The following is a 144,179-nucleotide window of genomic DNA, read 5'->3' on the forward strand; positions in this document are numbered from 1 at the left end:
TTTGTCTTCATTAAATTTAAGTGGGAATTTTTCAAAAGATTATGGGAAATTCCAATTAGCTGGTTGTTCATTCATTAAATTAAGATTACCCAAAAGAAGAAAAAAAAATAAAAACAAAAAATCAATGAAAAAAGGGAAAACTCTCATGTTGAATTTAATTTCTCAATTGATGGACTTACATGCTAATTTAATAATACATTGGAGCACATCCCATAAAGAGATCTGATTAAAGTATTCGCGGGTTTGAATTTTTAGATATGAGTTTACATGTATAGAATATGTTAATTCGTTATGTTATTAATGATGAGATGCTAACATAATTGAGTCCACCATTATATATAGGGCATGGTCCCATAGGATTAGGATTCCTAACAATTTTCACGTTTTTATTGGTGAATAGAATACGACGTTGTCATCTTAACACCCTCCAGAAGATTTGCTCATGTTTTTCTACCGAATCTCTAAATTTTGGAGAAAAATAACACAATAACACTTCTGTTGTATTCAGGTTCTATTTATTTTGTATCATCATTCACTTTATATTTATTTTATTATAAAATTCGATGGAATTAAATCTGTTGCATAAATCTGATTTTTCCTATTCATATGAATTAGATTCCTAATTCCATCATCTCATAGTAAAATAATTATTAGCTAAAACCTAGAGAATCCATGCTAAATAATTAAGCATGCATAGTGTGTGAATCATATAAATCTGATGAAGTCATTGAAATGTGTAAGAAATGAATGGAGAGAAGATTTTTCATGAAGTTGTTGCCTCAAATATTATTTAAAGAGTTGGAGCTAAATTTTTACCACTGGTCCAATGTGGCAAAGAAGTGAACTCCTGACAATTAAATTAACATCCATGGTGAAATTTTGTGATACAGCCATTTAAATATCAATAATACAACTATTAATGAAATAATCTGTGGACAAGTGTTTTATCAATAATAAATACATTTAGAGATGAAATTCTCATCGTGTGGTTGATCATATTACTTTAATATTTGATAATAATTTTAAATTTGTTTTAATTGATGATTTTGTTAGGGTTTATTATTGTAGCATTTATTATAGATCATTGGACAATGTTAAGCTTGGATGAATAAATTAGAGAGAAGTATGTAGCCAGTAACAGTTTGATCTCTTGAAGTTACTTTGAGAATATGTGTGGATTGTATGTTTGGTTAATAGGGAAAAAAATGATTAATAGGAAGATTTCATAGGAATAGGAATTGTTCTTATTGCTTTCATACCAATTGAAAGTTATTTTGGTCTAGTTCTTTGTTTTCCATGCTATATACTAAGCATTATTTATGTTCAATTTAGTAAGTTCAAAATTAGTAGTAGAGATTTGAACTAATATATTGTTACAAGTCTTGAACTATTCTAAATTGGTGTTTAGAGTTTTGGGGTTTAGGGTTAACCTATTTAACAAAATTAACCAAGTGTATAACAATTTGCATCTTGACACATGAACTTTCACAAAAGAATATTCTAGTTACCAATAATCTTTACAAGAACATGATCCGTCAGAGAACCGATGGAAACGGTTCCGATCCCGTACAACAATTACTCTGCCATATATCTGAGAGAGAAGCTTGCTAGCAGCATGGCAGTCATCACAAACCCGTAGGTTCTTTACGATTCTTAATGGAGTATTCGGAGGTGTACTGATAAGACCAAATGCCATTGCCAATTTCTCACTATGATAGTTAAGCACGGTCTCCTTCTCTTCATCATCTATGTTAAGAAACACGCCCGACGTATCAACAACATGCCCTGCCCGTTTAAGCTTCTCTAGCATCTCCGCAACCATTGCTTGAATCTGATCATGTAGAGGGTGTGAAGCATCATCCATCACAAACTCATGGACTACTCCATTTACCTCAATTGAGCTAATCCCAGGCACCTTCTTGATTCCTGTATCCTTCATATTTTTCCTTACTTGTGCGACATCGTTCCATCTCCGGTCAATTGCATAAATATTCGAGAGAAGTATATTGTACCCACTGTTTAGGGGTTCCAGCTTAAGAAGTTCCTTTGCCGCCACTTCCCCTAATTTTGGGTTCTTATGAACCTTACACGCAGCAAGAAGTGCTCCCCATATGATCGTATTTGGTTCGGTAGGCATTCTACATATCAATTCATGTGCTTCATCAAGGTTTCCAGCTCTACCAAGAAGATCAACCATGCACCCGTAATGTTCAACCTTGGGAATCAATCCATATGCATGCTCCATGCGATTGAAGAACTGCTTACCCTCTTCAACTAGCCCCGAATGGCTACATGCACGGAGCACTCCAATGAATGTGACATCGTTCGGTTTGACATCATGCTTCTTCATCTCAAGGAAAAGGCTGATTGTTTCATTTCCATACCCATTCATAGCTAGCCCATTGATCATAGCATTCCACATGCATACATCTTTATCAGTTGTCTGATTGAATACTGCATAAGCAGCATTAACATCTCCACATTTGGCGAACATGTCTACCAATGAAGTGGCGAGCACCACATTCATTTCTATTCCTTGCTTATCAATACACGAATGAATCCATCTTCCTCGATCGAGAGCTCCAGCCTCAGAACATAGAGAAAGGAGGTTTACCATGGTTATTTCATTAGGCTTTAGGTTCAAACTTTTCATCTGGCTGAAGAGATCAAAGGCTTGATTGATGCAATTGGTGTGTGAGTAGCCCGCAATCATAGCAGACCAGACCATGATATCCTTCTCGTCCATGCAATCAAACAATGCTCTTGCACTCCTTAAATCGCGGCACTTACAATACATATCAACCAATGCAGTGCCCAAAACCACAGATATCTTGAAGCCATACCGAAGTATGTAGCTATGAAGCCATTTGCCCAATTGCAACATTCCAGTTGATCCACACTCAATCACTAAGCTCAGCATTGTGATCTCATTGGGGAACACATTGTTATCTCGCATCTTCGCGAATAGCTCCATTGCAGCACTCAAATCCTTGAAGCGAACGCAACCGGCAACCATAGCAGCCCATGATGCAGTGCTCTTTTCATTCATCCTGTCAAAGACTCTCCGAGCCACAGAAAGACTTCCACACTTGACATACATATCAATCAGGGCAGTGGTAGCATTGACACTTGGGGATTCCTTAACACTGTTCTTGATCAGATATGTATGCACTGGTCGGCCCTTTTTGATGTCTCCGGCGTCGGCAAAAAGATTGAGCATGTTGATAATGGTCACGTCACTAGGTCGAATACCCGACAGAAGCATGTCTCTGACAAGATCCATGGCTTTGCCGAACAACTTACACCATGAATAATTCCTAATCATGGTGCTCCAAGAGACCACATCTCTCTCGGGCATTTCATCGAACAGCTTCACAGCGCAGCCCAAGGCATCGCAGTCGGAATACATCTGCATTAAGGAATTGGACACGAAGACATCCCAATCCAGTCCGGCCTTGACGACGAACCCATGGACCTCCATGCCGTGGCGGATGCTCGACAGCTGCGCGCAGGCCTTGAGGACGGAGGGGACGGTGAAGTTATCGAGTCGGGCACCGGTCTTTCGCGTGTGGGCGTAGAGCTTCAGCGCGGAGAAGGGCGAGCTGTTCTTGATGTAGGAAGTGATGAGGTGGTTGATTTGGGCTTGAGGTGAGAGAAGGGGAGCAGCAGCAGCAGTTTGATACTGCGTGCGGATGATGTGAGCGTGGAGTTGTTTGGTTTGCTGCAGCGTTGTCGCAGCGAGCTCCTTAGGAGGTGGCGGTGGCGGTGGCTTGCGAGAGGAGACGGGGAGGGTTTTGAAGCGGGAGGAGAGGAGTGGGGAGACGGGGCGTTTGGCTGGGGTGGCCATGGCGGCGTCCATGGCGGATGCTGATGGAGTGCAAGGAGGAGGAGAGGATTTGATCCGTAGATGCTAAATCATAGCGTAGATCTCGAAGAACCGTGGGCCCGGGGATCCTCGTTGGGACATTATAAAATAATAATAGTAATAATAAATAAATAAATTTTATATTTTATTTTTAAAAAAAATTGATAAATTCAATTACTCTCATTGTCTAATTTTATGATAATTGATCTAATCTCATGAAAATTTTTCACCAATTATTAGAATAAATCAGGAAGTGCACACAACGAGTAGCCTAGAAATCTAATATTATTTGATTATGCACTCCATTTAGAAGAAATTTTTTTACAAATGTGCTACTATGAGTAGGGAAAAAAAAACAAAAGAGAAGAACCCACATATACAGGTTTGAGCATTCCCATTACACCCTACTCATTTCGCTGTTCTCAAAATTTTATCTCGCTTTTTCAAATTTAAGGTCCCGTTTGATACATGGGATTCGGTACTAGATGCTATAGGAAAAGTTATAATCCAACTCAATTTATTATATCTTCGGGGGTAGTGATTGTTTATCATATTAATTATTACATACTTTATGATTCCTATCCCACTAAAAAATAGAACATAAGATAATATTTAATTCATAAAATATCACTTATTCTATCTCCTCTACCAAATGAAGTAGATAAAAAATTTAAAGTGTGTTTTGTTTGCAATTTTTTATTTTCATTTTTTGAAAATATATGTTTCTTACAAATGATGTTTGGTTTATATTTTTTTTTATCTGTTTTGTAAAAAAATATATATCATTTTTTGGAAAAATAGAAAATGACTAAAAGCTATTTTCTATTTCTTAAAAAATACTCGTTTTTTGGAAAAATAAAAATAAAAAACATGCAAACTAAACATACTCTTACTTCTCAATTTGCACTTTCCAATTCATATCAAGAGATTTCAAAGAGTATATTAATTTTGATTTGAAATAATTTAAAATTTTCTAAGTCCATAAATAAATTTTTGACAAAATCGATTGTGAACCTATACTATTTAAAAATTCAAAAGTTTTATATTTTTTGAATCAAGAAAATCCTAGAAACCTATTGTTGGTGTTAGTTAGTAAGTATTATTATCATATACCTTATAATGAGTTGTGATAAATTTTATTAAGTTTTTATAAGTTAAAAAATTTATTATTCTCGCCGGAGGACATAGATATATTAAGGAGGCTTTCAAAAATAGGTTGATTTGATTTAGAGTAATCTAAAATTTTCTAGACCCATTAACAAACTTATAAAGATGAAACTTATTGATGAACACCACAAAATTCAGAATTTTAATATTTTTTTAATCAAAAGAGTTCTATAAACCAGGGTGTTATTTAGTATCATTGTATTCTACATTATAATGAGTTTGTTAGAGGTGAAGCCGGGTAGTCAATGATATATAATTTTAAAATAGTCAATAAATATACCTCAACAAAATTTTATACTAAAATTACAATTTTCATGACGAAAAGTCATGATGTGAAATCATTGCATAATAACTTCATTGTCAATTCCATTAAAAATATTTTTCACAATGTACAAAACATATAAATATTAAGCCAATCATTCCCATCAAAGTGATTTATCCCAAGTGGTAAGTATGGAGACATATGTTATCTAGGATTCTAGGTTTGAGCCCCCTTAATTAGTACCAAATAATTCCCTCTTTGATGGGACCTTGATTAAGGTGCTGTCTTGGCAGTGGGACCTCTTATTAACATAATGCTACTATGTCTCCGGAGGTGGGGTTAATCACTATAAAAAGTTTACTTGGAAAATTTTCTATCGAAGTGACTTATCCCAAATGGTAAGCATGAAGACATGTGTTGCCTAGGGTCTCGGGTTCGAGTCCCCTTAGCAATAAATAAATCCTCCTTTGAGGGGTCTATTAACTGAAGATAAAATCCCCCTTTGAGGGGTCTATTAACTGAAGTGCTATCTCGGGTATTGTGCTTTCAAAAAATTCCTTAAGGAGGTTTTTTGATATGGGGTCATCTTGGCGGTGGGGCCGATCACTATAAAAAATTTATTCGAATAATTTTTTTTGTCAAAGTGACTTATCCCAAGTGGTAAGCATGGAGATATATGTTGCCTGGGGTTCCAGGTTCGAGTCCCCTTAACAACAAATAAATCTCCCTTTGAGGGGTCTGTTGACTGAGGTGTTGTCTTGGTAGTGGGACCTCTTATCAACACAATGGTATCGTACCTCCAAAAAATCCCTTAGGGGGTTTTCTGATATGAGGTCATTTCGGCGGTGGGGTCGATAACTATAAAAAGTTTACCCGGACAGTTTTTTTTTGTCCCCAAGGCGTAGCACTGTTAGTTAGAGCCCTAAAGCTAATCATTTGATGATTGTTGTATGAACTCATTGTATCATATTCTTGTATATAAATAAAGGCATTTATTTTTTGTTATTATACTTACTTGTATTGGTTCCAAATAACTAAGTATAATAGCGTCCTTGAGTAGAAGATTCTTACCTATATCAATCGGTTAGTTGAATCGATAGTGAGATGATATAGGGAACACTACTCTTAATCATTCCTAGTCAAGTATTAGCATTCAAGGACAATGTTAATGCGACGAGACTAGCATGTAGGTCAACTCGATGGCTTGATCTCACAAGTCATGGATATGGAGATATCAAGTTGACACATGGGTATGCATTGGAGAATGTATACAGAATGACCCGCCATGAGAAAGTATCATGGATCGTTATATGAGTGTCATATACTTTCTCATGTGGCTATTAGAATGACTACTAGTCCTTGTTGGACCTGAAATCACCATGGTTCCCTACATAAGGAGTTACGTACTTTGGCTTCGTCAAACGTCACCCATAACTGGGTGGACTATAAAGACGATTACTGGGTATGTAACAAATTATGCGGAGGGATGTGAGTGATGTAGATGAGATCTATCCCTCCTATATGACGAGAGTGACATCGATATTCTTGATAGAGTGAGACCACTAAATGCATGGTCATGCCCAAATGAGTCAATATGAGATGTTGAACTCATTTGATTGAGTGAGTCTACTTGGGATTCAAGATTTAGATTGATTAGAGGATGACACAGTCTATGCCTCACATTGATCAATCTAGATGTCAAGGATAGAAGGGCACTTGTCATATATTGTGAAGAGTCACAATTAGTAGTCACAAGGTGATGTTGGATCTCAACATTCTTATAACTTGAGTAGTAATAATGTGTTGCTAGATACCATTTATTACTTATGCTTCTAAATAGGTTTAGGAGCATTGCCAACGTTATAAAAACCTATAGGGTCATACGCAAAGGGCAATTAGATGGAGATTAGGTTCATTTGATGAACCTAAAGGATTAGGTTCATGTGATGAACCAAATTGGATTAAGAGTAATCCAAATTGAGCTAATTGAGTTGGACTCAATTTGGTTCATGTGTAAGTGAGTCTAATTTGGACTTAGACTCATTTAATTAATTTAATTCAATGAATAGAGATTCATTAAATTAAAATTGACTTAAACCAATGGTTAGATTAGATCAACCAAGGGAGAGAAGTGGTCAAGTTTGACTTGACTTGAGAGGAAGATGAAGGGTCAAGTTTGACTTGACCATTTGCCACCTCATTGGTGAGTTGGCATTAAGTGGCTAATGGTGATATGACACATCATCAAGGTTGCTTAAGTGGAGTGCCACCTCATGTGGGAAATCAAGAGCCTTGACTCTTGATATTCCATGGGGATTACAAGCCATTAAGTGGTCGACCACTTAAAGATGTGAATTAGTGCATTTTGTGTGCTAATTGATTTTCATCTTCTTCACTTTGTTTTTCTTCTTCTCCCTCTCCTCCTCCTTACCGAGACCATCAAGGGTGTTAGCACATCCTAGTGGTTTCTCTCCATCTCTTGCTACATAGAGGAGTATATACTTTGATACTCTCAAGATTCGGCGAACCGTGGACGAGCGAGATTAAGCGAAGGACTTCGTATCAAGGGTAAATTGTTATCTTGTAGGTCTAAAGTAGATCTAGGCTTAGAAAACTCGTACGTGAAAGTTTTACGAAATTTTATTTCTTCGCACGAATCTGTGGCATGGGAATTTCGGGGTTTCCGCAACACAAAAAGTGATTTTTACGGCCCGAAAAACCCAACAAGCACAGCTATGGGTGCATGGTTTCGTGGCCAAGAGGTTCAGGGTTCGATCCTTGGGGGTTAGCATCCCAGCCATGCGCTTTTAACTGTGTACCTATATTTACCTCCCTCCATATCCGTGTGACCGATTCTAGGAGGCCGTTGATGTGACGGTTCCATTTTTTTTATTAAGCCAATCATCTTCCATTCAGTTGCACAACTGATTTCTTATCATCTTCTCATTGTAGAAAATGTTCTCTTTACACTCATAATAGTGTAACAAGCATATAAATCAAAGGATAGACCACATGTCTTCTTGTTTCTACCATTTTCATAGCAAGATTTGTAATCCCATCAACCGCTAAAAAATTCACTGCATGTATGCACATCAATAATATAATTCTCAAGTTGATTATCAAATAACACAATATCATATGCAAAAAAATCCTTAGAATATAATCTAGCAAAACTAATGAGATTTTCCTTATTGAAAGCAGAGAATGAGTTTTTAGGATTAAGACATCCCACACAATGAAGTAATTCAATATTTGTCTAAAAGAAATGACTATTAAACTTCATAAGTTGTTTATCTAAAACAACACAAACAACTCATAGCAGTAATAAACCAAGTTAATCTTTTCTTGAGTTCTTCGTCTTGGATGGTAAAGAACTATGAACTTTTTATCCATATTTAGGATCATAACTTTATGTGTAGAACAAAATAAAGAAACTTCATTCAATAGAGAATCACATTCATCGTCTCTCATAGATTGTAATATTTGTTTTGATATATGAACTAATCTCATAGCATCTCAATCTCCTGTTCTTTTCTTTGCAATGCCAATGATAAATAATTAGTAATCCCTAATATATTTTTCATTAAATGCATAGTGAATATAAACTCAAATGATTACATTGCATCAAACAATATGTGTGCTTCAATTTTCTACTTTGTGCTTACCCCATTCTCAATAATAAGTTCAAGCACTTCAATTATGAATGAAAATATGGAAATGAACCTAACTAAAGTACCATAATGTGAACCCCAACGAATATCATCGGCTCGTTGCAAGTTAATTTCTTGATTCAATCCACGTCCATTAGAATATGTCCTCTCCTTAGTGTTTATGTAACATTTTCATATTGTTTGGCTCTAAAAATATCTTGCCTGTTCAAGATGCTCTAACAATATTCATAACCTTTTGATGTGATCTCAAAAAGATATTGAACTTGAAAATGATACTTTGCGACAACTACTAAACTCAATTGGAGTTGATGAGCAAAACAATTAAGAAAAAACACACATGGATTTTCTTATAAAATAAGAGTTTTCAAGCCTTTAAGCACACCTTGCATATTGTTTGCCCCATTGTAACCTTGACCACGCAAACTTGATATGCTTGAACCATGATAAGAGAATAACCGATCAATGACATCCTTAAGTGAAGATGCAGTTGTATTAGGAAGATGTTCAATACCAAGAAAATGTTCTAATATCTTTTCCTCTTTGTTCACGTATCTTAAAACAATTGTTATTTCATCTTTCATTAATACATCATGAGACTTGTCAACCAAGATAGTAAAATATGTCTCACAAATATCTTTGATAATAGCACAAGTAGTTTCAGCAGCAATAGCAATACAAATATCCTTCTGTATACTAGATGATGTCAATTGACAATTTTGAGGAGCATTTTGAAATGAAACTTTATGTACAAGTTCATTGTGTTCAGCAAGTTAATGAAAAAGTTTCAAATAATTGTCTCTATTTGTTGATAATTAGATTCATTATGACCTTAAAATGTTAATCCCTGTCTCAATATAAAATAAACACAATCAACAGATGCATTCAATTGAGTTCGATATTTCGCTCTATCTTTATTTAGCTTTCCAGTAAATAAAGAAGAAATACTCTCGGTAAGATTTTGATTTGTTAGATCATTGCATTTTAATTTTTCTATGATGTGAAAACTATTATGCTTGCCAACATGTTGATCAAACTTCTTCAGCTTTCTTCAATTTTTAAATCCTTCACCAACAAATGAACCTCCCCCGCCGTGGTTACTTCGAGTTCTAAAAAGATAATAATATAAACAATATGTACTATTTTTGAATATACTATACTCCAACCAATCCGGATATTTTTAAAACTAATTTGCAACAAACCTTCTTTTTACATTTCCTATTTAAGTTTGTTGAAAGTCGTGAATAGGCTAACAAAGTCTCATTAATAAATACACTCTTCAGACTTGATCCCTGTCATTAGCATCATAACATCGTATTATTGGTCGTCATGAAGGTTTTCAAATTCAATAACCCTATTTGTTGTTGTTTCTATGCACGTACAAAAGTATATTTTTTAAAAAATACTTAGCAGAAGTATAATAATTTTTTAAATTATTAAAACACGTATCCACAAAAACATACATGTGTAGACATAATCATAAAATAAAATTTTGTTTAGAAGTTATACTTGTCGAATAACGTGTAATGGAAATGACATCAACTAGTAAATCTGACTAGATTTGCCTCTATCGGTATCCACATCAAGATACCTTTAAGATGACTTCACAAAGCCACAAGTCACATCTCCGTTTCAGTACTAGATGAAGGAAGGGGACCATGTGATACGAGAGAAGAGCCCACGACCTGATTTGTGCCCTATAGCTAGTGCAACCTGGTGGTACAAATTGGGGCAACAACTCAAGTTGTTGTCCTGAGTTGTTGCCCGGCGCTGTGTGGACGGTGACGGGGGTTGTCCGGCATTTGGTGCTAGTGACACGGTGGTCAATTGGAAGGTCCGATAGTGAGCTAGAGGTTGTGACATAAAAGGAGGCAACCCCTGTTGATTGTCGGCGACACGAGCGAGGGAGAGGGATGAATAAAGAAAAACCTAAAAGTTAAATATTTTATTCTCTTCTCCCATGAAGATGTATTTATACATCTCCATCTGGGTTTGATAAACAAAATCAAGCTCATACCCAATAAGTCATCCCTATCTATTAGTAATAGATTTGGTTCACAACCAAACCAACTTGGTTTAAAAGCAAACTAAATTTTGGTTTATTATTAAACCAAACTAATTTTAGTTCAAAATTAAACCAAAATAGATTCAACTCACCTAAAAGAAGTGTGGTGCACTAATGCTTCCATCCAATAAATATTTTCCATATTTGCCCTTCGTCTGGTCCTACCAGACTTAATATATCTCAATCTAAGAATCACATTCTTAAACTTGTTTTACATCTTTCGGATATTCTCATAGTGTGTGTGACCCAATAGATTCCTGATTTGTTGGTCATTTATAATTATTTATTAATTATGAATTGATCATAAGTGACACCTACTAGTACATCATGATCTTCAATTGACCGAAAAATTATAGTTGATACCAAAACAAATTCTAAACCCTTAAACAACTATAGTTATCATTATATCTATTTCTTTCACGCATCTTATACCCACTTGGTTGAGGACATGGTCTATGTGTCAGTCTCCATTAGGCTGAGTACACCACACCTAGCTCAAGTAATAATTTCTTGTCTTGTGGAGTTAAATTATTCAAACACGTGTACAAGAAAATCATCCCTTGACAATTATTGCTTAAAGACTTACAAGTAATATGTAAGTACCCCAAGTGAGTTTTGATGTGATCATCTGAGTTGAGTTAGGCTCTACGATTTTGATGTCTTATGTCTAAGTGTGCAAAAACCTAGGAACATAAGAAGTTGATCGAAAAATACAACGAACGAGAATGATAGACATGAGAAGCAAGTCGATGGACTCAGTGCATCCGAGAGATGAGGAGCTACGAAAGAGTACACCGGTGGATGAAAAGGACTCATGCGATGCTTCCAAGGGACGAGAAGTCAGGGAGTAGGGCTATAAACAAGCCGAGCCGAGCCGAGTTTTGGGGTGTTTAAGTTTATTTGATAAGGTAATCAAGCCGAGCCGAGTCGAGCTTAAAATGAACCAAGCTTTTGAAATGAGTGTTCAAGCTTGGCTTGGTTTATTTTTTACGAGCTTGAGCTTGTTTAAAGGCTTGAGCTTGGTTCGTTTAGATGTTATCAAACTCTCAATTCAAGCTTGGCTTGAGCTTGGTTCATTTAGATGTTATCAAGCTCTCAATTCAAGGTTGTTTAAAACTTTTAGTTGTTTGATTGGTTATTGAGCTTGATAATTTAAATTTATTTATTTATTTTATTATTTATTTAGCATATTGAAAAGAGTTTTATTAATGAATATGATTCGTGAACATTGTTCATGAACGTTGTTCACGAACATTGCTCACGAATGTTGTTCACAAACGTTAACGAGCCGAACACATATGTGTTCAAACTTGTTTGTTTAGCTTAACGAGTTGTTCAAACTTGTTTGTTTAATTAATCTTATGTGTATTGAACGAACATAAACAAGCTCTTACCAAGCCGAACACCAAGCTTGTTCACGAACGCTTGGTTCATTTACAGCCCTATCGGGGAGGAAGACTGCTCAGGGAGAAGGTCGGCACTGGGTTCGGGTGAACTCAACTCTGGGCGATCGGAAGACCACCCAAGCGACTGGATAAGTCAACCTGAGTTGATTGTGTCCAGGCGCCCTAGATGTCCAGCCACATCATCAGCCCATTGCGAAGATGATCAGTGCTAGAGTCCACGTCAGCCAACTCCAAGTGTCCGAACTAGGTCCAAGTGCCCGGAAAGTGAAAACTTCATTGACGAAGAGTCGTTGTAGAGTGGATCAAAATGACCACATCCAAGTGCCCTAACTGAGTCTAGGCGCTTGGAATGTGTCACGTTAGCAAACGGCTAGTTTCGATAAGTGAGCTATAAATAGAGCTCTAGTTCTTGAAATTCAACACAACACATTCTGTATTCTTTTCTGTCTTATGTTTTAAGCTTCTGTACTCTCAACATTATAAGGGGCTTCTCTTCCTCTGGCACTTGTCAAAGAAGGAGCTTTGGTAGTGCACTATTTTACATCTTTGGATTAATAATCACCTAGATTGTAATCGAGTAACTTCTCAAGTCTCTTTACTTTTTTTGTTATTTTTATTGCTTAACTTGTGTTTTTGTCCTTGCTAAGTTAAGAAATAAGAGAAGTGCTAACTTTAATTGCAAGTTATATATTCACCCCCCTCTAGCCGGTCTACTGGGACCTATATAATAATCCTAATAAGAGGTCGTAGGTTATACGTCCCCATTATCAAATGAGTGGTGAATCGTTTGTGGGTTATTCAAACATCTTCAGACATATTGACTTATACCAATCATCCCAGACTTACACCTCCAAGGAGATGTTTGCCAAGATGCTAAAGTATAAACTTTCATGACTAAGATGACTTGAATATCTCAAGTCTAAGAAAACTTGCACTCAAGTCACAATAAAATTTTCATAGACATATAAAGAGCAATATGAAATCACATAGTAGGTCGCATCCGATGAACTAGTTACTCTTAACTAGCATCCACATGTTAACTTTCAACATCTCAATATTTTCAAACAGTGAGGATCGGTTGATAGGTTAAACAAAGGAATATAACATGTGCTAGTCTCACAGAAATGACGATTTCTAGTCTTATCAATTCATCGATTAGGGAAGATTTCAATATATACATACTTACACATGATGAAATACTCACTAATTGTGATCTAATCATAATTTCTCTTATGCTATGCATTATATTGTGGACTTTAATAATTGAGTTTAGGATCAAATCACATACATATAGAATGTATATATAAATAGTAAATTTTATTTATCAAATAAATAATACAATATCTTAGGTGATTATCTGAGAACACTCTCAAATATAACACTATTTTGATTAGGGGGTGTGAAGATTCAATCACTGTAGATTTTTTTTTTTTTGAGAAATTTCTCCATATATAATACTTGTTGGGAATATAATCAAAGTCTCATATTAAAAATACATGTAAAAATATCAAGTTTAAAAGATAAAAGATATCTCCATTGGTATTAGACTTTTTGGGTAGAGGCAAAAAATAAATCCATGAGGGTTTAGGTCCAAAAATAAATCTATGAGGGCTTAGACCCAAAATAAATAATATCATACAATTATGAAGATATGTGAATTCTTTTGGCCTTAACAAGTGGTATCAAAGTCATGGTCCAGACTGGATGTGATGTGAGTGACCTTGAACAAAGTTGGCGAGAGGCCCAGAGCGGGTTAACAGTGATCGAATGCTTGTGGAGAGGGTTAAAATAGGTAAAGAGTAATCAGATACTTGTAGGTAGGCCCGAAATATGTCAAGAGTGATCGGATGCTTGCGGGATACCTTGAGAAGATTAATAATGATAGGATGCTTGGGAGGAGACCTCCAATACGCTCTGAGGAGCCTCCAACATGCTATGAGGTGCCTCCAATGCACTCTAGGGCACCTTCGCTCAACGAACTTCTATCCTCCAAGTTTATCCACACGAAGGCACTTCTACCATGTACAGGATGCCTCCACTAAACTTTGAGGCACCTTCCTACAACTTCGAGACGCCTCGAGCACTATTCATATGAGGTTGAGTTATGTATTTTAGTTCATGCAAAATCCGTTAGTCCAAATAGCAAATGTACACTACAAAACAAGGTTAGCAAAATAGAAATAAGATAATATTATTAATTAGATCTTGTCTTACCAAGACCAAGATCTAGTCATGATCTCAGTTTAGAATTTCAAAATAGATCTAAGTTAGACCAGCGCCTACAGTTTTACTGGGACTCGTCCTTACTATATCACTCTCCTCCGTTGCTTATCTCAGTTACCATTGTAAACTTACTTGACCTTGATCACTAGACCCACTAGGTCTTTCTACCAGATATCCCATCTGGACTTCAGGTAATCGTCCGGTCCTCCCTGACCTTACTGGACTTCCTGCCAATTGTCTAGTCCTCTCTGACTCAGCTAGACTTCCTGTCAATCGTCTGATCCTCCTTGACCCAACTAGACTTCAGTCTGGTGTATGCTCCCTATTAAGTCTTTAACTCATGCACACTTAGTAAAAGGATTAGAACACACAACATCTAACTTTAAATCATTTGTTATTCATTAAAACCCAAGTTTGACAATTGGTGTTGACTGCACCAACAATCTTCCTCTTTTTTATGCAATGACAATCTGGGTTAAAGTTAGTAAAATAAAACCCTTTCTGGCTAAGTAAAAAATTATGCATTAAGTCCTAAACCCTAAGTAAAAGAGATTTTTATTAAGTTCAAAAATATGTAATATGTATTATTGTGATTAGGAGGTTTTGAGGTTTTGATTTTCTTAACTTAATTTATGTTCTCCCCTTTGTCATATATATCAAAAATATGTAAGTGAAGTTCAAGCATAACATGCAAAAAATCAATAAGAGCATTTAAATAACATCTGCAAACAGAATTGAAATTTTAACAAACAAGTTTGCAAATAAAGTATTTTTTTACTATAATAGTTAAAAAATATATATTTTTAACAATTTTCAAGAATTAGGAACACTTGTTTTTTTTAAAAAACAATCAAACATATTTTTCAAAGATTTCCCACCTAATTGATTTTCAACCCTAGTTTGATCCATAATTCTAAACCATAATTTTGATAAAGTTGAGAATAGAACAACTTTATATATATATTCTCCCCCTTATATTGACACTCTTCTTTTGACACACATAAAAAATGTGAATTATGATCATAATTTTTAAAGTAATATTGGAAATAGATTGGGTATGATTTTAAGTTAATAATGTATTTCCAAAGATAAGGGTGTAAAATGTTTTCATGAAAAATGTATTATAAACATATTCAAGATAATAATACATTTTCAAAAAGCTTTGCAAAATTTTTTATCAAGAAACATTATTTCAAAATTTTTGTGTTGCATAGTAATTTTTCAAAAGAGTTTTCATTGTATTTTTGAAAACTATGCTAAGTAAAACTTTATTTGTTCCAAAGAAATATTTTGGGGGAAAAATAATTTTTAAAACAAACACATTTTGAAAAGAGTGTTTTTTTAAAAGTATTTTCCAAAAGATTTTGTAACATCATTTTTCATAAAATATTTATTTTCAAAATGATTATTATTTTTTAAAAATATTTCTTTCAAAATACTTTCTAAAAATACTATCTTTTTTGTAATAAGGTTTCAAAGATAATTTTTAATTCATTTTGAAGATTAAGTTTTGTTAAATATACCTTTTAAAATATTTGATTTTTAATACAAAATCTCCTTTAATCTAACATTCTCCCTTATTAAAAAGTGTTTAAGCTAAATATACTAGTGTCTAGACAAGCATATATCTATCAAAATATTTTCAATTAGTTTATTTCTCATCTAAATTTTCAACGCATAGTAATTTTATGAGTTTTCATATATGCTAAATTTAATGATTTAGCTAAGGTTGAATTTTGATTTCGGATTAAATCAGATTTTTCAAGTTAATTTTATCTAAGGATTCTTGTTAATTAATTGCATTAAAATTAAAAGAATTTATTTTGAATTATTTATGTTAGAATTTAAATGTAAATTATTTCGAATTAGTTAAGTTAAAATTAATTGAGTTAATTATTGATTAATAAATAAAAATTAATTTGATTAGTTAATTTAGGATTAATTATATTGATTGATAACTTCAGATTAATTAATAATGATTAATTATTAATTTAATTAAGATTAAGTTAATTGATTTATGTTTTGAATTATTAAATTGATTAATTTGAATTGAATAATTCGTATTTAATTAATTAAATTTTACATTTTTTATTTGAATTAAGATTGATTAATTAATTATTAAATTTAATTCAGTCTATGTTTTAAGTTTATGAATTTTGGTTTAAGTTTTTTATTTTGAATTTCAGTTTTTGATTTTGAGTTTTTAATTTATATTTAATTTTAATTTCAGTTTTAAATAGGGTTTTAATTTAGGTTTAATTTTAATTCAATTTGGATTTGAGTTAAGTTGTTTTTTTTTAAAGATTTTTAAAATAATTTTTAAAAGACTTTTACAAGATCTTAAATTAATTTTAATTTGGTTTTTAAATAATTTTAGATTTTAAATTAATTTTAATTAAGTTTTTAGAATAATTTTAAATTAATTTTAATTAATGTTTTAAAATAATTTTAAATTTCAGTTTTATTAAAGCCTTTTATTTTCGTCAAAGTTTATTTAAATTTAATCAATTTTTTTAATTTATGTTTGAAATTAAAGTTTTACTTAAGCTTAATTAGTTTAAATTAAGTTTAATTGAATATTAATTAAAATTTGACTTTAATTAAATTTTATTTTAAAGTTTTAATCTTTTATTATCTCACCCAGTCTAAATTTTCAACTTAAGGTAATTTTATAATTTTGTGAGATGAATTAGTTTATTTTTTATTTTGAAGATAGTTCAACCTTATGTTAAATTTAAGTTTAGTCATCAATTAATTAAATATACATTTCAAAAAGTAGTTTTCTGACTGTGGTGAGACATAGGGTTTTAATTTAGGTTTAGTTTTAATTCAATTTGGATTTTAGTTAAGTTGTTTTTTTAAAAGATTTTTGAAATAATTTTTAAAATATTTTTACAATATTTTAAATTAAATTTAATTTGGTTTTAAAATAATTTTAAATTTTAAATTAATTTTAATTAAGTTCTTAGAATAATTTTAAATTAATTTTAATTAATGTTTTAAATAATTTTTAATTTCAGTTTTATTAAAGCCTTTTATTTTCGTCAAAGTTTATTTAAATTTAATCAATTTTTTTAATTTATGTTTGAAATTAAAGTTTTACTTAAGCTTAATTAGTTTAAATTAAGTTTAATTGAATATTAATTAAAATTTGACTTTAATTAAATTTTATTTTAAAGTTTTAATATTTTATTATTTCACCTAGTCTAAATTTTCAACTTAAGGTACGTAATTTTATAATTTTGTGAGATGAATTAGTTTATTTTTTATTTTGAAGATAGTTCAACCTTATGTTAAATTTAAGTTTAGTCATCAATTAATTAAATATACATTTTAAAAATTAGTTTTCTAACTGTGGTGAGATATAGGGTCTTCTTGAGTATTAGAACAAAAATCACTTTTAGACAAAAAAAAATTTAAAAAAAATTACATTTAACCTTCCTATTAAAAAATCTTGATCTAACTAGTCTAAAATGTGATGAGATAGATTTAGTTAGTTTCACTTAGTTAGGTAGACCAAGTAGGGTACACATTACCCTACTTTACTTTCTAGACCAAACTTACCTAATGTACTATCATGTCACCCCACCTTAATACTATATTAGACAAGAGTTAAGTTATCTTTTTTCAAATCTAATCTTAATTACCAAAACAGGTTGATATGTTTTTAAGGTAACGACTAATTTGGAGACTCTCACTGAATCATAAATTTTTTATTTTGTATTTATATAATCAACTTCATTTTTAGGTACATAATATTAATTTTATCCTACTTACTTTGGTTAGTAAGCTTTCATAACTCAATATTTATTTTAAGTTTAATTAAGTTTAATTAAATTAAATTTAGATTTCATTAAGTTTAATTAAGTGTTCAAGTTTTTAATTTTGAATTAATTAAGTTGGTTAGATTATCTCTTTTTTTTAAAAAAAAATGTACATTAGATTTATTTTTTTTATTTTAAATTGGTTGAATTTGTTAAGTTATCTTTATTGGAAATATTATTTTTAATATTTAAATTTTTATTAATTCTTAATTTTGAATTATCTTTATTTAAAATATTTTCTTTAGTATTTAAATTTTTATTGGTTTTTAATTTTAAATTTATTAAATTATCTTTGTTTAAGATGTTATCTTTAGTATTTAGATTTTTATTAATTTTTAATTTCAAATTTATTAAATTATCATTGTTTAGATAATTATCTTAATTGAATTTTAAAATTTTATTTTGGATAGAATTTCTAAATTGATTTTAACTAAATCATCTAATTAAATATTTTATCAAGAAATATATTAATTTTATTTAGATCTATATCTTGTCATTTTTAAGTTTTAACTTTGAATTTATCTTAATATTTGAATTAATTAAATTAATATTTATTTTTGAATTTTAAAAATTTTGATCATTTAATTTATTTAAATTTAAATTTGTTGAGTTAATTAAATCTGAATTTTTAGAATTTTCTAAATTAATTAAATTCTTAGAATTAATAAATTTTTCAAAATTAATAATTTTATTTTTCTGATTTATTAATTGAATTTTTATAATTATTAATTAGATTTTGAGAATTATTCAAAATTTTCAAAATTGATTTGTCATACAAAATATTAAATTTACTACAAGAAGTCATTAGCCATTTCTAATTTATCATGCATACGGACATTTACATAATTAGATATGCTAACCATAAGCACTTCCCTTAATTCTGTTGACTTTTCTATTGGTTCAGACTTGTGTCTTAATTCGACTCTGATTTGATCCTCTAGCTTCAATGGCTCCTCTTAAAACTTAATCAATTGGTCCAAAGCTCGTATGTATTCTTATATTTTTCTAATTTACATATAATACTGTTAGGCAAAATATTACAAATTAACTTAGTTACCTTTTTATTCGAACTCTGAGTCCCAAGAAGATTTTTTCAATATCAATAAATTATCAAAATTTACACTTCCTAAGAATCATTCCATTGCTCATCTCCAGTAATTGAAATATTCTTGATCGTATAGTGGTGGATCGTAGATGCTTTGTCCTTCTTGATGAACCTTGATATACTTGCAAGAGATATATATATATAAGAAGTAATTTTCAGAACCGGAAATAAATGTAAAAAATGGCTCTAATGGTGTTGCATCAATTTTGAGAAAAATATTTTTTGCTCAAAAATAATATATATATATATAGAGAGAGAGAGAGAGAGGTGAATCACGTGTATTTAAAAATAAGTCTTTTTCGACTTTTCAAAATTAAGTGCGCAACGAAATAAAACTAAATATGAAAGTGAAAAATAGAACGCAATTGATTTACTTGGTTCAGAGTATTCGACGACTCCTACTCTAAGACCTAAGTCCTTTGGATCGATCGACAGATAATCCACTAAATTTGAAACAAATACAAAATATGTAGAACGTGTAACACCCTACACTTCCTTTAAGCAATAATGTAAAGGACTTAAAAATTAAATCATTATCCAACACAATGACATCGAAGTGTGGAAGCTCAGGTGTTGATGTTGGTCTGCTGGCAATGTTTGAACGTAAACGAGTAGTAGAACAGCAGCAGCGCTAGAACGTAGCAGCAGAACATTCAAGGAGTTGTGTAGGAGATGTATGTCAAGTGTTGCCGCTATCCTCCTTTTAAACAGTGTTGGAGGCGCCTCCAAAGCTTCAGGGCACCTCTAATAGCGCTTATTCGATCCGCAAAATTCGATTTTTATCCGTACAAAGGCACCTCCAATGGCTCTTTGGCATCTCCAATGCGCTATGAGGCACCTCCAATGGGCTCCAAGGCATCTTCGCTCAGCAAACTTTCTATTCCTAAAGTTTATCTGCGCAAGGGCGCCTCTGTCATGTCTAGAGTGCTTCCACTGAGCTTTGAGGCACCTTCCCGCAATTCTCAGGCGCCTTAAGTACTGTTCATCCGAGACTGAGTTATGTATTTTAGCTCATGCAAAACTCATTAGTCCAAATAACAAATGCACACTACAAAACATGGTTAACATAATAGAAATAAGACAATATTATTAATTAGATCTTGTCTTACCAAGACCAAGATCTAGTCATGGTCTCAATTTAGACTTCCAAAATGAATTTAACTTGAACTAACGTCTACAATCCCACTGGAGCTCGTCCTCACTAAATCACTTTCCTCCACCAGTGCTTACCTCACTTACTATTGTAGATTTACTTATCTTTGATCTCTTAATCCACCAGATCTTCTTGCCAGATACCCTATCTGGACTTTAGCTACATCACTACCATATCAAAAATTAAAAACATCACTCCTTTTAAAAATCTCTCTATTATCATAAATCTCTCCAGCAAATTTTTTTATGACTCCACTGTCAATTTATTTTTTTTATTTATATTTTTCACTTATCTTTATTTATAATTTCATTTACTATATATAATATTAATTAATATTTTAATTTAATATTTATAATTATATTAGTATTTTAAATTTTATACATTTAATAAATGTAAAAAAATAATAATTCTATAAAAATAAACAAATGTTTAACAAAAATATAAATAAACTAAAAATTAAAAAAAAACATTAAATAGGGTTGTGGCCTTACTGGCCCTTGCTGTCTATATATATATATATATATATATATATATATATATATATATATATATATATAAACTCAGTCTCTATTTTGGAACGGATTTATAAAAAAAATTTTAAACTCCACCCATATAATGGGGATGGAGTTTATAATGGAGAGTTTATAACATAAATCTCATGCTATAAATGTCTCATTGCAGGTGCCCTAAGTCATTAGCTAGTTTTGTAAGATGATAATGTCAAGTATCTAATTTCATTCTTGCACTTAAGGAATCCTTAATGAGGAGCTAATACTAGTTCGATAAATTTACTATCGACATTGTGTAATGTCCTCTTAATGCAAATGTTTCAACCCACTTTTCCTTCTCTGATTAATTAACCCAAGCATAACCTAAAGTTTTCTTAGATGTTAATTGGCTATCGAACCAAATTTTCAAAGTATACATGATTGTATATATTTCCGATTGAATATGACCGTATACAAGTGAACCACTGGTATCGTTATTTAACTTGTAATAGCAAATATTCATGTGTAACGAGATGTGTGTAATAAGAAATATGAATGTTTAGTCATTTGCATGAGTTTATTCGATGAAACAATTCGATCATTTTGTGGTTAACTTCACGAAATGTTGAATGCTTGTTTTGGAACGACTATAGAAATTGTCTAGTATCTCGAATTGAAGCTAGATGACTTGGAAAGGTTAGAAATGACTCCAATTGTCTTAATTTATTATCATATGATTAATAGTTAATTATTTTAATAAATTAATAAAATATAATTGGAATTGATTAAGAATTACTTTATTTAATTAAATTGAAGAATTTAATTACTAAATTAAAAGTTAAGTTGTGTAATTGACATTTGGAGGAGAAAATTAAAATTAATTAAAAGTTTGTTATTAAAATTTTGAATATAATATTACGAGAGTAATAAAATTCTAAAAGGTTTAAAATCAATAAAATTTTAAATTAAAGTTTGTTGAGAAAAAAAGGTAGAAATTAGTTCCTGATTTATTTAAAAGTCTTATTTTGATTGACAATTTAAGTCAAAAGATTAAATTATTCGAAAATGTAATAAGTAGAGCATTCTCTCTTTCTTCTATGCAGGCCGGCCCTAGAAAAAGGTGGCGCTGGCCAATGACTCTGGGCCTAGAATTTGAGATGGCCTAATTTTTTTTTTTTAATATTATGTATTATAAGCATACAATTGGAGTCTTGGATAATTGAGTCCAAATTCATATTTCAAAATTTTTTAATATTATCTTTTACTTTTATCTTTTTAGACATGTAATTGAGATCTTGGATAGTTAGACCCAAATTCATATTTCAGAATATTTTGATATTATCTTTTACTTTTATCCTTTTATGTTGCAATTTGTAAAATGATAAATAAATGAAAAATGTATTAAGAAAAATATTTTGAAAAATTTTGAAACTGATAATATTATAGACGATTTTACAAATAGAAATGTCAGAAGAAATCGTTTAAATGAAATGTATATTATTAAAAAATTATTTTAGATTTTTTTTTTCACCCTGAGCCTCCTCTGAGTCGAAGAACCGGGGCTGCTTCTATGCACTGACACCTTCCTACTACGAGGGACATAATCATGTAAACAAAGTAAAGGTCAAGTAAAATTTTTATACAACTTTCGTGAAGGTACATATCAAAGACTTTTTTTTTTTTATAATCTAAATATCTAGCCACCATACAAAAATTATCATCAACCACCAAAATAAATTCAAAAATACAAAATTATTGTATATATGTAGGAAAAAAATGGGAAAAAAAAACTTAACACTAGCATTTCTGGAGATTGTATATATTAATATATATACATAAAAATATATATGTAGGAAAAAAAGGGGAAAAAAAAACTTAACACAAATTTATGATTACAGATAAATGCAATCAACACACAGGAAATTTTGACAGAAATTCCTATCATATTTGGTTTATTTTATTGTGATAAATACATAAAAAAAACTTGCATCAGAAATCCACTGACCTTATTATAAGATCTGCATTTTTCTTTGATCGCATTATGAGCTCTGCATTTGGCCGATCATTATACTCAATCTGATTTAAACAGAATAAGAAGATGGAAAGGTCAATGACAGCAAATAGAGACAAATGTTCATAAAATTGTTGGCGGTGGTAGTTGATAGGTAGACAATATCGACAAGATTATGCAAAACATCATATAAAGCTGATGAAAGCAACAAGATTAGAATAGTTGCTACAAACTAATTAAATATTTGAACTGCATCACAATTTATCCAATCTAAATGGCACACCAACTATTTAGTTTGCTTAGGACAACAGTTTGTTTTCTTCTTGTGGGGGGTACAAATATTGTCAATGGATTTGAACTAAACACCCACTGTTACCTTTTTCAATGTATCAATGACAACCTTAAAGTAAACTGGGCATTATATTAAACCAACCTTGCCTTGTGAAGTTACAGGTATGATCTTGTACGCTGCTGGGTCTAGTTTACAAAATGGGATATCGATAAATCATCAAACAAAAGCCATCTTGAACACGGGTCTAATAAACCATTTTGCCATCAAGTTATACCTTTATCAACTAATAGATAATCATGAGCATAGAAATCCATTATATAATAAAAGCAAAATGCAGTACACCTTGCTGAGAGATGTGCAATTTGACATCATCTCCTTGTAGCTTGAAAGTTTTCTTGTGTCACTTGGTTCACCTAAGTTTTAACTTCAACTGACCTCTCTATTACCCACATGCACTGCACTTTTGTCATTATCTTCTCTTAAAAATATCTAAATTTGCTTCTTACCTCACCCTCTATTAGATCCTAAATTGTGTATTTAAAATTGTCACATTTTGAATTAATTTTGCACATATTTAAACAACTAATTAAGGTGAACTGAACCACTATTTTGAGTTTTAGGGTCGAACTGAAGTTGGTATAGGTTTAGGTGGAGCTCATCAAGTAAATATGGTGGTTAGAATCATGTGAGTTCAAGGTGGGTTCTATTGGGACTCAATTTGGACACTTTAAGGCTCAATCAAATTTACATTTGGGATAGTTCGGTTTAATCATATTTGATTGAGTGAGTGGAGTTTTTAAGAATTAAGGGATTATTTATACCTCCTCTCTCTCTCTCTCTCTCTCTCTCTCTCTCTCTCTCTCCACGTTATCTCTTTCCTCCTCTCTCATGAAATGTTGTTGCCTTCAAATTTATGACTAAACTCAGATCACATATTAAATTCTATTCCCATTATTGTTCATCTCAAAGTAAACTTATCATCCACTTATGGACCCTTAGAATTAAAAGATAATTTTACCTGCATCATCTAAAAAATCTTTTAACAACCTGTTCGCACTCACAGACTTATTTCGAACATCAGGTACAAAGATTTCAAATGAGAAGAGGAATGGATACCAATTTCTCATGTAAAGATCTATAAAGAGCTGGATTGATGAGAAGACTATAAAAGCCAGCCTCTTAGTTACATCATCATTAAGCTGTATTTGTCCCAAGTATTTAAAATGACTGCATGAATCTCAGACCTCTATAGAGATTTATGCAACAATATCACTAATAAGTTCAAATTATTCAAACTATTTTTATTGCATTGAATTTTTTTTTTATCTCCTCAGTACATCCTGCATAAAAATTGAGAATCGGCACCAACATCTCTCTAGCTAATTTAAGTTGCTTAAGTGTCATATGGTCATGCATCTAAAAAGAAGATGGGTCTGTTCTTGCCCCTTAAATTGCTTTCACAAGCTCCTCAAGTTTTCAATCAACAAACTAGATGAAAAGATTAAAAACAATATCTGAAGAACTATATTCTTACCCGCCATTTAGCAACATCTGGCTCTTTTCCTGGACAAAATATAAGCAAACATGAAAGATATGTATCACTATCACTGAATAAAGAATGAATTCATCCAAATAACTAACCTGTAGAGATATGCCTTTTAAGGACCCGTTTCATAGATACATCAATGTCAATGTCAATAAACCTTGCAGAAAAAAGAATCATGTCAGTAAGCTTATTTTGAAGTTATTCAACAAAGAATTTAGCTAGTATAATAACAAGGCTAAGGTTGTGCTGTGACCGTGGTTGTTCAAAGATAGACTTTACATTTAAGCAATGCTTTTGCTGATATAGGAAGTAAATGGAAGTTCTAGGTCCATCTATCAGAGAAGTTAGCTGAATAAAAAAATGGTATATGTTTATTTCCAGTGTGGCTCCATAAGCAGTAAAGAATTGTATTATTATTATTATATGGATTTTAATTATATTTCAAAGAATCATAATTAATTCTAACATCAATTCAAGATCCCATGAACCAAGGAATTAGAAAGAGTTATTTTACGATAGGTCAAATTTTATTACAAGGGCATATATAGGTATTCTTTAAATTTTAAATACCAATAATCAAGCAAGTTTTATCTCAAAATAGTTTTATTCTCTCGATCCCACTTCTAGGAATTCCCCGCCTGCATTCATTAAAATTATCATCCAACTTTGAACTCACACAATAGTTCCATTCAAAAGTGCATCACTTCATAATCAATTTCCTTCATATTATCAATATGCTTGTAGCACCCCATGTTAAGATTGTGAATCACGTTGCCTCCAAAAAAAATTGAAGCTTTTCTGATTTCATGCTACAGGACAAGCAAGAAAGCCTTTCAAGAGAGAGGAATATTATATGCTTATTTGCAGCATCAGCAGCAAAGGAAAATAAATAATTATATTCAACAAGAACTGACTATATAATGTTTGCTTAAGTAATAATTAAGTTTAATCTCAAAAGAATTCTCTTCTATGTATGTCCTCTTAAAAGACATGTGTTCTGTTGTTCTGATATCTGCATCCGTGGTTCCAATTTGAAGTGTCTCCAACAAAATTAGCTTCAGCATTATGTGAGAAACAAGAAAATCACAAATTGAAATAACTGATTCATCAACTTATTTATGCAATTAATATGCATGTGAAATCCATCCATTTCACAGCTTTTCTGGACAAGCATACCATTTCTCATCAAATATGGAACAAATATCCTGCCACATTCCTTCTTCCAAGAATAAGTAATTCCCTTCAACGATCACTATTTTGTGTCTGTGAAACCAAAATCAAATGTTGAGAAAATACAGGTTATACTGACATCCCATTCTTACATGTACCAAAAAACAGCTAAATATATATCATGTGTGTGATAGACAAGTTTTATTACTTAACATAGTGCCAATGCACAGGGAAATAAGCAGGGTAATCAAGGTGAACAAGAAACTCAAATGTTCAACAATGATTCAGGAGAATTATCACTACCTAGTAAATCAAAGAAACACTCCTCATAGAACAAATCAGATAGTTATGCCATGTCTATTATGTAACACGCTTTCAGTGGTTTGCTTTAACAAAATGATACCCAATAGTTCAAGTGTATACTACTGCTTACTCGGGTCTTACGAATACATCGTCTTCTACCGGATCACCAACTCCATGATCAAATGAAGGAGCATATGTTTGTCCCTGAAAATTCATTCTACATCTTCAAAATATTCATGTAAAGCATCACAAAACTATATGTTTAGCTACAACGGACCCTATCTAATGAATCACACAGGGGTACTACATTTATTTTAAAGGAGCATATTGGTTAACTTTAGAGTGTTGTGATACAAGAATAAGGGTGCATAAGTACCTCCTTCCGTAAAGCATGAAGGCATTTAAAAAGCAGCTCTGGGTTGAATGTCCATGGTGCTTATTTGTATCAAATTCAAGGTCAATGTTTCAGTAATCAGAACTTTGAAATTGATTTTTAAAAATTGGATACCTAACCTCCTCTTCGTGCATGCGCTTCCTTAGGATTCTACCAGCGCAATAAATAAATCATTTTAATGTTAAAATTTTCTATGCAATAACACCAGAAAGAAACAAAAATTTGGATCAAACACACAAAACCTTACGTCCATAGCATCCAGCTGGGAGCGATAGAGATGAAATCCATCCATAGGAAGAACAACAGCAACTTCATGAGGTGAAGCCTCACATATTTCAACACTCTTGGACCAAAGTTTGTTTAAGCGGCAAGCTACTTCTGAGGCCAGAGTGGTCTTACCAGCACCAGGAGGACCAGCTAAACCAACAATATACCTACAACGTGAGAAGTTATAAAGGAAATTCAGTACAACCTTGAATGCAATTATGAAAGTATAATGATAATTCCTTTCCCAACAACTCTTGCAGCCTTGACTAGGTGTGACAATTTGGAACTCCAATTGGAACCAAGAAAATTTTACTTGTATAAATTCATAATGCAACTAAATAGTGAATGTGAAATATAAAAAGAATAAAATGAAACTTACAGCATGAAATTTGAAGCAATATACATATGTCAACAGCACCTTAAGATTCTGATTCTTTGCATATGACCTAGAAAGATTTGTGCTATGCAAACCAAATATTTTATGTGAGATAAACTAGCCAAGGTTTAAAGTATCATTTGTGTCAAAGTTTCAATTCCAAGAAGAATGAAACAGTTTTGGTACCATACTATGCCAAGACATGTCTTGGTATGCTTCAAAGCAATCCAAAGATGAATTCAAGTTAGTTATAATCTCATCCGCTTAGTGTTGATCTTTGACACCTTTTCTCTCATGACCAATGACCAGCATTATTTCAATTTAACTTATTCTCACCTTAAAGTTGTCTAATAATATTAGGTTCTTCATCACATTGGAATTAAGAATTTCTTCTTTTATGGTACTATCGCTGACCATATGGAGCCATCTCAAAGATTTTCTGCTCAAGGAGAGACAGCCTTCAGAAATTTATGGTACTTTAAGAATGATTCAAATTCTACAGTAACTTAAGAATGATTCAAGGAAAGGTCTCTTGTTTCATAATATAGATTATATTCTAATTATTAGGTACACTAATGTTGATTTGATACACTCTTCCTTGAATAAATTGTCCATATCAAATTATGATGCTCTTATAGGAAGTAATTTATCCTCTTAGAAAAGCAAGTATTTGTCATAGTTGAGTCAAGTACAAAAGCAGAAGATAATGGACTTAGCAACATGTACACTCTTTGGGATCAAATAACTTGATTATCACATTACAATTTTATAAGGTTTATGGGAGCATATTATAATTCAATATTGTCCCCAAAATTAACAATTTATATAGGGTGACTATGTTCAACTAGAAGCTAATCTAATCTCTTAGTAGTGCAAGAATCAAATTGTTGTAAGCTACCATGCATATAACTAATCTGGTGTTTCAGGAGGGAACAAAAAACATAGATATTAATTACTACTTCGTTAGAGAGCAAGTGCAGTCAAATAAAATTGTCAACTTGTTTCATAACTCTAATGATTAATTAGCAATCCTTAAAAAGTCCTAGAATTGAATATATTTGCAAGCTCAAAGTTTCAATAATATTTTAAAATTAGTACAAGGATGAATGTTATAGATTTAAGAACCTAAATCTAAATACCATATAATACTAATACTAAGGATCTAATTGTAATTTTACATTAATGATTAATAAACATAGGTAGAACGCACTACCCGGAGGCATTAATCTTTCTCCATTTCAATAATAACCACAATCAATCAATTTGTTACTTGTTACATTATGTCACCCAAGAAATCAAGGTCACTAACTGAGATGGAGCAGCAGTTGATTCCTTTGTTGGTAAAATAATACCTTTAGATTTGTTGTGCATCATGCTGATCATTATGATTAATGAAAATTCAACTAATTTTTTACAATAACCAACACTATATTGGTTCTTAGCACTCATCACATTTTTTTTAGCACAATTATGCTTGCTGTTTAGTGATTACATATATCGAGATTTTTCCCAAAATAATTATTGTCAATAGTCATATTTAACTTTATGAGGTCCAGACAAAATCCTAGATAGCATAATGAATCAAATCTGAATTACCAAATATTGCTGGTGTTATTAAATGAGGAATCTTGGTGGTAGTTCCAGAAGTAATATGGTGATTTCAATTTTCAGGCACTCAAACCCTGCCTCATGTTGCTTGGGTAAGCAAATTTCAATGAAATCACTTCCTAAGGCAAGTTAAGGCGAAAATCGAAAATGAAACAGGTTTCTTGCAAGATTGAAATTCATGCATCGATTTGTCAGCAGAACAAAAGATCGTACAAAATTTATCACAATGTCAAAATTCTAGGCTTGATTTGTATGGACTAAGACCTATTTGATATACAGCAAAACTGTGTGTATATCGTACAGTCATTCAACAAACTGAATTAACACCAAGCAATAATTGATTAATAACACAAGAATAAATAACCTACTTTGAATTTAGCCCTTGAACCTTTCCAAGAGATGAACTAAGTCTTTCGGCCAAGGATTCATATACCTTTTCAATGGACCTGCTGGTGTCAACAAAAGCAACAGTCAAATTGTAAGGGATCTTCTTGTAGAAGAATTAATATCCTTGCCTTTACTTCCATTGTATAGTGACAATCCAAACTTACTAAAGAAATAGCAACTTTATGTCAAATATAGCAATGGCAGAGAGTTAATCTTTAAAAAACAAAGTGCATTTGACACAAAAGAAAGTAAATTATTTATACACACTTGACATAAAAAAAAAGAACAACAATCACCGCCAAGCTTTATCCCACTGGGTGGAATCGGCTATACGGATCCTTCTATGTCATTGGACTCTATCACCAACTATATCATCATTTATATTTAAATAAATTTTATCTTGTTTTATTGTTGTTAACCAAGTTTTTTTTTATCTTCCTCTTCCTGATTGGATATCCACATTTGTCATAGTTTCATATCACCTAACTGGAGTATTTATTAGTCGTCTAAGTACATATTCGTACCATCTTAAACGTATCTCTCAGAGTTTTTCCTAGATGCAACCCCGACTTACTCTCTAATATTTTCATTTCTTATCCTGTCCATCCTTGTATATCCGTACATCCACTTTAACATCCTCATCTCTGCAACTCTCATCTTCTTCTTATGTGCTCAAATCATAACCCAACATTCAACTCCATATAATATAGCAGGTCTAACCGCCGTTTTGTAAATCTTTCCTTTAAATCTCAGAGGTACTCTACTATTACAAAGAATACTTGACGCTCTCCTTTATTTCAACCATCTCGCTTGTATTTTACGTAAGACATCTCTCAATCCCTCTATCCTTTTACAAAAATGATCCCAAATACGTAAAACTCTCAATTACAACAACTCGTTATCTTTTATTTTAACAATTATCTCATTGCATCTAATATTACTAAACTTAAATTTCATATATTCTGTTTTTACTCTACTAAGTCTAAAACCTTTAACTTTTAGTGTTTTACGCAGTTTAGCATTTACTTATTCACTAATTTTATCTACCAAAATAATATCATTTGCAAACAACATGCACCGTAGTACTATATTTTGGATGTGTCTAATGAATTCGTCCATAATTAGTATAAAAAAATAGGGACTTAGAACCGATCTTGATATAACCCTATCTTTATAAGAAACGTTTCAGTTAATCCGCATAAAGTTTTCACTCTTATCATTACATCCCTATATGTATCCTTAATAGTTTAATATATGTTATGCTAACACTTCTCTTTTCTAGAATTCTCCATATATTTCCTTGGACTTTATCATAAATTTTTTCTAGGTCAACAAATATCATATGTAAGTCTTGCTTTTGTTCCTGATACTTTTCAATCAGTTGCGTGAAATGATGTATAGCTTCTATTATCGATCTTCTAGGCATAAATTTAAATTGTTTTTTTGTCACTGTTGTCTCCTTAGTCTTTTTTTTATTACTCTTTCTCAAAGTTTCATGTATGGCTCATTAGTTTAAGACCCCTATAGTTTGCATAATTTTGTACTTCTCTTTTATTCTTATATAAAGAAACTAAAGTACTTACCCTCTACTTATCAAATATTTTTTTAGTTTTCAATATTAAGTTGAATAACTTCGTAAGTCATTAAATAGCTTCTCTCCCTAGGCACTTTCATACCTCTATCGAAATATCACCTGGTCTAATTTTTTTCCCATTTTGTATCACATTTAAAGCTTATTCTACTTTTGAAGTTTGAATTATAAAAATTTAAATTTCTATACTCATATGTCCAACTTAAATTACCTAAGGTAAGTTGGTCATCTAAACCTTTATTAAAAAATTGATAGAAATACCTCTCATACTGCTCTTTTCTTTCCTCATCATTTATTAGCACCCTATTATATTCATCTTTAATACATATTATTTGGATAAAATCTCTGGTCTTACTCTCTCTCGCTTTAGCTATTCTGTAAATGTCTCTTTCCCCTTCTTTTGTATCCAATTTTCAATATAAACATTTAAAAGTTTCATTATTAGTCTCTTTATTGGCTATTTTATTTTTTTATGTTTCCCTCGTTCTTACAAGTATATAATACCTTATACGCTATTTGTTTTTCCTTCACTTTTTTATATACTTTCTCATTCCACCACCAAGATTCTTTACTTGGCAGTGCATGCCCCTTTGACTCACCGAGTACACTCTTGGTTGCTATTTTTAATTTTGATACTATCTTATTCCATGTCCTATTCAAGTCGCTGTATATTTCTTCTAATACTTGTACTCCTACCCTCTCTTTAAATATATTTTACTTCCCATCTTTTAACTTCCACCACTTAATTCTAAGAGTCGTGCATATTTTTCTTCTATTGATATTATGTTTGAAGCGTATATCTAGCACTACCTATTGATATTATGTTTGAGGCATATATCTAGCCCTACTAACCTATGTTAGGTAGTTAAGCTTTCTAGATAAGCTTGTAATCTTTACAAATCTTTTTATCCTTCTTCGTAACCCTAAGAAAGAATTTTCGATTTATTATTCTTACTTTTAAATGTGACCAAGTGTTCTTCTCTTTTCTTAAAAAAACGTATTAGCTAGTATAAGGTCATATGATATCGCAAAATTTAATATAGTTTTTCCTTCTTCATTTCTTGCTCTAAACCCATAACCTCCATGCAGTCTATCATATTCGTCATTTTTTACTCTTACATGCGCATTTAAATCTCCTCCTATTAAAATCATTTCGATTTGTGGAATGTTTTGTAATACCTCATCTAAGTCGTCCCAAAATCTAGATTTAGTGTGTTCATCTAATTACATTAATAGTTTCTTTTGCCACCACTATTTTAAAAGTTATAATTCTATCCCCCTTTCTAACTACTCCTACTACTTAATCTTTTAGCGAACTATTGACAACAATACCAACTTCATTTTTTGTTTTACTCCTCGTGTACCATAACTTAAAACTCAAATTCTCTATCATCTTTATATTCTCTCCTACCCATTTTGTTTCTTGTACCCACAAAATATTAATTCTTCTCCTAATCATCATATCCACTACCTCGATTGCTTTATTAGTGAACGTTCTTAAATTTTATATGTCAAATATTAGACAATTAGTTTTCCTATAATATTTGTTTTTACTCAACCTATGGTGTGAGAACTCTTGTATATTTAGTATTATATCCAAGTTCTTATGGAAAAGTAGCGGTCCTTGCCGAGATGTTATAGTTAGACCTTGTAACAAGTTCCTTTCGGAGAACATCCTAATATTATCATAATAGTTTGATAGATTCATTCATCGAATATTTGTCTGAAAGTCCAAGTTGGCTAGCTGGCAACCTAATGTGCAACCCTCACACTTGACATAAAAGAAAGTAAATTATAAATATATAGAAACATAACCAAAAAGGTGAAATTTGAACTGCAATGATTGGCATAGATAATTGAACACTTTATCTACCATCTTCATGCTCTTATCAATGTAGCAAAAGGTGATTCGCTCGCCCAAGCACCCCAGCCAACCCATCCCTAGCCAACGCGGAGGAGGTAAATCACGAGTAGCTACTAGCTATTGGTGCAGTGACCAAGGCATGGGGGACTCCATGCTCTTATCAAGTGGCAAAAGGCGATTCACTCGCCCCCAACGCCCCCGTCAACCTGTCCCTAGGCCAACACAGAGGAGGTAAATCACGGGTGGCTACTAGTCATTAGTGCAAGTGGCCAAGGCACGAGGGAAGGTATGCTCGGACGCGCCAAGTTTTGACCCCAAGACCTCATGTGGCAACACCTCATGCCTCAACCACCGCACCGCCCCGAGGGGGCAATCCATGCTCTTATCAAGGTGGTAAAAGGCGAATACGCTCGCCCCCAGCGCCCCCGCCAACCGATCCCAAGGCCAACAAGGAGGAGGTAAATCACGGGCGACTACTAGCCTTTAGAATAATGACTAGCACATAAGGGAGGCATTTACTTCGGCTATGCCGAGATTCGAACCCCAGACATCATGATGGTAATACCTCATGCGCTAGCCACTAGACCATCCCAAGGGGACCTCCATGGTCTTATTAAGGTAGCAAAAGGCGAATACGCTCGCCCCCAGCGCCTCCGCCAACCCGTCCCAGGGCCAACACAGAGGAGGTAAATCACGGGTGACTACTAGCCTTAGGAATAGTGACTAGCACATAAGAGAGACATTTACCTCGACTTTGCCGAGATTCGAACCCCAGACCTCATGGTGGCAACACCTCATGCGCTAGCCACTAAACCCATCCGAGGGGACCTCCATGGTCTTATCAATTGTGGCAAAAAAAGGCGGAACGCTCGCCCCCAGCGCTCCCGCCGTACCCGACCCAAGGCCATCACGAGGGAGGTAAATCGCAGCATCCGAGCGAGCATGTGACGGACAGGGTGTAATACGGGGATAGGAGATTTATTCCCCAGCTGCCCCGAGGATCGACCTTGCGACCTCATTGTGGCAACACCCGCCACATACTAACTCAGATGACCCGCGGGGTCCCTCCATGTTCTTATCAATGTGGCAAAAGGCGAAATCGCTCGCCCCCAGCGCCCCCGCCGCACCCGACCCAAGGCCATCACGAGGGAGGTAAATCATAGCATCCTGAGCGAGCATGTGGCAGGTGGGGTGAGTTGCACAGGGACCGGGGATTTACGCCCCGACTACCCCGAGTTTCGACCCCGCGACCTCATGTGGCAAGCATCCCACCACATACCAACTCGGATGACCTATGGGATCCCCTCCATGTTCTTATCAAGCACTTACTCCAAGTGGATAATTGATATTTCAAATAGTCATATTAAGACAGTTGAGTTTAGTTTAGAAAATTTAGTTGAATTAATTAATTTTTTAAAAAAATATTTAAATTTATTTGGAGAATGTGTTGGAATTTTTTTTGGGTAACCAAGACATATTTTTACATAGAATTAATCTCATTGTTGACATATAAAAGGGCTTAGGATCTCTTGTATTGAATCATTTTTCAATTAATAACATTTTTCTCTTTCAATGGGTTGAGTTGTTCATGTTGTTGCATCACACAATTACAAGTTTTTAAAAATAATCATGTCGCATTTATATCGCCACTCACATTGAATACTAGTATCCAAGTCTGAGTCAAAACACCTGTATCGAATACTAGTACTGAAATGACTTGCTCAAAATATCATACCTTTCAGCTAGAATTGGAGCTTCTTTCTTTTGATACAATAGAACCTAAGACAGATATAAAAGGTTAATTGAAGTGAGATTAAAAAAATTACAGAATATTGTGGATATACCTTCTGATTCTTTTGTTTCTGGGTAAAGATGGATGTTTGACCTAAAATCAGTTTCATGTTCCCTCTAGAGGCCAAACCAGTTGAGTTGTGAAAATGATGACACGTGACATGGTTTCTATAAACTATCACAGAACCTAGAAGAAAGAATATCATTTTGTTAAGTTAGTAAGAAACCCAAGTTAGTAAGAAAACTTTATAAATGTTGGCCCTTATATATTTCAGTAAGGAATACTAAATAGTGTTAAATGCAAAAAATAAACAATTCAAATTTAGCACCAAGAGAACTAGCGATCTTGAAGTGAGTTACTTATTGATTGAGCTTTACATTTAATATTTGATTTCCCAACATAGACATATATTTCTGGAATCATAGTCTTCAATGTTCCAAGAGAAGACATCGAGCTTTATATTTGAACCCACTACTGAGAACTCCTGGATAATGACTGCAGAATTTTTATAAACAATTTTAACAGTTCTTAAAAATTAATTTTCAAGAGGATCGATACACTTTAATCTTGATGGTGCACTTTGATTTAGGAAATGACAGAAGGCATGTAAGAGCCATAATTAGCTCACATGGTATGCACTCATACCCAAGACAAAAAATGAAGATGAGGATCGGTTGAAGAATATTATATTGCTGAGATCTCTGCAACATTTGTTTTTCATCACAAAGGTGTGAAGTTCACAACTATGAAGATAATATGGGGTGATTCATTCACAGAAAATATTAGATATTGAGAAAGACGAGGTGTTTGGAAAAGAAGCAAGTTCTCACTAGCATTTTCTTCTCTTTGGAGACAACAGTTTGAAAGTGACAACTATTTATTGATTTTCACACATTATGTCAGATATGAGAAACACTAGTTTAACCTAGCTTATGCCCAAATCTTTTTTTCTATTCTTAAATCGGACAATGTTTACGCAAATGTTCGCTTATTTGCTACATTAGCCACTCAAACCATTGTTGAATTCCAATTATAACACTAGGATACATTAACACTGAATGATTTACCAGCTCAATCATTATCACCGCACCACCATCATCATGATCATCAAGTTGCATATCACCTCAACTATTTAAGATTAGTTCCAATTTATCACTCCATTATCCTCTATGAAAAGCTATATCACTATCAGTATTCAAAATAGTTACATTAGTATTTTATTACTCCAGCTAGAGTTTCTAAATGCTCCACTTATATCTCCAATTCAACTTGTGTGATCATAGAAACTATCGATTATCTTTGAGCATGCCCAAACATCTAAACCTATTTTTCCCATTTCATGATAAATTAAAGATATACCTAATCGTTCCCAAAAAAGTATCTTTGTCTAACTATTTCTGCCAACTCACACATTATTATCATCAATGCTAGAATAACTTTTGTATGAATTGTTATCTAATTGCTCAACAGTTTAATCCATAAAGGCTGGCTAGTAAAAAAACTTCTTTCTAGCCTAACTGGCAGAGGACAAGAACACAACTCCCAAGATATCTCAATTTCAACCATTCACTCTTTATTCTATTATGATATTCTCATCAATTATCTTACTCTTGTTGACTAAGAGATGGCTGCAAACTTATCTTCAATTCAGCCACAGAATGGTGAATAGCAAAGACTTTATACCTAATGGTGAATAGCAATTCAGCCACAGGATAGTTTGAAGAATGATCTCCTCAGTGCTGGCCTGTTTGCTAAAATTTTATTATTGTAGACTCAAAATTTAAGTCCTTAACGTTTTTAATCCTTATGGGATTCAATTAAACAAAGTGAACAATGAAAAGCAAATAAAATCACAGTTTTATTAGGCTTCTTGAGCAAAGTGCATCGCTCCCAAAAAAATGTTTTGCATAATAATAAATGGCTTGTTCTTGAAGATGTATAATGATTACAACAACAACAACCAAGTCTTATCCCACTAGATGAGATCGGCTACTGAAGAAGCATAATGATTAGTCGAAAATATTGAAATGGAATCAAAATCACAATCATCCTAGTAGCAATTAAAATAAAATAAAATAATAATAATAATAATAATAATAAATAAACGGTTAGATGCTACATAATCGAACAATATCCTATCATATATGTAATGATCTTCTCTCCTTGTACCCTAGACCTAGACCATATATATATAACTAAACTCACATGATCCACATACTAATTTGGAACTTTACTATCGTCCAGCCATCAAAAGAAATCTAGTGTTGCTTTAGCTTTTTAGCACCTTGAAGACTGGGACTGCCTGCTATCTACTGCTCGAAGCAGAACAAAATAACTTATTATTAATCTAATCTAATGATCTAGTCTGAAAGCTAGAGAGATGGCGCGCTGGACAGGTGGCTTAGATGTTGACTGGAGGAAGACTTTTAATCAGAGAAAAGGCTGCGAACGGGAGTGAAGATTCTCTCTACACACACTCAAATGAGCAGACAAAAAGTCAGTACCCAAAAATCAGGGAAGGGGTCCCTCGCAAAGGCCCTCCGACGCTCAAGTCAATGTAGTGACCGAGCGGAAAAAACGAAGAGATGAACAGTGAAGGCTTGCGCGTAAATGACACTGTTGTAAAAAGCGTACCTAGCCAAAGGAGAGGATCCCTTTATATAACACCTCTCATAACCTCCGCAATCATGAGGTGATAGATGCAATGTCGGCTGTCAGAAGCTGTCGAGTAAGGGAATATGTACCGCCTGGGAGACATACAGTCGTCGTCCAAGGAATCTTCCATTACTTGTGTGCACCCTTTTCGTAATTTACATCATTAATGCAGCAGTTGAAGGAATATGTTGTCCCAATGTGTCAATTGATAAAAAGTGTAGAGTCACCTTTGAGGAAGCTTCCATTAAATGCTCATGTAACAATAAAAGAATATTCTCTGACAAACAGTTGGTATTCTCCGACAGACTGTTATGATACTCTAACCATGTGGTCCCCCAAAGATGTCCTGGCCAGATATTTAGTCGACCAGGTGTATATATAAAAGCAGAGTACTAAGTATGGTAGGGCGCTCAACCCTTAGAGTTGCTCGGATATATGTCGTGTGATGATGGAGATTGATTATGAAATAATAGAGAACCAAGTCCCCTAGGTCCGGACAACTTCATGACTGACCGATCATATGTGGGGATACTTGCTTCTGAATGGACAACTAAGCCCCAAGAGACCCGATTGGTACTTTCAGCCGATCGACCTTGTACTTGGAGGTTTGTCCCTGAAGTGATAGCTTGAGCTTTAGAAATTCGATCGAGTTTTTTCTAAGGTTTACCTTGTATGTTGATTCTTCAGAGATAGATACTGAGCTCTGTAACTCTAGTTAACTCTATGCCCAGCCACCTATATGCAAGAGGACGATGGAATGAACAGTAAAGGCTCATATGTTTGACCGGCTATCAGATCGACCCACTGTATATTAGGCACTCAGAGTGGAAGGCTAGATTCCTTGGACCTGCCCGAATATTACTCACGGCCGGCCTTGTGGTCGTCGAGCCTCTCTTGAACCCAAACGACTGTATGCCATAATACAGGGCAGGAGCACTAGGCCCCTTTAGTCCGACCGGCCTCTTGGATAGTCGTCCTTGTACTGAGGGTCTTAACACTGGGCGAGGAACCAAGTCCTATTGAGAGTGACTCTTTGACTGTCACCTCCTCTTGACTTGACCGCCACCTCACTTTCATACCTAAGACCATTCGTAACATTTCGTATCATCTAACAAACCCTAAATTTCATTATTTGAAGGTTTTCTTCTGCAGTAAACAGTTGCTATTAATTTCTAATTCTTTTATCACGCGCAAACTTTGTGTGTGCGTTTTAGCTGTGCAAAAAGAGATTCGCTCGCCCCCACCCCAAGACAATCACTAGACTGAGGGCCAGTTTTCCAGGGTGCAGGGATTTATGCCCTGCCAGTCCGAGGTTCGACTCCGTGTGCTCAATGTGCAAACCACCCTCCACTGACCATCTCAGCTAGCCCGTGGAGGCATGTATGTGTGTGTTTTTGCGTTTAGCTACAAGTATGATGGAGCCGGATCGACCATCCCCCACCTGATCGAGACCAATTTCCTCACCAGGTAGCTTCATTGCGTAGTCACCAATACCTAAAGTGGGATCACCTGAAATTGGTGATCGAATCGGGTTATCCCAATGGCCAGCGGCAATGGGAGAGAGGGAGAGATTATCTTGTGTGCTGCCCTATTTCCTGGATCCGGCAGATTCCAACAAAAAGGAGGAGGAGGAGGAAATCGTACCTGGACGAGCGCAGCGAAGACCGGGGGAGGAAGAGCAGGAGAAGAACGAGGATTCCATGATACTGAAATGGGCAGGGATTTCTGTTCTTATTATCTTATACTAGTGGGCTTTTGATATTTATAGTAGAATTTTTATTTTCTCCGAAGATATTTATTCCTTAATTTATCTTTAAAATTAATTATTTTATTTATAATCACTAAATGTTCCTAAACAAATTAATAAATTTAAATAATTTAAATTATGAATTAGTAATATTCATTAATAAATTTTATGATATTAACCAAATTTAAATTAAAAATTAAAGAAATGCAGATGGATAGTATCACCTATAAACTATGAACATTAACATTATTATTTCAACACTTTGGGATTCATACATGTATTTAAGGATGGTACGATGATTAAAATATAAGATGTTATCATATGAAATTTTAGGGTTGAAATTAATTTATCTTCTCCATATTATTTGGAGAACGGATCAAGATGAATACTAGGAATGAATGAATCGTCTTTTGGTGCGTAAGTCGTGAAGAAGGTTGGAATTATAATATAAGTTGATTGTAATAAATTTTAGTCAATTGGCACTTAATCTTATAAATTGAAATAGAATGTTATCCAAATTCATAATGTTGTGTTTTTTTGGGTATTTTATATTTTGTTTAACTATCTATATGGATTTTCATGCTTAATTTTTACAAATAGAATTTATGTCAGGGTAGCTTAACAAATACTATAGTAAAAAGTGATTATATTTATAGTTTATCGAAAATTGATCTCATACCCTAATGTAATAAATTTGTCATCCTCTGATCAATTAGACAAGTTTTTCCTATTAAAAAAATATATCTATTAATTCATCAAAACTAATTAAGATTAAATTCTTAAATATTTAAAAAATTAAGAAGATATCGTACCATTACACTATTACCTAAGGGCGCGCTTACTTTATTATACTTGGGTCGGTTGCACGTAATTATGTTTTACAATATTACATATGCTTGGTTGTTAAAGAGGGAGGAGTGTATAAGCTTAAGTTAGTAAATTTATCCGCCCAATTACAAGATAAAGGATCACCTTAATTATAACTCACTTGATATTGGAAGTTTATGGAAGCGCAACTTAAGTTCAAGGGAGTTTTGAGTTTCCAATTGTTATCAAAATGGGTGTTAAAGTTCTAAATTTGCTAGATGCGAGTCGGACGTTAGATTAGTGCCTAGTACCTAGGCCGTCTAGGTGGAGACTAGACATCGTTAAATAAATTTCATGATATCAATATAAATTACATAATAAATTACATTCTATAACTCAAACACAATAATATCAAATTTAAAATTACACGAATAATAGAATATCACAAATTTATTCTACTTCTTCTTTTACATAATTTTTAACTACTTATTTTTCATCGGACACGAACTCTATGTCATCATCGGACACAAACTTAAGGTTACATTTTATTTTTTTAATTGAGCTTTAAATTTAAAAGTTCAAATTTAAAAAATTATAGAAACCCTGTATTATTTCTACGGCGCCTAGGCAATTCTATTGATTAATCGGTACCTAGGATTGTCTAATTCGATATATAGGCGCCAAGACTGCCTATGTTGGCTGACTAACATATTTTTAATATGACTCATTAGCATCTAAAGCTTAGGCGGCCACTAAAATGCTGATGATTGGTGCAACGATTTAAAGTGGTTGATTTGGCTAACAAACAATTTAAATTAGAGTTATCTTATGTTTCTGATATGTGCATCAATTGCGTAAGGACTTAGTTGAGTGTTGACATGGTGGAGTGTATAATCGGTGACTTGATACGGTTAAGTTAAATGGATTAACGATGATAATACTCATCTCAAATAGTCTAATATCGTCAACTCATTTCCTGATTAGATATAGGTAGATAAATCATAAATTCAATTATTTTATTGGCTATTTTTGGGATGACTGGCATAGTCTTATAGAAGTTTTCCATTGACTATTAGGATAAATCAGGAAGTGTATGTGGTGGTCAGTGCAGAAGTTCAGCATCCTTTAATTACGTATCTCATTTGGAGGAAAAATTTCTATAAATATATCATAGTTGAGAATCGAACTGTGATTATTTAGATGATAATTTTAATATCCTATCGTAGTACTATAGTACCGGGACTATAAACCATATATTTAAAAGGTCTATAACGAGGTGGACTTAGAGATGATTGAGACATTTAAGGATTTTTTTTTTAGGGGGACTCTAAGTTGAGGAGTATAAAACTATTGTTGGTTTGATCTCTTAATGACATGTAACAAGGTGAACTCGTAGATGATCGATGATGAACGATGATACGAAGCATCTAAAAGATCAAAAATTCATTGAGAATGTACTATGTGAAAGCTAAATAAAAAAAAAAATTACTTAGACAAGGTGACGTCAAGCCTAAAGTTATTAGTTTCGTTCTATAAAAATTTTCTACTAATCATTAAGACTACGTTTGGTAGGGATAATTTGTCTTGTAATGTAATCCAGATTATATTACAAGGCTGATTATTTAGCTTCATTTTTAACTTGTAATGTAATGTAATCTTGATTATAAAATGTAATGAAATTTTGTAATCTGAATTACAAAATGTAATGAAATTTTGTAATCTGTATTACAAAATAAACACATTGTAATCAGATTACATTATAAGGTCATCGTTTAACAAAAATTTAAATGTCAAATATACCCTTAATCTGTCGCCGCCTACATTCCTTATAAAAAATAATGAACACCAAACAAAATAATGTAATCACCCTTGTAATTAAATATTACGTACATTACATTACCAAATCTAGTAATGTAATCAGGATTACATTACATTACAAATTTAATTATATTACAAGCTCAATTATATTACATCGAACCAAACGTAACTTAAGATAAATCAAAAAATATTTACTATAGACGATCCAAAAATTCAACATCTCTTATAAATTGAAGTCATATTTGAAAAAAAAAATTATAAATATATGAAATTAAATTATAAATATCTGAGAGATAATTAAACATCTTACTACTGCATCATAACCTCAGGATAAATGAAAGCTAAACAAAATTAGATTTTGTAGGTGAACAATAAAGATGACACATTTGATTAAGCGTATAGGCCTTCGTGCTTCGGAACACATTGGCCCACTCGCAATCTGTTAATATAATACATTTTGGGGATTTAATCGGTGCCGACCTAAGGTATAGGCCCCATTATTTTATTAAATAATACTAAAAGGTCGTTTCTATCTTTCAATTTAGCTGTAAGCACTCGTTTGATTTTGTTCCCACTCAAAATGGAATACAAAGATTAAGTTTAATTGATTAATTTTATATTTTAAAAAATAGATTTGGATAAAATATAACAAAAATTAAAACGTTTTAGCGTGCACTTAATTTTTTATATTTTTCAAATGGCTCACTATATATACTTTTTTAAAAACAAAAATTACCAAAAGGACACACTTAATTGCTACAATATTTTTTCATGTCCTAAATTTAAATGCAAATTATTTTTTAAATTTAAATCGAATTAAACTGAACCAAGCAGAATCAAATAAAAAAACTTAATTATTTAATTTCATATAACAATCATTCATAACTTTTAAAAGTCTACTTTTTTAAAAAAAAATTATGTTATTAAATTTATAATCTCCTTAATTTATCCATATTTTTTTAGAAAGTTCAAAAATAATAAAAATTTTAAAAATACAAAAAGTTAATAAAAATTATAAAATTAAAAGAACATTAATAATAAAATAATTTTTATTTTTAATAGCTAATTATAAGAGAGAGAAAATAAACAAAAAATTAATATTTTTATTTTCAGCATTTTACTGAAGCCGCACAAATTTTGGAATTTCTCATTTCGTGTAAGTTTCATAATACTCATATCACTCAATACATTCTCATTATACCCCACATTTCACAACTCTTGAAAGTTTCTCTCGCTTATTCAAAATTTCTGCCCTACCCATAGAAAAATCATCATTCTCAATTTACACTTTCGAATTCAAATTTAAGGATATTAATACCTTAGGGAGATTTGTAAGAGTGCATTGATTTTGAAATGACTTGAAGTTCTTTAGGTCCATTACGTAGTTTCAGACAAAACTTGTTGATGAACTTAGAAAATTCTGAATCATTTCAAACTAAAATCAATGCACTCCTAGAAATCTCTTTAATGTATGCATGCCCTCAGATCTAAATTTGATAGCATAAATTGAGAACAGTGAAATTTTAAACTTGTAAACATTTGATAAAATTTGTTACAAACTCAAGGGTGAATCCACAAACATCTAGGCCCCCGCACCTCCTCTCAATTTTTTTATTAGTGTCGTTGTAGTTTATAATTCCGCCCCCCTTATTTGCACATTTTGCCCCTCATAACATAAGTTCTATAGTTAGTGCAATTTATGGCGTAATGGTCATGGATCAATTCTCAGGAACTGATGATCTGAGGTTCACCTCACAATGCGTCTGACGCCTGGTACTTGCATGTACCTCTCTCCATATCCGTGGGGCCGATACTAGGAGAGTCGTTAATGTAGCGGATCTACATTATAGTTAGTACAATTTAATTTTTAAATAAAATTTAATTTTTTAGATTTATTTTAATTTTAAAGTGAAATTTAATTGATTTTTAATATTTAATCACAGAAAGACTCATTTTTGTAAAAAAGAGAGTTTTTATCGTTCTTGCATCGAGCTATATTTTCTAGGACCTCCCCTATAGTATCATCACCACAGTAGAGTTTAACCATCAAGTTCGGGATAGATTGGTGTGGTTCCTCTACGCCTAGGACACCAAAATATCGAACCAAACCATGAACAAAAAAAGACATGAGAGAAAAGCATATTGACTAGTGATTGTGAGCCCCCAATTCTTAACTGGAAGGGACACCAAACATCTCTGACCTTCCATCTTTTGGACAGATAGAGAGGGTGGACAAAGCTTTTGGTTTTTCATGTTGTTAAATAATTGAACAATGAAAATAGATAGCGAATGTCTGATCGAATTGATTAGGTTATGTAGGAACAAGGTTCAAATCTCTCAGTATATTAGGATGTCTTGGCTGCATATATCACTGTACTTCCACTTGACACTTATCGTAATGATAAATGGTTCGTCTCGCCTTGACCTTATCTTGGATTCTCAATACTTCTATCGCTCCATCCCCGGATAGATAGAGAATCCGTCATTGTCTCGGCTATGCTACCGGGGACTCTGGGGAAGTCAGAATAAGAGAGCACTCATCTTGAGGTGGGCTTGCTGCTTAAATGTTTTCAGCAGTTATCCACTACGCACTTGGACTACCCAGCGTTTATCTTGGGCACAATAATTGGTACACAAGAGGGTTAGAATCCCTCTTTCTTTGCTCACTCTAATTACTCCACCTGCTTGATACTTTCGATTTCAAAATTTCAAAAGGAATTGAAATTCCTTGAATTTATCATAGATAAATTTATAGAATAGATAACATAATAAGAAATGTTTAGTAAGAAAAGTTTAGAAAAAAATGTTTCCTCACGCCCAAGATTACGCCCTGGATCATTAGATAAGAAACCAAAGATGAAGAGAGAAACAAAGAATATTACTACCGTGTAAATAAAGAGTTTAAGACTAAGCATTACATAACCTCTAAAATAATCTTATTTCCGAAAAAGGGAATAGATTACCTATTTTTTCTTTCCAGCACATCTACTATTTTGTTTAATTTTACACGATCCCTGTAAAAAATCAATTTTGGAAAAAAGTCATTTTTACAAATTGATTTGTATTGTATGCAATAAGATTTTTCTATCTTACTTACAACTTACAAAAAAAACTTCTTGTCATATCGACAATTAAGTATTGTACGGGACCTAGATCCAGACCCATAATAACAAAAATGAAAAGATAAAAAAAAAAAAACTCAATTAAATGAGAGGAGGTTTGCATGAGAAGTTGCATTTGTCTTCTTTTTTAATGAAAGATACACACATGACAAAAAGTTGGGGAAGGGGAAGCCAATGGAAAATGGAAAAAGGGGAAGATTTCCTTCTTTTTGTATGAAACTGCCCTCCCAACTCTCCGTCGGTAAGATTTTATTTTATTTTTCTTGACTCTTCTAAATTCTGTTGAAGTTTTTATCTATTTACATTGAGTTCTAAATGTTGGCATAGTCAGCACCAATAGCCAAACTTAAATTTTGATTAATGACGGATGATTTAAAGTTAGATGTTGTGTGTTTTAATCCATTTACCAAGTATGCAGGATTAAAAGATTTGATAAGGACCAGACATCAAACTAAAGTCCAGTCAGGTCAGGGAGGACCAGACAATTGGTAGGAAGTTTAGCTGAGTCATAGAGAACTAGACAGTTAGCAGAAAGTCCAGTCGGGTCAGGGAGGACCAGATGATTGGCTGAAGTTCGCATGAGACATCTAGTAGGAAGACCTGGTGGGTTAAGAGATTAAGGTCATGTAAGTCTATAATAGTAAGTGAGGTAAGCATAAGAGGAAAGTGATCCAGTTAGGACGGGCTGTAAGCGCTGGTCTCAGATTGGATCCATTTTAGAAGTCTAAATTGAGAATATTACTAAATTCTGATCTTGATAAGACAATATATAATTAATAATATTATTTTATTTCTATTATGCTAATCTTGTTTTACAAGGTACATTTGTTATTTGGACTAACGAGTTTTGCAGAAGCTAAAATGCATAACTCAGCCTTAGATGAACAGTGCTTGAGGCATCTTGGAGCTGCAGGGAGGTGCCTTAAAGCTCAATGGAGACGCCCTATAGACATGGAGGAGGCACCCTCACGCGGATAAACTTTGGGGATAGAAGCTCGTTGAGTGAAGGCGCCCCAGAGCGCATTGGAGGTGCCTCAGTGCGCATTAGAGGCACCTTGGAGCCATTGGAGGCTCCCATGCATGATAAAAATCAAACTCTACGAATCGAATAAGCGCTATTGGAGGCGCCTTGAAGATTTGGAGGCGCCTCCAACACTGTATAAAAGGAGGTCAGCAGCAACATTCAACACACACATCTCCTACATGACTCCTTAAGTGTTCTGCTACTACGTTCTCACGCTGCTGTTGTTCTACTATTCGTCTACGTCCGAATGCTGCCAACAGACCAACACCAACACCTGAGCTTCCACACTTCGACATCATTATGTTGGGTAATGGTTTAATTTTTAAGTAATTTGCATTATTGCTTAAAAGAAGTGTACGGTGTTACACATTTCTCATATTTTGTATTTATTTTGAATTTAGTGGATTACCTATTGATAGGTCCAAAAGATCTGAGTCTTGAAGTAGGGGTCGTCGAAGACTCCGAACCAAGTAAATCAACTGTGTTCTATTTTCCACTTTCATATTTAGTTTTATTTCGCTACGCACTTGCTTTTTAAAAACTGAAAAAGACTCGTTTTTAAATACACGTGATTCATCCCCCCCCCCCACGTGTTGACGGCCCCACAAGTGGTATCAGAGTGTGGTCGCTCTAAATTGGTGAAACTATCATAAGAGTATTTTGTTTCTTTTTCAAAAATATATATTTTGTTTTTGAGTACAAAATATTTTTCTCAAAATTAGTGCAACATCATTAGAGGTTTTTTTTTACATTTATTCTCTCACACTACTAATCCCAAGATAAAGTCTTGGAAATTGCTTCTTGTATATATCTCTTGCAAGTATATCAAGGTCTCATCGAGAATGACAAAGCATCCACGATCCACCACCATACGATCAAGAATATTTCAACTATTGGAGGCGAGCAATGGAATGACTTTAAGGAAGTGTAAATTTTGATAATTTATTGATATTGAAAAAGCCTTCTCGAATTAGTTGAACCAAATGGTAACTAAGTTGATTTATAATATTTTACCTAACAATGTTATATGTAGATTAGAAAAATACAAGAATTCATACGAGTTTTGGACCCAGTTGATCAAGCTTCACAAGGAACCGTTGAAGCTGGAAGATTAAGTCAGAATTATATTAGGGGTTATGATTCAGATTAATATATCCAATTGCCTATGAATTCTTTATTACGATGCATGGAAAGAGAACAAAGAACGGAAGTAAAGATTGGTGGTGTTTGAGTGAACTGAATTCTCTTTTCCTCACTTCCATTCATTGGCCTTTTTTGCAAACAAGGAAGCAAGAACATTTTTGTATATTTTTTTCATCTTACTTCTTTCTTATCCCAACATGCTTTAGTGGAATAAAACTGATTCTTATGTCTTAGCTTGAGTCAAAATAAGTGCACTTAATACTTTGAAGAGTTTTTCTCATTTAGATGAAGTTATTTGTGTCTTGTGTTTCTTTTGCTCATATTTCTAGCTTGCTTGCACATGTATCCTACTTTTCCATTATGAGAATATTAAAAAGTCTCATTTGAATTTGTCCCAATAGATTTGTTTATTAAATTGGATGTTCTCCTTAATTTATTGAGAAATATTTCATTTCTATAAGTAGGTTGGAATTTCATTTGCATTAAGTTCCTAACAAAAAGTACGTAAATTCAATAGATCCCTCTTTTCTGTTTGCTTCGAATTTTGAGGTGACTAATCCAAAGATCCATTTTCCTCGCTCATAGTATACTATAAAATCCTCCTTCTACGAGGCGGAGAAGCCTCTTACAAGCAAATACACAAACGAGTACTAAATACAACGAGAAATACAACAATAATAAGGAAATAAATACAATAATGAAGGACCTTTGCTCTTGATCTCTTATTGTTGTGGATCGCCTCTTGATGCTTGGAAATACAGTAGCACTTTACTCCAAGAGCCTTTAAGAACTAACGGAAAGAATCAGAGAAGAAGTGTTCGTTTGAATCTTCACAAACGTCTTTACACCTCACGATTTAGGATTTCCAATTGATTGACCTTACCCCTAATTGATGCCACATAAGATTGGAGAACATCCTGTCATCCAAACCTCGCAACGACTCTTTTCTTCGTCTCCTAATTGATCAGCTGATCGATTAAGCTCCTCTTGATTGATCACCCAATCAATCTTGCTCTCACGAGGAAGCTACTGTGCTTCATGACAAAAACACGTCCAATCGATCACCTGATGTAGCTCAATCGATCTAGAAGATCTTTATTTGTCATGAGCTTTTCCCAATCGATTACCTAATCGATTGGGTTAAGGGTGAATCGATCACTTTATTGATTCACCATGCTTTTGTGCATTGTGAAGAAAACACGCTCAATCAATCCATTGATCAATTGGGGCAACTCTTAATCGATCAGTGGATATATTGAGAATGCCTTTGCATTATAGAGAAGTGTTGTCAATCGATCCGCTGATCGATTGACACATCACTCAATCGATCACTTGATCGAATGTCCAACCCTAACTTGGTTAATCCAAGTTTAAGGTTCCATTGCCTAATCTTTGGTCAATCATGACCTGTTAGGACTTCTCTACCAAGTGTCCGGTCAACCTTTTGACTCACTTGGACTTTGTCAACTTCTTGTTAGATTTCTGATCACCAAGTATGGTTCTCCTTGACTCACTTGGATTTTTCTCTTATCTAATCGTAGTTAGGACTTAACCTTGCTAACATGCGGTCTCCCTTGACCCACTTGGAGTTCCCTTTACCTAACTACAGTTAGGACTTTCCTTTACCAACGTACGATCCTCCTTGATCTACTTGGACTTTACTTTCCTAACCACAGTTAAGACTTTCCTTGTCAACATATGGTCCTCCTTGACCCACTTGGACTTTCCTTGGCAACGTGCGGTCCTTCTTGACCCACTTGGATTTTCCTTTGCTTAACCACAATTAAGACTTTCCTTACCAACGTGTAATTCTCCTTGATCCACTTGCACTTTCCTTTGCCTAACTATAGTTAAGATTTTCCTTGCCAACGTGCGGTCCTCTTTGACCCACTTGGACTTTTCTTGTTAATGTACGGTCCTCCTTGACCCACTTGAATTTTTCTTACCAATGTGTAGTCTTCCCTGATCCACTTGGACTTTCCCTTTGCTTAACCCTCGAGTTAGAACTTGTCTTGCATAACCTCTAGTTAGGACTTTCCCAATCAAGTACTGGTTCTCCTTGACCTACTTGACCTTTCTCATATATTGTCCAACAACATATTATTCAAACATCAAAATTCAAGCTCGAATCCACTCTAGCTTGGTCAAATTGGTCAACATTGACCCGGGGGCCGATTGCACTAACAATCTCTCACTTTTTGATATTTGACAATATATTTAAGTTAGGGTAACCCATATTAATCCAACTCCAACTGCATCCCATGCTCGAAGTATGAATGTGAATTTCTAACTTAAACCACACATTTTCTCTCCCTTTGACATACATCAAAAACTCTTCTCCTTAAGAGTCAATTTGTCAAAGGAACGCAATGAAAGTCCTATACTTTTCATTGTATCCTATGCTCACCCTTGAGCATATATCGCATGCTCAACCTTGAGCCTATATCATATGCTCACCCTAGAGCACCCTTATATTTACAATGAAGATTTCCAATCTTTCATTGTTTTCAATGCTCATCTTTGAGCACTCATAACAATGAAGGTTCTCAACCTTCCATTGTTTCCTTATCCCCTAAAAGATAAATCATGTCTTTTAAGGAGAAACTCCTTTCAAAATATGCACCAAACTTCTATTATTGCACCAACATGACCTGAAATTCCTAAACCTTTTAAGAAACAAAAAATTTAAAGTTTTGAGGTTCAAAATTTAACTTTGAACTAAACCTCCTCCTACACTCCAAGTTAATCTTCTTTAACCATTCATTTCTTGTTAACATCACAAAAACCTACCCTTAAATACTAATAAATACATTCCTTAGGGTTAAGGATGGTTAACATGACTAAACAAGGCTTAATGAACTGAAATCATATTATTTCAGTCAAAACCAGCCTTTTCAATCAATTGAAGTTGGGTTTCAATCGATTGAAGACACCTTAGCTCATCGAGTCAGGGGGTTCTTAATCAATCACTTGATGATTCTGTGAGCTTTTGTGCTCACGGAAATTACTTTTAATCGATTGACCAATTAATTTACGCATCAATTGACATTTTAAATTTTTTTTTGATTTTGTATTCAGACTGAATTTCAGAAATTTTTAAATAATTCTATGATTTTTTAAAAATTATAAAATTTTATGTAGACATTATTTATGTCATATACTATCAAGAAAAAATATTTTTTTTTTATAAAAATAGTTCTCATTTTCAAAGATTTGAGACAATTGAAAAACTTCAATGTTTCACTCTATTTTGTATTTAACTAATCAATGGTGATTCTTATCAAAAGATGGACTTCACCAAGGTTTTTCAAAGTGATTTTAAAATGTTTTTCAAAATAAATTTCTAACTATGTTCTTTGGGCTAAATGCATATGACTTGTAGATTCGCTTTTCCAATAATTGGATTTCACATAGACTATTGGTTAGATGATAATAAAACTCCAAAAAATAAGATAAATCAACACCTTGAATTTTATTCATCTTTCTAACATCTTATTTGTATCTAATTGTCTCAAAAACATATACAAGTCAAATCTATAGTTCTTGTGAGATGTACAATAAATTTTTCCTAAACTAAGGGATCATGCATATCTATCTAGACATTTAAACTTTGATCATCCAAGCTAGGATGTCAATTGATGTCATTGTCCTTAATTACAAGGAATTTAAAATAATACATAAAAATAATTATGACATACTTGAATGCATATTTTTTTAAAAGAAAAATAATCATGAATAATGATGTATATATGTGGTAAAAGGCGAAATCGCTCACCTCCAGCGCTCCCGCCGCACCCGACCCCAGACCATCACGAGGGAGATAAATCACGGCAGCCGAGAGGGCAAGTGGTGGTGGGGTGAGTTGCACAGGGTCCGGAGATTTATGCCTCGACAGCCCTGCGGTTCGACCCTGCGACCTCATGTGGCAATCATGCCACCACTTACCATCTCGGATGACCTGCGGGGTCGAATAATGATGTATGTATGATGTGATATATGAAAATTTTCATAAACTTATATGAATATTAAATATGATGTCATAGCATATGATGGACATATAATCATGGAAGTTTTACTATAAAGGAAATACCTAAATTATCTATCTAAGTATCACTAACTAATCGCTAAATTTAAGAATAAACCTAAGTTTCCCTATCTTCGAAAGAACTTGCCAAAATCTCAACTTGACATTTATTTGCCTTCTAACCTAATTGTAATTTAATTAAGTTCAAATCTTCAAATTTTGACACATCTTACTCTTCTAAGGAGTGAACTTTAAACCTTCATTTTCAAGGTGTAGCAATACCTTGAAAATGTCTTAAAGTGTCAACTTTATCAAGGTTGGGTTAACTATTCCTCCAATTAGAGTTGACACTCTCTAAACTCATATAGGGTGTAGAGAACACACTCTTAGAAACCCAAAATCTGTTAGTGTTCCTTGGGTGTTCTAAGTATTCATTAGTGATAATTTTCCTTAATACCTTCCTAATGACCTTCTTAGGCTTCTTAGAAACTTTGGTCACACTAGATTCCTCACGATCAACTCTAGGGATAACCTCCCTTGTGACCTTCTTAATGACTTTCTTAGGCTTAGGGTTAGTTCCATAGTTATATAAAATTCTATGGTATGAGGGCACACATTCTCCTTGGCTTTTGGTTAGTATCCCAGATCTCTCTTGCCATTTGATAACCCATGTTTTCCTAAACCTAGGTTTGACTTCTCTGACCCTTTGACATTATTTGTTATTTTCTTTAGGGTCCTCGATAATTTTTCAAGTCTTGACCTCAAGACTTGATTTTCTAGTCTTAAGTCCTCAAATTTTGAATTTACTTGATTTCCTTAAGCATTTTTATTTTTAAGCATATACCTAAATTCTTAGAATTCTTGCACAAATTGTTATCTACCTTTCTAACCTTAGATGAGGTAGTCGTAGCATGAAATAACTTGAAATTATCCTTAGATTTTTCATGTTTTTTTATTTTCATAAAAATAACATTAAAATGATAGATTTTTTTCTAGTCTGCTTTTTATTATTATTAAAAAAATACCATTAACTAATTATACATTAGTTTTGTTCTCGGAGGCTCTTCTTGACTTGAGTTTTCAATTCTCTTCTTGGTCGAATCTCTTTCCCTTGAATATTGGTTCCGATAATGTCTTTTTTGATTGCATATGAAGCACACAATGCGCTCCTTACATTTGCATATCATGGTTAAGGCCTCCTTTGACTTCTCCTTTTCCTTGGGTGTCATTTGGATCTTCTTATTCCTCAATTTAGAATACTTGCTCTTGTAATGTCCTCTTTCTCTACATTCAAAACAAATAATATGATCTTTATTTTTAATGCACGAAATTAATATACACAATCTGTGCTTTCTTGATTTATACACCATCTTCTTTCTCATTGACTCTGGATAATGAAACTTCTTCTTATTCCGATGTCAAAGATTGACTCTCATCCTCAATCCTTAAGGTAAATGCTTTTTCTTTATCCTCGAATATTATGCATCTCTCAACTTTTGAACCCTCGCATATATGATATAAAGAGTTTTCTTCTTTACATTTTACTCCACTTTATCCAGAGATTGGATCTCACATCACATAATTGAGAGGCCAACAAATGGTTTAAAATGCCTAAGGCAAGTATGTTAGTTCACTTTTTATATGCCCCATAAACCCCCTCATGAGCCCCAAGTTCTCTCGTGCGATTAGAATGAGGTGTCTCAATTTCTCATTTAAGACATCACTTGATTTTCATGGTATTGTCAACAGTTACACGTGGGACCGAACCAATGATTTCCTTGGACATCGTTTCTTATTGGAACACCTCAGCCAGTCTAGAATTAGTTATTCTCTAATATAATGACAAATAGGTAAATTTCTAGTTAATAATACTTTACTCTCAAACTGTTATAAATTTCTCTTGTTAGTCTCTGACTTTTCATTTTGGATCAAACCAGTCTGCCCTAGGTTTCTAATTGATTGCTAGAAGCCACCTATTTAGAAAAGGCAATTAATTAACGATTGACTGTAATTGTTTCGTCATCAATTATTAATGTTTATAATAATGCTGTAATACTTGATTTTGGCTATGTTTGTTATGAATCTCAAGTTTTAGGTTATTTCTAGTAATTAACCATTTCTAAAGGAATACATAATTTACATGGGATTCCCCTCACATTCAAGGAAGGTTGTTGCCTTTGATCACATCGCAGGTATTTGTTCTTTCTACTGATGAAAACCTCAACTGGCTAATCAAGTCCTCCCGTAATCTCTTTAGAAACTGTCTACAGGGTGTGATATGACTGCATCACCTTTTTAAGACCGCTATTGGTTCTTCCTTACACCGTTAGTTTGTTGTTGCTATTATGATGATTCATATATTCGATGGAAAATGATAATTTCAATTCATTGATTATTTCTATAATGATTGATTTGGCTCCATAAAATTTTTTTATTAGTAATCAGAGTAAATCGAGAAGTGCACGTGATGGTCAGTCCATAAACGTAGCATCATTTGATTACGCCCCGCCTCTCATTTGAAGAAAAAATTCCTATAAATACATCGTAACTGAGATTCAAACTATAGATACTTAGATGATAACCTGAATATCTTACCGCACAACATGATCCCGAGATTTTATATATACGATGGAAGCAAATGCAGATGGTAGCATTTGCTTGGACATTTTACAGAATCAGTGGAGTCCTATGTACGATGTTGCAGCCATCCTCACTTCGATACGGGCAAGTCATAGTTTAAAGAAAATAGCTTTTTTTTTTTAGTAAATAAGCAATACATTTTGAGATATCATATTTCTTGATTCAAAGCTAACCAATTACCCATTGTTATGTAGAAAAAATTGCAAATTGATAAAAGAAAATATATTGTCTTATCGGAATTTGTTTTCTTCCTTGATGCTTTCATTAGTCGCTAGTCAATGTAATAGGAGATTCACCTTAAATTATATAGTTATTGGCTAAGATAGCGAACATCAATATCGAGCCTTTTACATTTGAATTATAAGTTATTGGCTAAGATAGCGAACATCAATATCGAGCCTTTCACATTTGAATTATAAGTTATTGGCTAAGATAACAACTATATCGAGCCTTTTACATTTGAATTATAAATGTACCAAATCATCATGAATAAACTTAGTATATGTCTTGGTAGAAGTTATTATGTTTGTTCAATTCATATAAAGTCAATTAAATGAACAAATTTAAACAATTCATTAAATTAAATAAGTAAGTTTGAACACATGTGTTTAGCTTATTAATATTAGTGCACAATGTTTACAAACAAAACTCGTAAATCATATTCATCAATATGATAAATAAATAAAGAAACTTGTGAATGAGCAAACAAATTTGTATTATCAAAACTTAATAACTTTAAAACTATAAAATTTTTAAACAATTAAACAAGCTTGAACCGGGAAGGGAAGCCTTGATGCAATGGTAAAGTTGTTATCCTGTGATGACCAAAAGGTTACGGGTTTGAATCCTAGAAACAACCTCTTGTAAAAAGTAGGGTAAGGTTGCGTACAATAGATCCTTCCCCGGGATCCTGTATGACGAGAGCTTCGTGCACCGGACTGCCTTTTAAACAAGCTTGAACTAAGAGTTGGATAACATCTAAACAACCAAGTTTGATCAAGCTCAAGCTCGTAAAAAAAAAAATCAAACTAAGTTTGAATAACTATTTTAATAATTTGATTCATTTTAGACTCAACTTAACTCTATTATCTTATCAAACAAGTTTGGGCATCATAAAAATTGACTTGAGGTTTAAAGCCCTATTTTACATATTCTCATATGGGCATTTTTTTCCCCCTCTCATTTAGCGGTCAGTGTTTTCCAACTTCCCTGCTTCAATCTTGCAAATGTTTAAAGTAATAAACCATTTGACAACCAAAGATTTACAGTAATCTCTCTTTGCAGTCACTTCTTTGCGATCCAAATCCGAACTCGCCTGCAAATTCTGAGGTTGCTCGGACGTCCAGCGAGAACAAGCACGAATACAACCAGTAAGTTCGTGATATTGTGGAGCAGGCTGGCCAGCCGATTGATCATAGGAATCGGTCTTGTTTAGCAAGCCACATGTTTATACCAGGGAAGTCCCCTCGGATGAGTCTAGTGGTTAGTGCATGAGGTGTTGTCACAATGAGGTTTAGGGTTCGAATATCGGCAAAGCCGAGGTAAATACCTCCCTTATGTGCTAGTCACTATTCCAAAAGCTAGTAGCCGCCCGTGATTTATCTCCTCCGTGTTGACCTTGGGACGGATTGACGGGGGCGCTGGAGAGGAGCGTATTCATCTTTTACCACAATGTTTGTACCAGGAAACTCTTATACCATGATTTGTATCGAATAGTTGCCCATGTATTGATATTCTGAAGCCCTTTGAGATGTTCTTCTATGGATATATAGCTGAACCAGAATTCTCATGCTCTTGTTTTCTAGTTTTTTTTTTTTATTTCCAAGCCTACTGCAAGTACAGCTTGTTTTTGTTATATTAACAGAAGCTCAATATTTTCATCACTTATCCAAAAAATAATACCGAACTGCCTCATCATTCTTTATTAAGCATGTTCATCGGTGGTTCGACGCCTTTGGCTCTTTATTAAGCTTGTTCTTGATTAAGGATGCAAAAGAATCGAGCTGATTCGACACCTTTAAATCACGATACTCTCCCCAAATCCCCAACAAAAGGTCTTATTACTTTGGATAGAAACAAACATGGCACATCAGCTAATGAAACAATCATAACAATTCAATGGACAGCAAAATTTCAAAGAAACAAATTAAAGAGATAGGCAACGATCCACAGCTCGATCGTATCAGTCAACTGGCCTCTGCATCATTAGAGTCCGGCAAGGAAGATGAAGAAGAAGAAGATCGAAAGCATGAGAGTTGCGGGTGATTTATTAGCGACAGCATCTGAGGCTGTGGCCGGAGTTGCCGGAGTAGCCTTCGACCCGCCCTCTGTTCTCGGAGGTGATATTGTAGATGGGGTCGCCGGAGCGGGATCGGCGGGGGCCTCTGGTGTCGCCGGCGAAGGGGTCGGAGATTTTGCTCCAGCTGCCATAGGCTAGTTAGTACGCAACTCATGACACGACAGAAACGGAAAGAGATCGCTTACCGTTGCACTCGCTCACTGGCGGAGTTTGGACCTTGCAGGCGCCGGGCATCGCCAACGCCCGCGTCTGGTTGACGGTGACGCCGAACGAGGATCCGCCGCCGTTGAGAACCGAGCAGAGGCACTCCGGCTGCGACTGGACGACGGTGGCCAGCTGCGAGCAGCAGGCGGGGGAGGGCGCGGTGGCGTTGCCGGTGATGTAGTTGAGGCAAGGCGCGAGGCCGATGATGGCACTGGTGCAGCCGGCCGAAGACTGCGCGGCCGCAGTCCCTAAGAGCACGGCCACGATGAAGCCGGCGACGGCTACGAGCTCGTGCGTGTGATCCATGTCGTCGGAGTTCAGGTTAATATGTTTGGAGTGAGATTGGAGGATCAGAACTAGTGAATTTAAATAGTGTTCTTGTGGTTGATGTGGGTGACCAACTCTTGTTCCTAATTTGTTTGCTTGCCACTTTGAACAGCAATCAGTTTTGAGTTGTTATAGAAATATGCATATATTATTTGTTGACTCATGATTGAAGTATCTATGTGGGTGGATGGTTAGCTAACTCCAACAACTTAGATTCTCAAATTTTATATATGTGATATAAAATTTGAGAAACCGTTAACGAGGAATCACCCACTGTGATCTTTTTCTCAATCTGAAGTTGTCACGAAGCTAAAAATATTGTGAAATTCAAACAAGCTAAAAAATATGACGGTGAGTGATCCCGTCTGGAAGCTGAGTCGGACAAAGACGGACTGCGCTGTCCTCGAGGTTGACTGAAAGTTGTTGTGAAGCCGGGTCGATCTGACACCTGCCGGGAGGGCTTACACGCGCGAATGACGGGGGATGATGATGCAGATGATGACGCGAAGGCCCTGCGCACACTCAGGCAAGCTGCCTCTGCGTTAGAGATCAAGAACCAGGGAAAAACTCCCCAGGTCAAGCCCTCCGATGCTCAAGTAAGGTACTTTTTCTCTAGAAGCACAGTGAAAGAACGAAAAGTAAAAGACGAGAGTGAAATGATGAGTGAATGTACCTGCGTAAGGGACAAAGCTTCCCTTTTTATACTGCAATGGATGCTTTTGGAATCTGACGGGTGTAAGGGAATGTCGGATGTTGGACTTTGTCTAGCGGTGAATGACACGTGGTGTTCTCCTATAGGTTTAGAAAGGAATCAGCGGGTGGTGAGCGCTAGACCTTTAGCATATTCTCTGACAGGCAATGATTATTCCCTGACAGGCTGTTACGATTCCCTGACTTACTTGTCGTGTAGTGTATGCTTGCCCCGATCTATTAACCCTGGACTGGGTCCTTATGCTTATCGGCCTCGCTCTGTGGAGTGTAAACCTATATTTCTTAACTTGCGTTTGCCGCTTCACAAATCCAGATCTGTACACCCAGTCCTGCCCTGCGTGTCTTGTCTTGTGAACTCCTGACCTACCTTACCTTGTATCGTGACTTGTGTGCCTTGGTTTGGTTCTGCTTATCCTGCGTCCCGAGCTGTATGTCTCCGTCCGATTCTGTCTGTCTCGACCTGTACGCCTTAGTCCGATTTCGTCTGTCCCGACTTGTACGTCTTAGCCCGATTTCGTCCATTCCGACCTGTACGCTTCCGTCCGATTCTGTTTGTCTCGACCTGTATGCCTTAATCCATGTGTCCTATGTTAGAAATCCTGACCTGTATCCTTAGCTAGCCCATCTTGACCTACACGTTTTGGTTCCTGTGTTCTGTGCCAAAAGTCCTGACCTATATCCTTAGCTTGCACCTCCCGACCTGCACGCTTTGATCTAGGTATCCTGTGTCATAAGGCTATAAATTCTGACCTGTATCCTTGGTTTGCACATCCCGACCTATACGTTTCGGTCCCTGTGTTCTGTGCCGCAAGACTATAAATCCTGATCTGTATCCTTGGTTTGTGCATCCCGACCTGTACGTTTCGGTCCCTATGTTATGTGTCGCAAGACTATAAGTCCTGACCGATATCGGTTTGCACATCCTGACCTGTGCATTTCGGTCCCTGTGTTCTGTGTCGCAAGGCTATAAGTTCTGACCTGTATCCTTGGTTTACACATCCCGTCCTGTACGCTTTGGTCCAGGTATCCTATGCCACAATGCTATAAATTCTGACATGTATCCTTGCTTCCGAGTTCCTACTTGACGCGTAGGTCTAACCTCGGATTGACACTTGTGCCTGACCAGGACCATCTTGTAATTTGACCCTTTGATCTCCACGTAGGCCAGATTCTTGACCTCCATGTAGGCAGACTCTTGACTACTACATAGGTCTGACTTCTGACCACGACGTGAGCTCGACTTCTGACCGCCACGCGGGCTCGACTTCTGACCACTCCGAGGGCTTGATTTCTGACCACGTTCACTGTTCGACCCCACTATCATGCACTGTATCAGTGAGGAACAAACCAGCGCAAATATTCTCATCTCCAAGAGGCCGTGTTTCTGTGTGGCATTACATCGAACACCTTGCGGGAGATTGACAGGACGCCACTTTAGGAGTATGCGTGTAGGATAGAACTGGATGACGAGGAGGTAGTTAGGATGTCGACAACGACAACGAGGTTGATGGACCCAATGAGTGGGAGCTGGGCAGCAACGAAGGCCGTTGAGGAGAGGTGACGCAGGCAACGGAGGAGAAGAGGGTGGATATTATTTTAATAAAATTTATTATGAAATACAATATTTTTTAAATAAAAACTAAAAAGAACATTCTAAATTATATATATATTCAAAAACAATTTTTTTTAAGTAAAAAAACGTCAAGGGAGTCTTTGGGAGAGATTTTACTTATTTAAAAAAAAAAAATTATAGAAATTATTTTAAAGTTAGTAAAAAGCTAAAGTATAAAATGTTTAAAAATACAAGTCAAAATTAATACAAGGTAAAGTTAGAGTGTTTGATGAATAATTACTTCCAAATTTATTTTTTAGTTAAATGACAATAATATTTTTAAACTATATAAATTAATCTTTTTTAATTATCTAAATATAATTTTAATACACTATTTATTTATATAATTATTATTATGTTTTAAATATTGTATCAAAATTATTATCTTTTTATAATGAAAAAATATATAAAATTAATAAAAAAAAACAAATGACAAAATTTATATAAATACACACAAATATGTATAAAAAAAAGTCTAGAAATACAAATTATATAAAAATATAAAATATTATTTAAAAAATAAATATCTCAAAGTGTGGTGTCAATTATGTAAATAATAAATTTATTAATATCATAAATATGATGATAATTAATTATGTAAAATGATAAATTTATTAAGGACATAAATACCAACTTTTAATTTTAACTTTTAAGTAAAAGATATATAAAATTTGACATTCACATATACTCAAAAGTATTTCTATGTAATTAGAATCTATAAAACGTTCCTAGAAACTCTACCAAATACTCTCTAATAGTCATGGAGTAGTAGTTACAATATTATAATTTATTTCAATATTATTGTAGCTATAGACATAACGTGTAATATGTAATATAATATTATTTTAGTAGCTACTTAATAACCATTACATTTATAGGAGTAGCCGTTATAATTATATGAGAGTGGTTTTCATTTAAAATATTTTAATAAAATTTAAATAATTTTTACTAAGTTAATAAAAAGTATTTTAATAAAATAATATTTGATATTTAAATTTTGAAGTTCAATATTTAAGATTTAATGTTTAGCTTAGCAGATAATATTTATTTTTAAAGAAATTTTGATTAACTTAAAATGATTTTAATAAAATTTAAATAGTTTTAATTAAGTTAACAAAAAGTATTTTAATATAAAATATTTTATGTATAATAATCTTATTTAAAATGGAATAGTTGATTTTTTATGTTGAAATAAAGAGTATTTTTGAAATAAAATAGTATTTTTTTAAAAAATAATCATTTACATAATGTTTTTTTTAAAATTTTTTTGTGTTTTTTATCAAAATATATAGGAAATGATATAATAGATATTTTTAGTAAATGGCGTATATTTGTTTCACTTTGAACCATCAGCTTAGATCAGTGAAGTAAACGCGTCTTCGCCGGATCCGACCCGATACGTCTGCGAACCGGTCGACGACTCCAAGGCGGTAAAAAGGCGTGAGGGGGGAGAAGTCGAGCTACAGCAAGAGGGGGAAAATTGCAGCGGGATAGGAGATGCGGCCGAACATCGTTGCTGAGGTACCAGATCTTCCTCTTCTTCCCCTTATTTTGGTCAATTGCTCACCTCATTTCCGATGGGTTAGTGTTAATTTTATTAGGTAGCTTTCCCTTGACGATGTGAGGAGCTTTGATCTGATTTTCCTGCCCATTTGGATTCCTCAGGGCTAGTTCTATTAGAATTTGAGTTGTCTGCTGATGAATCGTGGCGTTGTTACTTGATCTCTTTAATTTTCATTTGAAGACGGGAAATTGAGTAGATATGAGTGTCTGGATTATTAGGGTTTTTCTTGAGCGGATACTAATATAGTGTAGGATTTTTAGTGATATTTCGTAAAATGCGACGTCTTGGTGTAGATTCTTCCAGGAGCAAAGAACTTGGGGATAGGTTGCCTTGAACTGAACTGAAGGTTGCGGGGTTTCCACAAATTTATGATGTTTAAGTAGCCAACTTCTGATATTTGTGATGGACGTAAATTCCTAGCTTTATTTGCATTTGTATAATCTTGCTGCTAGAGAAATTTCGAGTCCCTCAAATTTATTTTTCTTCATGAGACTGATATTTATGATGCCTAGTAAAAGGTTTGTGCTTGCCAACACAATGGTTGCTATGCTGTTCTCAGTATGCTGTTAACTGTAAATTATGCTATTTTGAAGACTTGTGGCTTGTCCATATTTTGGGGGTTGGGTGGTGTGGGGGGTGGGTGGGTGGTAGGGTGGGTGGGGCTTTGAGTGTAGGCTTACCTTCAAAATCATATAGTTTGTTATGATTTTGCTATCCTACTATATTGGTACAAACAAAATATTATAGCAAAATAAAGGAAACCCCCCTAAGGAGTTTCAATTGCAAGAAATGTATGTTTTAATGCTTTCAAAACCGTTAGTTGCTGCAATAGGCCAAGCTACACGAGATGCTAGGTGGTTGCATGACTAAAGGAAAAGATTTTTAACTTATAGAAATTTCTAAGGAGAAATGTGAGAGTAAATATAATAATCGGACAATAGCTTTAAGAAAAATCAATTCTATGTCAAATTTTAATCAAAACTATCTATCATTTCATATGAAAAAAATCATTACCATGAAATTCTTGATAAAGCAAAAAATTGCACTTAAGTGTTTAACTTTGTGTTTGTTTTTAAGCCAATTTTATTTGAAATATGCAAGGCATGCAATGACTAAATTTGCATTGTTCAAGGCAAAAACCATTTAGGTCTGTATGTTATTGTCAGAATTCATGTGATCCGAGAGGTGATAGCCGTACCTCATAGGAAAGATATGCATAACCCATATCGGGTGGTACCCTCTCAAATTTGGATTGTGGCTGAGACAGTCCAGGATTGCCTCTGGCTGCTACACTGGTTCCATGTGTTAAGACACCTAGGCAAGCGCATCAAGTTAATCAAGATAGAATAACTAAATTCATATGAAATATCATTTCCTTGAATCCTTGTATGTACATTGCAAGAAAATTCTTTTGTAAATTCACAATTAAGGTTGTGAAAGTGAAGTTGGTTCTCTAATGATGTGATCGTTTTCATCTCTGTTTAATGATTGCCCTTGAACTTGATAAAGCCTGTCCATCTGTTCACCTTATCCTTCCTTATCTTTGATTCTATGGATCCATATTTGATAGTCATCCATACTATAATGTGGTAAATAAAGAATTGCAGAAATTCATTGAAGACCCTCGTCTTTTCAGAACGAGCTTATTGCAAACAAAGAAAATCATTTTTGGTAAAATAATGATAGTATCTGAAAGATTACAGAGATTGTTCAACATTCTTAGCTGGCCGAAACAAATGATGCTCTGCACTTTTCTTTTCTCAAAGTGAAAGATATTCACACAAAACCAAGCTTTTTGACATTTTATGTATTTGGCTTGTTATGGAATTTTCCTGCTTAAAAATTAGCATCACTTGTTATTGCCTATTTGATACTTGATAATACCAGTTACCTAGCACCGCATATTGCTTCATTTAACATCAAATCAAATAACATCATTGCTCATCTTGCCCCATTAGTTTCTTTTTGTTTTGGGTATCAGTGGCTTCAAACATGCTGTGCAAATGTTATTACATCCTCTATTTGGTCATTGTGTTAATTTAATCATACTACTAGTGGGTTCCATCTGACTCCTAATTGTCTTGATGGCTTGTAGGCAGGGTTGCCGACCAGGCTGCATCAATGGTGGGCCAGTGTTCCGTTTATTACTTCTGGCATCATCTTCACTTGTGGCATCATTTATCTGGTCTGCTTGTTGGTTGGTTATGACTCCTTTAGTCAGATATGCTTCTCACCTTTTGAAATCATTTCACATTTTCAAGGTGCATATACTCTTCCTTATGTAATTAAGTAATGTGTGGTTGTTCCAAGTTTTAAAATTTTTGCTTTTATGTATTATATATGAACACAAGATATGGGTTGGTATACACTAGCACCAAATGAATTAGATGTGGGAAAATCTCTTCACTTCAAAATAAGGACGTTCTAACTGCAAATCATTGTAATTTATTTGAAAAAATGCTATAACAGTTGTTACGCCCTCTTGGGGTCGATCTACCAAACAGCAGGCTTCCCTCTGTCAATGTGATCATAGTAAACAAAGCAAGAAACATGCCTTGTCGAGAAACAATAACCACCCCCAAGAATCTAGCACACCAACTCAATAGCCAACTTAAAATTAGAGTCACTATAAGCATAGTGAGCACAAAAGTGCATAAAGTGGCAGCATGAGGATGGATAAAATAAGGCCACAGCAACCAAAGTTCAATAATAATGCATCATAAACATCATTGTAAGTGATGAAAATAAAATAGGTGGAACTGCAATGATCGTATATCATTATGATAATATATCATGAATTTCATAGGTCAACTGCTACTTAATTAGCTACAGAAATACACCGCATAAAAGATAATATAATGACGTACTCTCAGATTCTTACATCTGCTAAAGATACGCTGCTATAACATAATGTTTACTAACATCTAAACACTAAGAATATGTCACTGATACTTTGTAATATGGTATTTTTGTTCCAACTTTATCTGCGACCTGTCATCTTACCAGTTAATTTGTTTTCATAAAACATAAATTTCATTTTAGCTCTTAAATCGCTAACATTTTTGCTTATATATCTTGCAGTTTACAGGATGTATACATCTGTTCTTTTTCACGGATCTTTGCTTCATGTTCTATTCAATATGTTAGCTTTGGTACCCTTGGGCACTGAATTGGAAAGAATAATGGGCTCTGTTCGACTTCTATATTTGATGCTCCTGCTTGCAACTATCAATTCTATATTTCATCTAATAATTGCCTTACTGGTGGCGAACAATCCCTTACATCCTTTTCCATTCCTAGAGACTGAATGTGCCATTGGTTTCTCTGGGATCTTATTTGCAATGATTGTCATAGAAACAAGTTTGAGTGGCGTTCAATCTAGAAGGTTAGCAGAACTTTATTGCATGTGTATCTAGTTCACTGATAAACTGAATATGCTTATTTTGCTTCTATCAGTTTCTTTGAGGGCAGTTAAACTCCTAAATAACCTGATGATTCATTCTGCTAATGATGATTTTTTTTTAAGTTGACTTACATTGTCCTTTTTGCAGTGTTTTTGGACTCTTCAATGTGCCTGCTAAATGGTATATGCCTTTCTTGTCATATTAAGTTCTTTTACTTATTGTCAGCTACATATCTATTAGAAACAAAATTTGATATGGACCCTTCACTGTGGGAGTTGTTTATTTCAGGTATGCATGGATCTTGTTGATACTCTTCCAATTTCTAGCCTCTAATGTTTCATTTCTTGGACACTTGTGTGGCATTCTCTCTGGGTTTGCATGTTAGTTTTACTTCTTTTTTCATCCATTTTACATTTGTTCTTTATGATATACATTGTTATTAACTGCAAGTTCATTTGTTACCTCATCCAGACACGAATGGTCTGTTAAATTACTTGCTTCCTGGGCCATCTTTTTACTCTTCCATCGAGAGCTCCTCTATACTGGCAAGTTTTCTGAACTGAAGTTAGTTGGCCATCTCTTGCAAACTATTGTGAAGATTGTCATGCAAGAATTTTATGTTTGAGGATATTGTAAAGACAACTGCATCTTAAATTCATATCTATCTACCAGTATGATGATTTGACAAGCAAGCTATTAACTAATGTGAACTGTGCATCTAGGTTGAAAAAATCCTTCTCATTGACATATTGTTTTGGTATCTGTAGTCATTTTGTGTAAGACGCCCTAGATTTATATTGTGCACTGGAGGGACCACATATGGCCAGATTCCAACATACACTAGCACAACAGCTATACCTGAGTATGTAATGTGCTGCAAGTTTTGTAGATTGTCTGGTGTTTCTGGAGTTCTTGATTTCTTCTGTTTTCCTTGTATAGTGGTTTGAGGTCAGGTCTATGGAGGAATATCTCTTCATGGATGCCACAAAGGGGAGCATCACCTGCTCAGGTAACAGTTCATGTCCTCCATATGTAGTTATCTAACTGGGCCCCCTTTGGTGCCCCTTTGTACATGATGAATGTTACAATGTTAAGCCTGTTGCTGCAGTTTACTCTAAGCTTGGAGCTACCCCTAGTTGAATAATGATTTTTTTTTTCCTTTTAAGGGAGGAAAGAAAATGCCACATCTTCTGAGCATTTTTTTCTTAGTGTCAATAGTTTCAGTTGGTGTGGAGTTTTATGATTCAGAATTAACGGTCATATTTATTTTTTTATTGCATTTTGCATAACCTTTGATGGCTGTAGTTATTATTGGGTGATGTCTAAGTATAGTCTTAATCAAAACCTTTATCGCAAATGTAAATATTTTCATTTTGCATTAATTACATTGACAAACTGTCATATAGTCCTTTCAATAGTGGTTTACCACCCTTGAGTTAACCACTTGTTAAAATTGTTGATGTGAAACATGATAACATGTCATCAAAATTGATATCAATTGATATACAAATATAGTAGTGACATTATGCTAGCTGTATTATATGTAGGGCATACTAGTGATGTTACTTCCATATTGATTAATTGCTTATAATTAGACAAATCAAATATGCTTCATGTCCATTCAATTGTTTACATTAATTTGAAAATGTTTTAGGCCGTATTTGACATAAGTTGGAGGTTTTTGTAGAAAATTGACATAAATTGTAAGGTGGTCTTTGTAACTGATCCAAGAGCTGAGGGTATATTCAAATGTTTATCATATACTATACTATGCTCTCGCTTCCATATAAAGAATTCACTTGATGGGGATATAGGCAGCTTGATCAAAATTCCATGTTTATGATTATCTTTGCCAACATTATGCCATTATGATGTGTACATGATGAAAGATTTGTAGGATCAAATGACTAGCTAGGGGGGGGGGGGGGGGGGGGTGTGAATAGATGACTAACCTTTTTCTAATTCCTCGTAAAGCGCAAAACTCAGATATAATTGTTAAATGATTGGTTGAATGTGTGATCAAGTTGAATATTAATAAATACAACAAAAATACAATACAATAAAAATAAAATGGAAATAAACACATGCTAATAAGAGAGTATAAGAGATTTCGATCCTACTATAGGTTTATTCCGCTTTTAGTGCATCACTCCTAAATTCCACTAAATTTTTTCCTTTGAGCAAGATAATAACATAAGCCTCTGCAAATTGAGGATAAAATCTCACAAGCTAGAGTTCTTGACATAAACCAATATGATTTCCATTCATGGATGAAATCTCACAAGATAGAGATCTTAAGAGTTAAAGAGCTCTTTTACAATGCAAGAAATACCAATGAAATAATATATACTATGCTCTATTGTTTATTTACACATGGCTAAAAATAACAACTCTTGTCCATTGAACCTTTTAAAAATCAAGCATTGGAACCAACAATACTATCTATAGTTAACTTGAAAGTGATTTTAGTTGATTAACCAAGTCATTCATTTAACTAATGCTGAAACAAAAACCTTATGTTTTGTAAAACCTTGATGTGGGTTGAATATACACCATTTCAATGGACATACCACCTTCACTTGAATGGACTAGCATTCTAGTTGATTGGCTAGTTGATGTTGTGAATCGCAAGTGCATGATTTGTCATCAAGTAATAAAAATATCGAACTGTTGATTCACTAGTTGAGATCGCAAAGCTAGTTATCTAGAAGATCAGAGTTGTGTGTGGTCACGAGAACAAGAGATTGGGAGAGAAAAAGTTGAGAGAGCAAGAGGAGTAGGTTTGAGAGAAGGCTTAGAGAGATCAAAGGAAAGTAAGTGGTCGAAGGGAGAAGTTGGAATGGGGGAACGATTCTAGGACTTCGGTTTTATTACGATGCTAGTTGATGCTCCAAGTATTGTTCACCTCCTCATCTCTATGTTTACTTTCTGGTAGGGTTTCTAACCAAGTAACCTATACGAACCTATGAGGATTATACCGGAGTGCCTACCACAAATTCAACGCTATTAAGCAAAGTGATAACACTAGAAAGTCCGCTTAAAGGGTTACCTCTATCACATGAGGCCCCACGGTATACGATCTAGATTACTCACTCTACTTCCTAACATCAAATTGGTGCAAACCCATTAACCTCTAGTTAGTTAATCCCTTGATGACTCTAGAAAGTCCTCTTAAACGGTTACCCCTTATCACATGAGGTCCCACAGTCATAGAATCTAAAGCATCTCCCCTACATGGTAATTAGTCCTGCACATCCTATTTCGTTCAACACACACGTACAATCGAGTATGAACAAGAAGTAAACATATCATAGAATAGGGAAAGGAACAAATACTTAGTTTACCCATCAACAATCACATCATAACTACTCTCTACTCTTAGAATTTGGAGATCTATTCCATAGCGAGAGAAATACAACCAAGAGACATTAAATGAGGCAATCTACAACTCAAAGCTAGAATTGAGAAGAGAAGAATGCTTATCAATGCGATGTTAGACTTTTCGGATGAATTCCTCACTCAGATGGTGGACGGATCGTAGAAACGGCTATGAAAGTTAATGCCCTAGGTTCCTTGGAAAGGGAAGAACCCTCCTCCTCCAGTTAGGGGCCTTCTTGGGCTTTTTGTAGCCCTCCCAAGCCAAGGCACGGCCAGATCGTATTGATTGTGGCTAGTTTTCTGGGAAGAGGCAAAAGGTATGGTCGACTTGTGTTGGCTTCTATTGGAGGTGAGCTTTTGTAGATGAGGCACGGTCAACCCATGTTGGATGCTAGAATCTTCGTTTCTCCTCCGTTCTTCGGTCAAATTCGCCTGGAGGAACTCATCCGTGTCATGGGACACAACCAGCGCATGTTCCTTGCTCCCACTTCTCGTTCCAATGCCAAAATACTCCGTTTTTGCTCCGGAAATGTGTTCTATCAATCAAAATAAGAAAAGAACAGATCTTCGAACCAAAAGAGTAAAAGTAATGAAATCACATAGAAATAGGGTATGCGAATGCAAAACATGCTCATGAAATGCAAGAAAATTTATATCAAACAATGCTTAAAAACATGCATAATTTACCCACATCACTAGTCTAGGTAACTCCCCTTAAAAACTTATGAACCTTTAAGATACCCTAATGTCTAGGATGTGAGTTATTGATAAAAACATCACTTGGTAACACCCTAAGTCAAATTTACACATAATTATTCTATTGATGGAGTCTCAAAAATCAATCTTAGACTCTTTATCAAAGAAATCTTGGACGGTGGATGATACTTCAAAGAAAGGGACTTGATTCAATGACATTGTTAAGTAACAAAACTTTGAAAAATAAATAAGCTCTAGGTAAGTCTAATCTCTACCTATAATATCATAAACCAATACACATTTACCCAAATTACATTACTATCTAACACAAGGATCATATGATCTCCATGTTGATGACAAGCCTTCACATTCTATATACTCGTAATTTGTTCAATAACTCCAAATAATTTCACTCATATTCGAGCCTATACTAAGTCGTATTATGTCCTCCTCACAAGTATGATAAAGGATAACACGGTACACGAAACTCCTGTTAGTGCGGCTTCTGGGAAAGGGTCAGATCAACTTCCTTGTACACTTAGTGAAAATTTGTAAAATTATAGTTGCTACTTAAATGCACTGATCAAGCATCAAAAACACTGGGAGGAGACAACAATTATCATGATTTGATATTTGACAATCATTTTAAGTTAGATATAAATGAGCACAAATCTATGCTCATTCAAGGGGCTGAAATTCTCCCTTTATATAATATCTTTCCTTTAATTTGGGTTATCAACCTTCAAGTCCACTCAAATCGGGCTCTTTGCTTTTGAGTCTTCTCGATTTAGTCAACCTATGAAAGAAATCGTGCTTTCGAGTTGAACTATTTATTGGGATGGAACTCTCCTTTTCTATCAAAAAATTAATAGTCTACCCTGTGTAGTCTCCCGTATATACATTACGTATTAATGGAGCTACAAATATAAATGTAGCTACTTGCTCTTCAACCAGATATAAAAGTATAAAAAACACATCAATAATAAGAAGTACCATATATAACATGGTATAAACATATCAAGTGTTAACTATAAGCATATCAACATTCAAACTAAGTGTCAACATGATACACCATAAGAAGGATATAACTTAAGCAAAGAGGAGAGTAACTTAAGCCATATCATTTCTCTTCCTTTGACAAACATCAAACAATTAAATATCAACTGATATAATGACAACACCATAATGAAAATATCTATGTGCCTATATTATCAATATGTATTAAAAACCACAATTATTAAAAATAAGAGACTAGGATGACAATAAGAACACATGATATATAGACACTCTTAATATTAAAATATGTGATAATTAAGTATCTAAAACAATAACACATGTGATCAGTAATGCCAATTAAGTTTCAAAAACAAGCATTATAAGGATTTAAAGCAAGCTAGTGCAATATGATCACCAAATAGTTCAAACATAATCAAAATATGGCAAAATGTGAGACATACACATGTATTAATAAATATCAGCAATACATACAACCAAACAGAGTTAAAAGAAAGACTGACGCATCACTATCCTATAGACACCTAGACACCCTTAAAAGATATACTACTAGTGGCTGGGGAGATGTATGTCTAGGTTCCAATTCTGGAGAATAGCTATCAAACACCAGTGGTATTGCTCCTCTTGCTCATATTATTGTCAAATCTGCTCCTGTAAGGTTGTGAAATTTGCATCTATGTGCTAGCGAATGTAGAGAACTGATGATGTGCAGTAAAATGCACCTCCAATTGTTCAAGTCAATCTTGACTTTCCCATTGAGGTGGTTGTGGAGCTACCACGATCTCCTATGGATGCACTCCCTTGGGTCGCACTAGAGGTATATCCTCTTTTTGATAATTTGAATCATCCACTTATGGTTTCCCTCTTGGCCTCTTCATCAAATAACTCAGATAATGTGTCCTCTCATCTCATCCCATCTCATGTAGCCCTTAAGATTTTCTTCTTCTTTTTAACTTGGCACAATTGCTTTGATTCTGACTCTTCATTGCAATTAAATCATGTGTATTTTTTCATTTTCCTTTGCACTTCTTTCCTTACTCTTGATCATCTTTTTGATATCACTAGTACTTGTTTTTACATATTTTCAATATTCTCTTCACCATGTGTGCTATCAGCTATGTGAGAATCGGCATTGTTTTTGTATGGTGATGATGACGAGGACAATGACAATGACAATGAGTCATCCTTAATAATTTCTTTTTTGAGTCTTTTGATTCTGTTTTTCCTTTGCTATTTTTTGTCCATAAATACTATAGCTTTCTTGATCTCCTTTGAATTTTGATCTAATTCTTCATGGAGCTTCGTGGTGCAAAAGAACTCGTAATCCTTTGATACTTTGCATGTGTCCACAATAGAGCGCCAAAATGTTGTTCGGGGAATACCTTCAATGCATATCAGATCAAGTCATGATTCTTAATATTTTCTTCGATTACAAATAACCCATTATAAATTTTCATAAATCTTCCATGTATTTGACTTATGGACTCTCTATCCTGCATCTTAAAACTTTACAATTGGTTTATTAAAAGATCTCTTTAAGCTATCTTTGAGTAGAAGGTACTTTTGTGCAATTCAATAAGCTTTTCTATAATTCTTTGACATTTTGATATTGACCTACTTTAGTCAAGTCCTCCATCACTAGCCAATAATGAAGAGTGATGAATGCATTTGCATTGGCTTGAGACTTCTTTTGCTCTCCATTTTGTTTTATTTTTGGGATAAATAACTTCCGTTTATATCAATTGGAGCTTCAAACCATTATCTAATAGCTATCCATACATCATATTTCAACTTCAAGTATGTCTCCATTCTATTCTTCTGATAGCAAAAATTTTCTCTATAAAGGTTGTTAGAAGTTAATTGCCCCTCTTAATGTAACTTCCCCTCTAATGCTAGTTCTAATGTTGGAGCCTTGTTGTTCTGATATCAATTGTGGAATTAAATGAGTGACTAGAGGCAGAGATGAATAGACAACTAGTTTTCTTGCATTTTCTTGTTAAGGCATAAAATTCAAATACAGTTGTTAAATACAATTATGCGTGTGTGTGATCAAGTAGATTGTTAATAGATGCAATGGAAAGAAAATGAAAATAAGCACACGCTAACAATAGTATAACTTGGTTTGGAGACCCACTTCAGGCATATGATGCATCTGGTACGCCACCTCCAAATTCTATTAAATTGCAATAATAAAGTCAATGAGGTATGCCTTTACAAACCAAGGATAGAATTTTAGGAGCTAGAGAGCTCCACTTAAACCAATCAGATTTTTGCTTGAGGATGAAGCCTCATGAGGTACAGACCTCAAGAGCTATTTAAAATGCAAGAAATATCAATGGAATAGTTCCTACAACACTTGGAACAAATCCTCTCAACAAGAATCGAAAGATGAACATGAGACTTTAAGCAACTCATGATCTTTCCCTAAAAAAATATGAACATGAAACTTTAAAACATCACATGAGGCCCCGCACAAGGCCCTGCGGTTGTGTGCGACCTCAGTGGTTGCGAAGAGGCCTTGCGCAAGGCCCCGTGGCTGTGGGAGGCCGTGGCTGCCAATAGTTATTTTATTTTATTTTTTTTCCAATTTTGATTTTTTAACTGTTAATTTTTTTAATGGTTAATTCTTTTCTCTCTTAATTCTTTCTCCTTTCTCTCTGTATTTTGATTTCTTTTTTTATTCCTTTTCTCTTTAAACACATGGGAATTTTTTTTTTCCTTTTCTTCCCATATTAATATTTTATCCCTTTCCTCCTTAAATATATGAGAAATTATTTTTCTCCTTAATCTGATTAAAATAAATTTAATTTAAATCTATTATCTCCTAATTTTTTAAATTAATTTTTACTCAATCCTAATTTTTAAAATATTAGTTTAATATAATAGTAACCATTTATAGTAATAAAATATTATAATAATTTTTTAATATATTTAATATTTAAAGCCGACCCCATCTTGTGGGATAAAGCTTGGTTGCTGTTGTATATTTTATATTTAAAAAAATATCGAAATCGTATTGGCACGACACAATATGATACTGAAACCGTATAATTCCGGTCATAAATTAAAATCCAGCACAATTCAAAAATTGAATGTTGGATCCAATGATAGTATTCATAGGCTACTTAAAAGTGTTCCCAATTGACTAGGCATGTTTTAGTCGACTGAGCAAGTCATTCACTGATGGTGAAATAAAAATCTTCTATCCCTTAGAATCTAGATACCGACCAACTGAACATCATTCCAATTGACTGAACATCGCTCCAGTCAATTAGACTAACATTCCAACTAATTGGACTAACATTCGAATTAATTGGACTAATATTCCAATGATTCGTATAACCTGGAATCCCCTTTAGCTAGCTTACGAGGTTTTTAAGCTATCAATCCTCAAGTCCCTACCAAAGGAACCAGTAGTAGTCGGTGATACTTCATAATGTAGCTCATGAAGGACTCAATTCAATGACGCCAAGTAACAATGATACTGCTAAGTCAAAGGCTTTGAAAAATAAATAAGCTTTAAGTAACTATAATCTCCAAATATACTATTATACATCAATACATTATTTATCCAAATTACAACATCACAGTCTGGTGTAGGTTCACAATGTCTTTGGTTCAATGACAACCCTTCACTCTTGATAATTTCATAACTTGTTCGACATTTTTGTAAGACTTCTTTCACATTCAAGGCCATGCCAAACTGTAGTACATTGTCATTAGTATGATAGGACCTGAAAATCACAATATTTGCACACTTGAAAATTTGTCAAATCATAAAATGTGTTGATCTAATATTAAAACATTTTATCAGAAATCAAAAAGGAGAAACCAAAATCTTCAAATTTCTTTAGGCCTCATGACCACTAAGCAGTGCAAATTTTATTGTCTTTGTTATTGATATTTTTCTTTGTACATATTTGTGTCAAACTCAAATTGCCATGGTGGTCTATGTGCTTCATTTCAGTTGAGGTAAGCAGCCAAATATTAGTATTTGTGAGTTGAAATGTACCTTCACATTTGGATGAGGTCCTCATCAGGAAAATGAGCAGTTTAACATTATTATTTTTCCATGATCATAAAAGTATACACAAAATATTATGCCAGATAATACTTCATCTCTTTTAAAGGTTATTTTGGAATTTACACTTACCATTGATTTGCAATTTTATTTTAGGGAGAACATTTAGATTGTTCTGAAATTCTACTAAATTTATGAGGATGTATGTGTTTGTAGTCATCAGAGGATCCAAGATTTCCTGGAAGGGGACGTACACTTGGTTCAACAAGAAATCAATCAGCTGGCCCTACTGAATCTGACATAAGCTTACAAGCTAGGCTTTTAGATAACTCAACTCGATCCTTGGAGACAATGAATTCAGCAACACAACCAACAGCTGCAAGGTAATGCCACATTGCTTATAGAATTACCTTTTTTTTTGCCTGGAAAATAGTGCTTATAGTCACCGTCTTTTTCCTTTCGCTTTCATGCCTTTTTGACAATTTGATGGAGACTTCCAGGAAAAATAGAATAAGATGTTAATTCAACCTACCAATTGTGAGAAGTCTTAAGAGAGTTTAAATGTGTCCAATCTAACAATTCTGAGATACTTTGAGGGATTTTTAGAAAGCAACATCATCACTTCTTTTCTTGTACAAGAGAAATCATAAGTTTATGGGCATAAAATACTATATTTCAGATTTGTGACTGATTTTCTTGATTTCAATATTAAATATAAAGTATTTCATTGTTGTTGCTTTGTCTAGTACTTATAATTATAATTTATTTATTTTTAATCGTAAACTTGATGTATATATATATATATATATATATATATATATATATATATATATATATATATATATATATATATAATCATTCTTAATATCAATTATTGACTCTCCTGCCTAGACTATCGCTTAGGTGTTAAAGAGTGGGGTAACCACCTATCGCCTACTGTCTACTGTCTCGAATTACTTTTTATTACCTTGTGTCTTGTATGTGATCTTTTTTTTGAAAAAAAAAAATTAACCCATGTGCTTGCTCTTAATGTTTTTGTTGATTATAATTTTTCTTTCTTGGTTATTCAATTTTCTGCACAGTTCATACAGTTGGTTTTTCTGTTTCTGTTTCCATTGATTGTTTGTTTTGGTTTGTTTAGCACTTATTTATATCTATTGTATGATAGGATATCGATGGAAAAAGGGAATTAACTATTTGAATAGTTGGCTTTCTTTAGTTCACGTGGATTAGGTAGATTCAAATATTCAATGGATTCAAACAGTCAAAACTGTGCTTGGAACTTGGAACTACTCAGATGCATCATGAATGTCCCATCCAAGTGGGCAAATGCCAAATGTTGGTGATATTTGTTGCTTAGTGGAAATGTCTTAATGAATCTTAGCATGAACTTTCAATTTTAACAAACCTATGCACGTATTTTTAATATTATAATAAAACTAGTACATTGTCAACTAACATATTAGAATATGATATTGGGAAAAATTATTTTAATTAAATTGCTAAGATATTAATATTTTATAGTTTAAAAATTCTTGTAATAATGATATGGAAAGTCTTAATCTAATAATATGCTAGAATTATTATAAAATTGATAGTGTGTGTATATATTTATAAAATTGAAAGTTCATTAGATTTATTACACAATATCAATCATCTCAATTACATTTATGGATTAGTATGAATAAGAGGCTATTCAACTGGGTTTACTCCTTTTAAAATTATGATCAAGAATATCAATTTGTTGCACAATTGACTGGTACACTTTAAAATTTTCCGTTCTGATGTGTTTGGTTAGTTAGATGGATCTATTTGTGGTTGTGACCTAAGATTTGTTTTGTTCCTAAAGAGATGCTAAGTCAAAGGGAAAGAAAAGAGAAGTAAAAAAAGCTAAGCAGATTATTAGGTATGCTTCCAATATTCTATTAAATTCTAAATCTTTGTATGAAATAAATACTCACCTGATTATTAGATATGCTTCGAAGATTCTATTAAACTCTGGGTATAAATCTCAGTTGTAGTTAATGATATTTAAAGGAGCATATTCATTTTTGTTTCCACTTGTATGGTTACAAAGTTTGGGTGAATACTGGCTAGAGGAGACTTGTATTCTGAGTGGCAGTTTATGGAGCTATTTTCATTTATATTGTTTTGATTTAGGCGTTTGTCTCTAGATACTGAAGTGGGTTCTGAACTAGCGGCAAACATTCAGGTTATGTTTCATGATCATACAATTTATTTATTTTTTGTTATCTTCCTTTGGTAGTAGAAACCTATGTTATTAACTTTTGCAGGGTCTTGATAACTTTGAAGAGGAGCTCAAGAAATTAATAGCTATGGGCTTTGAGAAGGTATTTTCCAATTGTGATAATCCTGTAGTCAAAGCCTTCTTAGAAATTTAGCTCTTACCATTGTAGTGTTGCTATTTGTTTGGTTGTAGAAAGTGTGTTACTTCTCAAATTTATGTTGCTGTCGCTACCTCTCTTATTCTTTTATGGACATGGAAACAAACAGTTTGACAGGAATTATATCTATGATTTTGCTCAGATCTAGTAAAAAAATAATGATTGAAATTGAGAAATGAGAAAAGGCAATGTTGTGATGGTGGTGTTAGGATCTCAATAGTGGTTTTCTTGTAGTTAAATGGTACTTGAAAAATTTTATCCTCGTAAGAACTGTAATTTTACTGTAGTAACATCTATATAGTATCCTTAGGAAATTAAAAAGTTATTGATTACATTTGCAATTATGATTTTCTATCCTGGATAAATTTTTCTTCCATTAAGCTAGGACTTGAATCTGATATTAAGGCTTCGTTTGCTTGTTCAAGAATATTCTTTTGGTTCATGTTTTTTTTTCTTGTAGTTAAATGGTACTTGAAATATTTTATCCTCATGAGAACTATAATTTCACTGTAGTAGCATCTAAATAGTTAACCTTAGGAAATTAAACAGTGATTGGTTACATTTGCAATTATGATTTTTTATCCTGGATAAATTTTTATTCTGTTAAGCTAAGACTTGAATTTTATACTAAGGCTTTTGGAACATGTTTTCTTGATTTTCTAGTATTCGATTCAATATAAAATAAGTCAATGAATGTACGAATATAAAATATTTTATGAGGAAAATTACTTTCTTTTAAAAAGAGCGGAAGTTATTTTTCTCCCAACGCATTTGCAATTCCTTTGCTAAGTCAATAAACCTCTCTTAACCCTCCACTGTTAGCTCTCCACTGCAAGCCCTTTGCTCTTATCGTCGAGTATTTCAACATCATTTGTGAGCTTTCTAGGATTGTGTGGATTGATTGGACTGCCTGACCCACCTCGTTCGTTTGCCTGCACTAATCAGTTAGGAAAACTCTGTGCCTTGAGATAAATTGGTCCAAGTGGGAAGTTGGACAGGCCGACCAAGGTAATCAATCTGGGAGGCGTCAATTGGTATAATCGAGTTGGTTAGTCGGGTTGGTTTGAACAGGTCAACAAGTAGTTGGTCTAATCGGGTTATTTAGGTTGATTGAGCAAGTTGATCAGATCGACCGGTTGAGCCAATTAGGCTGGTTGATGTGGTCAGCCTGATCAATCCTGTCAGTCTAGTTAGTCTAGTTGGATTAGACAGTTGGGCTGGTTTGGTCATCCGATTGGGGGCAAACTAGTCAAGCAAGTCAGGTTGGTCAATTTTGGCAAGTCGAGTGGGCCTATCAATCTGGGCAAGCTAGTGTAACTGGTCAGGCTAATTGGTCTTGACTGGATCAACCATCCTATAGTTGAGAAGGATTTTTTTTTCCTTTTAGAGTGCCAAATACATGAAAATATTTTTCTACATATTTAGTATCACATCAATAATAAAAATTAATTTATTTCCTTGGAAACATTTCACAATATAATTCACACAAATAAGTTATTTCTCAGTAAACAAATAGAGCCTAAAATGGAATTTTGGTTCCGTTTTCGGATACTCTATTCTAAGTCTCTTAAGTTTACAAGCAAAAAAAGTTCACTTTTGCATATCAACGATTCATTAGCTACCATTATATTATAACTTAATTCCAGGCCTAACGTCTCAAATCTTGCTGCAGACTCAAGCTGAAGTTGCCTTAGCCGCTGCTGATGGAGATCCCAATGTCGCGATTGAAATTCTGATGAGCCAGCAGGCATGGCCCATTTATCTTTTTACAGTTTGGAAATATTTTTTTTCTGCCTCTAAACTATTCATCTCCTTGATGCCAGCAGCAATAGGAATTTCGTGGTCAAGCCAACTTGCTGTAAGCAGTTTACTGAAGGAGACTGGAGTATTCTGTAAGAACATTTTGGAACTTCTTTGATGTTTCTCTTCCCATACAAGAACTTTATTCCTTGTAAAAATTCACTGTCAGCGAATTGAGATCATCTAGAGGTAAACCAAGAAAATCGAAACATTTCATTTGAGTCTGCCCTTTGCACTTTACCATGCTGTGGTAGTCTGCATTCTTTTCTAAAAAGAATTAGGCAATGTGATTGTTGGCAAGGCATGCCACCATCAAGAGAAATGATGCTTGGCGGTTACAATTAGTTTATGCCTCCTCGTATACCATCTGTATGCTGTTGCTGCCTTTTTTTTCCCTCTCGCCAACGGTTTGTCAGTCGGTAAGAAATTTCTTGTACCATGGCCTCACTGTTTGCAGCTCTCTGAATTCCCTATTCATAAGTTGAAAGATCAATGGACTTTTGTCATGTTTGTTGGGATGAAAGGGGATTGAATGAGAATGGATTAATTCCATCCAATTATTTGGATATCGATTTAATGTGAAATGATCATATGACCCTCTCAGTTTCGAAGGACTGAGGAAGCTCCATGCCTGTCAGGTGCTCCAGTTTGTAGTCCACTGTTAAGTATATGCAAGGGTGTCATCCCTCTATCTAATTATGTTTCGATCAACTAGTTTCTGCACCATTGCTACCATTTCATAGTAACAGAGGTTAACTATGTATCTTCGAGCTCGATCGTGAGGTGACCCATCATTGTATTCCATTACCTCGTTGGGTCAAGTGTCGTCATTTTGGGTGCGCTTTATATGAAGGGGCTTTTGCAACTCAAGGATCTTTTTCCGCGAGAAACAACACTCTAGTTCTATGGTGATAGTTTATCCCTTTTACTCCCTGGCATAAAAAATTCATAAAAGAAATTTAGCAAGGTTTTTTCGCGCTTCCTGTATATGACATTTGTGTGATTTAAGATAACAATTAATTGAATTTTGTTAGGTGGATGAGTGATAATTCACAGTGAAAAAAACGTAAAATATAGATTGTTTTTTTCCGAAAAAGGAAAATAGAAATGGAAGAAAGTAACGGAGACCAAAGAAAAAGTCAATTTGTTGATGTTTGCCCATGTGATTTCATGTTGTTTAATTAAAATATTTATTAATCATTTGAGTATATATTCATATTATGTTAAACACGTTTTTTTATAATTTTTTCAGTAGACGTAATCTTTATTTTCTCTTTAATATTTTGATTTTATTTTATCACTGCCCATTCATATTCATCTTAATATCCCTAATCTCTAACTCATTATGTGTTTATTAGTATGCTCAATCTATGGTCCAATATTTAATTTAATTTCATATATAACATTGGTCTCAACAACGTTAATATTGTGTTTACTTGGAGGCGTGGATTGAGAAAAAAAATAGAAAGTTAAGAAGGGAAAAATCCCTGTGAGAAGGGGCAAAAAACAGAAAGAAAAGGATGGAATAAATCACTTGGAGACGGAAGAGATGGAAGACACAAGGAACGCCGCCGCCTCATGCTCATTGCGGGCGGTGGGGGCTCCACGAGGCGGCCTTGCAAGGCCCGCCTCTGCTGCTCACGGCGAGCACGAGTCAGTCTTACATGAGATCAGATCTTCTGAGTTATGGATCAAAAAATAGATCACATAAAATTATAGTTGGATCGTGGTTATAATTTAATCGTAATTGATTATGATCTCTTCTTAGGTTCATCATCCTCTTTAAATTATAGTTTGGGTCGGGATTGATGATTGGAGGTCATCCGGAAGCCATCCTATGCTCGATGCCTAATAGTCGGGTCATTTCTCCACCATGGGCAGCCTACGGGTAGTCTCTAATCATTCGCCCGACCTAAATTATAATTGAAAGGGACGGTGAATTAAAAAAAAATCATAATCAATTACCATCGAATCATGATCACATTCCGATTATAATTTCATATGATCCATTCTCTCTAATCCATAAAAATATAAACTAGAAGATCTGAAGTCGTCTTGCATGACCGTCCGCGTGGGGTCGGATAGGATGGGCAGCTGCATAGGGTGTGGTAGGGTAGTCGGTAGTGGAGTACCCCACAGTGCACCTCGCGTCGCTGACTAGGAAGAAAAGGGCGTTCCATCTAATTTGCATGTATAAAATTTGTTCATAGATCAGTGAATGAATTTATATCCGTTATATAATAAGTAAACAACCGGAAGGATAAAAAATTCATCCTCTTTCATGAAATAAACGGTAAAAAATTTCCAGCACTAAAAACTTTCTTTAATTTTTGAATCCGTTCTCTCAAATAAACAGGAGCAAAATGAAGCCCTGGTATTCCAGCAATCATTTTATTGTAGGTATGGATATATAGTTAAAAGATAAGGGTCATATCGTTTTCAGCAGTAAGTTTTGCAATGTTATCCATCCATTGTGTTTGATAGTGATAAAAAAACAAAAGAAAAAGAGGATAAGATCTTTTTCAGCAGTAAGTTTTTCAAGCTTATCTATCCATTGTGCATGATAGGGACAAAAAAATTTAAAAAAATGTGACGTATAATTTCCGTGAAGGAGGAAGTTAGAAGCCACACTTCTGTCAGATGTGCTTGAATTTTATTGAATTTGCCCAGCCCATCCATGGCAGTTTATAAACCAGTGTACTGCTCTGGATTTGGAGTGTTACATAAATATAGACCCTTGATCTTGATCTTCTAAGATGAAGATGGTTCACAGTTCATAACCGTCAATTATAATTTTATGATTCATAACGGTTCAAAATTATTTTAATGATTTTAAAATTGATGTCAAATTGTCATTTTTGCATTTTTTTTAGTTTCTAAAAGTGTTTGAGGATTTTAAAAATCTCAAATTTATATCAAATGGATGATTCTATAGGTCTGAGCAACTGAAATGAACATCTTTACACAAGCTAAGAGATATCAGATTTATATCAAAATGGACAATTCTAGAGGCCTGATATTTATGCCAAATGAGGATATATTTTTAGTAGTTAGAAGTATTTGATAATTCTAAAGGCCTTAAATTTATATCAAATGAACATCTTTGTGCGTACAGTATTATTTTGTGTATGTCAATGTTTATTTTTTTAAAATTTGCGCAATATAAGCCCGCCAATACTTAGAATTAAAAGTGTTTAGGACTTTAAATTTATTCCAAATAAGCATTACTATACTCTTAATATTAAATAAAATAATTATTTAAATTAATTAAAGTTTAATAAGTTAACATATTTGTTTTTCATTAATTTGAAAGAAAAACTTAGTCCTTTGCAAATCAGATCATCTTTCCCAAAATTCTTATGTCACCATGTTTCTTTGTCGATCGGACGATTATGACATTCTCATGATATGCACTATATTCTTAAAATATAATTTAATCCATCTGATCGATGAGGAAATATAGGGACACAGAAATATATGGATAGAGGATCTGATCTCAGTCCTTTGTACTTTAGTTATTTAAGGAAGTATAAAAATTAAAAACAGTGCTCGTAATTATTAAAATTATTAAAAATATTAGTTAAAAAAAACTAGCTCTCCAATATATTTTTATTTTTATTTTTTTTACTTTAATATTGTTCTATAGTATGTTATACAGCAATTTACATAAAGACCTACTTAGATTTTTGAATTTATTAAAACACACACTACTTTAGTATTTACCAAAGCGAGCGTCTTTTTATAGTACTCTTCTCATTCTATGCTTTTGATAAATTTGACTATTTTTTATTTTTTCTTTCTCTATCATTTCTCTCTTTTTCTTTTCTCCCATGCAATATATCTTTTCTTTCCTCTATGATAACTGAATTTAATAAGTCTCCTAAAAAGCTGATTCTTTAGTCGACTCTTCTAAAAATATTTTAACACACCTGAGAAGCTAAAATAAGAAATGGATAACACCGTTTGACTCCTTGCAACCTTAGAAATCCATAGGACCTGAAATGGATTCAATTGGACATGTCTAGGTCCATTAATGGATTTTGATCGAAATCCACTGATGGACTTACATAGGTCTGATTGGATTCATTTCAGGTCCTATGGATTTCTGAGGCTACAAGGAGTCAAATAGTGCTATTCATTGCTTATTTTAACTTCTCAGTGGTGTTAAAATATTTTTAGAAGAATCAACTAAAAAATCCCATATCATGCTAACATTGGGCCTGATATGGAATTATATCAGACCCAATATGGGTTTGATATGTCTATATTAGGCTAACGTTGGGTCTGATATGTCTATGTCAGGCCCATGTTGAGCCTGATATAATATATCAGACTCACATTGAGATTTTTAGTCGATTGTTCTATTAGAGCACCCACATCAATTTCTCTATTACTATATCTAAAATTTAAAATAAATGACTCACTTTATTAAATTTAAATAATCATTTTTCACTATTTACTACGTCAACTACTCTAAAATTTTCATCATCCTTAATTTTTTTTATTATTTTCTTTTTTTCTTCTATTTTTTTATTATTATATTTATGGAATAAATAGAAGGAGAGAGATTGAAAATATTAAGTGGAAGGAGAGAGATTAAAAAGAAATATTATTTTATTTTTAGAATATTGATTTTGATTCCCTAAATTTAGAGAATCACTATTTATTAAATTTAAATTTAGGGAATGGATAGGGTAGCTAATGCAAAGATTTTTTAACTACTTTATCCAAAATTTAAAATAAAATCTTTGGATAGGATAGCTGATATGGATTCTCTTAATATTTAATATCTTTTATGAATCCGAAACAAGCAATGGATAGCACCTTTTGACTCCTTGTAACCTCAAAAATCTACAAGATTTAAAATGAGTCCAATTGGATCTATCTAGGTCTATAAGTGAGTTTCGATCCGATTTAACCAATTTATGTTAAAACCCACTAATGGAGCTAGAAAAGTTTGATTGGATCTATTATTATTTTTGACATTCTTAGTGGTAGTTCAAAAGTTAAAAAAAAAAAATAATAAATTCTCTTTCTTTTTTCCTCAAACCTGTTATGAGAGATCAAAATCACGTTGAGCCTAATATCTCCACATATCAGGTCCAATAAAAAGGAAAAAAAAGGGAAAAAAGATTGACCTAATCAATATTACCTAAACTGTTTATCTGGTAGAGAAGAGTTTGGTGCCCATTGTTGAGCAATGTGCTTGGGCTTTACGAAATGTTGCTGGTGAAGGAGAAGAGCTGAGGAATATTTTACTTGCACAAGGAGCTCTATTACCTCTTGCACGTTTAATGATGTCTAATAAAGGTTCCACCGCATGGGCATTATCGAATCTCCTTAAGGTATGCTTTCTTTAGTTTTATTAAGTTGAAATGTTTCATTAACCGTTATAGATAATATAATATATATTTATATAAATATATTGCCCTTAGTGAATTTTAGTAAATTTAGTGTCCCATGATTCTTGCTTTTCCTAAAATCTGGCCGTCTCTTGTAACTATCTATTAAAAATTTACTCTCAAATTCCCTTATAGGATTTAGTAAGAACTAAAAATTTATATGTTCTTGGTGAGTGTCATATTTTCATTTACAAGTATTATTTACATGTTCATCCGCATTTCAGTATCATCTCAAGGTTGCTATTTACTATGAATTTTTATTCATTCATTAGCCTTTGTACTTTATTTTGTTCAATATTACATGTAGGGACCCATCCTAAAGCTACATCAGAATTGATAAAAATCAAGGGAGGTAATTGATGCAATTGTGCAACACTTGAGGAAAGAGTAAATTGTTGCTTGGAATTGTGGTGCAACATCCCTCAGGTCAAGGTTGACCTGTTTGATCAAGCTGAGTCTTGGTTTGGGTTTAGATGTTTGACAATAAGATGTTAATTGAAGAAGAGTCAAGTAGGTCAAGGTTGACCGGATACTTGACTGGGAAGTCCTAACTGGGATGTTAGGCAGAAGGAAGTCCTAGTGAGTGAAGCTAGGCAGAAGGAAAATCCTGGTGAGTGAAGCCAGGTGAAAGTCCTAGTGAGTGAAGCTAGGCAGTATGAAAGTCCTGGTGAGTGAAGCCAGGCAGATGGAAAACCCTAGTGAGTGAAGCTAGGTGGAAGCCCTGGTGAGTGAAGCCAGGCAAGGGAAAATCCAGATGGATCAGGAATTGACCAGACATCTGGTGGAAGTCCAAGTAGGTCAAGGAAGTGACCGGATACTTGGCACGACGAGAAAAGTCCAAGTGGGTCAAAGGGATTGACCGGACACTTGGTGGGAAGCCCTGGCAGGTCAAGGGAGTGACCAGATGCTAGGCATGATGTACCAACAGGTCAAGGTTGACCGGATGTTGGTTTGGGAGTCTTGGAACTTGGTTTTGGGCAAAAACCAAGTGCTGGATCGATCAGGGGATCGATCCAGGAGCTGGATTGATCAGTGGATCGATCCAGGCTTCTCCCAGCGAACAGAAAGCCTCTGGATCGATCCGTGGATCGATCCAGATGTCCCAATCGATCAGTGGATTGATTGGGACACGGCTGCTTCGCGCGATAAGCGCTGGATCGATCCGTGGATCGATCCAGGCATTTTTCCCAGAGCACAGAGGCGCTCTGGATCGATCCAAAGCCTCCCCGATCGATTGGGAACATTCGAATCGATCGGGATCCGACCGTTGGCGTCGTTTATAGCTGCAGGCGTGCGATGACTGCGGTATCTTTTCACCGATTCAACTCAGATCTTCGTTAGCTCCTCCACAGCACTCTCAAAGCTTGTGATCGTCAGTTCTTGAAGGTTCTTGGAAGCTCTCCGAGTCAAGAGGCGGATCAAAGGTAAGAAGAGAAGCTAGAGTTAGGGTTTTCTGCATTCATTGTAAGTCTTGTGCTTGTATTTTGTTTCCCTTTCCTTCTTCTTGTACCGAGAGTCTTGTAGGGCTTCTCCGCCCTCGGTAGTTACCGAAAAGGAGTGTTTCATAGTGGAGGGTGCGTGCGTGGTGTGGATCCTTGGATTAGTCACCTCTTGTGAGGTGGATACCAAGTAAACCAACCGTGTTAGCGTTGTGTGATTGTTTCTTTGTATTTCCGCTGCACATCTTTGAAGTAACAAGCACCGCCGAGCACCGAGCGAACGCGACGAGCTATTCACCCCCCCTCTAACTACTTTTGGTCCTAACAAGTGGTATCAGAGCAAGGCCGCTCTTCACTGGAATCATCGCCGGAAGGGTCAAGCATAACAAGAAAAGCTAGAGGGTGAAGAAGTTGGAGCAAATTCTTCAAGTTCAAGACTTTATCAAGCTCAACTTCAAGATGCAATTCCAAGATGGACTTGGATTTGACACAAGGGTGGCTCCACCATACACTTCTACGAGTTTCGATTCTTGGAAATCAAGAATCGAAAATTTTCTTATGATGGAGATAGAGCAATGGTTTGCTCTAATGGAAGGCTTCAAGGCTCCAAGAAACTCAAAGGGTAAAGTTCTCAAGAGGAGCAAGTGGAGCCAAGAGCAAGTCCAAAGGTGCGAGGCCAATGACAAAGTGACCAAGCTCTTGGTCAATTTATTGCCAAACACCATCCTTTGCAAAATTGGAGAATTTGAAGATGCAAAGGAATTATGGAGCAAATTGGCCAAGCTTCATGAAGAGATCCCCTCCACTGTACAAAAGCAAGAAGAATCTAGAAAGGGTGACTCTTTGGAGCAAGACCAAAAGGAGGACTCCGAGGTTGAGAGATACTCAACCTCCGAAGAAGAGGAAATCCAAGAAGTTTCATCCTCAAGGGAATGCAACGAATGGAACAAGGAGGGAGCATACTCCTTGTTTCATATTCAAGATGATGAAGCCTCCACCTCTAGGATTGAGGGGGAGCAATCCTTGGTGACGCCGGATCAAGAAGAAGGAGAAGCTTCTACATCCGGGTCGAGAGAAGAAGAGGAGGAAGAAGCCTCTACCTCCACAAGTCAAGAAAAATCAAATGAAGGAGAATCAAGGTCCGATCTAGAGGAAGCTTCTACCTCCGGATCCAAAGGAAAAGATGTCATCCCTACAAGCAAAGGTATAAATATTTCAATTAATAATAAAAATCATATTATATGCTTTGAATGTAGGGAACATGGGCACTACAAGAGCAAGTGTCCCAACTTGGCCAAGAAGAAGGGCCAAGTGGCATAAAAGGGCAAGGAGAAGCCCAAGGAGACCATCCCCGGAACAAAAAGGAGCAAGGAGCACATTGTGTGTTTTTCTTGCAACCAAAAAGGGCATTACCGAAGTCAATGCCCCAAGGGGAAGAAGATGGTCAAGGCTCAAGAAGGCATTAGTCAAGGGGGAGCCTCCAAGGTAAAGAAGAAGGTAACATTTATTGAGCCTACCCCTTTACATTATGGTAAAAAGCATGATAGTTCTAACTTAGATCATTTTAATGCTATTTACCATGAAAATAGAAAGCATGATAGCGTTAAAGAAAAACATATAACTTTTCATGCTAAAACTACTACACCTAAGGCTAGGAATGTAGGTAAAAGTCTAGGCAAGAACTCTAAGGATTGTAGCTACAAGCCTAGAAACAAAAATGCTCATGAACTTAATGGAAAACCAAAAACTAAGGACTTAATGATGGAAAATCAAGTCTTGAGGTCAAGACTTGATAAAATGGAAAAGACCCTAAAAAGGATGGAAAATATCCTATTAGGACAAAATGAGCATAACCTAGGTTTAGGGGTACAAAAGCCATCCAATAGCCATAGAGGTTTGGGATACAAGCCAAAGGCTAAGAAGGATGTGCCCTCTTACCATAGAGTTCCATATAGTTATGGAACAAACCCTAGGTCTAGTGGTCAAGCCAAAAATATTAAGGAAGTCATCCCTAAGAGTATTTTTGCAATAAATGTGACTAAGGCTTCTAAGAAGTCTAAGAAAGTTACAAACAAGGTCACAAGGGAGGCTATCCCTAGAGTTGACCTAGAAAGTGTGACCAAGGCTTCCAAGAAGCCAAACAAGGTCACTAGGAAGGTATCTAGGGAAGTTATCCCTAGTGAATACCTAGAGCATCCAAGGAGCACCAATAGGTGTTGGGTTCCTAGGAGCATCTTCTCTACCCCATAGATGGGTTAGAGAGTGTCAACTCCGATTAGAAGGGTAGTTAACCCAACTTTGAGGAAATTGACACTCAAGGAGCATTTTCAAGGTTTTTGTTAATCTTTGAAAATGAAATGGAACTATTATTTACTCCTTGAAAGAGTAACATGTGTCTATTGGTGGAAAAATTGATTTTATCTTAAAAAGACACAAATTAGAAAAATATAAGAAATACCAAGTTGGGACTTTGGTATTTTCTTAGTGCTACTCTTGTGGAAAAATGAAATATGTCAACATTTGAGGATATGCTTAATTTTTAAGTGGCATAAACAAATCAAGAGAAATAAGAAATGTCAATTTAGGTTTTGACATTTCTTTGAAGCATTTAGGGCAATCTAGGTTTAATGTTTTAAGTTAAAACAAGTGGTATATTTTAAGTTTAGCTAAGTGATTAAGGATATTTAGATAGGTAATCTAGGTATATTTTATTTATGCTAAACCTTGCCATGATTGTTTGCCCATCATATGCCATGACATCATGTCTATTTTTGAATTCATTGTTTTATTATGAAAAATCCAAAAATATCATGTCATGACATTCATACATCATGTAGTAATAGGATATTTTCTTTTGAAAATTATTTTATTTTGATGTATGCCATAACATAATCATGCATTAAGTTTAATTCCTTGTAATTAAGGATGAATGGCATTTGACAACAATTATTGACAAGTAACATCCTAGGTGGATGTCTAATATCTCTAGAATGCCTAGATAGATATGCATGATCCCTAGATTAGGGCAAAACCAAAATCTCACATCTCACAAGGACTATAAGGTGACTTGTACGTGTTTTAGTGTACATTAGATACAAGTGAGATGTTAGGAAGATGAACAAAACTCAAGATGTTGATTTAGTACATTCTTTTGAGTTTTAGGTTTATCAAAACACATAGTTATGTGTTTTCCCATCATTGGGAAAGCTAATGTACAAGTCATGTGCATTAAGCCCAAGGAACATGGTGGGATATTGGTTTTGAAAATGTTTTTAAAAATAATTTTGGAAAACCTTGGTGAAGGCTATCTTTTGATAGTAATCACCATTGAATAGTTAGACACAAACTTGAAGAAAACACTAAAGTTTTTGCAAGTTCTCAAGTTTGTGTCAATCTTTGAAAATATGATGTATTTTCATAGAAAACTATTTTTCCATGATAAATTATACCCTAAATAATGTCTACACAAAGTTTTACGATTTTTGGAATTTTGTAGAATTTTCTAGGGGTTTCTGAAATTGGCTGAAATTGAATTTCAGCAATTTCAGGCCTCCAATCGATCAGTGGATCGATTGGAGTGCCTCAATCGATCAGCCGATCGATTGAGAAGGCATTTCTCGCGAACAGAAGTTCGTTGGATCGATCAGCCGATCGATCCAAGAAGACTGAATCGATCAGTGGATCGATTCAACAGGGTTCAATCGATTGGAACCCAACTCCAATCGATTGAAGATGCTGATTTTGGCTGGGAAAGCTTATTTTCAGCATTTTGAACCTATTTTAGTCTAGGTAACCATTCCAAACCCTGAAAATACATTTGTATACATAAAAAGGGTGTTTTCGTGTGGAAAACAAGGATGGATTGGTTAAGGAAGGCTAAGTTGAAGTTTAGGTTGAGGTTTGTTTCAAATTTTGAATATTTGAACCTTAAAACTTCTAAAATTGGGTTTCCTAAAGTTTTGGGGATACCAAGTCATTGTTAGTGCAATGACAGAAGTTACCACCATGTCTTTAGGGGGAGAGACTCTTTAAAGACATGAAAATTATTTTTCATGAACCTTGGAAGGTGATCAACCTTCCGTTAAGAACATGCTCAAGGTTGAGCGTTTGAACTTTAATGGGGAGTGGATATCCTCATTGTTCAAGTGGCTTCAAGTGGATAATGCTCAAGGATGGGCATTTGCCTACATTAGGGGAGAATGTAGGCTTAAGGTTAATGAAGGGTATGGGACCTTCATTATCGTGTTGGTCACAACGAGTGAAGTTGTGAACAACGATGAGCAACTCTTCAGGGGGAGAGTTTTCAACAATGGGGCATTTGTTGAAGAGTGCCCAAAATTGAGGCACGGGTTGATGTGTGCTCAAAGATGGTTTGATGTGTGCCAATAGGGGGAGAATGAAAAAGGGAGTAAGTTAGGCCTTCATTATCTAAGAGGGAGTTTGCCCTCTTAGGGGGAGAATGAAGAGCTTAACTTATGCTTTCATTACCTAGTGGCATGAAGAATGAGGCTATGAGATTAGCCTAACTTACATGTGATATTGTAAGTGTTATTGTGGTATTGTCAAACATCAAAAAGGGGGAGATTGTTGGTGCAACATCCCTCAGGTCAAGGTTGACCTGTTTGACCAAGCTGAGTCTTGGTTTGGGTTTAGATGTTTGACAATAAGATGTTAATTGAAGAAGAGTCAAGTAGGTCAAGGTTGACCGGATACTTGACTGGGAAGTCCTAACTGGGATGTTAGGCAGAAGGAAGTCCTAGTGAGTGAAGCTAGGCAGAAGGAAAATCCTGGTGAGTGAAGCCAGGTGAAAGTCCTAGTGAGTGAAGCTAGGCAGTATGAAAGTCCTGGTGAGTGAAGCCAGGCAGATGGAAAACCCTAGTGAGTGAAGCTAGGTGGAAGCCCTGGTGAGTGAAGCCAGGCAAGGGAAAATCCAGATGGATCAGGAATTGACCAGACATCTGGTGGAAGTCCAAGTAGGTCAAGGAAGTGACCGGATACTTGGCACGACGAGAAAAGTCCAAGTGGGTCAAAGGGATTGACCGGACACTTGGTGGGAAGTCCTGGCAGGTCAAGGGAGTGACCAGATGCTAGGCATGATGTACCAACAGGTCAAGGTTGACCGGATGTTGGTTTGGGAGTCTTGGAACTTGGTTTTGGGCAAAAACCAAGTGCTGGATCGATCAGGGGATCGATCCAGAGGATTGATCAGTGGATCGATCCAGGCTTCTCCCAGCGAACAGAAAGCCTCTGGATCGATCCGTGGATCGATCCAGATGTCCCAATCGATCAGTGGATCGATTGGGACGCGGCTGCTTCGCGCGATAAGCGCTGGATCGATCCGTGGATCGATCCAGGCGTTTTTCCCAGAGCACAGAGGCGCTCTGGATCGATCCATGGATCGATCCAAAGCCTCCCCGATCGATTGGGAACATTCGAATCGATCGGGATCCGACCGTTGGCGTCGTTTATAGCTGCAGGCGTGCGATGGCTGCGGTATCTTTTCACCGATTCAACTCAGATCTTCGCTAGCTCCTCCACAGCACTCTCAAAGCTTGTGATCGTCAGTTCTTGAAGGTTCTTGGAAGCTCTCCGAGTCAAGAGGCGGATCAAAGGCAAGAAGAGAAGCTAGGGTTAGGGTTTTCTGCATTCATTGTAAGCCTTGTGCTTGTATTTTGTTTCCCTTTCCTTCTTCTTGTACCGAGAGTCTTGTAGGGCTTCTCCGCCCTCGGTAGTTACCGAAAAGGAGTGTTTCATAGTGGAGGGTGCGTGCGTGGTGTGGATCCTTGGATTAGTCACCTCTTGTGAGGTGGATACCAAGTAAACCAACCGTGTTAGCGTTGTGTGATTGTTTCTTTGTATTTCCGCTGCACATCTTTGAAGGAACAAGCACCGCCGAGCACCGAGCGAACGCGACGAGCTATTCACCCCCCCTCTAGCTACTTTTGGTCCTAACAGGAATTTCATGATGTCCTTCTTTTTAAGGTTTGAGCGAATTTTGATTATCTTCTCTAGAAGTTCTTGTTGGGCGTTACAGGAGACGAAGGGAAACGGAGTCCTTTCGTCTTTCCTCTTTGCTACCAACGCGAAGGAGACGAAGGGGCGTCCTTTCCCTTTCGTCTTCCTCCAAGGCATGCACGCTTCTTGAAACTTTCCCTGAAAGGATGTATCAGTGAAGTGGTCCTGACACAATATCTTAACGAGCCAAGCATATCTCTAAAGTGACAGTAAAAGCTTCTGCCGTACGATCTTCTGTCTGAACCAGCCGCAGACCATGTCGCCTATCTGTGACACAGGCTCCCAAAAAGATAATATCCTGCTAGCAATGTCTTTTACTGGGCCGAGCGGGATAGCCGCTCGAGGGATAACCGCTCGGCTTGGATGAGTGTGTTATCTGGCTGAGCGGGAAGGCCGCTCGACTGGGGCTTTCGCTGTCTTGAGAGGGCCGCTTGGCCACTCTTCTATTTCTACATAGCTCGGTCGTAAATCCACTTTGTTCTCGTAGCTCTATATAAGGCCGAGCGGGGAAGTCGCTCGGCGGGCCCTTGCGGATACTTAGCAGTCTTTTTGAACGTCGGAAGCTCGGAACCTCGGAACCTCGTCGAGCTGTTATGATTTCGGATCGGGTCTTCCTTATCCTGATTGGGCGAGCGTGCTATCCGATGGACTAGTGGTCTAGGGGCGTTTGACCACCTTGACTAGCTCCCATCATGGCATTAACTTCCACCATGACAACGGAATAGGGTCTTCCCCCTTATCACCGCATCATCATTAAATTTAAAAAAAACACACACATAATCCTTTGTGCTTTAGTTATTTAATGAAGGACAAAAATTAAAAAGGTGTTCGTAATTATTAAAATCATTAAAAATATTACTTAACAAAAACTATCTCTCCAATATATTTTTCATTTTGAGTTTTTTTTAACTTTAATATTGTTCCATAGCATGTTATAATAAATCAATTTATTTTGATCAAAATACTTTATACCGTATATTTTTATATCATTTTAAAAAATAAATTTAATTAAAATATTTTAAATTTGATTAAACTAATTTTAAGATAGTCAAAATCATTATCCTTATATTTAATATATATTATAATAATTTTATGGTGATTTTAATTTTTTTTATTAAGTTTAAGTAATATTTATCCATTTGGGAAAAATATATATAATATTCTATGTACAATATTTTGATAAATTAAATTAAAAAAATAACTTTTATTAACACTTATTTTATGGTCACTATAACTAATTAAAGAAAGAAAAAAATTAGGTAATAATCAAAAGGGTGCTTTTATTTTTGGAATCAAACATTATTATTATTATTATTAATATTAATATTATTATTATTATTATTATAAACGTGACTCTATCCATCTTAATTTAAATGATAGTCCTTAACTATATTATTAGATATTATTATTTCTCGTCAAATACATTGATTTATGAATCAGTCAGATATGATGTAGCAGTTATGATTTCATATGTAACAATTATAATTTTATGTTTATCAATTATAAAATATTAGTTGTTAAAATATTTATATCCAATTAATTTAGTATTTAATATGCATGGTATAAATTTGAGGGCAACTTTGTTATTTGACAAGGACAACCGGTGGGATGAATCAGATGCCAATAAAAAAAATTAAAACGGAACGTTTTTTATGATTTTTAAAAAATAGATTCTCTGTTTTGATTTTTTGCCAAAACAAAAAACAAAAAACAAAAATATCGTGTTTAAGAATTTAAATTTATACCAAATAACCATTAAAAGTGTTTAAGACTTGATTTATACCAAATAACCATTCCTACCCACCTAATATTAAATAAAATAACTATTTAGATTGATTAAAGTTTAATAAGTTAACATATTTGTTTTCCGTTAAATTTAAAAAAAAAACTTAGTCCTCTGTGCTTTAGTTATTTTAGGAAGGTTAAAAATTTAAAAGTGCTCGTAATTATTAAAATCTTTAAATATATTATTTAAAAAAAAACTAGCTCTCCAATATATTTTTCATTTTGTTTTTTTTTTACTTTAACATTGTTCCATAGCATGTTAAAATAAATCAATTTATTATGATAAAAATACTTTATACCTTATATTTTTATATCATTTTTAAAAATACATTTAATTAAAATTATTTAAATTTGATTAATCTAATTTTAACATAGTTAAGATCATTGTCCATACATTTAATATCTATTATAATAATTTTAAGGTGATTTTAATCTTTTTATTAAGTTTAAGTAACGCTTTTGATTTTGATGATTTAAAAAAAAAATAGAGTCACAGCTTTGATTGTTTTTTGCCAAAAAAAAAAACAAAAATATCGTGAAGTGCTCTTTAAATTTTTAACGCTCTTTCTTTTCCGTAATATTATTTTATTACGATAAATATACAACTTTTAGTTTACCAATTAGGCACGGAACGATTGCACAAGTCGATGTGGGACCGTGAGTCAGCTAATGAATTCACGCCACGCGTCGACATGATATCGTATCCGAAGTCGTGATTATGGAGTGACGTCTATCTTTATAGGAATGTAACGAGAGACGCCAGGACAGGAAGCTGCTAATTGCTCAGGTTGCGAGTTGCGACGATGGCGATGATAATGAAACACATGGCTGCTTCCAGAAGGCAACTGCAGGTGGCGGCGAGCAGGATCGTGGGCGCAAGAACCATGTCGGCAGTTCCTCACAAGTCCCCTCCTCCTTCCTCGTCGGAGGAGCTAATGCGGTTGGAACAGGAGCGCAGCGCTCACAAGTAAGCCGTGCTCGTCTGATCATCATCTATTTTGTTCGGTTTAGCATCCGGGTGCAGACGCCTAGGGTTGTCTCACGAAGCAAATGCCAAAACATTTCGTGTTGGCCTCCGCCTTTTTGTTTTTTAAGCGTCGAAAGGTTGATTTTTTAGCGATCAATCTAAGGTTTAGCTGATAGATGTTTTCTGCAAGATCTGGAGGGATCCAGTGGCCATCCACCTTCGATTCTTTCTATTTGATGTTCCTGTTGCTTCATTCTCTTGTTCTCAGTTTTGCGTGGGTTACTTGTCTAAGTTTATCTCACAAAACAATGACAAAAAAGTACGTCCTTTGGCTTGGACTATAGCATTTACGTGGTCGAATTCTTGATTGATTCGCTGTCCTCCAAGATCTGGAAGCATTAGGATTCAATAATTCTATTCCAGGGGTATGCAGAACTAACATCGTGATCGATGCTTAAACTAATCTAGGGTTTGATTTATTTGATTAGATAAGATGTATGTAGCCTTGGTAGTAGAATAAAATAAATAAATTTAGCCTTTAGTATACCTGATATTGATGATATTTATTATACACTGATGTGGTTATTGAGCTGCCACTTTTGTTTGCTTAACCGTGCGTTACTGTCATATACAGTTACCATCCCATTCCTATGGTTTTTTCTAAAGCAAGTGGCACATGTGTATGGGATCCAGAAGGCAACAAGTACATTGATTTCTTATCAGCTTATTCTGCTGTTAATCAGGTGTGTTCTGCTTGTAGAATAGAATCATATACTGATCAAACCCTCGAGACTTGACAATGTGATCCCTCTCAGCTACTTTCTCTTCTTCTTTCAAATTAGAATAGGTTTTCTGATGACAACAGTTTCTTCCTTTTTTTTCATTCTATGATCAAGCTATTTTAGTTGTAATCCAGTTCTGATGCTGTTCAGCAGCTTCAGTGTTGTTGTTTACATCTTCTGATACTAAATTTGACTTCTCAAATTTTCTTTTGTAGGGGCATTGTCATCCAAAAGTTATGAAAGCTTTAATTGAACAAGCACAAAAGCTCACTCTTAGCTCTAGAGCTTTCTATAATGACAAGTTTCCTACTTTTGCTGAGCACGTTACTCAACTGTTTGGATATGATATGATGTTACCGATGAATACTGGGGCTGAAGGAGTGGAAACAGCATTGAAACTGGCAAGAAAATGGGGTTACAAGAAGAAAAAGATCCCTCAGGATAAGGTTAGGCTTTCAAAAGGAAATGACATTTATTAACAACAATATTTAGACTGTGATAATTTTTAACGGACGGAGATTTATTACTCATTAATGTTTTTCTGGTTGCATGTCATGCAATTGGAACTAAATATTTTTAGGATTGGTTAATTTGAATGCCAGTGAAACCATGTCATTGTTGATGCTCTTGAATGACTCAACTAATGGGTTAGATATGGACAACTTGTTTAAAATTCTGATTTCACTAGAGATGAGAAATCTTTTTTCTTCTACATGATGTAAATTCATATCAAATGTGGTTTATTTAAATAACTTTATATAGTCAATATAATGGTTCGTGCATGCAATCACCTTAGTTCTGGACAGTATTCTTCAAACTCTGTGTACCACGACGTATTTGCTACATGAGTTGTTTGTCATAAAATACAATCTGGACATTCTGAAAACTTAGAAGTATGGAGAACAAGAGATTTTTGTTTACTTCTCCAAAATCTAGAACTCAATGAACTGCTTATTCTGTTATGGCAATTTGTAAACCTTTCCAATCACAATGACTATTTGTTATGCTAATTTTTTATTACTAGTAGCAGCACTTATAAAATATGCTTGCTGATGATTTGACTATGAAGTTGGTATTTATTGTCTATACATGACATGTATCAAGTATTATGTCCTCAGTTATAAGATCAAAATGATTTGGTACAATATGTTGGAGATTTTCAGGCCACTCTGACTCAAGGACTTGTAACCTTTTATTCTATAATGTTACTTTTGATCTTTGAAGTTCTGGGATCTGGCAACTTATGCCCTTTTCGTTTAGTATGACCTTTTAGATATTCATCTTTATTTCACGGGTCACATTCTTTATATCTCTTTCTTTAGAGCTTTGGAATTCTTGAATTTGAGGACTTGTGCCTTTTTTCAGCACACCTCTTTGGATCTTTAGATTTCTCAGATTGTCTTTGCTTTACTTTAGGTCGGAGGCCTTATGCTCTCTTCTTTTAGGATGTGTTTTTAGATCCAAGGACTTATGCCCCCCTTTTTTTCTAGGACATCTCCTTGGGCCTTTGGCTTTACTCAAGTCTAAGGTCTTATGCTGTTTTCTTATCGACATTTGGATTTCTTGGATTCAAAGACCTATACCCTTTTATTTTAGTACAACACTTTGGACTTTTTGCAATCAGGATGAGCTGAATATATCACTGATACTCCTCATCTAGAATTTCTCTTTCTCAATTTGCATGGGGTGAACTCTCTTTGATGTTGCCAAGGTGAGTATAGCCCCGACGGTACTCATCCCAAACTCTCTTCTCTTTGTCAATTCACATGAGTTGAACTTGCTTTGATATTAACTCGGTTCTAAGTAAATAAGAAAACACTTCATCTACTCCAGCCTTAGCTGTTTTGGGCACCCAACACTACCCTATTATTGAGTCAAACATTTACTCTTTTGATCATATAGAAACTTTAGGAAATAATTTGTCGGAGACAATTCCTATTTGGGTGTCCTATAATTTACCTACGTTCCAATAGCATAGGCATAAATCAAGAATTAGAATACAATAATCTCTAGGTATAACTAGGTTACAATATATAATACTGGAAAATTAATCTCAATCAATAGCCATTACAAGCTCATATCCTCCATAAATAATATTTTTTTTGTTGTTGATAATCTAGCTGGGAACATGCTTTGCAAGAAAACATTATGAGCTTGCTCCAATTAACCACTAGTTTGCTTCCGTCTTTGAGTTTAAATTCAACAGGATTGAATCCTAGTTTAAATTCAACAGGATTGAATCCTAGCGTATGGAGAAGCTCAGGCAACATATCCTTCCTTCAATTTCATGATTTATGTATCCATGCCCTTTTTGCTTCAGCAATGACAGGAATGGGGAGGTCACTTGTTGCAGAGAATATCTTCATTTTGTCAATGCTTAAAGATGCGTTGACAAAATTTCTACATATTCACTACATTCCCGCACTTAGACAATTTTCATTCGATCTCTTTTTTCTCAAAATATTTGTTGTTTGTGGTGATATGTGGGAAAATAGAAAAAAATGTCAGTTTTAGCCATTTTAGAGAAATGGAAGTTCCATCCAACTATTTCTTGAGTTGAATTTGGATTTCTATTATCATATTTGTAACTGTTTCCCATGGGTCGAATAACACTATTGTAGTGATTTTGCAGGCTCTCATTGTATCTTGTTGTGGTTGTTTCCATGGTCGGACCGTGGGGGTAATATCTATGAGTTGCGACAATGATGCTACTCGTGATTTTGGTCCCTTGGTTCCAGGGCATCTCAAAGTTAAATTTGGTAATGTTGATGCACTAGAAAAAATCTTCAAAGGTCAGTAATCAACAAGAAATTTCACGAGAATCAAATTCTGATGTTTCATTTCAGATATTTTAATATGATAAAGGAATCAAATTTCAGATCACGGGGAGCAAATTTGTGGTTTTCTGTTTGAGCCTATTCAAGGGGAAGCAGGAGTATGTATGCTTGAGGCCCTGCCACTTCTTTGTTTGGTTAAAAAAAAAATTCAAATTCATATTTTGTGAAAAAATTGTCAATAATATATTTTGGTTTATCGTTTTAGGAAGATCCAAATTCATGTGGCGTCAACTTCTTTAAACATTCTTTGGTTCTCAAACTGTTTTCATTTGTTCTTTGCTAAGTTTACTGCATGCCCGTAATTAATCTTAATATGATTTTTAGACAAACTGTAGCACGTTCCTAACGCTTATAAGTTGTGGTAAGTTGTGGAAGAATGTTATATTAAACTATTAATGTCATGTACAAGTAGCTTTATACTGGAGTTTCTGAAGCAGCTGCATATTTCCTCCTTATATAAAGGTCTCATTGTGAAACTATCATTAAATTGTGGAATGATGGTCAAAAACATTGAAAAGAAGCTTTTTTTGTTTGTTATTTTTTTTTTCACGGTAACAGTGGACATGTAAATCATCCACCAATGCTAATAGGTGAACTTGTATGACTTGTTGTTGTTGCTGCATTCAGGTCATATATCCGCACCTCATCTCTACTGTGATCTGAAATATATCCGCACCTTCTCTTTCTTCATTCTTTGTTGGCTTTTGTGCTTCTTCCAGGTCATAATACCACCAGATGGTTATTTAAGATCTGTCAGAGATCTATGTTCTAGATACAATATTCTGATGATTGCTGATGAAATACAAACTGGTATAGCTCGCACTGGGAGAATGCTAGCATGCGACTGGGAAATGATACGACCTGATGTTGTGGTAAGCCTTTATAGATAACTTTAACGTTGATGTACATGTTACTTGTCTGCAATGGGTCATTTAGAATGTCCTTGATGCTTCAAGGTGTGCTTTATTATCTTCTTTGCTCTATCTTTTGTTCCTTTCGTGTCTTGAGGGCGCTTAAGGAATGCTTAACATTATTACTTGTACTACAATTTTGTGACAACTTTTGATCCAAGCTCTTGTGTGTATCAGATACTAGGAAAAGCCTTAGGAGCTGGTGTTATACCAGTAAGTGTAGTTCTTGCTGACAAGGAAATCATGTTGTGCATCCAGCCTGGAGAGCATGGAAGGTTTGCACTCGGTTTTCATGTTTATCTTTCCTAAGAATTGTCGGATTGAGTTAATTTAAACCAACATTGGAATTCAGAAAATCCAGGATTTAATTAAGAATAAACAATTTGTTGATGTATTTGGTGTCAGAGAATGGAGATGGTGAAGTCACAAACGATATACATTACACATTATCCATACCAAAAAAATATGATATGCTTCATGATTTAGGAACATTTTGTTAAATGTTCTCAGATTGAATTTTGTATCTTAAATAACTTTCAAAGATTTCAATTCCTCCCGAATATTATCATTTACCAAGTCAAAGAATGAGAACTACAATCCCTTTTAACTATAAAATTCAATGAATCAAATGCCATATTAGTCAAGTGCTTTATTCATCATAATGGTATCTTCACTTTGCACTTATGATGCATGGTTATTGGCAGTACTTTTGGAGGAAACCCGTTGGCAAGTGCTGTAGCAGTTGCTGCATTGGATGTTATCAAGGAGGAAGAACTCGTCAAGAGGTATTATCTGTGGTTGCTTGGCTTCTCATGCTGTGACAAATTTTAGTTTTATCCACTGTTATTTCTGTCCTTATTTTTCTCAAGCATGTGTACCCATTTACGCAGATTAAAGAAGAGAACTATGGTTTAATGTATTATAAGTATAGCTCATATAAATACATGAATTGGTTATTTAATAACACTTCTAGCTTTTGGATAAGAGGGTAAGCAATCAACTTTAGTAGTTTCTTGCTAATGATCCAAATTTATGGTTGTTTATATGTTGATAAATCAAAGTAGTGATAACATATGCACTAGATTGGAGTTTCAGGCCCTAGCTGAGGTTTGTCTAGGTCAGAACAGATATAGCTGAATTTATCAAACAAAAAAAAAAAAAAAAAGAAGATGACACTACTGTTGTTTTTTTTTTTGTGCAGGGCTGAACAGTTGGGGCAGGTGCTCAGGGATCAACTAGGAAAAGTTCAATTACAATTCCCACAGATAATAAAAGAAGTTCGGGGAAAAGGATTGCTTAATGCCATAGATCTTAACCACAAAGCCCTCTCTCCTGTTTCGGCCTATGATATATGTATGAAATTGAAGGAGAGAGGGATTCTTGCAAAGCCAACACATGATACCATTATTCGGTTAGCTCCTCCTCTCACCATAAGGTAAGACTTTGATGTCAGCTTCTCTCTCTGTTTACACACGCGTACACATATATTCTGGAGTTGCAAAAGAATTTTTGTAGCTTTAGTTACCACATACCATGTTCAGAAGATATTTTATTCGGATACATGAAGCGTAGATCAGTAGATGACAGACATGTTTATGCAGCTTGCTCAGTAAGGAGATGAGAGAGATAAATTTTTAGTGCAATACTCAATGACCATAATATACAAGGTGACACTTCCAAGTCTCTCAATCATAACAATGATAAGATTCACTTAGGTACTACTATGGATATGTTCTTACATGGAGCTCGATAAATAATCTGGGCTGCCCCAAAGAGTTGGGGATTCACTGTTTTTTCTTGTTTTAGAAAACAATAGCAGTTAAGTAGTAGCATTTATGACCCGAGAGGTTCAGGGTAGTTGCACAGCGGTAATGCAGGTCAGACCTCTATTATTTATGAGAAAGCTTTGTTTTCCTGAGTAATATTTCCCTGTTTGTCCTTTTAAAGTTCATTGCGACTTCATTGTCAGTAATCTGTAATTGAATTCTAGCCGAAGCGATTGTAAGCTTTTGTTTCAAACTGTAGTTTGCATTTTTTGCATGTGTTCTTGTTGTGTCATCTTTACCTAAAATCGGTTCCTCTTGTGCCGTTTCTGAAACTTGTTCTTCTTGTCGGGTCATCTTTACCTAAAATTTGTTCCTCTTGTGCCATTTATGAAACTTCAATGGTTGGTGGATGGTTACGAACTGCATTGTTATATGTCGATCACTGACAGATGAATTTATATGCCTATTCAGCTTGGAGGAGATCAGCGAAGCATCAAAAGCTATCAGTGATGTGTTGGAGATTGACTTGCCCAAGATGCAGAAGCAGAAGCAAAATGCTGAGACTCCAACACCTACGCAAGCATGTGATCGATGCGGGAAGCAATTGCACGATTCAACAGACTGATTCCTTTGCTCTAGGTTCTTTCCCTCTTGCTACACATGCTCATGCCTACCACTGCTCAAACCAAGGAACTACAAAGTTGAGATGATTTCAGTCTGTCCCAATAAACTATAAACTGTCGTGATTTAATAAACCAAACTTGAATAAGAGATTTTGACTTTGCTAGTGATATGTTCTCAACCTACTTCATTGGATTATGGGTTTTGACTTTTTCGTAAGTATGACTTTAGCCATATTACTGCTGTAGTAGTTTAATGAAGGGAAACATATGTTGTGAAGTTTGTGGATCGTATGAATAAGTTGCACCATGAACGAGTATTAGGCAACAAGGATGCTTTAGGGAAAAAGAATTATTTGTTACATTTATGAGGAATTTTTAAAGTTAGTTTTAATAAGTACATCAAATATTTTAGCTTTTTCAACACTTTACCACTACAACTAGACTCTTTTAATGGAGATGTGAAGCAGGGAAGAAATTCCGAGTGAGACTTTCAAATAAGAGGTTTGTAAAAAAAAAGGAAGATAATTTGTAAATAAAAAGGAATCATTTTTAGATTTAAATAGAAAAAATTTATTTATGTAAATCAAAATTAACATTAACATGAACATCAACTATCTTCTTGCAAAGTCCTAACTCTTATTTAAATAATCTAAAAAATAAGAAAAAAATCGTAATAGAAAAAATTAGCAGAAAAAACAAATAAAAGAACTCATTTAAAAAAAAAATCTAAACTAACTTTAAAAAGAAAATTAATTTTCAAAAAAAAAAGATAAAAAATTATATTAACTTTTAGAAAAAAAAAAACTAATTCTAAAAATTTGAAATAAATAAAGGAAAAGTTAAAAGACAAAATCTAAAGTTTTGACGACCTAATTAGTCGATTCCGTCTCCTCTGAACTCTGAATAAAGTGTAACTATGTAAAGAGGCCATGAATTAATCATCTTCCTTGTAAGTAGCCTCGATCGTCCTTCTTCAAGATCCAAAAGGGAAGTTGGCCGCAGAGGAAGAAATCTTCGAGTGCGACGTTTGAATTAGAGGTTTGCAGAGAAAGACATAGGAAGATAATTCGTAAAAGTAGGAGCTACCTCCACATTTAAACGAAAATAAACTTTATTCCAATCAAAACCAAAATCAATATTAACCACCTTATTTTTACAAGAGTAATCTAAACTAACTTTAAAAAAAATTAATACTAAAAAAAAGAAAGAGATAAAATCTATATTAATTTGTATAAAAGAAAACTAATTTTAAAAATTTGAAACAAATAAAGGAAAAGTCAAAAGATCAAATCTAGAGTTTTGATGACCTAGTTAGCCGATTCTATCTCATTCGGACTCCGAATAGAGTGCAACCACGTCAGGAGGCCATGAACTCATTATCTTCCTTATAAGTAGCCTCAATCATCCTTCTTCTAGATTCAAAAGGGAGGTTGGTAGCCTCATTTTCTTCGCGTAATAGCTTGAAAGGGAACATAGACGTGTTAGATGGTATGAGATGATTGTGTTCTTAGATACTCCTGCATCAGACGTCCTAGGTTGAAAAGAACTCGTCCTCAAGTTCAAATTAACGTCTTCAGCCTCCATAGTCTCCCTTTTCTTTACATTGTCTTTCGATACAGCATGAACTGCATCTTCAAATAAGATCAAAATCTTATTGTCATCACTATAAAGTACCTTGTCAACTTCATCATCAAATACTGGTTCACCAAGTGCCTCAATCTTGTCTTCATCGTAAATTGGATCACCAATTATTTTAATCTTGTCGTCCATATCTTTCTCAATAAAAGTTTTATCCAAATTGAAATAAAAGAACTTACAACTTTTAAGATTTCGAGCACTACGATCACAGTGTGAGACTTTCTCAACTGGAATTTGTCTATCACGACCTTGAACATGCACCTCACTATCTTCATGATCTTGAGCCACTAGACGCTAGGATAACTCCGTGACTTATCTTTATAGATCTTCCATGAGCTCATAGGATATGCTTCGATCCTGGTGCAAGACTTCCTCAGTCGGAACTTATCTTTCGCAATCATGACCTCGACTACGATGATCATCCATGGATCTAAGGCTCTAATACTAACTGTCACAGGGGAAGGAATCTTCGGATACGACGTTTGAATTAGAGGGTTGTAGAGAAAAATATAGGAAGATAATTTATAAACAAAGAGGAGACACCTCTAAGTTTAAACGAAAATAAATTTTATTCAAATCAAAACCAAAATCAATATCAACCATCTTATTTTTACAAGAGCCTTAACCCTTGTTTAAATAACCTAAAAAATAAAAAAAGTCACAACAGAAAAAGCAAAAATAAAAAGAACTACTCTTATAAAAAAGATAAAATCTAAACTAACTTTAAAACAAAATTAATCTTAAAAAAAAAGAAATCGATAAAATTTATATTAATTTTTAGAAAAAAATTAATTTTAAAAATTTGAAACAAATAAAAAAAAAGTAAAAACACCAAATCTAAAGTTTTGATGGCCTAGTTAGCCAATTCCATCTCGTCCGAACTCTGAATAGAATACAACCACATTAGGAGGCCACGAACTCTCTTGCTTGTAAGTTGCCTCATCATCCTTCTTCTAGATCCAAAAGAGAGTTTGGAAACTTCATTTTCTTCTCATAATAGCTTGAAGGGGAATATAGTCATGTTGGATGATATGAGATGATTATTTTCTTCTCATAATAGCTTGAAGGGGAATATAGTCATGTTGGATGATATGAGATGATTATATTCTTGGATGCTTCTATATCAAGATGTATGAAGTGATAAATCCAACTAGTTCTAGGGGTGATCGACTTAGATCCCACCGACCACTAGAATAAATTAGTAAAGGCTCGTGATGAATGGTCCAGAAGCTCCGCATTTGTTTTTTTTGTTTTTTCATTCATGGAAATGTACGAATGCAATGTATAGATGTTGACTCTTAGTGGAGGTATATAGGAAAAATAATTATTGATTTTTTTTTTATGAATCTTTAAAGTTTTAAGAAATATGTTATGATTTTTTTTTTTTTAAGTAAGGACATAAACTACTCTAAATTTTATAATCGCCTAACCACTAATTACTCTTGAGGGCGAAAAGTAAAAGGATTGATTATATAGAAATTACGTTGTTGTCTAACTTGACGAAGTGAAGGTTGTCAAAGGGGAATGAAAGAGTGAGATGGAAAACGAACGGCTAGAATAGCTATTTTATGTTTTTCTTTCTTTCATTCCGTAACACAAGCAAATGAGGATTGGTAATCTATGGATAATTTTATTTCCCATTTTTTTTCTTTAATGAATCTTTGCCTTCAAGTGTCTTCTATTTCTCCACTATCTTCATGCAAGTAAACTGAGTAATCTCTTCTTTTCATCAACTTTTAATGTCTTATAATTAAAAAATTATATGAGCGTCAAAGAGTGACCTCCACCAATATTAATTTCTAGTGAAAGTTTGAGGCATTTCGAAGGATCGAATAGAGTCGATAGAGGAGGGTGAATATTGCTCGTTTTAAAATATTTTCTTTTCATGTTGATTCGTAAAATAAATATTAAAGCAACAACGGAAGTTAAACTAGAAAAGATAGACAAGTTCGGTTACTTGGTTCAGAATCTATGTCGACTCCTACTTCAAGACTCACGATCCTTGATCGCTCTGTTATGCAATTCACTAATAGTCTTCTTTTCAAAAATTTTGGAGAAGAAGTAACTCATACAAATGATGTATAGGATAGTAACAAGCTACTATCTTAAAAAAAGTAATGCAAGCTTTAAAGTATATCGACAAAGATGAAAAGTTGAAGCGCAAATTGTTAGAGAAGAGTCGTAGTAGCTTGCACACGTAAATGATGTGTAGTAGTAGCAGCAACAACACAGACAGAGAGAATGAGAATGTTACTTAGAAAAAGTTGATTGTGGCTCGGATCTTCAGATGCTCTTTTATATTTTCGGTCGACTAAAAATACATTCGGTCGATTGATCTCCCTATCGATCGACTGAACACGCATCCTTCCTTCTTCGATAAGATCCAATCTTTGCTCCATTAATTGCATTTAATGTTCGGTCGACTAATCACCCTTGATCTATCGACCAATCAATTTGATTTCCTTCTTCATTGAGAGTTGAATCTGCCATTGTGTATACCAAAATAGATTCGGTCTACCAATCCTTGGGTTTAGTTGATCAATCAACCTGACTTTCAAGTTTGCTTTACACCACTACAACAAAAACCCTCATAGACATCGGTTTTCCACCGGTATCTATTACATTTTCGACCGATGTCTATGAAGACGATGTAAAAAGTCTGCCATTTTAGACATCGGTTTAAAACCGGTGTAGTATCACTTAACGACACCGGTGTTCGAATCGGTTATTAACCGGTGTAGTATCACTTAACAACACCGTTTCATCAACGGTGTAAAACCGATGTAATATTATATGTTAATAACACCAGTTTTGGCAGCGATATACGACCGATGTAATATTAGTTAATAACACCGGTTTTGCAGCGGTGGAAAACAGATGTAATATCAGTATTTTTTAACAGTACAAATTTGATTTTCGAAATAGTAACAAAAAAAATACACAAATATTCACAAATTACACAAATATTCTTCATTCAACAGTATCTATAAAATACACAAATATTCACAAATTACATAAATATTCTTGGGTAATTTTGCATGCAGTCCCTATTGACAAATAAATCTTTGCATGCAGTCCCCACCCATTAAAATCATTGTTTTCACTCCCCAGTTAAGTATCTTTACCAAATTGCCCATGATATTTTTAGGTATAAAAAGTCTAAAAATCAGTATAAATCCTCTTAAATTGAGTATATTAACTTAGAATCTAGTATATTTTCTATCAAATTGAGTACGATTCTAAACCCTAAACCCTAAACCCTAAACCCTAAACCCTAAACCCTAACCCTAAACCCTAAACCCTAAACCCTAAACCCTAACCCTAAACCCTAAACCCTAAACCCTAAACCCTAAACCCTAAAAAATAAGAGGAACAATTTTGATAGAAAATATACTCGATTTTTAATATAAAGTACTGACTTTAAGAAGAATTATACTCATTTTTGGACTTTTTGTACTCAATTTTGAAATTTTTGTACTAAAAAAATCTGAGGGGCAATTTAGGTATCAATATTTGCATGAGGGAGTTGAAACAAGTAATACTTTGCATGCAGGGAGTGGAAACAAAGTTTTTTGGACATGGGGATTGCATGCAAAGTTAACATTATGATTGGGGATTTTTCTCTAATTTACCGTTATTACAACAGTATCCATAAAATACACAAACTAATAAATTAGTTACTTTGGTTTTGCAAAGTAACTAATATTCTTCTTACAACAGTATTCTTCTTACAACAGTCTTTACAACTAATAAATTAGTTGCTGCCTGAATTCTTGTAATTCTGTATCCTGTTCGACTAATCTTTCTTCTGCCATTTTCTTCTGAAGCAAGACATCATCCAATTGTTTCTATAAAGCCAGAGCTCGAGCTTCTGCTTTTTCCCATCCTAACAAGTAGATCATGCATGGTTTGTTCTTAAAACAACATAGTTTCTGTGTTGGGAAGAAAATGAAAGGAAAAAAAAAAATCTAACCTGAAATTGCTTCCTCAGCTACTTTTGCTTGCTTTGCCAAAAGATCATCTTTAGCATTGGACTCGCCGCGGACAGAAGATAGTTGTTCGTTCAAGTTTTCTACAGATTTCTCCAACTCCAGGGTCTTCCCTTTCTGAGAGAAATCATAGGCATTTACAAATTGATTCCTAACATAAGAAGAGACATATGCTCAGTCTAGAAGAGCTGAAAATTTGTTTGGTATTGATGAGTTGTTGCCTTCTTTATTTATAATCCAAAAAATTAACAATAAAAAACCAGTAATAAACAATCAAAATCAGTAATAGAAGATATCGATCTTTGAGTCCAAGAATTGTTTATACTGAAACATTAGTTGTGCAAAAATCAGTAATAAACCATCAAAAAGATGATTTGATTACTGCTAACCTCAATGTTCTTCCATGTGGACTTCCTATTCCATATCCACATTTTGCTCTCCATGATTCCCACAAATTGCTGAAACATAGAAAGAGTTTGAATTAAGAGGCCAGTGAAAAAAACGTCTTGTTTAAATTAAGAATGAAATTGAGAAATCCTTTGACTCTTCAACAGTAATATGTCAAATAACTTATACACCACTTGATGCACCAAATACCACAATTCACGTCACATCTAATTTATTGCGAAGTTCAACTCTTCAGATATTTACAAATATTAGCTCCAACACACGTTGAATTTTACATGTTGGTTTTGTAAATATTCTTCTTACAACAGTATTCTTCTTACAACAGTATCCATAATATTCATATATCTATCATTTCAACCTAATAAATTAGTTACTTTGGTTTTACTAAGTCTCCCAATTGTGTAGGAACCTCAGTAGCTTTTATCCCAAGTTCAGAGAAGAAGAATAATAATGAGGAAAATCAATTTCTGTATTTACAACACTATTTTGATGTTAAATGTTGTTAACATGTTTGTTTAACATTGTTGTCTCCTTGTTTAGGAGTATTCTTCATAGCCCGCATGAATTTTTAAACAAAAATCATGTCTAGTACTATTTTTCATTTTTCTTATTGATGGAATTGAACAAATCCATCGCTAAGAATTAATTTGTCTCTGGAGCACAAAAAATTATGAATTTTCATGACCTCAATCAAAGCATTAGTTTGCTTTTTGTTCTAGCATCTAAAGCAAAAGAAAGTATATAAAGGATAGAGGATAAGGAATAACCATGACAAGAAACCAGGAAAATATATAATAACAGTAGTCCTTTAAAGACAATGAAAATAAAGTAACTAACTTAAATCTGAAGGTGATGCATAAGTTCAAAAATCTTAATAAAATACTTTGAGTGATGCCATATTGATAACAGGTAGTCGAAGATTGTAAACCTCAAATTTCATTCCCATGCTCTGATGAATCATGGTATAGCAAGATTTTAAAATTTATGAACTACTAAACAAAAATATCATGAGGAAGAATCTATAGAAGTACCTGGACAACATGGGAAAATTCATTAAGAAGTACCTCAAGGCATTTCTAAAAAAACACATAAAGCTTATAAATTATCAGAACGTTTGTTCAAGTTTGCAGACACACTAGCCTCATTAAATTTGCAAATGCACAACACTTGTACATACAATGAGAAAGGAACTGCAAATTCTATGGGTACATGATTAGAGTGTTAGTCCTTCATCGACAATAATAGATAAAAGCTCATACACTGATAACCGAAGCTAACAAAATTAAAGATTTTAGTAAAAATTAGAAAAATTAACATATACACTGACCGGGAGAGTGAGGCCACCCAAGATGCCAGCAAGACTAGACAGGAAAGGAAGTGCTACTCCAATGAAGAACGAGATGAAGCCATAAAATACTCGGAAGCCAGATCAAACCCAAATCGAGCAGGGTCGATTTGTTTGGCTTGTATAACCTGCTTCAAAGCTGTCAAAAACAGGCATGGAGTATATCTGAAAACTGCTGAGGCAGTTAAACACAACCAAGAGGAATGTTGTTGCTAGAAGCCCTCTTGGGATATCATGGTTGTGATATATATAAAGGGCATTTAGTATTCCTCCTTGAGGCATCTGGAAAACATATAAAGGTGTAAGAGGCAAATCATAATTCAAAAAATCTTTTAACAAGATGCAATATTCATTATCGACTGGCATACTTACTAGGTTACCATAAGCCCAGAAGCCTCCAATGGCAATAGGGAATAAACACATTGCTATTAGAAGATAGGCGACCTTGGCTCCCCTCCACATTGGAACATGTGCAGGGTGTTTGAAAATTGATGTCATTGTTGCCTGGAAACCAAGATATAACAATTTCTATAAGGCAGTAAAGAGGGTAAAGAATCTGTACCTTTCAATCCCACCACACTTTTACTAAAAAAACTAGAAGCAATGTGACTGAAGCAACAAGAGCTCCATCTGTTCAAATGATTACTTGAGATCAGGAACTAAATACCTGGATTTCTAAAGCAAGATTGTGTCCCCTGAATGCAAATGCTATTATTCCAAAAGCATTCAAGATCAAAAAAGCAGCGAAACAAAAGGAAGATGAGGGCAGTGGCTGATAGGAGATGGAAGGGGGTCTTTCTTGGCTAACAGATAGTACCAGGAAAATGAACTCTAGAGGGTGGGTGGAAATTAAATTACAAAAACCTGGAGGCGGTGGAGAAGTCGAAGAGCTTGCCGCGGCTGGAGAAGATGATGAGGGAGAGTTCGATGTCGCAGAGAATAGAGAGCTCGTAGGCCTTCTTCAGCAGCCCGACCTTCCTCTTGGAGAAGGTCACCTGTGAGAAGCTCTAAGAATTGTGCCTCCAATTCTCTTTGAAGCGACCCCACTTCGTTCTCACATAGGTGTGTTGGGATGTATACTATAAGCATAGTTTTTGTACGAACATCTGTTTTGAAATATTTTGAAATGAGAATCACTTTGGTCAAATGATTGTATTTTATATTTATATATATGTCAATGAAGTTATCCATTTAATTTATATTGTAGATAACATAGTGTGTGGTGTCACATAGAAGATCATGTTATCGGTTCCTTATAAATTATAAATAGTAGCTCACAACCAAGATGGATAGGGACAAACCATTGGAACGGTTGTAGTGTAATTTGGTATTAGTCTGTCTTGACTATAAAATTACACTAGTACACTATGTGTGTATTGAGCAGGACCATATGAGGTTATTCGATTTATACTGACTACATAAAAGAATAGAACCTCTGTTATCATGGATGTGCACCCTCTTAATCCCTCTATAATAACAAGCACGTATAATTAGTATTTATTTCTTTAACTTATCAATGGGTGAGATTTATTTGTTAAATCAATAGGCCCGATGAGTTGGGAGATAGTACTGTTTATATGGTGTGTTGTTGATTATAAAAGGAATCTGTATCCTAATTATTTAGGCTGATGATGTCCCCTTGAGGAGCTCATAAAGATTATCATTTAAACCCTGTAGGTGGACTTAGTCCGACATGATAATAAAGTTGAGTGGTACTACTTTTGGAATCAGATGTTAATTAATTAGGTTGTTAGTAACTCAATTAATTAATGGACATATGATATCTTAAACACAGCGAGATTAACGCACTCATGATAAGAAGAAGCCCATATTGTAATAGGGGATTGGTGCAGTAGTTCAATAATAACCCTTTAGTGGTATGAGTTATTATTGATGGACTTGGATTGGGTGTTCGGGCCAAACACAGGAAGCCCAAGCCCATCAGGAGGCCTAAATCAATTCCTCCTCTAAGTCCCTGTTGTAGCCTCTATATAAAGCCTCGCATCCACCCATAGCTTAACTCGGTTTGGTTTAACTTAACTTGATTTGGTTTAACTTAACTTGGTTTGGTTTAACTTGGTTATAGAAAGAGAGATTTTTTTCTTAACAGAATTCTGTTAATTTTTCTTTTTTTGTAACCAATGACAAGCCTATAAAAAGGAGTAGGTGGTGGCCCATAAAACCTAATTTTCCTAATTCTCTTTTCCCTTGCTTGTGGTCGGCGGCACCTCTCTCTCCCTCTAGGGCCGACGCCCCTTTCCCCCTCCTCCTTGCTTAGGGTCGGCGCCCCTTTCCCCCTTCCTCTCCTAGCTAGGGCCGGTGCCCCTTCCTAGCAATCCATTTGTGGCCGATGGTAAGAATAATAGGAAGAAGAGGAAAGAAGAAGGAAAAAGATTAGAAGGTGCCCCATCCTAGAGCCTCCTTTTGTAGTCGGCAGTTTGGAAATCGAGAAGAGAAGGAGGGTGGTGTTGTCTTGGTAAATCGTCGCCCACACGACGTCCAAGAAGAGGAGAAGAATACGACAGAAGATCAAGAGGTCTTTAGCTACGAAGGAAAGGTATGACTAGTTCTTTAATTCCATTGCGTAATTAGTCGAGTTTTCTTTGCATCGATTTTGAATACCAACACAAGAGGCCAGCGATCTTGTACTTCGATCAAGGTGTGCTTTGATCCGTCAAGAACTTACTTGATTGATCAAACACATGTCTGATCGAACATGCGGGCTGCTAGGAATAGTTCTGTACTTGTATAATTTTTGTATAGGAAAATTTAAACAGAACGGAATTCCAGCGCCTTCAAGGTGATCCCTCAAGAGTTGCCATCTACTCTTCTTGATCATTAAAAGCCCATCGGCTTACCCTACTCTAGTCACTGTTTCATTGGGATATTTTCCACAGTGTGTCTAGTCAGTGCAGATTAGTTGTCCCTTTGAACTTAGTTCTTGGGATCTCTAGTCAACATAAGTTGGGTGTCCTCTACCCTGATCGCTGACAACGACATCGAGCCCATTCCTCGTGAGGAGCTTGCAACTAACTCTTGATTTAACTCTTTGGTTAGTGAATCCGCTAGGTTATCCTTTAACTTCACATAGTCAATAGTGATAACTCCCGTTGAGAATAGTTGTCTAATGGTATTATGTCTACGACGTATATGTCTAGACTTACCATTATACAAATGACTATGTGCCCGACCGATTGCTGATTGACTATCGTAATGTATGCAAATTGTCGGCACAGGTTTCAGCCATTTTGGAATATCTTCTAAGAATTGTCGTAGTCATTCAGCCTCTTTACCACATTTGTCAAGAGCTACAAACTCAGATTCCATCGTGGATCTGGTTATTACGGTTTGCTTAGAGGATTTTTAGGAAATGACTGCATCTGCTAGAGTGAAGACATATCCACTTGTAGACTTAGAGAGTCTTTTATATCAGATATCCAACTTGTATCACTGTATCCTTCGATCACAGCAGGATATCTTGTATAGTGCAGTCCATATTCATGAGTATACCTCAAGTACCTAATTAGTACTCTTGTTATCCCTTTCCAGTGCTCAACACCGGGATTGCTCATGTATCTACTCAGTTTGTTTACTGCGTAGGCCAAGTCTGGTCGTGTACAACTCATTAAGTACATCAGACTTCCAATTACTCGAGAGTACTCTATCTGAGAGATACTTTCACCTCGATTTTTCGATAGATTTTGACTCGTATCTATCGACGTTCGTGCCAACGTAGTATCACTCTTGGTGAATTTTTCAAGAATTTTGTCCACGTAATGGGACTGACTAAGAACAAGTCTTTCTGTTGTTCTAAGAATTTTGATTCCTAGAATCACATCAGTTAGACCCATGTCTCTCATATTAAATCTTGAGCTCAACATACCTTTTGTGGATTGTATTATCTTATCATTACTTCTAATGATAAGTATGTCATCTACATAGAGGCACAAGATGACATAGTCACTCTCTGTGGCTTTCATGTAGACACATTTATCACATTCATTGATCTTGAATCCACATTCCTTCATGACATTATCAAATTTTTCATGCCACTGCTTTGGTGCTTGTTTCAAGCCATATAATGACTTCACCAATCTACAAACCTTGTTTTCCTGTCCTAGTACAGAAAACCCCTCAGGTTGCTCCATGTAGATCTCCTCTTCTAAATCCCCATTTAGAAAGACAGTCTTTACATCCATTTGATGTATTTCAAGATTCCATAGAGCGATGATAACCAAGAATACTCTAATGGAAGTTATTCTTGACACTGGAGAATGCGTGTCAAAGTAATCGAGACCTTCTCGTTGTCGGTATCCTTTGATTACCAGTCTGGCCTTATACTTATCAATTGTGCCATCTGACTTCATTTTCTTCTTGAAAATCCACTTGCAACCTAGTGGTTTACTTCCTAGAGGAAGATTCACAAGTTTCCAAGTGTAATTTTGCAAGATAGATTCTATCTCAGATGCAATTGTCTCTTTCCAGTGAGGTCCATCAGAAGAGCCTACAACTTCTGTGTAACTTCAGGGCTCACTCTCCAACACAAAAGTGATAAAATCTGATCTATAGAATTTTTTTACCCGAACTCTTTTGGTCCGTCTAGGCTCAACCTCCATAGGTTCCTCCTCCTCATCATCTTCTTCTTGGCCTTGTGTTTCATTTACCTGTTTTGAGGAGTTAGCATCCTCTCGGGTCTTATATGGAAACGCATACTCGAAGAACGAGGCATTTCTCGATTTGATTATCGAGTTCTTGTGTATCTCCGATATGTGTGACTCATACACACAAAATCTATACGCAGTGTTGTTTTGTCATATCCAATAAATATGCAATTAACAATCTTTGGTTCTATCTTAATCCTTTTCGGATCAGGCACCAACACTTTGACAAGACACCCTCATATTCGTAAATATTTGTAGGACGGTTGTCTTCCATTCCACAACTCGTAAGGGCTCTTATCTATTTCTTCTGGGGCACCTTATTTAAAAGGCAATTCACTGTTAACACAGCTTCCCCCCACATGGACTCTGGCAATCCAGAACTCAATAGAAGAGCATTCATCATCTCCTTTAGAGTTCGATTCTTTCGCTCAGCAACTCCATTTTACTGAGGAGTATAAGGAGCTGTTGTTTCGTGTCTGATGTCATTTCAGCACACAACTCAGCAAATGATGATACATATTCACCGCCTCAGACACTTTGATCCACCTTAATTTTCCTATTAAGTTGGTTTTCAACATCAGTCTTATAGAGAGCAAATTTCTCTATAGCTTCATCCTTACTTTTGAGAAGATACACATAATAGTATTTTGTGTTATCATCTATAAAATTGATGAAGTATTTATTACCACCACGTGTTGGCGTACCTTTTAGGTCGCACACATCAGTGTAGATTAGGTCAAGTGGTTCGTTACTTCTTTCAATATGTTGAAAGAATGACCTTGTCATTTTCGCTTCAACGCAAATCTCACACTTGTGTTTTGGGTCAAGGTCGAATGTAGGTATGCTTTGCATATTAATTAATCTATGCAACACATCGTCGTTAACATTTCCTAGTCTACCAGGCCACAAACATGAAGACTCAAGCATATAAGTGGAAGAACTTTCAATTTTATTTATCTTAGGCCTAATCGACATTACATTGAGCTTAAACAACCCATCAGATACATAGTCTCTTCCTACAAACACTCCATTTTTGGACAATACAACTCTGTTCGACTCAAAAATAATGAGAAAGTCATGCTTGCTTAGCAGTGATCCGGACAATAGATTCTTCCGAATCTCTGGAACATACATCACATTGTTCAGAGTAAGGTCCTTGCCAAAGGTCATCTTCAGCACCACCTTTCCTTGGCCCATGATGTCCGAGGTTGCTGAGTTCCCCATGAACAGTTTGTCTCCAGTGGCTTCTTCAAAGTTGTGGAGCAGCTCCTTGTTGCAGCATACATGTCTGGTGGCTCTAGTATCAATCCACTATTGTTGCGGGTTTGAACCGACCAGGTTCAGTTCTGAGACCACTGCGCATAGGTCGCCCATTTCTGGTCCCTCGCTCAGGTTGGCCTCTTGCTTCTTCTTTGGATTTCTGCACTCCGAAGATTTGTGACTCACCTTGTCACAGTTGAAGCACTTCCCAGAGAACTTCTTACTAATGCCTCCTCTGGGTCCCATCTTGGAGGACTTAGGGTTCTTGCGTTTCGAGCTTTGACCGTGCTCGACCATGTTGGCTTTCACAGTAGTCTAAGAGAATAGTTTTCTCTCTGAACTCTTGTTGTCTTCTTTGATGCGAAAATGAACAATGAGTTCTTCCACATTCATCTCCTTCCGCTTGTGCTTCAGGTAGTTCTTAAAGTCTTTCCAGCCGGGAGGCAGCTTTTCAATGATAGCAGCCACCTGGAAGGTTTCACTCAGAACCATCCCTTTTGAGTGAATCTCGTTCAAGATCACCTGAAACTCCTGGACTTGGCTGATCACCGTCTTGGAGTCAACCATCTTGTAGTCCAGGAATCAGCCCACGATGAACTTCTTTGCCCCTGCATCCTCCGTCTTGTATTTCTTGTAGTTCAGGAATCAGTCCACTGAACTTCTCTGGCTTTTTTCCGTGGTTGATTGGCACAGTTCCAATCGGGGTGGAGGGGGTCTGCATGTGTTGAGTCTGTTGCACCTCAACATTTCGTTCCGTGACCATCTCGATAGAAGCGAATCTGTTTCAAGATTGTTGGAATACAAACAATCTGTTGCCGGAGATTTTTAAGGAACTTACTTGAATTTAAAATATTACACAAAATTTAAATTTAACTTACAGTTGAGCTGACCTGAGCGGATGATCTCAGGTTGCCAGTAGAGGCTGATTTTTATCCAAGTGTTAACTTCAGAGTGACTGAGTGAGCAGAGCGTCCGAGCAAAGAGGTCGGCCGGACGAGGCAGACAAGCCTAATAGGAGAGGCCGATCGGACGAGGCAGACAGGTCAAGAAAGAGAGGCCGATCGGATCGAGCAGACAAACCGGGTGGACAGAGAGGTCGGTCGGGTCGAGCAGACAGACCAGTCGAAGTAAACAGGTTGGGCTGTCAGAGAGGTCAGCCGAGTAGACAGGCGGCCGAGTCGAGCAGACAGGCCGGGCTGTCAAAGAGACTGGCCGATCGGGCGAAGATCTCGAGCGGGCAGAGAAGTCTATTGATCTGACAAAGAGACCAATCGGGCGAGCTGACCGAGGCCTGTGAGTGTTTCCCAAGATAGAACGACCGATCGTGAATCTGAGCAAGCACTGGTGGTCACGGTGAGCTGAGTGGTACCTGAATGCTACCACGGGCATTATTAGCCGAGTAGTGAAACGACCACCGTTTCACTCATTATTACTCGACCGATTTTATTTCTGCATTAATCTCAAATTTAATGCCTTGATCGGTTCGACATTCGTGTGCGCAGGTTGCGCTCGCACACGAGTCAACTTAGTTCAGTGAAATTTGGATTTGACTGAGTGGTACCTGAATGCTACCACGGGCACTTCGCCGAGCAGGAGATGCACGACAGAGGAGGAAGATCAATGGCCAGAGTTAATGATCTTAATGGTCATTATTAGCCGAGCAGTGAAACGACCACCGTTTCACTCATTATTGTTGGTGCGGCTAGCACTAACGATTTAACCTAGGTTTTGATGAATGACAAATAGGTTAAGTTAGTTTTGTTGTTGTCTGACACTTTGATCAAGTGTGCAGGAAAAGTCCAGCTAGGTCGACGGGCTGACCGGATAGCTGGCGAGAAGTCCAAGCGGGTCGACGGGCTGACCAGACGCTTGGCGAGAAGTCCAGCTAGGTCGATGGGCTGACCGGATAGCTGGCGAGAAGTCCAAGCGGGTCGACGGGCTGACCGGACGCTTGGCAAGAAGTCCAGACGGGTCGACGGGCTGACCGGACGTCTGGCAGGTAAGTAAGGTAAGTCATTAGAGGGGAGTGACTGCGAGGACGCGTTCCCGGGAAGGGAACATTAGGCGTCGATCCGGCTTAGATCCATTTCGGATATCTAAGTCGAGATCGTGACTAGATTCCGGTCTCGGAAAGACGGAATCTAAGTCATACTCTTGATGCTAATTTTTATTACTTAGCGTATCTGTAAAAATGTGCTGCAGGGTTTATTTGCCTCGGACTAACACTGTTTTGCAGGTAGGGAACAGTGAGGGTCCGGGCGCCTGGAAGTCCGGTTACCTGGAAGGGATCCAGGCGCCCGGAGGCAAATTTTATCCCAGGACGACGGTGACACTTGGAGCAGGCTGGTTGGGAGTGGTACGTCACACTCCAGCGCCCGGAAGGGATCCCGGAGCAGCATATAAAAGAAGCCCCAGGCAGGAGCTTCAAAATATCAGTCTTCTGAGAACTCTGAGTCCAATCACTCTGCTGCTCTGCGCTCCAACAACGTTCACAAAGCTCCGACGACTCACTCCGGTTCTCTTTTTAATTCATTGTTTGTCGGTTAGCTTTGTTTTCTTTCTTTTCATTAGCAATATTTGTACGTAAATTGTAATTATCCGAATTGCTAGTGAATTGCCCAACGAAAGTACTCAAGGAGTACGGGCCTTCGAGTAGGAGTCGTCATAGGCTCCGAACGAAGTAAAAATCAACAGTGTTCATCTCTTTACTTCTTTACTTTTCCGCTGCGTCTTAACTCGAGATTTTCGAATCGATATTCACCCCCCCTCTATCGAATCTAACGGTCTTACAATTATTACTCGACCAATTTTATTTCTGCATTAATCTCGAATTTAATGCCTTGATCGGTCCGACATTCGTGTGCGCAGGTCGCGCTCGCACACGAGTCAACTTGGTTCAGTGAAATCCCGACCCTGGATTTGCACCACCCCCCTCCCTGCGCACCCACGCGTGAGAGAGAGTCTCTCCCCATGCATTTGTTCACATCCTCAATGTAAGTGAATTAATATAAACCAACACAAATGCCTTGAAACTTTCAATATGGGACTAAAGCCCCATTCACAATGGAGCCTCTTTCCTCTTCCATTTTTTCTCCATTCACTTATTCAACAATATTCAAATTTAGTTTTGGGTTCATCAAGAAGGAGTTTATATGGTAAGCTTCTAGATTGTGGTGAGTCATATAAATATCATTAGAGTAACCACATCTAAGATAACTTCCCAAAAACAACTGACCCAAAGAACTTAATACTAAGTTTTGGTCTAACTAGCTCATGTTTGATTGGTGTAGTTTCGGCTATATCCACTAGGTCTAGTGCACCAGGTAGAACACATATAATACAACCTAGACATGCCTTCGACCAATGTTGTCAAAATCGAGAGTTTAAGTAAATCGTTAGAGCAGTCATAAAATCGGATCGTAAAATCGTAAGATTTACATCATACTTTAAATCAATTTTAAAAGAAACATGATATATTCTTTTTAATTGATCATTAAATATTTTAATCCAAATTATAACATAAATCTACATATAGAACATTTTAATTCATATAATCATAAACTACTCATATTAAACTTTTAAACAACGAAATGCTTACCATGAAAATACAACATAAACATAAATTCAAGTCTAAACTTAAATCTAAAGATAAATAAAACACAAGATAAAAAATTAATATAAATCATTCATAGACAACTGTAAATTTAAAATTGTCCCAAAACGATATCATTTTGTTCAAAATAGTTCCCTTTTATTTACGACACAAAATCGATAAAATTATCTCAAAAATCATGTTTTATTTTTTTACAAGTTTAAATATGATTTTATGATTTTGATCCGATTTTGCAATTTTATGATTTTGATCCGATTTTTTACAAGTTTAAAATAGGATTTTATCACGATTTCACTCAATTTTCATAAGTAAATTCGCGATTTTGTACGATTTTACGAGTTGACTCACGATTTTGATAACATTGCCTTCGACAAAGTTTCCTTAGCGTGTTATCATTCCAATCCATTCTGATGCTATATTATTAAGGTTTGGTAAAACCTTTTTAACTAACCATTCTAATTTAAGTAAATCTAAACCTAAACATGAATATTTGATAAATCAAGTAATGCGAATAGTTTTTAGATTGGCTCCCCCTAAGTCATAACTTAGATATGGTCTATCTAAGAAATTGATCTAACTTTTAGGGATCCAATACTGATTTGGTTCAATTTGTCTAATTAAACATGATTTAGAGACACATTCTTGGACTGGTTTTCTTACGTTTTTACTAAGTAAAGAAAATTATGATTTAGTTGGTTTGTAACTGAGTTTGGATATGTTGTACATGGCTCGTTACGATCTAAGTACCATATTCAGACACTTTGATCATAATTTAAAATTTTCTAATGTCTTCTTGAGTCGCTCCACTTGACTTTTCAAGTTAGAATTTTCTTCTTCGAGTTTTTCAATTTTAGTTGAAGTTCCAACTTGAACTTGGTTAGTTGAGTGATTCAAGCTAACTTGCTCCTTAAGACGATTCATTTTCATTAGTAGTAAATTATTTTGTTCCTCAGACTTGGTTAACTTTTTAAACAAACATTTTATAACTTTAAGTATGCTTGACTTGGAAGAAAATATTACCATATCAGGACTTTCAGAAACATATACGGATCCATGACTTCTTTCATACTCGTATTCTTCCTCAGACTTGGATTCTTTATTTCTTGCCATAAAAGCAAGGTAACTCGAGTTATTTTGTTCTTCCATGTTGGATTTCTTGAAAGATGATTTGTCCCAAGTCGCTTGGAGAGATTTCTTTCTTCTTATGGATTTTGGCTTCTCCCCCTTCTGATTTGGGCACTTGTGTTTGTAGTGATCCTTCTCGTTGCATCCATAGTAAGTCACTTTTTATTTGATTTGGTTTTGGTTGATTGGTGCTTTCTTCGTGCTTCTCTTGAACTTCTTGTTGGATCGAGAAGCGCTAGAGGGGGGGGGGGGGGGGGGGGGGGGGGGAATAGCGCTCGCGGCTATTTTGCTCGTTTCGGAATCGTAAAAGCAGTCGAGTAAATAAACGCAGCGGAAAAATAAACACACAAACAGAAAGACGCAAGGGATTTACTTCATTCGGAGCCTGTGGCGACTCCTACTCGAAGGCCTGCGATCCTTGATCGCTTTCCGTGGGTAACAACTATAAGCACAAAATTATTACAAGCTAAATACAATTTAAAACAGTAAAAAAAATGCCAACGACACTTAGGAAATATCAAATTTGGAGCTCCGGGTCGTCGGGAAGTAGTCGCAGCACTTCTGGGTTGTCTCGTTGACAACACGTTAAAGAAAGGTTGCTTGGAATTCGTTGATTGAAGGTGTTGCTCGAACCCCCCTTTTAAACAGTGCTCAAGGCGCCCTAAAGCCCATCCAAGGCGCCTTAAACTAGCCGAGTCGCCCGCGTGGATCAAACCTGAACTGGTCGTGACTTATCCCTTCAAGGCGCCTTCTGTGCTCTCTAAGGCGCCTTCATCCACCAGTCCAAGGCGCCTTGAGCTTCCTTCAAGGCACCTCCAAGCTTGCTTCACAGCCAGCTCAGCTTTGCATTCGAGGCTAAGTTGTGCTCCTTTGGTCCTACAAAAAGTGTTAGTCCCAAACACATATCCTGCAAAACCAAGTTAGCACAAAACAACAATATAGATATGATAATAGAATATGATGACAGTCTCCGGACTGTCCGAGTCTGACTTTAGATTTTCGACCGAAAACCCTAGGTCGACCTGACGCCTACTGTTCCCTCTACGGGGAACACGTCCTCACCTACTCCACTCAGGAGATTTACTTGTTGCCAGTGCGATCCTCCAGATCGACTGGACTTTTGCTCGATACTCGATGCTTCCGGACTTTCTGCTGGACTTCCGCTTCCCGGCTGGTCCAGTCTTTCACCTGGTTCACGACACCAGGACTTTCCACCTAGGGTTACCCCCCTAGAACTTTTGCCTGAAGTACTCGACCCACCAAGACTTTCCGCATAGGGTTACCCCCCCTATGACCTAGGGTTACCACCCCCTAGGGTTTTCACTTGCCTAACCACAGCTAGGACTTTTCCTGAAATACTTAAAAGGACTTGTTAGATCACAACATACCTTAACTTTGAATCTTTTGCCATTATCAAAACTTAGGTTCGATCGTCGGATGCTTCCCACACCAACAATCTCCCCTTTTTTGATTATGACAACCCAAATTCAAAGTTAAGTAAAACAAATGCATAAGTATATTTAAAAGGTTTAAGTGAGCAAGCTTAAGTATATATAAATTCAAATACAAGCATAACTTAAGCTAACACTTAAACTTTGTAAAGCTCCCCCTTAATACAGGGCTTTCTTTTTGAATCAGTCTTTTACTTTTGAATTTCCTTACTCTCCCCCTTTGCCATTTATCAAAAAATAAGCCAGTTGAAAACTAGTTTTAAGTAAAATAATTAAATTTTACTGAAAAAATTTTTAGCTAAGGAAGAGAGAGGACTTAAAAAGGAATATTTTTCACCTAAGTTTAAAAAACAGATATGGATGACTTCGAAGGATGACTTTAGCCACTTTTGAAACTTAGTTGTTTTTAGAAAAAAATACTTTACTAAATTTTGAAAAACTTAGCTAGATTTTAAAGAATTTTTGGAGCCATGAGTTAAACTTAGCTAGTCTCTTTTTACTTAGCAGAAATCTTTTGAAAGTCATGAGTTAAATTTTGCAAGTAAAGAAATCTTTTTGAAAGCCATTGAATTTTGAAAATGTAGCTTCAGTTTAAAAAGGTACTTAGCTTAACTAAAAAAAAAATTAATTTTGAAAAAATAGGAGTAAGAATTTATTAAATTTTAGGACGAAGAGGGAGTAACTAAATATTTAATCAAATTTAGTTGGTCCTTAAGTCCAAGCATGAGTCAAGTTAAATAGTTGTTAACTTATTCAAATTGTTTTGATCAGGTATCAGAGCCCTAAAGTACAAGCATGCTCTATCTTAAAATCTCTATTTCCTTCACCAACTGTCTAACCTTTAGCTACTTGCTGATTGCCTAGAGGGCAGCAACTTTTACTCGGTTAGTCAAGTTAAGTCTTTTGGTCCAGTTAGATTTGACTAAGGTTAGATGACTTAAACTGATTACTGTTAATAAAGTATTTAACGGCCAGACTCATAATGATGCACAGATATAAGCATACTATAGTCCAGGCTACACCTTATGCATATCACGCCATTTTATGTATTTCAAACACAAGCAAGGTATAGCTAGGTGTTTGTTAGATGCTCTGGCTTAAATCTAGCTAGGGGAACATGATTTCTAGGGTAGAGCCTAAACTAAGTCCAACTTTTGAAAATCTAGTAAAACTGGAATTTTAAAAACAATATTTTCCTAGAGTTTTTAAAACAGAAAGAGTGGAGATTTGATTTGAAAATCAATGTCTACTCTTCCCAGCACATACCTAGAATAATGATATAAAAAAAAATGATAATCATAATAGATGAAGTAGTAGTACAGTCAGACTAGAAAAACAAGGAGGCATCCAAGATACACCAAATGATAGTCTCAAAAGGCAGGATCATCAAGAGCGGGATCATCAGTTGGAGGTGGTGCAAGAGGCTGCTCGGGTGCCGGCTGAGGCTGTTCCTGGCGCCGTATCTCACCTCGGAGAGACGCGAACCCTGCAGCTATCTCAGATCGAAGAGATCATAGGAAGCGATGGCTATCTAGCACAGCCCGTCGCGTCTGAATGGACTGGATCTCGAGCCGAGTAAGTCTATCCTCGACGGAAGGAGGGCCTGAAGTCGAAGGCCCGGCTGATGTGGAGGGTCCAGCAGAGGTGGATGGATCTGCGAAAAACTCCTCTTCCAGGAAGTCGGGCCACTCCTCACCCTCACCTGGTACGTCCTCGACCTCTGGAGCACCAGGAGTAGCAACTGGTGGTGGTCGGCCCTTCCAGGCCAGAATCCCCTCGGCAGTGACCTCTGCACCCACTAATCTAAGACTACACTGACCTAACTCATCATAAATGGTAAGTGGGATGAGTGCCCCTCTGGTAATGTCTATCCTAGAGCCGGAGAATATCTGGGTCAGGATATGACAGTAGGGCATGTGAATCACTCCAGATGTAACTGTACTAGATGCATGAATGATGTTATGAAACATATGCAGTGCATGTCTATATCTAGGCGCTGACTAAGTGCGTACAAAAAGAACGAGTGGGATGATCGCATCTTCGAGACGTCTCAAGATGAGATGGGTAGGATGCATGCTGTCAGGACTCTGTACATAATATAGTCCTGAACTCGAAGAAGAGTAGACCTGAACTCAGTCAGGCCAAAGGGTCTCTCCTCCAAAAAAAAATACATGTAGATGTCATCTAAGGTAATGTGGGAATAGGGATCACCAAAAGGTAGCTCCCTACTCGGGTAACACAAAAATGTACACTGGGACTCCCTAAGCTCTAAGCTAGTGCGAAGCAGGGAGGGAGTAAACTGAAAGTCAGTGCCACCAACTCTGGTGGAATAGGTGCTATCATCAACCTTTTCAAGGTTGTGATAGAACTGGGCACACAGGTCTTGATTCACTGTAGTGGTGCAGTCAACCAGTTTATCTAGATGATAGTAGTCTATCATCTGGATTGCGGGTAAACAAAATTGGGATAAAAATTCCCTACCAATATATCTAGGTTTAATGGACTCAAAGGTGAACCTAGCAAAATCTATCCTATGTTGCTCCGGGGGGGATCTAGGGTCCATGGAAGGGGCCCTAGCTGGTGTAGGATCCACAATGCGACGCTTCCTATTTTTGACATTATACAAGAAAAATAGCAAAACTAGCACGAAATTTATGTAATAGATGATTGAGAAGAGTTTAGATTATACCTAGGAGGCATTGCTAGGATTAAAAGAGGAAGTGATGGGTTGAAGGCGCCTTGGTTGGGGAGAGATCGCACGAGAACTTCGTGTTGAGTTTCGACAGAAAACGAACAGAAGAAGCCTTCTGTTCGTGGCAAAATCGTGGAATGAAGGCGCCTTAAAGGCCCCTTAAGGCGCCTTTAGAGGCGCCTTCTTGATGGTCCGAGGCGCCTTAATCAGGTCGGCGGGAGATTTCCCGCCGCTGTTGAGGGTGCCTCCCTTGTGTGGGAGGCGCCTTTGTTCAAGCGCCATGTGTGCCTTTTTTTTTTAATTAATTAATTTATTTATTTTTTATCGTTGAAGAAGTTTATGATTAATTAAGTTTTGAGAGGTTATTAATTTCTATTAACTAGGTTTTTAGATTAAATATTAAAAGTTAATTTAATTTTCGAAAAAATAATTCTAAGTTAATTAATTTTGAAAAATAATTTTAAGTTGATTAATTTTGAAAAATAATTTTAAGTTGATTAATTTTGAAAAATAATTTTAAGTTAATTAATTTTGAAAACCAATTTTAAGTTAATTAATTTGAAAAATAATTTTATGTTAATTAATTTTGAAAAATAATTTTAAGTTGATTAATTTTGAAAAACAATTTTAAGTTAATTAATTTGAAAAATAATTTTAAGGTAATTAATTTTGAAAAAATAATTTTAAGTTGATTAATTTTGAAAACCAATTTTAAGATAATTAATTTGAAAAATAATTTTAAGTTAATTAATTTTGAAAAATAATTTTAAGTTGATTAATTTTGAAAAACAATTTTAAGTTAATTAATTTGAAAAATAATTTTAAGTTAATTAATTTTGAAAAATAATTTTAAGTTGATTAATTTTGAAAAATAATTTTAAGTTGATTAATTTTGAAAAATAATTTTAAGTTAATTAATTTGAATTAAATTTTAAGTTAATTAATTTAAATTAAATTTTAAGTTAATTAATTTGAAAAATAATTTTAAGTTAATTAATTTTGAAAAATAATTTTAAGTTAATTAATTTGAATTAAATTTTATGTTAATTAATTTGAAAACTAATTTAAAGTTAATTAATTTTTAAAAATAATTTTAAGTTAATTAATTTGAATTAAATTTTATGTTAATTAATTTGAAAACTAATTTTAAGTTAATTAATTTTGAAAAATAATTTTAAGTTGATTAATTTTGAAAAGCAATTTTAAGTTAATTAATTTTGAAAAGTAATTTTAAGTTAATTAATTTGAAAAATAATTTTAAGTTAATTAATTTTGAAAAATAATTTTAAGTTGATTAATTTAAAAAAATAATTTTAAGTTAATTAATTTGAATTAAATTTTAAGTTAATTAATTTGAAAAATAATTTTAAGTTAATTAATTTGAATTAAATTTTAAGTTAATTAATTTGAAAAATAATTTTAAGTTAATTAATTTGAAAAATTTTGGTTACGAATTTAGTTTTGAATTAATTTTAGTTACTTAGTCATCTCACCTGATCTAAATTTTCAATCAGGGAATTCTATAATTTTATGAGATGAATTAGTTTCAATTTAAGGGTTTTGTTTAACTTTGTGTTAGATTTAGGTTTAGTTTTGGATTCAACACGCAGACGTTCTTTGGATAAACTTCTGGGTTCTGGTGAGTCACAAGGACATCATTAAAGTAACCATGCCTTCGAGGTTTTCCAAATAGTCCTACCCATTGAACTTAGTACAAAGCCTTGGTCTAACTGGTTAGGATCCATAAAGGGTAGCTTCGGTCAGTTCCACTTAGCCAAATGTACCAGGTCGAAGCCATATCTTCCTAGACATGCAATGACTAAGTATCTCCAACGTACTATCATCCAATACTTCACCAGTACCGTGGGTCAAGTTAAATCTAGCCCATTTTAATCTAACCATATTTACCCTGCCGGGTAGGTAAAGTTTGGTTACCCTGCCGGGTAGATTAAGTTCGGTTACCCAGTCGGGTGGTTTAGTTGGAGGTGCCAGCTATTCTGGATCCTCCTTCTATTTTTATTTGATTTAAGTTGAATTTTATTTTAAATTTTCAATTAATTTCGAATTTTTAATTGAATTTTGAATTTTTAATTGAATTTTGAATTTTTAATTTAATTTTGAATTTTGAATTTAATTTCGAATTGAATTTTGAATTTAATTTTGAATTTTGATTTTTTAATTTAATTTTGAATTTTTAATTTAATTTTGAATTTTGAATTTTGAATTTTTAATTTTTAATTTAATTTCAAATTTTTAATTGAATTTTTAATTTTTAATTTTTAATTTTTAATTTTTAATTTTTAATTTAATTTTGAATTTTGAATTTTGAATTTTGAATTTTGAATTTTGAATTTAATTTCGAATTGAATTTTGAATTTTGAATTTAATTTTGAATTTAGAATTATGTTCGTTTTATTAATATCATTTTTCTTTTTGCTCCCCTGGATTATAGCCTCAATATGGTCTATCGAGGTAGTGTATTTGATCCTTCGGGATCCAATATTGGCCAAGTCCAACTTGATTAATCAATTTGGACTTGGAGACTCATGCTTGGACTGTTTTTCTCTTTGCTCTTTGTACAAGAGATAAGTAAGATTTATATTTTTTCTTTGGTTTAAATCCTAGACCAGTTCTATTATAAACGGCTCTTTGTGTCCCAAGAATTAGGTCAAGATTCTTGGAACCTAAAGAAAACCGTTCTAGTGTTTTCTCCATATCCTTGACTTGAATTCTCAGGCTGGAATTCTCTTCTTCAAGTTTTTGGACTTGAGTTGAATTTCCAGTCTGAACTGGTTCAGTCAAAGATTCGGAGTTAGTCACTTCTTTAAGGACTTCTACTTCCTTTAGAAGTGACTTGACTCTAAGGTTTGATTTAGCTAATTTTCGTAACAAATAATTAACTAAATTATTGAGTCGAGAGATACTTACAGAGGGATCGGGCCCTTCGGAAACGGATACGGATCCGTGGCTTCTCTCGGACTCGGCCTCCGACTCGCTTTCACTCTCGGACGGGTTGATTTGGTCCCGAGCCATCAGCGCCAGTAAACTCGTCTGATCGAGTTCGTCGTCGTCGTCTTCTGAGGAAGATTCATCCCATGTCGCCTTCAGGGTCTTCTTCCTTCTCTGCTTCTTTGCTTCCTTTTGGTTAGGGTAGTTGGCCTTGATGTGCCCCTTCAGGTTGCATCCGTAGCAGATCACCTCAAATTTTACCTTAGAATTCGGTTGAGCCTCCTTGGATTGGACTACCTTCTTTAGGTCCCGCTTGTTGAAACCTTTCTTCTTCTTGTAGAGTCTTTTCACAAGGTTCATGAGTTCAATGGTTAGTTCATTGTCTTCTTCATCTGAGTCAGTTTCTGCTTCCGGCTCCTATCCATAAGAACTATGGATAGGTCGCTCTGATACCATCTGTAACGCCCCGGCCCGGGCGGGCCCCACCCGGACCGAACCAGGAACGACACCAGAATTACCTATCGGTTTGATGACTAGCTCCACAGACCACCGGAGGTCCTTTCAGCGTGCTTTGTCCTCACTCGCACGCACCCTGAAAAACTTCCCAGGAGGTCACCCATCCTCAGATTTCTCCAAGCCAAGCACGCTTAACTTTGGAGTTCTTAAGTTTGGGCTTCCGAAAAGGAAGGTGCACCTTGGTGATATGGATAGTACCATCTAACATTTTTAAGTCATATTTAACCAGTATCTCAGAACCGGGGTATTACAATCACCCCCACTTAAAGACACAACGTCCTCGTTGTGTAACCATAAATCACACCACAAACAAATCCCAGAATCTCTCTCGCTAGGTGGTGCCCTCGGTGCTCCTACCACAGGCGCACTCACGGTCGCAAGGTCGCTCTGATACCATCTGTAACGCCCCGGCCCGGGCGGGCCCCACCCGAACCGAACCAGGAACGACACCAGAATTACCTATCGGTTTGATGACTAACTCCACAGACCACCGGAGGTCCTTTTAGCGTGCTTTGTCCTCACTTGCACGTACCCTGGAAAACTTCCCAGGAGGTCACCCATCCTCAGATTTCTCCAAGCCAAGCACGCTTAACTTTGGAGTTCTTAATTTTGGGCTTCCGAAAAGGAAGGTGCACCTTGGTGATATGGATAGTACCATCTAACCTTTTAAGTCATACTTAACCAGAATCTCAGAACCGGGGTATTACAGTCTTTTCACAAGGTTCATGAGTTCAATGGTTAGTTCATTGTCTTCTTCATCTGAGTCAGTTTCTGCTTCCGGCTCCTATCCAGTTCTTCGTCGTGATCTTGATTCGCGAGCTCCACCGGTACCTGCAAGCAAAGCAATTCCTTTCTCGGAAGGATGTGTATTAGTCTGCTCATGAAGTTCGAATTCTGAAAATAGCTCGTCTAATCTAATTGAAGATAAATCTTTGGAGACTTTGTAGGCGTCTACCATTGATGCCCACATTGTACTCCTAGGAAAAGAGTTGAGTGCATACCTTATGATGTCCCTATTCTCGACCTTTTAACCGATTGCGTGGAGGGAGTTGAGGATGTCTTGTATCCGTGCGTGGAGTTGACAGGCCGTCTCATCTTCCTGTATTTTTAGGTTATACAATTTATTAAGCAACAAATCACGTTTACTTACTTTTGTGTTGGAGGTTCCCTCGTGGAGTTCGATCAGCTTCTCCCAAAGCTCTTTTGCGCTGGAGAATGGTCCAACTCTGTTGAGTTCCTCCTTGGTACGTCCGCATTGGAGGGTGCAGGTTGCTCTGGCATCAGCTTCCACCTTTTTGATTAGGGTCGGTTCCCTTTTTTCGCAGGGTGTTGGTTTGCCGTCTTCATCGGATGGCAGTTGTAGTCCGGTCTTGATTATCATCCACGTATCAAACTGAGTCTTGAGGAAGGTTTCCATTCGCCCCTTCCAATATCCGAAGTCTTCTCCGGAGAAGAGTGGGGCGAACGGTGCTGAAACCTTCTTGTTGGGCCATTTAAAATCTTGAACGACAAAAACAATAAAACCGGTTCCAAGACTGGGTCTTGGATTAACAGTGCGAGAGAAATAAGGGAAAATGAGCTCGAGTGGTATTGTACCAACCTCGAGCAAAACCGATTCAATAAAACAATTAGAATGTAGCTATTAAGCTAATTCTAATTTGACTCTGAAAAATCTGAAAATACCACGAAAAAAATGTTTTGAATAGTGGTTGCACTGATTCAAAACGACCCCGCTTTGATACCAATTGTTGGATCGAGAAGCGCTAGAGGGGGGGTGAATAGCGCTCGCGGCTATTTCGTTCGTTTCGGAATTGTAAAAGCAGTCGAGTAAATAAACGCAGCAGAAAAATAAACACATAAACAGAAAGACGCAAGGGATTTACTTCATTCGGAGCCTGTGACGGCTCCTACTCGAAGGCCCGCGATCCTTGATCGCTTTCCGTGGGCAGCAATTATAAGCACGAAATTATTACAAGCTAAATACAATTTAAAACAGTAAAAAAATACCAACAATACTTAGGAAATATCAAATTTGGAGCTCTGGGTCGTCGGGAAGTAGTCGCAGCACTTCTGGGTCGTCTCGTTGACAGCACGTTAAAGAAAGGTTACTTGGAATTCGTTGATTGAAGGTGCTGCTCGAAACCCCCTTTTAAACAGTGCTCAAGGCGCCCTAAAGCCCATCCAAGGCGCCTTAAACTAGCCGAGTCGCCCGCGTGGATCAAGCCTGAACTGGTCGTGACTTATCCCTTCAAGGCCCCTTCTGTGCTCTCCAAGGCGCCTTCATCCGCCAGTCCAAGGCGCCTTGAGCTTCCTTCAAGGCGCCTCCAAGCTTGCTTCGTAGCCAGCTCAGCTTTGCATCCGAGGCTAAGTTGTGCTCCTTTGATCCTGCAAAAAGTGGTAGTCCCAAACACATACCCTGCAAAACCAAGTTAGCACAAAATAACAATATAGATATGATAATAGAATATGATGACAGTCTCCAGACTGTCCGGGTCTGACTTTAGATTTCCGACCGGAAACCCTAGGTCGACCCGACGCCTACTGTTCCCTCTACGGGGAACACGTCCTCACTTACTCCACTCAGGAGATTTACCTGTTGTCAATATGATCCTCCAGATCGACTGGACTTTTGCTCGGTGTTCGATGCTTCCAGACTTTCTGCTGGACTTCCGCTTCCTGGCTGGTCTAGTCTTTCACCTGGTTCGCGATACCAGGACTTTCCACCTAGGGTTACCCCCCTAGGACTTTTGCCTGAAGCACTCGACCCACCAAGACTTTCCACATAGGGTTACCACCCCCTATGACGTAGGGTTACCACCCCCTAGGGTTTTCACTTGCCTAACCACAGCTAGGACTTTTTCTGAAATACTTAATGGACTTGTTAGATCACAACATACCTTAATTTTGAATCTTTTGCCATTATCAAAACTTAGGTTCGATCGTCGGATGCTTCCCGCACCAACACTTCTTCTTGATGAACATTTTTTGGACCATATTTACCTGTTCTTCTTCATTTGTTGAGTCTGAGTCTGACTCATTTTCAGGTTCACTCTTTGTTCTAGACTTTGTCGCTTTGCTTGGTCCTGCATATAAGGCAATTCCTTTCTCGACTTGACTAAAGTTAGATTGTTCATGTAATTCTAATTCACAAAAGAGTTTGTCTAACTTAATAATTGAAAGGTTCCTAGAAACTTTATAAGCATTTACTATCAATGCCCACAATGCATATGAAGGGAAGGTGTTCAAGGCATACCTTATCGTGTCATGATTTTCTAGACAATGTCTGATTTGATGGAGGTCGTTGAGAATGCCCCGTGCATGCAGTTGTGTAGCAATTTTTTCTGGAAACATTTTGATATTGAATAGATTGTTCAACAAGAGATCTCTTTTTGTTACCTTAGAGTCGTCAGCTCCCTCTTGTAATTTTACCAGGAGATCCCAAAGCTCTTTCGCATTCTTGTAGGGTCCGACTCGTTTTAGTTCCTCCATAGTTAGACCATACTGGATGGTGTTTATGACCTTGTAATTCATTTGTGCTTTCTTGATTATTAGTGGAGTCCAATCTTTCGGCTCTATAGGCTTTCCAAAAGGTAGATCCGCTATCTTAACGAACCCCTAGAGTCGACCCCACAGATATGGAGGGAGGTTCATGCATGTACACAAGCATTGAGCTCATGGTGGGATCGACCATGTCGGCCATCACCCTGGGGGATCAACCCCTGGCCATTACGCTAGAGTTGTCATGCTTCCACCGTCCGTGCTACCATTGGTGGTGTGTATCCCTTCAATATAGTAAACAAGAGCTTGATGTCGGACTTGAGGTAACACTTCATTCTATTCTTCCAGTAGCTGAAGTTTTCTTCCTTGAATAGTGGGAGATGAACTGTGCTATAGCCCTCTTGGTAGGAGTTCGACATTCTCACACAAGCGAATTAACAAAAGAACATTTCCAAGACTCACGTCTTGGGATTAACATGGCAAGATAAAAGAGAAGTATAACTAAAGGGAAAAACTCTTTTTTAAAGAAAGAAAAAGTTTTTAAAGATGCTCAAAAAATTGTTAAGTAAATTCAGAACGATCTTGCTCTGATACCAATTGAAGGATCGAGTAGACGAGGGGAGGGGGTGAATATCGTTCATTTAAAAACCTTTTCTTTTCATGTCAATTCGTAAAACAAATATCAAAGTAACATCGGAAGTTAAACTAGAAAAGATAGACAAGTTCAGTTACTTGGTTCGGACCCTGTGTCGACTCTTACTCCAAGACTCATGATTCTTGATCGTATTGTTGTGCAATTCACTAATAATCTTCTTTCCGAAAACATCGGAGAAGAAGTAACTCATAAATGATGTATAGGATAGTAACAAACTATTATCTTAATAAAGTAATGCAAACTTTAAAGTATACCAACAAAGATGAAAAGTTGAAGCGCAGATCGTTGGAAAAGAGTCGTAGCAACTTGCACATGTAAATGAAGTGTAGTAATAGCAACAGCAACATGAACAAAGAGAATGAGAATGTTGCTCAGAAAATGTTGATTATGGATCGGATCTTGAAACGTTCTTTTATAAGCTGTGTTCTATCTACTGAAAACACGTTCGGTTGACTAAACCTTTCAGTTGACTGATCTCTCTATTGGTTGACTGAACACTCGTCCTTTCTTCTTTGCTCCATTAATCGCATTTAATGTTCGATCAACTGATCACCTTGATTGATCGATCGATCAGTCTAATTTTTTTCTTCGCTGAAATTTGAATCTGCCATTGTGTATACAAAAATAGGTTCGGTCGATCAATCCCTAGGGTCAGTCGACTGATCAACCTAACTTCCAAATTTTCTTTGCGCAATATGAACTTTACCACATCAGCTTGGTTTGGTGGATTGAACCTCCTGTTTAGTCGACCGATCCCATCGGTTTCAACAAAACAGAGTTAGTTCCACAATATAAAGAATATCCCTGCAACATAAAGTTATCGCAGTAGGATAATGATGCACGAGTAAGAAAAGACAGTAAGATCTATATTGATCTCAACTTAGAAACCTTTCGGTTTCTTCAGTTGGTTTAGCGACCTAGGGTTTGTTTCTTCCCGGGGCATGACCTCCCCATCGCTCCACTCCATTTACTTACCTTAACTTATCTGTCAAACATTGGGTCCTCCAGACTTGTTTGGACTTCGCTTAGTATCGGATCGACTCATTAGGACTCTCTCGATATTAGGTCCTCCAGACCTATCGAACCCATCTGCCAAGTTCAGGTCCTCGATCCACCTGGACTTTCCTGCTTGGCTTCCACGATCTGCTAAGACTTCCTTGCCTAGCTGCGACTAGGGCTTTTCCAATTGAGTAAACAACTTGCATACTTAGTCAATTCATCAAATCATAATAAGACTTAACTTAAATTTTTAACAATATTAAAACTTAGATTCGATTCTAGTGCACCTTGCACCAATACATTTATAGTAAAAGTTACAATTGTAGCTAAGAAGTCGTGACAAAACTAATAGGTTTTAGGGTATTATATATATATATATTTTTGAGATTAGATAGATGATGTTTCTTGATTCATTTAACAGAGAAATATAAAATAAAACTTATGCCCACCTAGGGATGACAATTTCACCCGAACCCGATGGAGGATCTGACATCCGACCCGAATGGAGGAGGGTATGGAGGGACTATCAATACCCGATACTTGACCCGAATACCCGATTAAATAATATATATACATATATTAAAGAAAATTTTCTTTTTCTAAAATCAATTTACTATTTTTTGTTGATATTAGTAGGCCTATATAGATGCTTAATCTATTTTTTTAATTATATATATATATATATATATATATATTAATAGGATGTTAATTTTAATATATTTTTTTGAATAATAATAGCTCGATAGAAAGAAGAAAAATTATACATATAGAATATATCCGATCGTTTAATGGGTAAGTCCTTTAATGAGTATGGGCATATCCATTGGATATCCTATACCCGATGGGTATGAATACGGAGGATATAGAATCCGACCCGAACTCGATCCATTGTGATCCTTATACCCACCCAAAAATTAATTTATTTTATCATTACATTTTTAGGAGTTTATATTTGGTTATGCTTTACCTAGAGATCGTTAGATACTTTTGAGTAAAAGTATTTGACGAATAATACATACGAGTTGGAAGTACAAATAGTCCACATTTAATCACAATTTACATTTTTTTAATTGCATTTAAGAAGTACTTTTAGCCATAAAAATTTGGTGGGCATATATTATTTAAATATGTAGTCTCCAGGTATGATTGCCTTCTTTTAGGTTTTTAAGAAAGTACTTAAATAATCATGTACCATTCAAATAAATAATATTTAAACATATGAGTCCTTTCACAATGATTGATATTTTTTATTATATATATAAATTGTAAAATATTTTTAGTCAAGAATAGTTAAATCATTGATGGACAAAGGTCAAAAGAGCCTTCTTTATTTTCTTACGATACACCATTTTAATTTTTTTTTATTAAAATGACATTTCATTCTATATAATTATCTAACTATTTTCGAGTATAATAGGTATAAATTGTAAAATATTTTAATAGTTAAATCATTGATGGGCAAGGTCAAAAGAGCCTTCTTTATTTTCTTATGATACACAATTTTAATTTTTTATTAAAATGACATTTCATTCTATGTATAATTATCTAATTATTTTTTGGTATAATATTTAACATAGACATCTTCCATTTAAAATCTCACCTAAATCCTGAATCTAAGTTGCATTGTAGCAAGTTTTGTATTTGCTACAATTGAGAGATGAATTAAGATGTTGATGAAGAATTTTTAAGATCTATTCTCGTTTTGTCTTTTATTAATTAGCCTGACATATTGTTAACTAAACATATCTTTTCTTCAAACTCTCTTAGTTTCTAATACAAAGATATTATTAACAAAATCATAATTTTCATTTGAAAGAATACAAAAATCAAATTAGCTTTTTGGGAGAATTTAAAAAGACTAGTTGATAATTGAAAAGCTCACATTGGATTAGTTTCTTGATCGAGATTTGGATTAGTTTATTAGGAATAGACTCAAAGATGTACACATCGGATTAATTTCTTGACTTATACTCGAATCAGTTTATCAGAAATAAACTTAAAGATGTACATATCGGATTAGTTTCTCAACCTAAACTCAGATTACTTTATCAGAAATGAATTCAAAGTTGCATGCATCAAATTAGTTTCTCACTCCATAATGACCTAGTCTTAGATTCAAAAAATAATGTTTAAAGTCTCTTCAAGAGTTCCAAAGAACTTTAATCCTCTCTATTAAAATTATTTTTCATATTGTCACAGCTACAACTACAATAATCATAGGATATAATTATAGCAATTACGATTGCGTAGCTACTGCAACTATTATAATTATAGCAACTTCATAATTATAACTATTATAATTGTAACTATACCAGCTACATAATTATAACTACTATAAATATTGTAGTTATAATAATTATGAAATCATAGTTACTATAAACTGTTATAATGATAATCACTATGGAATCGTAATTACTACAATGTAATCCTGAATCAAGATTTAGGCTAGAGATGTGTGTGTCAAAAGAAATCATGTATCAGAGGCGAGCAATGTATATGAAGGTATTTGTGTTATTTTATAAGGGTGAAATGTTTTTTTTTTTGATAAAAAATCAACATAACTTATCCATTGAATGAAAAAGGCCTGGTGTATATATATATATAAATTTTGTGAAGTTGAGAAAATTTCAGGTGTATAATTTGAAAATTTCTAAAGTAGGATATATTATTTGTAATATTTTGAAAGGTAGGAGGTTATTCATCAACTTTCCAATCGGTTTTTTCCTTAAATTATTTTCCGCTGTCTCTTTCTCTCATCGGCGGAGAGGCCACACGGTTGCCCTCCTCATCCACCGACGGCCGGCTTTCCCACCCTCGTAACCAGGGCTGTTAGGGTTCCTGCCTGGGTGCGGATTTTCTCTTCGTCCTCAGCTCGATCTCCAAAAATGGCACCCCTTTCAACTTGGTAACGCGTGCGAGATTGATCCCGTCTCTACACCTCGCCCTGCAGCAAAATCCCCTCGATTCTTTCCGATGGCCTCCATCGGAGGCCCGGTGGTGGAGGAGCCCATTCGCTGGCGTGGGGATTCCATGGTTGCGAATGGGGAGGAAGCGGAGGGGATCGACCACTTCGATCTGCTGCCGGACTGCTTGCTCCTCGTCGTCTTCAACCTGATCGGTGACGTCAAAGATCTGGGAAGGTGCCGCGTCGTTTGCCGACGTTTCAACGCCCTTGCGCAACTGGTAGAGTCCGTACTCGTACGCATCATCTCCGACGACCCCTCCGCTTCCCTCGCTGCGGGTTCCGGTGGGGATAGGTCCCGCGGTTTCATTTCCCACCTAGCACGCATCATCCTTGGTGGCATCGTGAAGCCCTTGCAAGCACTCGGTCATATGCTCACCCCCTCCGCTGCCGTTGCCTCCACCCAATGGTCCAGGCTCTCGCATCCTTCCTCCTCCACCTCTCCGATGTTGTCAGATGTTTCCCACCACTGTCCCTCCGAAATACTGAAGAACTTTCGGGATATTCGCCGCCTCCGGATTGAGTTTCCAGCTGGCGAGCTTGGCCTCGAAGACGGTGTCCTCTTGAAGTGGAAGGCCGAGTTTGGGTCGACCCTCGACAGCTGTGTCATCCTCGGTGCTGCCTCTGTTCTCTCCTCTACTTCTCTGTCGCCTATATCCTCGAACCCCGGCTCTGACTCTAGCTTCCAGGATGCTTGTATGAATGATGACAACGGTAGCATGCCAGAATCATTTTACAGCAACGGGAACTTGAAGCTTAGACTGTTTTGGACGATCAGCTCTATGATTGCTGCCTCAGCGAGGCATTACGTCCTCCAGCCAATTATCAGTGAGCATGAGACTCTTGAGACCTTGGAGCTCACAGACGTTGATGGGCAAGGGTTGCTGACGATGGGACAGAAACAGTTGCACGAGTTCAGGGTGAAACCATCTTCTACAGCTGGGAGCTCACAACGGACCCTGGTGCCAGCCCTCAGTATGCGACTATGGTACGCACCCTACCTTGAGCTAAGTGACGGTGTAGTTCTCAAAGGGGCAACCTTGGTGGCTGTTCGGCCAAGCCAAGATTGGGGAAGTGAGTTTGTTGGTAACAGGGATTGTGGTGGTCTCACAAGTTCATCAGAAATGTGCTGGATTTCCAGTGCTTTCAAAGAGCCATATAGATCGGCTGTAGGAATGCTTATGAAGAGGAGGAGTTACTGTCTCGAGATGAATTCGTTCTGAGTTTGGAAGGATGGTAATACACCATCATAGAAAGGTAACATTCCATCTACTGTTCACTGATTGTGTTTAATTTTTAGATATTTTGTTCTTATTACTGAATATATGGTGATCGTAAACATGGATTATGAAATTTGATTGAATAGTCTCTCCTAATTTTTTAATGTATGTTTCTATTCCTATGTTTGGTTATATGCTACAAGTTGCAGATAAATATTTCCATAATTGCTACATTTGTTGGTATTCGGTCTTGTATGTGCTTGTTCACTAAACTGCATCTTTCATTGGCTACTACCTTTTCAATAGGGAGCATGACTGGCTTCCTTTTGTCTCTTTAAACTGTTAGCTGGAAGGTTAGGTCTTCTTATATCAAATTAAGCATAAGACCATTTTCTAAAGGTAAATTTGGCTGTTTTGCTATACATTTGAGGTATCTGGTCTAGAGGTTGAAGGTGGTGGTGATGCTTAATGTACATAAGACGGTTGAGGACCAACTAATTCAAGCTCAAAGTGGTTCTCAAACTTGTTTCCCCATTAAAGTTCTACTGCTAATGATTGTTTGTTAGTTTTTGCTTAGTTATAGTTTTCATATTACAGTTGATTAATTGCTGATTTGCTATGTAAATGCTAATTTTCTCGAGTATTCTTCATTGCATTGGTAGTTGGATATGGTTCTGCATTTTTTAATTATATGGGGTCTGTATTATCCGACATTTATCCTAAAACTAACCAAGCACACACTTAGATTTTGGTACTGTGCAAAGTAATTTCTGCCTTTCTAGTTTCTACTTCACGTCATGCTACTTGTAGTTACAATGATGGAGTGTGAAGCATATTGGTAATGGTCAATTATATATATTTTTTGACATTTTATATTGAATATTTAAAATTCATGTGGATTTGTACTTTAATTTGAATTGCTTTATATCAGTTTTGTTTAGCATATATAATTTGCCATACTTATTCACCATTCAGATTTTGAAGATCGAGTAGGAGACTAAACCATGTTCAAAGGCAGATGACAATTATTAGCTAAATGACGATTAATCAACATGATCCATCAATGGTGACAATTATTAGCTAATTTTAAGCTGTGCTGCTATCTGTTGCAACTGAAGAAAGCATTGTAGTGCTACACTGTGCAAATTAAGGGTGATGTTTCTCCCACTTTTGTCAACCTAGATATATCCTTGCATGTTAATGCTGTAGCCATTCTATAGCTCATCCTGTTTTTTGTCACCATGATCCACTTTAGTTTCATTGCTACCAAAAATTGTATTAAAGCTTATGAGTTTGCCTTCTGTTGCATAGCTCTGCTTTTATGCACTGCATTCTCATGTCAACATTGCTTACGCCAAAATGTCATTTGCGTGGTATATCCTTTACTCATTGTCAATGTTTACACTGTTATTCTCCTCTAGTAGTGCCAAAACTTTAGTCTTTAATCTTGCAGTATAGCTTGCACCAAAATATAGGGAGAAATAGTTCAGGCATTTCTATTTGCTTCTTTGTAAAGTAGGCTTAAACATTTCCTGCACAGATAGACTGAACCTTTCTTTGTCCATTCTTTTGGTGGAACCTTGACCGAGTTTTGTTTCTAATACTATGATGAGATATCATTAAACAGCCGTTATGCTTGTGGAATTCATGTTGAACTGGTCAATATACTAGTCGAGTGGTGATTGATTATTAACTTGCCAGTGTTTGGTCATAAATTTTCCCTCACACAACTATACTGACAGGTAGTAGTCAATATGCCATAGATGCGTCTCATAAATGTTTCCATGAGCATTATTAAGTTGGTAGTTAGGAGTTGATGTGCCATTCATGCATCAATATAGATTGCTTATAAAAGAAATACATGCAATATAATCACAACAAACTGTGAATTGCAACTAATTTTTTGAGGATTAATAACCTGCCATTCACTCAGATAAAAAGCAAGCTGTGTAGTTGGCAACTACCAACTAACTCATCATAATGGAAGAAATAGAGGAGGTTGAAGTAAGTCTTCTTTTTATTTTATTTTTGTATCATTTTGGATTTAGGATACTTAACTAATTTATTGACAAGATAGGTCAAGTTTCTCATTGGATTTACCATTGAGTTGTTTATGGAGTAGCTATGTTTGTGACTTTCATTTAGCTGGTTTAGAAGAGAACTATAGACTCAACCAGAGGACTCTAGCTAATTGTGGATCTCCCTATGCGATTACATTGACTCGGGAAAGATCAATTTCCAAGACCATAACAAAGAAGTTGATGTTTTCATTGACAAGGATTGGAATAGTAAAAGACAACCCCAAACACTCCACCTATGCAATTCACTTCATGATATTTTTATTACCAATTATTTAAACATCATTCATTCTAAAAATTACAAACTAATGCAGTTTATCAGAATTCATGCAGAAGATGGCTCAATAACTTACAGATAAATGTGAATATGGAATTTATCAAGTATAATCTAACTCAGTTTTGCAAATAAAAGGGTAATGACTTGTAGAATAAAACTTTCTTAGGAACAATTTGTATATGGATTGCTCTTCAAGTAATTCGGGTGAACAATCAGTTCAAAATTATTGAATATGTTTGGATCAAAATTGATTAAATAATTTTTTTTTGACAAACAGAATTGATTGAACTTTGTTATCAAAATGTAATAAATCGAATCGATATAAAATTAGTTAATTTGGTTAATTATTGAATTAATTAAATTTTTTATCAGTCGGTTAATGATATCATCATAGTCAAATTAGTCGGGTATCATTGTTTATAATACAAATATCTGAATTAACCAAATCTTCAATTTAATCATCTTTTACTCATCCTTACAAGTAACTGGTTGGCAATTTATTAAGCCACCAAAATTCTGACTACTGTCATCAAAGCCAAGTGGTTGGTAGCCTGGGCCTGAGTCTCAGTTGGTCTAGTTATTAGACTGAAAAAGTGGTTGGTATTTAGGCAGTCTGAAAAATCAGCTTTCTTCAGGAGAGAGTTGTGCCCCATTTTCCTTCAATTTGAATCTCATTAATAACAAACAACTATCAATCTTAAAGGCAGTGGTGTGAACTTATCCCAACTATATTTGGAAAGGTGTTTCATTTAATCATCTAGATCATACATGCAATGCTGCATTTATTCGAGTTGTAACTGATGATTTTTCATGGCAAATTCCATTGAATGACTAAAGAATGAAACAACTCTTAGGGGGTGTTTGGTTGATGGGTTTGAGAATGAGAGAATGAAATGATAGTAAAAGATAGTATTTGGTTTGTGGGTTTGGGAATGACAATTTGGGAATGATTTCTAGATTTTTGGGAATCAACAAAACTCATATAATTAGATGGGTTTCATTTCCATTCTCATTCTCATTCCACCTTACTATCAAACCTATACACATAGTCATTCCCATCATTTAACCAAACGTCACCTTAGATTCAGTGATAAAAATAATATCAGAGATCAGGTCAACACCTAGGACTGTTTATTTAGATTGAGATAAAAAAATTTGCACTTCTTATTGGGATTCAATGGATGAGCTAGAGGGGGATGAATAACGATTATTAACATGATTTTCTGCTCTTGTTATCGAATTAGTAAGGTCAAACAATCATGCATTACTTGCCAAAATTGCTAACAAAAGCCACATATTCCCAGAAAACCACTGATTTTTTCTTCTCGGTCAACTATGGGAGGTGGAGAAACATTTTACAAGCTCAAAGGATTACAAAAAATATAAAAAGAAAAAGCTTTGAGAATATAAGATTTAGGATTTAACCAGCCCTATTTTGCCAACCTTGGATGCACCTTGAAGCTCTCCTTTTATAACCTTCGAAACCTTGCTACAAGTTTGCCTATCCTTTTATAACCTTCAAAACCTCGCTACAAGTTTGCCTATCGCTTAGCAGGTGACTGTTTGTCTTGATCAATTGATTGATCTTCACGATCTGGCTATTGTAGTGCCAAGTTAACTCAGTCACGAATAGAATCATGTTGTTCATTAACTCGAACTCAATTGACTACAGTAGAATGATCCTCCAGTCAATTGAAATCCACATCAGTCAACTATTCCAAGTCACAAACCTAGTTTACTATAATTTTAGGGTTTTGGTTTGCAATTGACTAATCCACTACTAGTAATGTCTATCGATTGGTCAATCATTATGTCCTGAATCCATTTGGGTATTGGATTTCGAGTCACCAGTCAATTGTTGATCACAATTATGACTAGTTCTAACATTGAGTCTATCTATATTTAGTTCTACTCTCATTCTCATAGATATTGGTCATTTAACACGCAGCTCATTGAAGGCTTACCCTTTGTAGCTTGACTTCACCCTTAGCCATCTACCATTAAGTCATATGTCTCTTGAATGCACATGAGTCCTCAACTCCTTCACATGCTATCCTTCACGCCTAATACCTACATAGTCTGCCTTCAATATCTATGGTCCTCTCTCCCTTTATGCTCTTTGTTCTATGACCCCTCAGTCTTCTGCCTAATGCAACCTTGTCTGATCTCTACACATCCTTAGCCATCGAGCTGCTAACTTGGAAAGCCAAGTCAATGCTCCAAAGTTGCTTAAACACCATCTTAATGTTCCTCATTGTATGATCCTTCGTATGTTTCACGCCATCCTTTTTTTTTTATCTCAATAGACATCCAATCCACTAAGTGCATCATTGTAGTCACACTAAGCTGTCAATCGAACGAGCTCTCCAATGTACATGTATGTTCTTACAAGTTCGGGTGCGGCGGGGGCGCTGGGGGTGAGCGATTTCGCCTTTTGTCACATGTACGTTCCTACAAGTTTATACATCAAATAAATAGGGTAAGACTTAAATTCAATGCTCAAATATCAAAACTCAAAGTTATATCGGGTCACTTAAGGCACATGATTGCATTAACATTCTCATTTTTTTTTTATGCTTGGTTATATATTTAAGTTAGAGAAACTAAAATAGCAATAATTTGCTCATGCACATGCAATGAATGCAATCATGCGCTATGATTTACATCTAGATGTCTCCTTCACATAAGCTCCCTCTAGAATTAGGAATTTTTCAAATCCGCCATTAGAGGAGAACAAGGTTATCATAATCTTTTCTCTCTTCTCCCTCTAATATCAAATCAGATTTCTTCGAATCCCAATATATCTTCCAAGGTAGGAAATTAAATAAGGTTCTCACTTAAACCTTTTCTCTCCTGTGCTCCTTTGTTATAGATAAAAAATGCATCAATAATATTTCATTGATTGGTCTCGTGCATCTAAAATGTCCCTCTACTTATATTCAAAATATCCTATTGGATTTTATGTGTGAATACGAAGTCTTATGATTATTTCCCTAGGTTGAAATCTTATTTCAACTATTTTAGCACAGTAGCATTCAACTGAAATCATTTCTAATTGACTGCTCTCTTAGAAAAATTATCCATTGATCTCTCAACTAAGTATCAATCGACTAACAGTCGACTGATAATAGTTGGCTAGTGTTTCTAAAACTCCAGTTAAGCCAATTTCAAACTCTAAAATTTTATAAACCTCTATTTTTTTTTTTTTAAATTTTGCATAGGGGTTTGTTTGATCCAAGTTTTCTTGGGGAAAATAAATTTACTCTTAAAATCTTGATCAATTCCAAGTCCGTACAAACTTCGAAACTAACTAAATGATTTAAATGAATTTTAGTCTAAAGTCCTAATTATGGCTTTCACTCGTATCTGCCAAATTCAAAGTAAATGCATCCCTCGCGTGAGTTCATTTGACATCTCATATAATTGAATACCAAATTCATGCTTTTTGAAAATATCTCATATGTTCCTTGCATGAAACTCCCCTTTAATGTGTCAATCTCCCAGTGTTGAGATTCTTATTAATCTTCGAATTCATTGGTATATTGTGTGTAGGATCTTGTTTCGCAACTAGAGGGGTGAATAGATGCGTGTGCCTTTTGAAGTGTATTTCATTTTGCTTTTATAAAAAATGTTAGTATGCAGTGGAAACGTAGAAAATGGACAAATATAAAGACTACACAATACAAAGTAACTGATACATAATACCATAATTTTTAAAGTGATTCATAACGCTGGGTTCTTATTTCATATTGCTACTTCATGATGGCAAAAGATGAAGATGTTCGCCCCAGCGTCTCTGTCAATCCATCATAGGATCAACATGGAGGAGATACATTATAGACCTGAACACGAGAAATTTTCTTTTGGAACCTCCATGAGAACTTATGTAGTCCTATTCACGAGCCATCAGTCCGACTTCTTGATGTTGATTAGTCGATTGTTCACTGATCTTTAGTCAACTAGTCCGTGACATGCAGCCTATTTCATTGAAGCTGAACTTGTTCTTTTGCTAATTAACTCATCAGTTGATTGCTTTTCTACCATCAATTGACTAGACTAGATAAAACTCAACTAAATCATCTAGTTTGACTATTCATGTTACCGTTGACTATGTCATCAATCAACTGCTAATTTAACTTCAATTGACTGAAGTTGACTGACCCACGAACAAAAATATTTTGTTGATCCGGGTTGATTACTGACCTCCAATCAACTACTTAATTTGTCAAAATCATTACTCTGTGGTTTTGAATTTTCCAATTGATTGGACCTTCTCTATTAGTCAACTGTTGTTACTATGAATTCCATAGCACAACTTCATGATTTAGGTTCATAAGTCAACTGCTACATCTCCTCTAGTCAACTATCACTTTGACTGTAGCCACATCAAGGTCTAAGTTCGTATCATGTCTAAAGACCCTATGTCTCCATCTCCGAGACTTCCTTATTTGTCTAGTATATGCCGACCTTGACCTACCTAATATCGGATTGACCTCAACTTATCAAAACTTCTTGTGCCTAGAGATTTCTTGTCCCCAAGATTTCACCCATTGCCCAAAATCTAACCGATCTCAGTCCAGACAACCGAGTCTTACCCTTGCCCAACTTCGTCATTAAAATTTCCACTTATCTAATCCCATTATCAAGATTTTCACTTGCTTAGTTTTGCGCCCAAGACTTCCACTTACCTAGCTCACCAGCTAGGACTTTCACTTGTGTAGAATTCATTTATCTAAAACTTTCACACTTACTTAAAGTTTATTTTTCTAGGACATTCACACCTACCTAGATTTCACTCTTCAAAGATTTTCAACACCTACCAAGCATTTAGTCACTTTTTACTTGCTTGGATTTCCTCCCACATGTCTAACAGCCAATGAGCCAATGCTAAGACAGCCCGCTGCTAAAACTGTTTGAACTTCCCAATGCTAAATGTCTATTCTATTTTATCAACTTGTACTTTCTATCAACCAAGTGTCCAATTAATTTTAACTTAAAATTTTCATTAATCAAATGTCTGATTAATATTAACTCATTTGAACTTTTTATAAACTTATGTCAAACTTTTAGTCGACCTTAACCAATTTGGGCTTTCTTCCACAATCAAATATCCTATTTGACACTTAATCTCCAATCATCAAACATATTATTCACACATATTACTTGAACATCAAAATCCTAAATCATTGTTATCTTGACTAGGTTAGTCAACCTTAACTAGGATGGTTAACCTTGACTAAGGGTCAATTGCACCAACAATTTTTTTTGTAAGATCGAGAAAAACAAGAGAGAAGGGGTGAATTTCGTTTTAAAAAATTTTCTTTTGAATTTGAAAAACTTTCAAAAAAACACGTATGCAGCGAAAAAAATAAAATAGGAAGAACATAGTGGAAAATATGAACACTTTTATTTTTTACTTTGTTTATAGCCCTAATAACTACTACTTCAAAATCCACGATTCCTTGGATCATTTTTGATTGGGTAATCCATTAGATTCTCCTTCCGAGAACTCTCAACAGGGACAATGCGATTACTTGATGTAGGAGATTGTAACACTTTCTTAGAACTCTCCTAACAGAATTTAATACTTAAAGTATATGGTCATCGACAATAAAAAGATGTAGAATATCGCGTTAGTTGTTAGAGGGATTCAACTCAAAGTGCAGCTTACACGTACACTTGAGATGGGAACAGAAATTCAAGGGAGTTGCTGTTAGGACTCCTTGTCAGGATTGTTGTTTTTGTTGGACGTCGATCCCCTCTTTTTATAGCAAAGCTTCACATGATTTGAACCCATGAGGTCGGAATTGGTTTTCGAGATTCAAACTTTATCGATCAACTGATCAGTAGGTTCAGTTGATTGATCCTTTATGGTCAGTTTACTTGAGAGAGCGGAAACTAAAACTAAGGAAAAGTTTCCGCCGTTTACTTCATTAAAATTTTCTGGTGGAAAAGAAACGCAATCCATCAACAGATGGTTTTAGAATCAAAATTGATCACCTCAAAATCAGACGGAAAGCAACGGATGGAAAAAAATGACGCATGTATCTCATTTCATTTACAAAATTACACCATATACCAAAAAAATGACGCATGTACCCTTTTTAACTCACAAAATTACACCATGTGCCTAAAAAATGACGCATATACCATTTTTATTTATAAAATTACATTGTATATATCCACCTTCCCCTATCAAGATAAACAAGCATGCAAAGTAATAGATTTCTTTACCTTTTCTCTTCTCTTCCTCCAAGGATAATTTTCTACTAGAGATTCCTTTCCGTTCCTCATTCGTGCTTTAGAGTAAACATAGCATTAAGCCTGCCTGGCTTCACATCCCAATTCAGCCTTTGAATGAGATTTATGTTTAGTGGACTGAAAACCTGTATCAGTAGACTGAATCACTGCTTCTCCCTTGACTTATCCAATCAGCTCGTTGTATTTATCTATGTTACTCGGTTGACTGATACTTACTATCAACCGAATGAACGATTGCTTCTCCCTATGCTTATCCGATCAGCTCGTTGTCTTTATCCTTGTGGTTCGGTCGACTAATCCTGACGATCAATTGACGGAACCAGTTGATCATTGCATCTACTAAAGCTTACTTCTAAATTCACTGCGTTTATTGGATTATGTAACAAAATACAAGATATTCTTACAATACAGAGTTAGAACCAAATAGAGATATGTAAAATATGTGGCTTATGTCCTGTCTGACCTTGACTATGATCTAGTTTGATCTTAACTTTAGATTTCCCATTTGACTCTAAGTTGGATCAATACCTAAGTCATCCCAAATTGGGATGTATTCACACTAGATCTCTTCATTCCAATTTACTTATCTTACTTACTACTCGTCAAACCTCCTTTGACTTCTGATCTCTTAACCCACCAGGTCTTCCTACTAGTTTTTTGGTTCTCCTAACCCAACTGCACTTCCTTGCCAGATGTCTGGTCCTTCCTGACTTATCTGGGCTTCTTGCAGGTTGTCTAGTCCTAGCGACTCAACTAGGCTTCTGCATGGTGTCTAGTCATTTAGATCAATCGAGTAATTTTATGTCTGTACAC

General features: G+C 35.3%; 6 protein-coding genes and 1 long non-coding RNA gene across 16 annotated transcripts; 3 read left to right on the forward strand and 4 right to left on the reverse strand.

Moving 5' to 3' along the window:
• Nucleotides 1-1,418: 1,418 nt before the first annotated feature.
• LOC122042943 (pentatricopeptide repeat-containing protein At4g21065-like) lies at nt 1,419-3,910 on the reverse strand. The gene has a single exon (XM_042603342.1). The coding sequence runs from the start codon at nt 3,857-3,859 to the stop codon at nt 1,505-1,507; it is 2,355 nt and encodes a 784-aa protein (XP_042459276.1). The 5' UTR covers nt 3,860-3,910; the 3' UTR covers nt 1,419-1,504.
• An 18,729-nt stretch (nt 3,911-22,639) lies between these two features.
• On the reverse strand, nt 22,640-39,213 carry LOC122042944 (putative uridine kinase C227.14). Of its 3 annotated transcripts, none has more exons than XM_042603345.1 (13): nt 39,127-39,213; nt 34,880-35,013; nt 34,771-34,814; nt 29,562-29,639; nt 27,190-27,376; nt 27,062-27,092; nt 26,925-26,983; nt 26,679-26,752; nt 26,252-26,338; nt 25,171-25,232; nt 25,064-25,092; nt 23,232-23,302; nt 22,640-22,815 (listed from the first exon to the last, which is right to left on the reverse strand). In XM_042603345.1, the coding sequence occupies exons 1-13, from the start codon at nt 39,182-39,184 to the stop codon at nt 22,740-22,742; spliced, it is 990 nt and encodes a 329-aa protein (XP_042459279.1). In that variant the 5' UTR covers nt 39,185-39,213; the 3' UTR covers nt 22,640-22,739. The 3 variants fall into 3 exon arrangements, with proteins under 3 accessions (XP_042459279.1, XP_042459277.1, XP_042459280.1); XM_042603343.1 differs by having other exon boundaries at nt 29,562-29,642; XM_042603346.1 differs by lacking the exon at nt 22,640-22,815 and having other exon boundaries at nt 23,093-23,302; nt 29,562-29,642.
• A 16,633-nt stretch (nt 39,214-55,846) lies between these two features.
• Nucleotides 55,847-56,653, reverse strand: LOC122040221 (non-specific lipid transfer protein GPI-anchored 5-like). Its single transcript, XM_042599561.1, has 2 exons — nt 56,292-56,653; nt 55,847-56,230 (listed from the first exon to the last, which is right to left on the reverse strand). The coding sequence occupies exons 1-2, from the start codon at nt 56,614-56,616 to the stop codon at nt 56,013-56,015; spliced, it is 543 nt and encodes a 180-aa protein (XP_042455495.1). The 5' UTR covers nt 56,617-56,653; the 3' UTR covers nt 55,847-56,012.
• Nucleotides 56,654-60,323: 3,670 nt separating this feature from the next.
• LOC122042945 (rhomboid-like protein 15) lies at nt 60,324-77,463 on the forward strand. 8 transcript variants are annotated; one of them, XR_006129405.1, is made up of 13 exons: nt 60,324-60,481; nt 62,620-62,785; nt 63,606-63,909; nt 64,076-64,108; nt 64,217-64,308; nt 64,400-64,473; nt 64,696-64,790; nt 64,868-64,937; nt 73,254-73,420; nt 75,198-75,249; nt 75,351-75,388; nt 77,115-77,189; nt 77,266-77,463. XR_006129405.1 is itself a non-coding variant. In XM_042603347.1 (13 exons), exons 1-13 carry the CDS (start codon nt 60,458-60,460, stop codon nt 77,272-77,274), a joined length of 1,218 nt encoding a protein of 405 aa, XP_042459281.1. In that variant the 5' UTR covers nt 60,324-60,457; the 3' UTR covers nt 77,275-77,463. The 8 variants fall into 8 exon arrangements, 5 of the variants coding, with proteins under 5 accessions (XP_042459281.1, XP_042459282.1, XP_042459285.1 ...); XR_006129404.1 differs by having other exon boundaries at nt 77,269-77,463; XM_042603347.1 differs by having other exon boundaries at nt 75,332-75,388.
• Nucleotides 77,464-92,638: 15,175 nt separating this feature from the next.
• LOC122042946 (ornithine aminotransferase, mitochondrial-like) lies at nt 92,639-99,986 on the forward strand. The gene is made up of 10 exons (XM_042603352.1): nt 92,639-92,850; nt 93,485-93,593; nt 93,848-94,078; nt 96,265-96,424; nt 96,512-96,567; nt 97,189-97,341; nt 97,558-97,655; nt 98,085-98,165; nt 98,582-98,815; nt 99,618-99,986. The coding sequence occupies exons 1-10, from the start codon at nt 92,687-92,689 to the stop codon at nt 99,769-99,771; spliced, it is 1,440 nt and encodes a 479-aa protein (XP_042459286.1). The 5' UTR covers nt 92,639-92,686; the 3' UTR covers nt 99,772-99,986.
• A 5,263-nt stretch (nt 99,987-105,249) lies between these two features.
• Nucleotides 105,250-105,801, reverse strand: LOC122040222. Its single transcript, XR_006128556.1, has 3 exons — nt 105,786-105,801; nt 105,381-105,513; nt 105,250-105,293 (listed from the first exon to the last, which is right to left on the reverse strand). It is a non-coding gene; the product is annotated as an uncharacterized LOC122040222 (long non-coding RNA).
• Nucleotides 105,802-133,313: 27,512 nt separating this feature from the next.
• Nucleotides 133,314-136,139, forward strand: LOC122042948 (F-box protein At5g46170-like). Its single transcript, XM_042603353.1, has 2 exons — nt 133,314-134,787; nt 135,726-136,139. The coding sequence occupies exon 1, from the start codon at nt 133,542-133,544 to the stop codon at nt 134,751-134,753; it is 1,212 nt and encodes a 403-aa protein (XP_042459287.1). The 5' UTR covers nt 133,314-133,541; the 3' UTR covers nt 134,754-134,787; nt 135,726-136,139.
• Nucleotides 136,140-144,179: the final 8,040 nt, after the last annotated feature.

Source organism: Zingiber officinale, chromosome 2A (genome assembly GCF_018446385.1).
Source record: "Zingiber officinale cultivar Zhangliang chromosome 2A, Zo_v1.1, whole genome shotgun sequence".
Taxonomy (NCBI): Eukaryota; Viridiplantae; Streptophyta; class Magnoliopsida; order Zingiberales; family Zingiberaceae; genus Zingiber; species Zingiber officinale.

Bases quoted from the DNA above. Each gene is read 5' to 3' on its own strand.
- LOC122042948 (XM_042603353.1), top strand. From the start codon at position 133,542: ATGGCCTCCATCGGAGGCCCGGTGGTGGAGGAGCCCATTCGCTGGCGT.
- LOC122042944 (XM_042603343.1), bottom strand. From the start codon at position 39,184: ATGGAATCCTCGTTCTTCTCCTGCTCTTCCTCCCCCGGTCTTCGCTGC. The intron at 25,233-26,251 runs GTATGCTTGTCC...TTTTTCTGCAAG, and splicing joins TCCATATTTGATGAGAAATG to GTTTATTGACATTGACATTG. The intron at 23,303-25,063 runs GTAAGAATATAG...TGTTTAAATCAG, and splicing joins CAGATGTTGCTAAATGGCGG to ATTGAGTATAATGATCGGCC.
- LOC122042946 (XM_042603352.1), top strand. From the start codon at position 92,687: ATGGCGATGATAATGAAACACATGGCTGCTTCCAGAAGGCAACTGCAG. The intron at 94,079-96,264 runs GTTAGGCTTTCA...GTGATTTTGCAG, and splicing joins AAAAGATCCCTCAGGATAAG to GCTCTCATTGTATCTTGTTG. The intron at 96,425-96,511 runs GTCAGTAATCAA...ATCAAATTTCAG, and splicing joins ACTAGAAAAAATCTTCAAAG to ATCACGGGGAGCAAATTTGT.
- LOC122040221 (XM_042599561.1), bottom strand. From the start codon at position 56,616: ATGGATCACACGCACGAGCTCGTAGCCGTCGCCGGCTTCATCGTGGCC. The intron at 56,231-56,291 runs GTAAGCGATCTC...AGCCTATGGCAG, and splicing joins GCCAGTGAGCGAGTGCAACG to CTGGAGCAAAATCTCCGACC.
- LOC122042943 (XM_042603342.1), bottom strand. From the start codon at position 3,859: ATGGACGCCGCCATGGCCACCCCAGCCAAACGCCCCGTCTCCCCACTC.
- LOC122042945 (XM_042603347.1), top strand. From the start codon at position 60,458: ATGCGGCCGAACATCGTTGCTGAG. The intron at 64,474-64,695 runs GCAAGTTTTCTG...TGGTATCTGTAG, and splicing joins TCGAGAGCTCCTCTATACTG to TCATTTTGTGTAAGACGCCC. The intron at 75,389-77,114 runs GTATTTTCCAAT...ATCTTGCTGCAG, and splicing joins TAGCTATGGGCTTTGAGAAG to ACTCAAGCTGAAGTTGCCTT.